This window comes from Capricornis sumatraensis, chromosome 20 (genome assembly GCF_032405125.1).
Source record: "Capricornis sumatraensis isolate serow.1 chromosome 20, serow.2, whole genome shotgun sequence".
Classification (NCBI taxonomy): Eukaryota; Metazoa; Chordata; class Mammalia; order Artiodactyla; family Bovidae; genus Capricornis; species Capricornis sumatraensis.
This window is the reverse complement of record NC_091088.1, coordinates 7,361,479-7,477,754: the sequence shown is the minus strand read 5'-3', so window position 1 is coordinate 7,477,754 and position 116,276 is coordinate 7,361,479. Positions and strand designations below refer to the sequence as shown.

The 116,276-nt window shown below is 46.9% G+C and overlaps 3 protein-coding genes and 3 non-coding genes across 10 annotated transcripts; 5 read left to right on the top strand and 1 right to left on the bottom strand.

Moving 5' to 3' along the window:
• The first annotated feature begins 8,479 nt into the window (after nucleotides 1-8,479).
• Nucleotides 8,480-26,159, top strand: FCSK (fucose kinase). 4 transcript variants are annotated; one of them, XM_068992754.1, is made up of 24 exons: nucleotides 8,480-9,122; nucleotides 11,261-11,365; nucleotides 11,713-11,864; nucleotides 12,583-12,633; nucleotides 13,557-13,682; nucleotides 13,988-14,060; nucleotides 14,492-14,589; nucleotides 14,897-14,977; nucleotides 15,505-15,624; nucleotides 15,801-15,972; nucleotides 16,381-16,493; nucleotides 17,042-17,143; nucleotides 17,273-17,443; nucleotides 17,925-17,989; nucleotides 18,343-18,713; nucleotides 19,274-19,478; nucleotides 19,605-19,771; nucleotides 19,866-20,087; nucleotides 20,377-20,520; nucleotides 20,675-20,794; nucleotides 22,324-22,511; nucleotides 22,588-22,687; nucleotides 23,157-23,380; nucleotides 23,553-26,159. In XM_068992754.1, the coding sequence occupies exons 1-24, from the start codon at nucleotides 9,113-9,115 to the stop codon at nucleotides 23,637-23,639; spliced, it is 3,267 nt and encodes a 1,088-aa protein (XP_068848855.1). In that variant the 5' UTR covers nucleotides 8,480-9,112; the 3' UTR covers nucleotides 23,640-26,159. The 4 variants fall into 4 exon arrangements, with proteins under 4 accessions (XP_068848855.1, XP_068848854.1, XP_068848857.1 ...); XM_068992753.1 differs by having other exon boundaries at nucleotides 19,268-19,478; XM_068992755.1 differs by lacking the exon at nucleotides 8,480-9,122 and adding an exon at nucleotides 9,625-9,631 and having other exon boundaries at nucleotides 19,268-19,478.
• On the bottom strand, nucleotides 24,572-49,413 carry COG4 (component of oligomeric golgi complex 4). 2 transcript variants are annotated; one of them, XM_068992757.1, is made up of 19 exons: nucleotides 49,243-49,413; nucleotides 46,891-46,973; nucleotides 45,838-45,952; nucleotides 44,178-44,352; nucleotides 42,658-42,851; nucleotides 40,637-40,742; nucleotides 39,977-40,134; nucleotides 39,167-39,225; nucleotides 37,242-37,375; nucleotides 35,314-35,432; nucleotides 34,620-34,786; nucleotides 33,342-33,507; nucleotides 29,162-29,224; nucleotides 27,301-27,417; nucleotides 26,636-26,728; nucleotides 25,867-25,950; nucleotides 25,569-25,670; nucleotides 25,206-25,334; nucleotides 24,572-25,011 (listed from the first exon to the last, which is right to left on the bottom strand). In XM_068992757.1, the coding sequence occupies exons 1-19, from the start codon at nucleotides 49,411-49,413 to the stop codon at nucleotides 24,877-24,879; spliced, it is 2,370 nt and encodes a 789-aa protein (XP_068848858.1). In that variant the 3' UTR covers nucleotides 24,572-24,876. The 2 variants fall into 2 exon arrangements, with proteins under 2 accessions (XP_068848858.1, XP_068848859.1); XM_068992758.1 differs by lacking the exon at nucleotides 29,162-29,224 and having other exon boundaries at nucleotides 49,243-49,401.
• Nucleotides 49,414-49,717: 304 nt separating this feature from the next.
• SF3B3 (splicing factor 3b subunit 3) lies at nucleotides 49,718-88,771 on the top strand. Its single transcript, XM_068991698.1, has 26 exons — nucleotides 49,718-49,804; nucleotides 52,918-53,055; nucleotides 54,207-54,533; nucleotides 55,490-55,662; nucleotides 56,238-56,379; nucleotides 58,453-58,565; nucleotides 60,004-60,141; nucleotides 60,938-61,041; nucleotides 63,723-63,888; nucleotides 64,397-64,492; nucleotides 66,768-66,840; nucleotides 72,675-72,826; nucleotides 73,131-73,286; nucleotides 74,027-74,182; nucleotides 74,722-74,865; nucleotides 77,008-77,130; nucleotides 77,831-77,985; nucleotides 82,420-82,594; nucleotides 83,259-83,464; nucleotides 83,563-83,719; nucleotides 84,730-84,855; nucleotides 85,275-85,487; nucleotides 86,050-86,148; nucleotides 86,975-87,118; nucleotides 87,721-87,825; nucleotides 88,198-88,771. Exons 2-26 carry the CDS (start codon nucleotides 52,986-52,988, stop codon nucleotides 88,336-88,338), a joined length of 3,654 nt encoding a protein of 1,217 aa, XP_068847799.1. The 5' UTR covers nucleotides 49,718-49,804; nucleotides 52,918-52,985; the 3' UTR covers nucleotides 88,339-88,771.
• LOC138097254 (small nucleolar RNA SNORD111) lies at nucleotides 54,816-54,895 on the top strand. Its single transcript, XR_011146459.1, has one exon. It is a non-coding gene; the product is annotated as a small nucleolar RNA SNORD111 (small nucleolar RNA).
• On the top strand, nucleotides 59,663-59,753 carry LOC138097253 (small nucleolar RNA SNORD111). The gene has a single exon (XR_011146458.1). It is a non-coding gene; the product is annotated as a small nucleolar RNA SNORD111 (small nucleolar RNA).
• Nucleotides 88,772-110,595: 21,824 nt separating the features above from the next.
• LOC138097281 (U6 spliceosomal RNA) lies at nucleotides 110,596-110,702 on the top strand. The gene has a single exon (XR_011146480.1). It is a non-coding gene; the product is annotated as a U6 spliceosomal RNA (small nuclear RNA).
• Nucleotides 110,703-116,276: the final 5,574 nt, after the last annotated feature.

The window sequence follows — 116,276 nt, the reverse complement described above, 5'->3', positions numbered from 1 at the left end:
CCTCATGCTAAGAGTTGACTCATTGGAAAAGACTCTGATGCTGGGAGGGATTGGGGGCAGGAGGAGAAGGGGACAACAGAGGGTGAGATGGCTGGATGACATCACCGACTCGATGGACGTGAGTTTGGGTAAACTCCTGGAGCCGGTGATGGACAGGGAGGCCTGGCGTGCTGCAATTCATGGGGAGGCAAAGAGTTGGACACGACTGAACGACTGAACTGAACTGATTTGTGTATTCTTGCCATGTCTTCTTAATATCTTCTGCTTCTGTTAGGTCCATACCATTTCTGTTATTTATTGAGCCCATCTTTACATGAAGTGTTTGTTCCCTTGGTATCTCTAATTTTCCTGAAGTGATCTCTAGTCTTTCCCATTCTATTGTTTTCCTCTATTTCTTTGCATTGATCTTTGAGGAAGGCTTTCTTATCTCTCCTTGCTATTCTTGAACTCTGCATTCAAATGGGTATAGCTTTCCTTTTCTCCTTTGCTTTTCGCTTCCCTTCTTTTCACAGTTATTTTGCCTTTTTTGTGTTTCTCTTTCTTTGGGATGGTCTTGATCCCTGTCTCCTGCACAGTGTCACGTGGGTGCTTTTCTCAGATTCTTTTCCATTAGAGGCTATTACACTATATTGAGTATAGTTCCCTGTGTTATATAGTAGGTCTTTGTTGTTTACCTGTTTTACGTATAGTAACATGTATATGTTGAGGAGGAAATGGCAACCCACTCCAGTATTCTTGCCTGGAAAATTCCATACAGAGAGGAGCCTGGCAGGCTACAGCGCATGGATCACAGAGAGTCAGACACAGTGAGTGCGCATGCACACACACACACACACACATGCACACACACTCACAATGTTAATCCCAAACTTCTAGTTTATAATTTATAAAATTTTTTTTAAAGCTTAGTCAGATGTGTACAGCATACCCAGCTAAAAACCAAAACCACAACAGAAACCAAGTCAACAGAAAAGTGGAAGAAAAGTTTGCAATTTATATCAGGTAGAAAAGGCTAATACAAAGTGCTCTGTGAATCAGTAAAATTACCAAGGAACAATGGGGCCTGTGAAAAGAACACAGACAGTTCGCAGAGAAGGACACAAGTGGCTGTGACATGCAAACATGAGCAGCTTCACCCTTTAAAAACAAAAATTATGGTAGGAACTTCCTTGGTGGTCCAGTGGTTAAGACTTCACCTTCCAATGCAGCGGTTGCACGTTTGGTCCCTGCTTGGGAAGCTTAGATCCCACATGCCCACAGCCAAAAAGCCAAAAAATAAAACAGGAGCAACACTGTAACAAATACAATAAAGAGTTTTAAAATGGTCCACATTAAAAATATCCTTAAAAATTGTAGTGAAATATACATAAAATTTACCATCTTAACCATTTTTAATTGTATAGTTCAGTGGCATTAAGTACATTCAAGTTGTTATATGGTAAACACTACCATTTATCTTCATAATTTTTTGGTTTTCCCAAACTCAAACTATGTGCCCATTAAGCTGTTACTCCCCACACTTCCCCTTCCTCCCAGCCCCTGACGATCACCAGCCTACTTCCTGTCTCTATGAATTTGACTATCAAGGCACGCAAGTATGAAGACAATATTTGTCCTTTTGTGCCTGGCTTATTTCACTTAGCATAATGTCCTCAGTGTTCATCCATGTTGTGGCATGCGTCAAGATTTCCTTCTTTTTGTAGGCTGAATAATATTCTATTTATACACTGATATGTGCCTCATTTTATCCATTCATCTGTTGATGGACACTTGGGTTGTTTCCATCTTTTGGCTATTGTGAACAAAGATGCTATGAACATGGGTTTACAAATATCTCTTTGAGTTCCTGGTTTCAATTCCTTTGGATGTATACCAAAAGTGAAATTCCTGGATCATATGATAATTCTGCCTTTAATTTTTTGAGGAACCATCATAATGTTTTCCATAGTGGCTGTACCATTTTATATTCCCACCAACAGTGTACAAGGATTTTAGTTCTTCCAAGTTCTGACACTTATTTTCTGAGTTTCACTTGTAATAATAAAAGAAATGCAAATTACAACCACACCGAGATATCATTTTTCACCTATCAGATTGGCAAAGATCAAAAAGCTTGATAGCTATCTTGGGAAGAGTATGGGGAACAAGGATTGTGGTACACTGCCAGTGCGGTTGGAAATCCGTACGGCCTCTGCGAAGAGCAACTTGGTAATATCTTCAAATTACACATGCACACGCAATTTGACCTAGTAATTTCTAAGGAGGTATCCATCCTATCTGAACGTGTTCTTAATTACACACAGAGATGGATATTTGTTAAAGCATTGTAAGAAAAAAGATTAAAGATGATCTAAATGTTGTTAATCCAGATTAAAGATTAAATGAATGGAACTGGGGAAGCTTCAGTTGATAGTGTCAATTGTTATCGCTCTGCTCCTGCTCACTCACTTCAGTTATCTCCAACTCTGCAACCCTATAGACTGTAGCCCGCCAGGCTCCTTTGTCCATTGGACTTCCCCGGCAAGAATACTGCAGTGGTTTGCTATGCCCTCCTCCAAGGGGATCTTCCCGACCCAGGGAATGAACCCACGTCTCCTGCATTGCAGGAGGATTCTTTACCACTAAGTCACCAGGGTAAGCCCTTTTGTTATCATTACTTCACTAGATAACAGACTTTTGGAGAGTAGTTCAGTTCAGTTCAGTTCAGTCGCTCAGTCGTGTCCGACTCTTTGCGACTCCATGAATCGCAGCACGCCAGGCCTCCCTGTCCATCACCATCTCCTGGAGTTCACTCAGACTCACGTCCATCGAGTTCGTGATGCCATCCAGCCATCTCATCCTCGGTCGTCCCCTTCTCCTCCTGCCCCCAATCCCTCCCAGCATCAGAGTCTTTTCCAATGAGTCAACTCTTCACATGAGGTGGCCAAAGTATTGGAGCTTCAGCTTTAGCATCATTCCTTCCAAAGAAATCCCGGGGCTGATCTCCTTCAGAATGGACTGGTTGGATCTCCTTGCAGTCCAAGCGACTCTCAAGAGTCTTCTCCAACACCACAGTTCAAAAGCATCAATTCTTCGGCACTCACCTTTCTTCACAGTCCAACTCTCACATCCATATGTGACCACTGGAAAAACCATAGCCTTGACTAGACGGACCTGAGTCGGCAAAGTAATGTCTCTGCTTTTGAATATACTATCTAGGTTGGTCATAACTTTTTTTCCAAGGAGTAAGTGTCTTTTAATTTCATGGCTGCAGTCACTATCTGCAGTGATTTTGGAGCCCCAAAAAATAAAGTCTGACACTGTTTCCACTGTTTCCCCATCTATTTCCCATGAAGTGATGGGACCAGATGCCATGATCTCTGTTTTCTGAATGTTGAGCTTTAACCAACTTTTTCACTCTCCTCTTTCACTTTCATCAAGAGGCTTTCCAGCTTTTGTAGGTCCAAACAGACCTTCCAGAAATACTGATCAGATTGACTATTTCTTAGCCTCTGGCAGAATTAGATTGGCAGACAGCTCAGCGAGATAGTGTGGTTTATCCAAAGTCATCCACAGAATGTGTACTACACGTTATGCACAAAGCACACTGGTAGGCACTGTGAAAATGACTGAAATTGAAGAATTGAACCCTGTCTTCTCAGAGCTTGAGACCTTGTGAAACACTCTGACAGACCTTAAAAGTATTTAACTTTTTAAAAAGTGTACTTTCAATTATATCAATGGAGACCATTGATCTGGTGTATAAACTAAGGCTCAGCTCAGAGAAACTGTATATAAACAGTCCCAGGGGTTGAGACTCTAAGCTTTCACTGCCAAGGTTCAGTCCCTGGTCGAGGAACTAAGATTCCCACAAGCTGCAGGCATGGCCTGAACAAAGGATTCCTTAACATATTTGTGAAATGCTTTATAGCTTAGCCTAGAGGTTCCCCATCCATATAGGAATTGTTTTTCCCTAGCTCTGCACCTGTCCACTGAGAAGACCCGGGAGCAATGACACCCCATTAGCAACAAGCACACTAAATGTGTCATTGTTTGTTTGTTTTAACATTTTCTGGCTGTGCAGCAGGTAGGATCTTAGTTCCCCAAGCAGGGATCAAACCCATGACTCCTGCACTGAAAAAGCAGTCTTAACCACTGGACTGCCACGGAAGTCCCTCAGTGCCGTTTATTTTAAGTTGAGGTGAAATTCACGGAACATAAAATTAACTATGATAAAGCATACAATTCAGTGTATTTAGCGCATTCACAGTGTTTAGAAACCAGTACCTCTAGTTCCAAAACCTTTTCATCACCTCACATGTTATAATATAGGATATTCACAAGAAAACCCTGTACCCATTAAGAGATCACTCCCCATTCTTCCCACCCCCAGCCCCTAGCAACTGAGCTTGCTTTCTGTCTCTATGGATTTAACTATTTTGAACACTTCATACAAATGGAATCATAAAATAGCTAGTAATTTTTGCCTGAGTTCTTTCATTTTGCACATTTTCGATTCATCCATGTTGCAGTATGCATTAATATCTCATTATTTTTATGGTTGAGTAGTATTTCATTGTATGAATATATATATATATATATACGCACACACACACACATTTTGCTTACTCAGTCTATTTATTTTAAAGTTGTGGGGATAAAATAAACCCATTTACCTTTATTTAGTGGATCTTTACCTCTCCTGAAGCAACACTTGTTAACATCCTATGTTGTTGTTTAGTTGCTAAGTCATGTCTGACTCTTTGTGACTCCATGGATTATAGTCCACCAGGTTCCTCTGTCCATGGGACTTCCCAGGCAAGAGTACTGGGGTGGGCTGCCATTTCCTGCTCTATCCTACTATTAATATATAATCACATCCTATAGAATATATATACATATATGTGTATATATGTACATCCTATAGCATGTATATAGATATATACACATCCTATATCAGCACTCTTTGGAAAATGCTGCATAAGATATTTGGAAAAGGCAAGTCAGGCTTTGGGGAAGATGGCCACTTAATGATAAAGTACACTTAATAGCTCTCCAAAAAGGGTTACCTATTTGGTTATCCTATCAGGTCTGGATTTTTATTATTTAAAACCATACCCGGGACTTCCCTGTCAGTCCAGGGGTTAGGACTCCACGTTTCCACTGCAGGGGCACAGGTTCCATCCCTGGTCGGGGAACTAAGGTCCTGTAAGTCACGTGGAGTGGCAAGGAAAAAAAGAAGAAAAAATCATCAGCTGCTTCAATTTCTCCTTGAAAGACTGGTAGGAGAGTTTATTATCCTCTCCTCACCTTCATCATCTAGCTCCCATCTCTTCAGCAGTTCCCCTGCAGTAAATGCTCTTGGTTATATGCTTTCACAGGGATGGACCACCCATTCCCCAGCTGTCATGAGTGCTGGCTGCTAGCATCTCATAGCTGACTCCTTCTCCGGAGAATTGTTATCAGTCCCTGTGAACCGCTTTGCCTGGAGATGCCCAGGAAATTTTGCTCCTCTTTTCCCTACCTCCCCCTGGCCCACCCATAGCCAGTGAACGACTGATGTGGGGTACAAAGTCCAGATCCCTTGTTTCTAAAATAAGCCCTGTGGTGCATTTTATGCTCCTGAGATCCCCAGAGGATGAGACTGAGGCTAGACTTACCTAAGCCATCTTTAGTTTGCTTTTTCCCCTGCCTTATTCTGTCTCCCTCACTACCCTAAAAAATCACTCCCACAAGAATCCCTCTGTCTGGTTCTGCATCTAGGGAACTCAGCCTAAGATACCCCTGGGTAGCCCTGACTCCCAGAGGGATATCCTGCAGCAGCCACTCATCTCATGCAGGGTCCTGCAGATTGCAACTCCTCCAAGAAGCCTTCCAGTCTTGCACCCTCACAGTCTAGCAGCATGTTCAATAAGGAAGTGGGATGCCTACTTGGACTACCCACATAGCTCAGCTGGTAAAGTATCTGCTTACAATGCAGGAGAACCCAGTTTGATTCCTGGGTCAGGAAGATCCACTGGGGAAGGGATTGGCTACCCACTCTAGTATTCTTGGACTTCCCTTGTGACTCAGCTGGTAAAGAATTTGCCTGCAATGCAGGAGACCTGGGTTCCATTCCTGGGTTGGGAAGATCCCCTGGAGAAGGGAAAGGCTACCCACTCCAGTATTCTGGCCTGAAGAATGCCATGGACTGTATAGTCCACAGGGTTGCAAAGAGTCAGACATGACTGAGCGACTTTCAGTTCACTTTACTTCTGGATGCCTACTCTGTGCCAGGGACGTGCTAGACCGTTAGGCAAATACTGTTGTATTCTTACAGAGGAAGGAACTGAAGCTCAAAGAATTTGAGTGGTTTGCTCACACTGTCAGAAAGTGAGGAGAACTGGAGAGGATTTGTCTGATTTCGAACCCTAGAATCTATCCTATATTATAACATCAGAATTTTTTTTTTTTTTATGGCTCTGTCTACCCAGATCATGGCGGGTAGAGAGCTACACGTTTTTGTGTCTGCTGCTGACAGGCTGCACTGAGGACTTGATCTCATTGAAAAAACCTCTGTGATTATCTTTACTAGTGGCCTTGGACCCCGACCCAGCGAGCCTGCCTGCCCTAGGATGTGGGGGGAAGCCTTTGGCCTCTGAGCTCCTTGGAGCTCACTGTTTCCCTTGAGCCACCCCCAGGGCTGCAGCTGCAGGCACCCCTTCCTTCTCCTCCACTGCAGAGCAGGGTCTGCATTGCTAGGAACAGCTTTCCTGGAGGCCTCCTGGGTTCACAGAAGGAGTGGGTGCTGAAGTGCAGGAAGGAGGAGACCTGGGCCAAGTGAAGAGAGGGGGTGACTCCAGGGGGAGAAAGGGGGATGGAGAGAGGTTTGGGGGAGGAAGTGGGGGAGTGGGAGCTGAGCACGGGATTGCTCTTTATTCATTCCTTTATTCAACACATTGTTTTAACCACGGACGATGTCCCAGGCATGTTCCAGTGACTGAGAATACAACAGGGAATAAACCACTGATTCAGCTTTAAGGGGGCCACGTGGGAGTAACAGTAATAGTCATAACAAGGGTTAGTAATTTTGGAGCATTTACTATGGAGTCAAGAATTTATCTTATCCTCATAATTATCTCAGGCATTTGATACAATTATTACCCCATTTCACAGATAAAGAGTACGTGACACAGAATAGCCATGTGACTGGCCAAGGTTACAAAAAGTGAGTGGAATGTCACATTTTTTCTGAAACTCACTGCTTGGGCCTCCCAGGCTCCCTATCAATGACAGCAGTTTTGTAAAGTACATTCTCATAAGAAAAACTCAAGTAGTGCAAATGAAGTTCAAGGCCTCCCTGCCCCTGCCCATTCCTGGCAGTATCCTCCTCCGGGTGCGCTCCTTCCAGTCCTGTTCCTGTCCAGGTGTACTATTATGTCCACAGACATTATTTCTGACATGAGTAGCTTCCCATACATAATGTTCTTTAACAAAATGACTTGAACATTTTTCCCTGTTGCATATGTCAACCTAGCCAATTATCTCTGTTGCATAGTATTCCGTTGTATGGCTGTGCCTAATTTATTTTTTCAGTACTCTGAGCGCGCGCGCGTTTCCACTTTTCCGGGATTACAAACAATGCTGCCATTCATAACTTTTCCAAAAGAGCCACACATCTTCTCACTAGCGTTGTGACGTTTCTACCGGAAGGACCCACGTGACGAACCCGTGCAAGCCTGGTCAATTGCCAATCGGAAGGTGATCGCTTACGCTGGGACAACGCCTGTGGGTTTTTTCTCCGGGTTTGATTTCTGCCTCTGCGGAGCAGAGAAGCGGCCCGCTCTGCCGCCTCCGCAGGACTCCCCGGCCCCGGGGTTAAACAAATGCATACACCCCAAGCCTGGAACTCGAGCCCCAGGAAACGCGTTCTGTCTTGGAGCCGCCCTGGCTTCTCTGGGAGTTGTAGTTTTGCTGCCCGGCGGAGCCGCCGTCTCCGCTCCACACCCCTTCTCGAAGGGGCGGCTCACTGCTCTTTAGGAAGGCGTGGCTCGGACCCTGTCTGAGGACCCGCGAAGTCGCCTGGAGCTGGGAATCGGGAGGGACCACCCCGGGCGGGGAGAGCGCTGAAACTACACTTCCCAGGACGCGCAGCGAGGCATGCGCCGCCCCGCCTTAGAGAGCTAGCGGCGCGGGGCGCCGGGCGCAGGCAGGTACGTGGGTGCGCGCGGACCCGGCGCCGCGCGGGTGCCCCCAGCCATTTCGCCGACCCCTGCCAGCCTCTTGGGCCCTCAGGACTGAGCTGGGCCGCTGGCTGCCCGTTTCCTTACAGGGAAGAGTCGCTTCGAACTCTGCCGGCGCCCCCGAGCGCCCGCTTGCCGTAGGGTGCCTGCAGGCCCCTCATCCCGTTGGCCCAGGTCTTCTTACAGGAGCTCTGGGACTTGGGGACCCCCGGGACAGGGACTCCAGGCGGCTGGGCCGCTGGGTGCCGGGCTGGTGACTTTCCCTTTGAGGTCACTTTTCCTGCCTCATTTTACCCCGTCGGGTCTCGTCATTATCCGCTCATCTCAACTATATTTCCTTTGTGTGATTTGCAGTGTAATCTCTACTTCCAATCACCTTCCTTCTCCCTTCCTTTTTCCCCAGAAAGCAAATCAGATCCCTCCGTGAAACTACGTTTTCCCCTTTAAAATGGAAAATCACTGCCCTACTTCTCTTCAAGAAGCAAATATGCAGAGGCCTTATTTTATTCTGTCCCTGACTCCCCTTCCCTATCCTAATTTTGGGCAGCATGTGGCGGAGGGCATTAAAAACCTTTTCAACTTGACCTCAGTAGGTGAAGTTCTATTGGAAGTGTGCAGAATGTTGGAATAGTAGGCCTTAGTATCTAAGATCTCCTACAAATGTTAAGTACGACAGACGGCGAAGACTCCGGGAGAGAGGTCTTGTTTCTGCAGGCTGCATAAGGACGTGAATTTTGGAGCTGGACACAGCTGTCTGTACAAGTTGTATATGACCTTCATTATCCCCATTACCTAAATGAGAATCTGAGCGACCCAGGCCCTGGTCATGACTGCAGTATCAACTAACATTTGTGAACTGGACAGAATACCTGGCAGTGGTGTTGTGAGGATGGAAAATCAGTGTCTTAACTATGGGTCAGGGTGAGTGGGTGCGCTAACTCTTTAACAGCTGTCATCCTTCATGCCATCCTCGATTCACTGTCACCTTGTATTGGGCACTGTACATATATTTAGTACTTTTGTCTATTTTCAGTCCTACAAAGTAGGTTTGGTGTAGTGGTAAAGAGAATGGACTTTGGAAAAAAAGGTATCTGGGTTCAGATTTGGCTCTACCGCTTGCTAGCTGTGTGACCTTGGGAAAGTCAATCTCTCTGTGTCTCAGTTTCTTCATCTTTAAGGATCAAGAGAGTACTTCCCAGATATTTAGAAGTTCTTAGAGTGATTTTTCCTTTGATGGTGCCGATAGGAAAATGATGTACTTGCCATATTGGTTCAGGTCCTCAGGAAAGCAGGCAACAGGATGAGATTAAACTTGCAAGAGATTTATTGGGGGAGGGAGGAAGGGGAGGGACCTGGAGGAAGCTGGGAGAGCTGTCTGTTTGCATTCCAGGCCCACTTCCTGTGACAGAACTCTGGAAGGAAGGCAGGAGGTATGCCCAGAAGCTGTCAGACTGCAGTGTGGTTCCGAGACAGCTTCTGTTGGGTTGAATGGGGCGTTCTGGCACCAAGGAGGCCTCCCAGGGGATCCCCATCTTGTCTGAGCGGGTCTGTCTTCTTCCAGTTGTTGGTTGATGGGTCACCGGGCCTCCGTGTGAACGAGATGGGGGACATCCGCAATTATGCTTCCTACCACCGGAGGCCAGAGCTGGTTAGGGGGTGCCAAAGGTCACACAGGGAGTTGGTGGCCAGCCCGGAATCCCCAGCCACACCCTTCACTGGGAAGGCCTGATGGGTAACTAGGGAATGCCTCTGACCTCAGACCCCTGGACAAAATCTGCTTGGATTTCCCTGTGGATTCCCCTCCTGAGCTGAGTGGGGAGCCGAGCAGTTTCTGTTAGTGGCGGAGGCTTTCCCTGGAAGCTCGTGGGAGTGTGGGTGTTGCTAAGTAGCAGTATCTGTCAGCCTGAACCACGGCTTGTGGCAGCAGAGTCTGACACAGGAAGAAATGGACTGAGGCTCAGGTTCCTGCTGGCTCCAACTGGAATGCGGGTGGACTGTGAACGGAGGTGTGCTCAGGGCACCTCTGGGGGATCACGCAGCTCGCCCCACCGGCCCTCGCCATGCTGAGCTTTGGGGGCTGCTGTGTGGGACCACCCCTGGCAGCACACTCCTAAGGACCTGCTATGGAAGTCCTGAGGAGGCCGAGCCTTGGCAGTCAGACCGTTTTCTTACGTGGCAGGGCAGGAGCGTTGGGGGGATAGGAGTGGGTGAAGCCGTGGCTTTGGCCTCACCTTCCCCCCACTGCTCAGAGTGCTCTGGAGGAAGGTGACTGACAGGTGGGGTTGCAGCCCCATCTGGCTTGGAGTCTCTGAGAGGGGAGGTCCCCTCCCAGAGCTTCCCTCTTTGAAGGGAATTGCCCGCACCCTCAGGAGCCTGGATATAGAGCCTCCCTCCCCAGCCTCAGCTCAGAGCCAGCGATTGGATGATGAGGGGCCTGTGGTACAAAAAGGACGGCCCTGTGCTTTAGGCGGGGGCCCGCTGTCAACGCCACCCCCTGCCCTTTCTTCCTCTCCTGAGGAAATCTCATGTACCCAAACTGATAAAGGCAAAGAAACAGTAATCCCACACCTCGGTGTCCACCTGGAGAGATGTCTTATGTTCGCGTTAAATCTACACGCGAACGTTGACAGCGGTTCTATTCATGATTACCAAAACCTGGAAGCAGCCCAGATATCCTTCCTTTAGTGGGTGGGTGGAGAAACACTGTGGAATGTCCAGGCGATGGAGCACTGCTTGGCAAAACAGGAGAAAGAGCTACGGCTGTGCTTAGCCAACTCGGATGGATCTCAGAGGCGCTGTGTTGAGTGAAAGAAGCCAGTCTCAGAAGAGTACATTCCAGCTGTAGCTTTGGAGAACGGATGGCTGGTTGGCAGAGGGGACGCATGGAGGAGGGTGTGGCTGTACAGGGTTGAGGTGTAGTTCTTTGAGATGCAGATGGTGGTAGTGACCCCAAGAACCTATATGTGTGCTAAAATTCACAAAACTATTTATAACCAGAAACATCAATTTCAGGATATGATGATTTAAACACATTCACATATCTCTGTATCTCTGCCCAGAAAACCCTTCAACTTTGGCCAGAATGGAGCAGCCGAAGGGGGTTGATTGGACAGTCATCATTCTGACGTGTCAGTACAAGGACAGCGTTGAGGTCTTCCAGAGAGGTAGCTGACCCTCCCTGTGCATGCTGCCCCTGGTGTAGAGCCCACTACCTGTTCCTTGCCACATATCCCTGGAGCCCCAGGAGCCAGGCAGTCCCAGGTTCAAACCCAGATTCTGCTTCTTCCTTGCCATGTGACCTCAGACACATGTCAGTTCATGAGACTTGGTTTTCTCATCTGTGAAGTGGGAGTAACTGTCCTTACCTCACTGAGTTGGGAAAAGATCTAATGAGGTACTAGATGAAAAGGTGCCAAGTCAAAGAAGAGAAAACAATGGAGGTTTGCTCTAGGGGCTCGGGACTGGGGGCTGGGGTGCTGGGGGGCAGGTCCCAGCCATGTTCTGACCGTAGAGCTGGAAATACGGCAGAAGCGAGAACAGATCCCTGCTGGGACGCTGCTGCTGGCTGTGGAGGACCCTGAGGTTCACGTGGGCAGTGGAGGAGCCACCCTCAATGCCCTGCTGGTGGCTGCCGAGCACCTGAGTGCCCGCGCAGGCTTCACCGTGAGTGGTCCTGACGTCCCCTCCTTGGCACGGCGGGGTGGGGGCTTCAAGCAGAGCTTTCCCTGCTCCCCGCTCCTCAGGCCCACTGCCCTGCCCCGTTCAGGGTCAGCATCGTGCTCGCATCTGTAGATTGCACAGACTCACCCAGGTGAGGGCAGAACGCAGGGCCAGCCTTTGGTAGTGGTTCAGAGCCAGTGTCAGAATTAGGCTTTCTGGCTGCACTTGAAAAACCTCGTCTTGCCACCCTGGGCTCTCCTTCCCACGTGGCAGTGGTTTGCTGGAGCTGGGATGCAGCGGCCCCCGAGGGTAGGGCACCGCCCACGACCCACACACACCCAGCCACTTCAGTTGGTCACCCTGCCGGCATGGCGCCCTGGCACAGGGAGGGAGGGTGGCTGCAGCTGTGGATGCAGCCTGGCACTGGGAGTGGTGCCAGCGAGTCGGGGGACCACTGTGTGGCTGCCAGCCAGCCCCATGCGCTCGTCTGCAAGCTTCCCTACAAGCGGGGCGGGGGGTGGCCGCACCGCAGGGCCGCCTTGTCTCCTCATCCCGGAGGGGCCAGGGCTGTCTCGCGCCTGCCTGTGGCCATTTGTCTGAGCTGTTATTCCTTTGCTGCCTGTGTGGGCTGGTGCTGGGGTTTCTCCCTGGAGGGGAGGCTGCCATCCTCGGCTGCCATCTGTCCAGACCTCCGTCAACAGGGCTCTCCCACTTCTGATAGGTGGTCACGTCAGATGTGCTGCACTCGGCCTGGATCCTCATCCTGCACATGGTTAGTAGAACGCCCAGCAGGGCCCACGCAGGAGGATGGAGCCGTTGATTCTTGGGGTTGGACGGGACTTTAGAGGGCGTCTTCCTTTGTGTGCAAGGCGTCCATTGTGCACATTCAGAAGCGTCAGCATCAGAACTGATCCAGGTGTTCAAAATGGGGAACTGGATAAATAAAAGCAGCATATCCTCCTGGAGGAACATTAGACAGTTGATTAAAAGGTCCATTTAACTCTCTGCACTCACCTGTGCATTGACTGACTCTCTGACCTGGTGCAATTGTCACGTGATCATTTCTAGGCCTCGGTTAACACTTCCTCCTTCATGTGGAAGTGTTGAGATGGCCCATTGAATGTTTAAATTGGGGCTGGGCCTGGCTCACTGTGAGTGTCAGTGAATGTATTTTCATTATTCAGTGAAAAAGGCGAGCCACACAAGTTTGAATAGAATGATCTCAGCTTTTTTAATTGAAAGTTTGATTGAGATCATTATAGATACACATATAAGAAATAGTCCAGAGAGAAACCTCTGTAAACGTTGCCTAGATCCTTGCAGTGGTCATATTTTCCAAAACTATAGTATAATCACAGCCAGGGTATTGATATTGATGTGGTTCCCAATCTTATTTCTCCAGTTTGACTTACGCTCCCGTGTGTGTGTGTGTGAAGTTCTGTTTTTTCCACCTTTAAAATTTTTGTGAAAACATAGTCTGCGTATACCTCAAAAATGAGGGCAATGGTTATTATCCCTCAGGGGTTCTTTTTCCTTTTGTGTATCTGCATTGTCTAATTTTTTACCATAATCATTTCATTTCAAAAATTACATGAAAAAATTATATGAGAAAAACCCTTGTCAAAGTCCAGAGCCTGGTGGCCTTCCGCTCCGGCCCTCTGCCCCAGGCTCCTCTGCCTGTTCCCGCTCCCCCAGGGCCGAGACTTCCCCTTCGACGACTGTGGCCGGGCCTTCACCTGCCTCCCTGTGGAGAACCCCCAGGCCCCCGTGGAGGCCGTGGTCTGCAACCTGGACTGCCTGCTGGACATCATGAGCCATCGGGTGAGGCTGGGCTCTTGTCCTGTTACCCGCTGTGCCCCAGCCACGGTCTTTGCTGGCTGAGGTGGGGGACGCCAGAACAATGGCTTTGGGCGCCTGCGTTTGTTTAGTTACCGACAATGGCTTTGGGCGCTTCAGGTGGGTAGTGTGCCGCCCTGGGGGAGGCGTGGCCCCAAAAGTAATTGGGAGGGCGGGCATGGGCACCCCAGGCCAGGGGGCCCCCTCCCCTCAGCAGCCCGGTCCCTCGGAACAGGCGGAGGCCGTGCCCATGGGCAGGGCTGGGCCCCGCCAGCTCTCTCTCTCCCCAGCTGGGCCCGGGCTCCCCGCCGGGCGTGTGGGTCTGCAGCACGGACATGCTGCTGTCGGTGCCTCTGGACCCAGGTGAGCCTGCGGAGGTTTGCGGCTGCCTTCCCTAGGCGCCGCCCGCGCCCGCCCTGCCTCTCCTCCCCACCCGCCCTCTTGGCCTGGCCTGCTGCCCCTGTGGAAGGGACGCTCTGAGGGTCTCAGGATGGAGCCTAGAGCAGGAGGCAGGCCTCCCTGCCGCGCCTACCTCTCCTGTCCGTGGGATGGAGGCACCCAGTCTGTCCCTGTGGCCCCCAAGGGCCTCGGGGACGAGCTTGGGGCGGGGGTGGGGTGCTGTCATTCTCCCAGAGGAATGCCCATGTTGGAAACCATGGAAACGTCCCTTCTCTAGAGGTGCCTGCACAGCCCTGCCCTGAGCGTGTGCCTCCTGGCAGGCGCCCCCCCACCCCCTCCCCGCCCTTGCCTTGGGTCGAGGTCCCTGGAGAGCCTCCTGACTCCCCCACCCGCAGGCATCAGCTGGGACGGCTTCCGGGGAGCCAGAGGGATCGCCCTTCCCGGGAGCACGGCCTACGCCCGGAGCCATGGTGTCTACCTGACCGACTCCGAGGTAGGGCCCCGGGCCTGGTCCTGACTCCTGGCTGGCCTGGGTTTGATGGTTTTCCCCATGGCAGCAGCTCCTGTGCTTACTTAGTCCTTTGCCAAACACAAGTTGCCCCCGACCCTGTGCCGGGCTCTGTGCCTGCACCTTGGGCCGTGGAGACGGTCTGCCATGGGGCTGGGGGAGGTCTTGGGCACTGGTGTCTGGGGAGTGTCCCGGCCCTCTCAGACGTCCATCAGAGGTTTGCATCTGGAGAACGCCCTCCTTCTCAGTCTCTTTGCCTCCTTTCCTAACTCTGTTTCCTCCTCCCACCTAGGGCTTCGTTCTGGACATTTACTACCAGGGCACTGAGGCAGAGATACAACGATGCGCCAGGCCTGATGGGCGGGTGCCGCTGGTACGGCTGCCAGGCCCCAGGGTGGGGGGCTTGGAGACTTTATGGGATGGGAGAGGGAGGGTTGCCTTCCTGCCCAGGGCAGAGCCCCCTTCCTTCCAGGAAGGCTAGAACTGGAATCTGAGGCAGATCTGGAACGGGTATTCACGGGAGCAGGTGGTGCCAAAACTTAAGGACAGGGTTAGCCTTGTCATTCAGAGTCTTGTCCTGAATGACAAAGGCCAGAAGCAGGCTCGAGGGATCTTTCTAGAAGGAAGAACAGAGATGTAAGAGGTGTGTAAGAGTCTGGGACTAGGCCGTAGGGAAGACGGAGGAGCCCTGAAACTTGAGGGGTCCCCAGAAGGTGCCTGTCTAGGGGCCCTTGGTGGGGAGCTGCCTCCACTCAGCCTGGAGTCCTGGCACTACAGTGGCCCAGAAGATGAAGACCCTGTCCAGTGTGGCCTGGGGGCCCGTCTGCCCCTGCCCTCCCCAGCTCAGGCACATGCCTGGCCCCGGGGTCTCCTCCCTGACCCTTGTGGGGGTCCCTGCAGGTGTCCGGGGTTGTCTTCTTCTCTGTGGAAACTGCTGAGTGCCTCCTGGCTACCCACGTGAGCCCGCCTCTGGATGCCTGCACCTACATGGGCTTGGATTCGGGAGCCCAGCCTGGCCAGGTGCCTGGGACTGGGGACTGGGAGGCCTTGGCCTGGGCGAGAGGCCCTGACGCTGCTGGTCTGGCTGTGGGGCCTCCAGCCAGTCCATTCCCCTCTGTGTGTTCGCATCTCTGGGGAGGGAGCGGGCCCCACTCACCTGGGAAGCCCACTGACAGTAGCGCCCACCCCTGTCCCAGCTGTCTCTGTTTTTTGACATCCTGCTCTGCATGGCCCGGAACGTGCAAAGGGAGGACTTCCTGGTGGGGCGGCCCCCAGAGATGGGGCAAGGTGACGCGGACATCGTGGGCTATCTGCACGGCGCCCGGGCTGAGCTGTGGAGGCAGCTCCGCGGTCAGCCTCTCACAGTGGGTGGGTCCTGCCTTTCCGTGCTCTGGGTGGGGAAGCCTTGGGAGTGGGGACCCCCAGGGGAAGCTCCTCCCTCACCATCTGGCCCCTGGGCCCCTAGGCCAGGCCAGCCTTGTGAGCACCTGCGCGGGACAGCTACCTTCTCCTGGTTCCAAGTCCCCTGCTGACATACTGCTTCCCTTCTTCCTTGGTCTCATTCCTGTGCTCCCGTCCTGGTCTTGCTGCTTTGTAGCTGGGTGACTTTGGGCAGGTTGCCGAGCCTTTCTGGATCTCAGCTTCCCCATCAGCACAGTGGGCTCGTTTTCATGCCTGCCCTCCCAGGCTCTGAAGAGGCCATGTTTTCTGGTGGCCCAGCCGGGTGTCAGAGCTGCAGGAGGCAGGGCGATGAGGTCAGTACTTGTGTCTCTACAGCGTATGTCCCTGATGGCAGCTACAGCTACATGACCAACTCAGCCAGTGAGTTCCTGCACAGTCTCACATCCCCAGGGGCTCCGGGGGCCCAGGTCATACATTCCCAGGTGGAGGTAAGACCTGCCTGGAGGTGAGGCCCGCAGAGGTGCCTACAGGATACTTGGTGGCCATGGGGGGCTGCAGGGAGGGGTGGGAACAGCATGCTTGGGACAGACTATGAGGGTAGGTGCTATTACCTCTTTTCACACAAGTCACTGGAGACTCAGAGAGGTTAAGTAACTTGCTTGAGGCCACAGAGCCAGTAAGTAGCCAAGTCAGGATTCTACGTCCCAGTCTGACTGATTGAGAAGCTAGAGAAGAGTGCCCCCTAACCCTTTCTGAAGAGTCTGCTCAGGGAGTCAGGCAAATTCATGGTGATGGGCAGGTAGAGTGCAGAGGCAACCCTCAGGGTGGCAGGGGTTGGACTAGCTGAACAGGTGGGAGTTTTCTGGGGGCTGTCATCTGGTGGGACCCCCATTTCTGGGTTCAGGTTTGCTCTGGAGGGGAGCGTGCCCCTGGCGGAACAGCAGAACAGCGGCAGGAGTTCCGGCTGGGGCCAGGCTATGGGGGAGGATTGGGGCCGCCCCTGCCAGGCCCTCACGGCTTTCTCCTGGGTCCTCAGGAGCGGCCACTGCTGGGGGCCGGGAGCACTGTGGTCAGCTGCCTGCTGGAGGGCCCCGTGCGGCTGGGCCCCGGGAGCGTCCTGCAGCACTGCCACCTACGGGTGAGGCCTGGCGTGCGCGGGGGAGGCCCGGGCGGGGGAGGCCTGCTGGGGGGGGGGGGGGAGGGGAGGCCCGCTCCGGGGCGCACCTGGGCTCCGCTGAGCATGCAGACCCTGTCCTCTCCCCGCCAGGGCCCCATTCACGTTGGGACTGGCTGCTTTGTGAGTGGCCTGGACGTGGCCCAGTCCCAGGCGCTGCACGGCGTGGAGCTGCGTGACCTCATCCTGCGGGGACACCACGTGCAGCTGCACGGCGCACCTAGCCGGGCCTTTACCCTCGTGGGCCGCCTGGACAGCTGGGAGGTAGGCGCTCAGTGGCCTCCCCTCACCCTCATCTTTAGGCCTTGGGCAGCCCCAGTGTCCCCAGTGCAGTGCCCACTCCCCTGCGGGGCTCTGCAAGCCCTCACCTGGGGGATACAGGCTGTGAGGAAGATGCGGCCGGTAGGGCCTCAGCAGGTCTTTCCCTCCCTCCTCCTGGCTGGCTGGGGACTCCTACCCCCATTTTTCAGGCTGAGACCGAGGTTCAGAGAGGGAGTGACCCGCCTTGGCTGCAGAGCCAGTTGCGGTGGGTCAGGCTGGGGGCCAGCATTCTGCTCCGGGTCCCAGGCCCCCGGGCAGGCACCTGGAGGCACCAGGGCTTGTTGCTGGTTCAGGACCTGCTTGCCCGTGTGCCCCCATCTCTCTTCCTGCCCCGTCTGGCCCCAACCCCAGTCCCCTGGCCTTATTTTCCCTAACCCCTTCCTGTGGCCCCGTCAGCCCTGACTGCTTCCTTCTCTTTCCCCAGAGACAGGGGACAGGAACATATCTCAACATGTCTTGGAGTAAATTCTTCCAGAAGACGGGCATCCGGTAGGGTGGATGGCCCCATGGGGCTCCGTGGGCCTTGGCAGCCAGGGTGGCAGCTGCCTGGAGGCTCAGGGCCCACCCCCTTCAATCCCTGGGGCCTGGGGTAGTTTTGAGCAGCCTCATCTGCCCTAGCATCATCCCCCTGGGCTATTCCAAATTCCTGATGGTGCCCAGGCTCTGGGATTTTGTTCAGCGGCCTGGGAAAGGAGGCAGGGCAGCTGCCCTGAATCGCTCGCTTGTGCCGTCTCTGAAGGGGTTGGTCCTGTCCCCAGGAAGGAGCCAGGCCCCCACTGACAGGTGGTCGGGGCTGGGGGACCGTGCTCCCCTCCTGCTGATGCGGCTTCTCCCCACCTCAGGGACTGGGACCTGTGGGACCCGGACGTGCCCCCTGCTGAGCGCTGCCTCCTCAGTGCCCGTCTCTTCCCTGTGCTCCACCCCTCGAGGGCCTTGGGGCCCTGGGATCTGCTGTGGATGCTAGACCCCCAGGAGGACAGGGGCCGGGCCCTGCAGGCTTGGCGGGCTTGCTGGCGTCTGTCCTGGGAGCAGCTGCAGCCGTGCCTGGACCGGGGCACCACGCTGGCCGCCCGCCGGGACCTGTTCTTCCGCCAGGCCCTGCACAAGGCACGGCACGTGCTGGAGGCCCGGCAGGACCTCAGCCTGCGCCCGCTGACCTGGGCTGCCGTCCACGAGGGCTGTCCTGGGCTCCTGCTGGCCACACTGGACCAGGGTGAGTGTGCTGGGCACCCAGCTGGGAAGCCAGATCCCACATCGCCTGCCCTGTCTGCCCTCTGGGTCGTCAACCTCGGGCATTAGGGAGACACGAGACTCTAAAGCAGGTGGGAGACACAAGTGGAGTTAACCGTCTGGGCGCTAGGAAGCTCCATCAGAGTCAGTGAGGGGCTTTGGGGAGAGGTGGGGGCCTGGTGCTGAGCCTCTGGGTCCCGTGAGCATTCTGTGCTGGGGGCCGGATGGGGTGAAGTGCTCCAGCAGGGGGCTCAGGCAGCGCCTTGTTACCTGTTTGCGGTGTTCACTCAGCCACCCAGGGGGACTGAGGATGAGCTCAGGTGGTTTGCCTCCCGAGGCTGAGCTCTTACTCACTAAGGGCATCCTGGGCTGGGACTCGCTAGGATGAAAACTTTGCCAGGCGGAGAAGTTGGGGGCACTCTCAGGCCAGGATACATGTGCGGCCACAGTGCAGAGGTGTGAGGGCTCTGGGGTGTTTGAGGGCAGAGGGCCTTGGGGACGGGCTCCTCAGCAGCTGCCCGCCTCCTGGTCCATCAGTGGCAGCTGGTGCAGAAGACCCTGGCGTGGCTGCCCGTGCCCTGGCCTGTGTGGCAGACGTCCTGGGCTGCATGGCGGAGGGCCGAGGTGGCTTGCGCAGTGGGCCGGCGGCTAACCCCGAGTGGGTGTGGCCCTTCTCCTTCCTGGAGCGTGGAGACCTGGCACGGGGTGTGGAGGCGCTCACCCGGGAGCGGGCCAGGTGGCTGAGCAGGTAGGCTGAGGATGCCTGAGCCCCTGGAGGAGCCCCTGCTGGCCTTGGAGGTGTGAGCCCAGAGGGGCGGGGCAGCTTCAGGTCCCCAGGGCAGTCGGGACCCAGACCCTTCCCTCCCTCCCGCAGGCCAGCCTTGCTGGTGCGGGCCGCCCGCCACTACGAGGGGGCCGGGCAGTTGCTGATACGCCGGGCTGTGATGTCTGCCCAGCGCTTCATCAGCTCCATGCCGGTGGAGCTGCCGGCGCCTGGGCAGTGGGTGGTGGCAGAGTGCCCAGCGCGGGTGGACTTCTCTGGTGAGCCCTTGGAGGAGGGTGGGGTGGGGGTCGGCACTCCAGAGCTGAGCTGGCAGACCCCCGAGACCAGCTGGGTCTCGTTCCGTCGCCACAGGGGGCTGGAGTGACACGCCGCCCCTGGCCTATGAGCTCGGTGGGGCCGTGCTGGGCCTGGCTGTGCGAGTGGACGGCTGCCGGCCCATTGGGGCCAGGGCTCGCCGCATCCCAGAGCCCGAGCTGCGGCTGGCAGTGGGGCCCCGGCAGGACCAGATGGCCGTGAAGATCGTGTGTTGCAGCCTGGACGACATGCGGGGTTACTGCCAGCCCCAGGCCCCAGGTCAGCGCGCCTGCGACGTGCGCAGCGGGGCGTGGGGGCGGAGCCCCATAGCCCGCAGGCCACAGCGGCCGGGCCTCAGGGGTGCCCTGCAGTCACCCGCCCCCAGCCCACACGCGTGCAGGAGGGAGAGCGGCCTCCGGGCTGGTGCCCCAGAGCCTGCAGGGCCTGTCGCGACTGGGGAGGGGGTCAGCACTGCTGCTGGGCTGAGCTCCTGGCGGCGCTGAGACGGGTTGGGGTCTGTGTCCGCCCTGGAGACCAAACGCCCCGCTGGGGGCTGCTCCCTATGCAGGGGCGCTGCTGAAGGCGGCCTTCATCTGCGCGGGCGTCGTCAGTGTCTCCTCCGAGCTCTCGCTGAGGGAGCAGCTGCTACGTGCCTTCGGGGGTGGCTTTGAGCTGCACACCTGGTCTGAGCTGCCCCACGGCTCTGGCCTTGGTGAGTGGGTCCGCCCCCTGCTGCACACCGGCCCGCTCACCCCTCCAGCCTCGCTCTGGCCCCCTAGCCGGGCCCTGTCCCCTAGAGCGGGAGTGGGCAGGGCAGGACTGGCTGGCAGAGCGGCTTCATGCCAGCCCTCTCCCCTGCCCTGCAGGCACCAGCAGCATCCTGGCGGGGGCTGCCCTGGCTGCGGTGCAGCGGGCTGCAGGCCGCGTGGTGGGTGCAGAGGCCCTGATACACGCAGTCCTGCACCTGGAGCAGGTGCTCACCACAGGTAGGGGGCTGCCCCGGGGCAGGACGGGGATCATCAGAAACAGGGGCTCCCCTGGACCTGGAGGGTGCCCACAGCTGCGCTGGGCCGCACAGTGATTAAGCGCTGCCTTCTTATCCCTCTGACACTCTCTCTGGTGCTTTCAAAATGATCTATTTCTACCTCAAAGGACTTGATGTATAAACAAACTCTTAAGAGTCCGTGCCACACCTTTCCTGTTAGGTATTCCTTCCGTCTGTGTCCCTGAGGGCTGTCCCTCAGGGCGGGACTGTTTGGAGGAGGGGACAGGCCCCTCAGCCTGCTTTGCAGCGCCTTGTCCCTCCCCTGGCTGGGCCCCCACCACCTGAGGGGGCGCCCAGCCAGGGCCATGGGCATACAGAATGCCTAGCACCAGGCTTCTCACCATGGCGGCCCCTTAGCGTCCACACAGGAGAGAGCAGCGAGGCCTGTCTGGCTCCAGGGTGCTCTCACCTCAGGGTGCCGAGCCTCCCCTCCAGCACAGCCCTGGGAAGGAAGCTGCCACACAGACACACAGATGCCTGATGACGGTCTCTTCCCTGGCCGCCATGTAGCCCAACTCCTCTGACTGTATTGCCTCACATCCTGTAATAGGTGGGCGTTACCACAAAGGCCCGATGGGGAAGCCTTTTAGCTTTCTTTTGGAGTGCACCATTCATAGCCTTCATTTGGTCAAATGACAACTGTTTATCAGATACCCACTCTGTATTGGGCCCTGGAGATAGAATGAACAAAAATAGGGTCCTTGCCGTCAGAAGTCATATGGGCTGTTGGAGACGAACGTTAATCAATAACCACTCAAATAAACGTATAATTACAAGCTATGCCAGGTGCCCTGGAGAGGAGGATTGCCATTAAGGAGTTCTCAGTGTTCCAGGCCTTGACACTAACCACATTTTGGCTGTAGTGTTCCAGATGCCTCCTGCCATTTGCGTTCCATACTCGAAACCCTTGCAGGCCCTTCACCAGATATCAAAGACCTAACCCAGAATCACCTCAGGTTTTGACATTTTTATATAGCTGCCAGAAGAAAAGAGATCCATACCTTTCATTACTGAAGCAGAATGTGAACAAGCTATTTTATATAAAGTTTGATAAGAGATGCTGAGAAGCTTATTTCTACCATCAACACCTTTTATCAGGCAAGCTGGGGTGCAGGAACTGTTAGGCTGTAGGGAGAGTCCTGTGTCATCCTGCCCTGGGGGAAGGGTTAGGGTAAGGTCTTAATCCTTTGATGTGGTTTACCCCAGTTCAAGAACACATTAGGTCTGCAGCAAACCTCAGGCCTTGGGTTAGGTTCTTAGCTTGGGCTCCGGAATGAAGCCCCTTCCCCTGGGCTTGTCTTGCACCCAGGGCTGGGGCAGAAGCTGTACAGCTCAGCTGACTCAGTGTTGGTGGGGGAAGCTGTCTTCCCAGGCTGGTCCCAGCTAGGGACGCAAGGCCAGGAAGCTGGACCGGGAGAGGGAAGCCTGGCCAGGGAGGCCCCAGCAGTGACGGGGCTGGGGCTCCCGTAGGAGGCGGCTGGCAGGACCAGGTGGGTGGCCTCATGCCCGGCATCAAGGTGGGGCGCTCCCAGGCTCAGCTGCCACTGAAGGTGGAAGTGGAAGAGGTCACTGTGCCTGAGGGCTTTGTCCAGAAGCTCAATGACCACCTGCTGCTAGTGTACACTGGGAAGACCCGCCTGGCCCGGAATCTGCTCCAGGTGAGCCCTGGCCCCAGGAGGGAGGAGGCGGACCGCTCAGCGAGGCTTGGCCTCACCGCTCCTGCACTCCCTGCAGGATGTGCTGAGGAGCTGGTACGCCCGGCTGCCTGCCGTTGTGCAGAACGCCCGCCGCCTGGTACAGCAGACCGAGGAGTGTGCGGAAGCCTTCCGCCAAGGTGAGGCGCTTCCTCCCTCGAGTTCATGTCCCCAGAGTGAGTGCCTGCTGCCGCTCGTGGGCCTGAGGCCAGGGGGCTCTGCAGGCCTTGGCACCACCCTCGGTATGAGGCCCCCAGGGACAGAGGACTACAGTCTGTCCCCTGCAGGGTCTGACGCTTAGGTGTGAGTCGTGTCTCAGGACAGTACTTGCATCCTGGGGAAGGCCTCCAGCCCACCTACCGGCAAGCATATGGGGGAAGAAGCTTGGCTCCACAGCTGGGTTCCAGGGCGTCAGAGCTGATCAGGGCCACACAGTTATACGTGCTGGGTACCACGCCAGCTGCTCTGTGCTCCAACAACCCCTTGAGGGGGGTTTTACAGTTCCTGTTTCCAGCCAGTACCGGACCCAGGTTCTGAGCCAGGATGCCGGTTAAGCGTCTGGGTGCCCCATCCAGCTTACAGATGACCCCCTTTCTGCCCCCACCCCAGGGAGTCTGCCTCTGCTGGGCCAGTGCCTGACATCATACTGGGAGCAGAAGAAGCTCATGGCTCCAGGCTGTGAGCCCCTGGCGGTGCGGCGTATGATGGACGTCCTGGCCCCCCATGTGCATGGGCAGAGCCTGGCAGGGGCAGGGGGCGGAGGCTTTCTCTGTCTACTGACCAAGGAGCCGCGGCAGAAGGAGGCTCTGGAGGCCGTGCTGGCCAAGACAGAGGTACCGGGTAGTTGGAGGATGCTAACTGGCGGGGACAGGAGCCCTCCCTGTGGCCCACCAGCTAACCAGGGCTACAGCTGTAAGCCCCCTTGGCCCTGCTGCTCAAGTACAGCCTCCTGAGGGCCTGAACTCCATGCAGAGCCCACTAACACCTCCCATCCTTTGCTCTTAGGGCCTCGGGAACTACAGCATCCACCTGGTAGAAGTGGACACTCAGGGCCTGAGCCTGCAGCTGCTGGGAACTGAGACCTCTAACTGAGGCCCTTCTCTTGAGGCTTGTTCCTCTGCAAGAGGAGAAAGCCTGCAGCTACAGCAGCCCCTCCTGTCCTTCTGCAGGGGAGGGTTCAGTCTTCTCTCCACGCGCTTCTCTGTAAATCTGCTTCCAAAGGAAAGCGACTCAAGCTCTGGCCTGGCCCTTTCTAAAACTTGGTGAAGCAGAGGTGGTGCTTGGGAACAGGACTGAGACTTCCTGGTTGATGGTGGCCTAGGCTTAGCCTGTGCTCCATCTGGACCTAGGAATGTCCCAAGCTAAGTGTCCCCTGTGGCCTTTACAAATCCAATGGCCCTGCTTGGGCCTTTGCCTTTTCACTCTCCACCAGGGCCTGAAAGAAGAGAATGACAACCAGCCTTGGCAGACCGCGGGGGTCCCTTGGTAAGGCCGACCTTGAAGAGGCCTTTGGGGGCATTTCCTGTGGCCTTCCTCAGAGTGCAGCTTTTGCCTGAGTAGAGACTTCCCGTTCAACACTCTCTCCCAGGATGACTCAATGGAGGAGTGGGAACATGTCTGTGGCAGAGAGCCAGTGCAGTCCTGCAGCAGGCTGCTGCTAACTGAGGCCTTAACCAGCAATGCTGCAGCTCTACCACGTACCTGTGGGTTCTCAGTCTTCCTGGAATAAACTCACTCTGCGTTCCAGGCTGTCCTCACGAAGATCCTTTCTGTTCCTGCTGGGAGTGTGGGAATCTGCCCCCGGGATGATCCGGCTTCTGGTGCCAAGGGCCAAGAGGGGATGAGGGTCTGGGCCTGGGTGAGGCCCCTGTTGTCATGTGCCGCTCTGGGCACCAGAGGAGGCTGAGGAGTCAGACTTTTGCCTTCACATTTCAGTGCAGCTCGTGGACCTGTCTTGGCCTGTAGCATCCAGCCCTTCCTGGAAACAGCACACTGGCCTCTCTTCAAGGAGCCTGTTTATTCAGGGCGATCATAAATATCACAGCCTCGCTTTGGAGTAAACCTCAGGTCCCCAGGTCCGAGTCCTTTGGGACTGGCAGGGAGGCAGCTCTCGTGCTGCCACATCCAAGGACGAGAGGATGGCCCTCTGTGTGGAAGGCTGGCCCGCCTGGCGGTCCCACCTAGTTAGGAGCCAGGGCAGACCTACCTCTCTCTATGGGGAGACACTGTCCCCTAAAGCACCCCGACAGGCCTGAGAACAGAGAATGGCCTGAGTCGAGGCCTTGTTTCCCTGCTGCCAGCAGGGGAACCGGCTGGGCTCGTGCGGCAGCTACAGGCGCAGCCTCTTGATGTCCTCGCTGCGGAAGTCTATGCGCAGGGCCAGCACCTGGCGCACTTCAGCAGGCGTGAGGCGCCACGTCAGCGGGCCCGAGTTGGCGCCCCAGTAATCTAGGATCTCTGTCACCTGCGGGAAGAGCAGAGAGGGTCAGCAAGGAGGGGCCAGCCTGAGGGGAGGCCCAGGAGCTCCACCAGAGGCAGCGCAGGGGCGCTCAGGAGGAGGGGGCCGGCAGGGCTGGGCTGCCGCTGGAAACCCAGATTTTGTCTCTGCCTCTCCTCTGAGTCACCTTTCTCTGGCAAGGCCACGGGAGCCCCACATACCCGCTCCAGATTGAGGATCGTGGCCATCTGGGAGAGCCGGGCAAACTTGTCTCGGATGGTCCAGGTGGTCACCGTGGTGAGGTAAGCAATGAGTGACCTCAGCTCCTTGTCAAACTGCAGACCGCCCAGCTGCAAGGGAACACGAGTTCAAGGCCTGGCCCTCCAGCCAAGCAGCACCGGCCCCCAGCTTTGCTCAGTGCTTGGCTGCAAGGCCAGCGGGGACTCGGATGTGCTTCAGTTGGCTCTGCTGCCTCAGGGCAGCACTGAGCCTAGATGCACAGGGCCTGGGGTAGCAGGGAGGGCACAGACTGGTCCAACTTAGGGAAAACGGTAAGGTGGAGGCCTGTGCTGTCTTCACGTTACCCGGTTGAAGGTGGACTTCAGCACCACTCTTTCCAACTCGACTGTGATGAGGCTGGTCACGAGGCTGGTCAGGCTGTCGTAGATGACTGGGGACAGGCCGGCCTGCACGCAGAGACTGGACGTCAGTGGGGGTCCCACCTTGCCCTGCTGCCTCCATACGAGCTGTCGGGAGTGCTTCCACAGCCTGGGGCTTGGAAGGGCATCCAGGGCTCCCAGCAGGAGTGCGATGAGAAGCCTCAGGGCGGCTGATTTGGCAGAGGTGGCGAATTCTAGACTGGTCCCGAGAGCCCTTGCTCACCTTGAACTCTGCCATTAGCTGCTCCAGATTAAGGATGAACTGTTGAACCCAAGGATCGTTGGCCTCATAGTCACTGAATTCCTCCTACATCAGGAAGCAAGGTGGGTCAGCAGGGACTTCTCCAAGGACCATTCACCCCCACCCCACTTCCTCTCCTCTAGGGAAACTTCTGTAGCTTATGACTCATCTAGCCTAAAGCCAGCTTAAAACCAGGCTGGCAAAAACGGCTGTTTCTGCATCACACTTCTGACCAGCAACTGAAGCGGTGGCCCAAACGCCGCGGTAGACCTCCTGGCAGTTTACCCCTCTTGTACCTTGTGTTCTGTAGGAATGAAAAGATTGTGTATACATGCTCAGTCGTGTGACTCTTCTGTGACCCCATGGACTATAGCTCGCCAGGCTCCTCTGTCCGTGGGATTTCTCAGGCAAGAATACTGGGGTGGGTTGCCATTTCCTCCTCCAGAGGATCTTCCTGACTCAGGGATCGAATATGTGTCTCCTGCGTTGGCATCCAGGTTCTTTACCAACTGCGCCAGCTGGGAAGCCATGAAAAGATGTGGCGCAAAAAGAGCCTCAATAAAAGAGAATACATCAAGGCAAACTCCTTTTAGATGTCTTTTGGAGCCCTCTGACTGCAAGAACCACCTGTTACTGGGAGGAAGCTAGCCTTCGAGGGTGAGGGAGATGAGCCTGTAAGACAGCTCCACCGCTGGGGGCCAGGGAATGTGGGGCAATCCTGGGCTTGACAGCTGCCTGTGGTCAGGCTGACCTCCTCAATATTGTGGGAGACAGAGAGGAAGGTGTTGATCCAAGGCTGCACCTGCGGCTTGATGGCTGTGCTGTTCAGCTCTGTGAGCCCTTCCTGCAGGACAAGGCAGAGACGCGTCAGACGCGGGAGGCACGTGCCCCATCCCTTCCCTTTCTCTGCTCCGTCCACCCTTTGTCTGCCAGGGCATCCTCAGCTCGGAGCCTTTTCTGCAGGCCCTCTCTGAAATCTAGCAGAGATAATGCTGATCCAGGAGGCCAGGAACAACCTGTTCCTTTCGAGATATATCCTGAATCAGGTCCAGGCCAGAGATGCAGCCATGGGGTTGGTCTGATTTCTCAGCGCCTGGTACCAGGCAGCGCCTTCGGCTAAGGCCATGCAGGTCTGAGTACCCACGTGGTTCCGTTTCTTCTGAGCACCTTCCTGAGAGTGCCTGGCGCTGTGGAGGCCGAGTGGAGACTCTAGAGGACCCTAACGCCAGCTTGTCAATGTGACAGCAGCAGTGCTGAAAACCTTGAGTCTTCAAGGGACTCGCACAAGTTCAGTGGTGGGCACTCTGCTCCCTCACGCCTTCTCCCCGCCGCCCCCGTTTCCTAATATTGTGGAACCCACGATAAGCCAGTAATGATAGTCTCAGAGCAAGACACAAGCCCAGGACTGGGGCTTACCTGCAAGAGGTCTCGGAATTTGCCGGACACGGCAGCCAAGTCAGAAAGGCAGCTGTCAAACTTGGCCTGGGCCTGCTCCCCTCCAATGCCTTGGCTGAACAGCTTGGTGCAGTCACTCTAGGAGAGAACGCCCAGCCATTAGGCTTCTGAGCCCAGGGAATATCATCATGACCACAGCTAAGATTTAAGTGCTTACTGTGTGCCAGGCCCAGTTTCAAGCACTTTACTTTTATTAAAGTACTTTTCTTTTGAAGTAAGTACTATTATTATTTCCACTGTATAGATGAGGAGACTAAGGCACAGAGAAGTTAGTAATTGGCCTAAAGTCACACAGCACTGTCATGAAGCCGGGGATTACAGCTCCAGAGCACCTGCTCATAAACTCCGCACGGAGGCTGAGTAGTAGAGAGCGCACAGGGACACTGCTCTGGGTTGCTGGGAGCTGCCTGCATTTCCTGTAGCCTCCTCAGTTTGTGCTGTTTTGGCTCCAGCGGGAGCAGCAGTGAGGAAGAGCTGCTAAGGGACCAAAATCCAGCAGACTAATTAATGTTACAGAAAAAGTCAGGGACACAATTTAACGTGCCATGACCTAAAAACAACAGTGACGGCCACCGTGTTGAATACTTGTGATGTGAGAGACTATGCTACTGGTCCTTTGTGACTATCGCTCTTATTTTATTCCATTTTAAGACCTTTTTGGGGTGAATTCCTAAGCTGGTCCAGTTTACAGCAGCCCCCTGAGCCTCCCTCAGGAAGCCCACTAGTGCGGAGGCCCTCTCCTTGTGTCTGCTCCTGGCCGCCTCAGGTGGCCCAGCCCTAAGGCCAGCGCTCAGCACCAGCCTCAGCACAGAGCCCCGTGCTTTTGCAGCAAAGAGCCTTCACAGGTACTGGTGCCTGCGGGGAGGCAGGACCCTGGCTCCTCTCCTCTCCCAGAGGTGGCGTTCAGGAGTGGAGGGGAGCTAGGCTCTTTGTTTTCTAGTATTTAACAAAGTAAATGCTCCATGCTGTTGTGTGTAACTACTGATACAATCATTAACCACCACTGCATGCTGCTCATATGCCAGGTGCTTTATAGTCTTGTTTAATTCTCACAACAAACCTCTGGGGCAGAGACCATCCTTCCTGTTTACAAGAGAGAAAACTGAGGCTCAGGGAGGTTAGAGAACTTGCCTCAGGCCCCACAGCCGGCCAGTGGTCAAATGGAGATGTGAACTCAGGGGTTCTGACTGACAAGCCCAAGTAACTTCCATTGTTATGTGGCCTTCCTTTAAAAAATGATGACAACAACTGGCTCTCTACAGGGTTAAGTGAACCCTACATATTTTTTTTGGCTGTGCCACTCAGCTTGTGGGATCTTAGTTCCCTAATCAGGGATTGAACCCATGCCCTCACAGTGAAAGCGCAGAGTCCTAACCGCTGGACTGCCAGTGAATTCCCCTCAGAATCATTTTTATCTCAAAATTTATGGAAGACTTTATTATTTTTATAAAGTGCTTTCAATCCGTTTTTTTTTTTAAACCAGGCTACCCAACAAACCAAGAGCAGGGCCCCATGGAGATCTGTATTTCATTTCATTGATGAGAGAAGTGAGGCTCAGGGATTTGTCCAAGGTCACATGCCAAGTATGTGCTGAAAGAGCTAACCTGAATTCTGATCTCCCAACTCATGGGTCATAATTTTCCTGTAATTCAGAGATATGCTGCTACTATCTCAATCACTAACGAACCCCCTCAAGTGCTCTGAGGAAGAGCCGGCTCAATGCCAGGAATGCCACGGCCTCAGCAGGAGAAGCGCACAGGGCTCACTCTCAACAGGAGGCATGGGAAGGCCACAGAGAGCCGACAGCCAGGGTCCCCTTTACCTCCAGCGTCTTTTTCAAAGTGGAGATATTTTCACTGCAGACCTCCACGTTGTTCAGTGTCACCTGGGAGACAGGACAGAAGAACATCACTGCCTGCTCACTGTTGTTGGTACCCATTTCTGAGGTTCAGGACAGCTAAGGACCACCCTCAGCACCGTCACCAGGCAGGGGGCTCAGGTCTCAGCAGGCAGCATGGTGAACCAGGCTTGCCCTTTCTCCAGGGCCTGACACAAAGAGGCAGAGAAGCTATATGACCTCAGAGGTAGAGATATAGGGTTTCAGGTCTTTTTGTTCCATGTGTAGGCATACAAGTCTGGGAGAAATCCTGGGCCTCCAAACCTCCAAGCCAAGGTCAGTGATGCAAAGGCTGTCACTGATTTAAGAAATGCTTCCTGAGAGCCTGTTACCTATCAAGTATTTGCTCAACCATTAGGTCTGTGGTTCTGCCAAATACCTTCTGCAAAACAAGTACAGCTGACCCTTGAACAATACTGGGGTTAGGGGCACAGTAAAAAGTCAGCATATAACTTATAGCTGGCCCTCCAGGTCTACATCTGTGCGTGCGTGCTAAGTCACTTCAGTCGTGTCTGACTCTTTCAGACCCTGTGGACTGTAGCCCACCAGGCTCCTTTGTCCATGGGATTCTCCAGGCAAGAATACTGGAGTGGCTTGCCATTTCTTTCTCCAGAGGATCTTCCCGAACGAGGGACTGAACCTGCGTCTCTTGTGCCTCCTGCATTGGTGGGCAGGTTCTTTACCACTAGCGCCACCTGGGAAGCCCACCTGCCTCTGTGAATCTGCATCCATACATTCAACCGTGAATTACAGAGCTATAGTATTTACCGCTGAAAAAAATCCATGTATAAGTGGGTCTGTGCAGTTCAAAGCCAGTCAACTGTATTATCAAGCCAGCTCACAGGGGTAAGGGGTCATTTCACCCACCTAAGAGGGTGAAATGACTCAACAAGGTCAGTCAACTCTTGATTCAGCAAATATTTAAAGTGCCCACTATGTGCCAGGCACTGTGGAAGCTACTGGGAAGAAAGTGGTTAACAGAAAAAATTCAGCCCCTTGTAGAGTATACATTCCTGAAGCAAAGTCAATAATAAATGTCAGGGAGTGATAAGCGCCACAAGGAAACATAAAGCCGAGGAGGAGGATAGCGATTCAGCGAGCGACAGGCCACAGCGTTACCGCCAGCGTTAGAATTTAGGTTTCCCCACTCCAGGTCAAGGGCTCCTTTCTCTACAATTCACCTCCGTATGAGCTTGATGCACAAACACCAATCGTAAAAAGCAGTGGTGACAAAAATGGCAATTAAGGTAGAAACTGTGATGATGGCCATTTAGAGGAAAGAAACCAGGCACACCAGGAAGCTTCATGGCAGAGCTGGTACCTGAGAGGGACTCAGGAGGCTAGGAGATAATTCTGGAGAGAAAGGCGAGTGCATTTCTCCACCCCGACCAGCTTCTGCTAGTCCACTGTCCTGTTTGATATTATCGTAATGGTACTTAGGATTATCTGATATTGTCTTATTTGTTTCTTGTTTGCCTTTCCCACTCGAATGAGAGCTCCACGAAGGCAGGAATCTAGTTTGTCCAAGAGAACTTTCTTGATGATGGCAATGTTCTAACTCTGAATTGTTCAGTACAGTAGCGATAACCATGTGTGGCTACTGAGCACTTGAAATGTGGCTGGTGCAACTCTGCAACTGGATTTTTAGCTTCAAGTTAAATAGCCACACCATACTGGGCAGTGCAGCTCAAAAACCCACAACAGTGCCTGATATACAGAAGTTTCTCAATAAATATTTGTTGAATGAATGAATAACTATCTTCTGGAGAAAGGATAATAAAGGCAAATGCAGAGTGGCAGAAAACCCCAAAACATCTGGAGACCAGGAGAGTCAGGGGGTAGACGTGCAGGGAAATGACATGAGGTAGGGCTGCAGAGACGGGTGATGTCAGCCTGGGGCGCAGGTGCTACGCGGTCCTGGACGCGGGGTGGGGCTGAGGAATATGTAAAGTGGGTGGACACTATATGAGCCCCGATGTGGTTTGGGAATACTGATCTGGAAGCCGCTGTGTGGGAGAAGTTTGAGTCTGAGACAACCACGCTCCCCTTGAACGGGTGTGCTAGTGCCATGCCCAGGAAGGCCGAGGTGACGGGGAGAAGCTGATGCTTCAAGAGGCGAGCCAGAAACTTCAGGATTTCTGTGTGAAAGAGGCTCAGAACCCCAGGGACTGGGACTGGATGTCCCTTTCGTCTTTCGCAGGAACACTGCCCTTGTCCGCATCCTGCAGCTGGCGCTGGAAGGCCATGCTGCTGGCAGTGCTGCTGCGGCTGTGTGCACGCTGGATGGATGACACCGGAGGCGTCCCTTTCGCGTGTCGCAACACCTGGCCACCAACATCACCAGCCTCCGGAGACGCAGCTGCACTGTCACGACAGCTCAAGGATGGAAGCCATAACATCAATGTTTCCAAGGCATTTGAGGGCATAAGAAAAATCTGTCATGAGGGGAAAATGGATTTGGGTTCAAGTGGTATTGATTTCAAAGTTTCCTTGTACTGACAGTCCTTGTAAGCGTGGATTCACTGGGCTTATCCCAGCTCACAGTGACTGATATATCAGCACCGTCGGGGAATTCATCTTGACAGCCAAATAAATCAAGGTGACATAAGAAGTAGGCCCTGTGGTGGGAGTGATGACATTTTAAGTACTCGGCGTCAGGAAAACTAGAAAACTGTCACCAAGCATTTAGCATCACCTTTTCTTGTCGGCCTTATCTTCTGGGCCTCAAACAATGGAGCTGTCTGAATGGGAGCAGCAAATGTGTGAGCGCATAGCAGCCAGCCTACTGGGGACCCGTGGAGCCAAGGGATGGAAAACAGGACTAGAGGGACAGATGTGCCAGACTCAGGAGGCCCTCGGCAAAACGCCCAAAGATGTCTAGTTTCGATGTGGTAGGTAGCAGGGAGTCGTTTCTGAGCAGAGAAATGAAAGAATGAAAGTTCTGTGAAGAATGAAATAGAATGCAAATAAAAATGAAAAATTAAAGTCAGTTCATGATTATATGAAGCTGGTTGCCAGAAATGCTGGCAAAGTTCTCTAAAGGTACAGAGGCAATAATTTCTTGGACAGAATCCTGTTGTGTTTTTTTTGGCAACAACCATGACATTCTAAATCGACAGGACCCATGCTCAGGGAAAATATTTTCAATGACAAGGAGAAAGTAGGACTGCCTGAATAGACTTCATTGGATCTGTCTGAGGACTGGTTACTGTGGTTTTCCCTTGTATGGGGACAAGGTAAAAATTAGCATGTTTAGGCTTCTGTCTCTGAAACCAACGTCTCAACTTTTTTGATGTCATAGTTCCCTTTAAGAATAATAAAAGCTAAGAACTTTGCTTCCAGAAAAAAACACATATACATTTTTGCATCCCCTGCAGGGTGTTCAGGACTCCATCTGTGGACTGCTGTCGACTGAGAGCTCCACTGTCGGATGTTTCCTTCAGGTCTCTGAACCCCAGGAGCCGAGAAGAGTCTGGCTAATGCGGGGAGGGCAGAACGGCCTCTGATAGCACCGTACCCACACACGCCAAGACAGCAGGTGCCAGAAAGGCCTGACCACAGGCCCAGGACTCATGTGCATTCTTTTGGGCTCATCACAAGTTGGTTGTTGCCCGGTATGAACCCTTTCATCCTCCCATACTTTTTCCCCAGCTGTCACACACCTGTCATGTTGGATAGTAGCGCTTGAAGAAGCTCACCTTCCTGAGGAGGCTGAAAGTCTAAGAAGTGTGCCAGAAAAGCAGTTTGGTAGGCCTAATGGGTCAGCCCCCTCCCCCACTGTGGGCCATCCTCAGAGAAGCGGTCTAGGGGCTGGCATAGATGTCATCCAAGCCTGGTACTCAGTGGAGCCCTTAACAGCTGGGGGTGCTCCTGGGAATGGGCACTGGGGAGCTCTGAGGCGGCCAGCCTTCTTGGCAGGAACAGGACATGTCCTGGCTCAGGCTGCTCTGAAAAAGGTCCCTAGATTTAAATGGTTTCAGAACCTCTAGAAGGAGCCTTCCCTAAAGGAGGAATTCTCCGCCTCTGCAGACACTGGAGGAGGAGTCTCCAGTCGATGGCTGGCTAACCGCGGCGCAGCCCAGCTCCCACCTGCGGGGCCGCCTACCAGGAAGGACAGCTTGGCCTCGTCGGTGCTCTCGATGCCTTTGGTGCCGAACTTGCCCTGCTGGAGGCTGCTGTGCACGATGCTCACGGCACTGGTCACCCCGCGCTGGATATCCTGCAGGGTGGTGGCTGGGAAGCCCATCCGCAGCTTGTGACACAGGACGTCCCTGGGGCAGAGGGGCACACGGGGACTGGCAGCACGCAACCTGGCCTCCAGGACGGGCGCACCAGCGGGCTCACCACCCTGAGCCAGCAGCGTAACCTGCTCTTCCCAGGGAGCAGGAGGCCCTGAGCAGTCAGGGCCTGAGAGGCCGCACCCCCTCAAAGGCACTGATGGGGCCGGCTCCTGACTGACTGCGAGGCTGTCACTGAGCGGCGCTGAGCTCCAACACGCTCAGGAGGAAGCACAGCTCGGTGAAGGCAGCGCCATGTGAGCGTGGAGACAACAGCATGTGAAGGTCAGGCTCCACTCCATGTTCTACCACTTATGAGATGTGTGATCTCCCTAGGCCCCGGGTCCCTCATCTACAGAAGACAGCCAGCGGCTCCCACCTCACAGGGGCACTGTCAGGACTGAACGGGACTGTGTGATCTCCCTGGGCCCCGGGTCCCTCATCTACAGAAGACAGCCAGCGGCTCCCACCTCACAGGGGCACTGTCAGGACTGAACGGGACTGTGTGATCTCCCTGGGCCCCGGGTCCCTCATCTACAGAAGACAGCCAGCGGCTCCCACCTCACAGGGGCACTGTCAGGACTGAACGGGACTGTGTGATCTCCCTGGGCCCCGGGTCCCTCATCTACAGAAGACAGCCAGCGGCTCCCACCTCACAGGGGCACTGTCAGGACTGAACGGGACTGTGTGATCTCCCTGGGCCCCGGGTCCCTCATCTACAGAAGACAGCCAGCGGCTCCCACCTCACAGGGGCACTGTCAGGACTGAACGGGAGCAGGGCATCGGCACAGTGCCTGCCTGGTAGCAGAGGTAAGTATCACCATTAACATTACAGCTGCTGCCTTCATCTGAGGCGCCTGTTCCCTTTCCTCAGTCTGAGGGCCAGAAAGAATCCAGTCCACGAAATACAGATTTGGCCTATGAGGTATCGGGGTGCTGCACAACTGCCTGGAGTCAAGGATGTGGTGCTATGGATAGGAGCTTATAGCCTGTATAGAACTGAACTTGAATCATAAGAGAAAAAAAGGGAGAAACAAAATGGGCCCCAGGAATCCAACAGGAGGACCCTTCTGCCTCCCAGAGAGTGGAAAGGGTGGCGGCTGTACCTGAAGTCAGACTCCAGCTCTGTGGTGGCGAGGTTGATCATAGCGCAGAGGCAGTCGATGCTGGAGCTAGACAGGGCCCGGCCGATGCACTTCTTAACAATGTAGAAGACGTCATCCACCATGCTGGATGTCAACTGGCCCTTCTCATAGGTGTCCAGGGCCACAGCCTACCCCAAAGGCAGATTGCCTAGTAAGGGCCCCAGTTCTGTCATGGTCCTAGATAGTTCTGTACTTTGTGCTTTTCCTAAAATAGCTTGTTCTGGTCACCGCTTGGAGTGGCTCCTCCTTGCTAAAACAGTTCACTTCCCTACTGATCACCAATGTTAGGAAACTAAGTAGTTAGGGTGTCTGCCTCGAGAATATCTGGTATGCAGGATCTAAGACACCAGGGGAGGCCCATCTTCTCCACGGCTCCTCACCCACACACTGCTATGGAGGCAGGGGGCAGAGAGGCTCCCGAGGAGCTGAGGTGCTCTTCTATGACCCTTGGGGAAGAAGTCCCAGCTGGGTCCATGAAGAGCCTGATCACGCCAAAGATGCCCTCTGACCATTCAAAGCAGTACACTTAGTCGGCATGCCAGGGTATTCTCAAAGTAGGACCAAGAAATACGACATGCCTTGGCCGTCAGCCTGGCTTCCTGGACAGGATGCCCCATCTCCGGGGCGGGGTTGGGGGGGATTTCTTCTGTCCTACCTTGTTGACAGTCTCCCTCATGAAGTACTCCTCCATGGTGATATATAGACCAATGAGCTCCTGCATGGTGCAGCTCAGTAGGCAGTTATTGAGGAGTCTGTCCAGGCACTTCTGGTGCTCTAGGAGACAGCCAAGAAAGGAATACTCACTCTTCTTCCCCAAAGGAAATAGATCTTTTTTTTTTTTTAGGTCCCTTTCTAGTCTCTGTTCCAAATCTGTACATAATTTACAGGGTTACAATCACAGTACTGATACAATTCTGTATCCTGCTTAAAAATTACATCATAGATATTTCATTGTTTCTATGTAGTTTTTCTTTTTAGCTTACTGATCTTTAACGGCTGTGTGATATCTTATGTAGATAGTCCATATTTTTTTTAATTACTGTTTTTAGACAATGTGTTATTTCCAAACATTTTGACATTATTAGAGATAACTGGAAATCACAGTAATTGGAGATTGCAGTTTTTAGATTTTTCATTCTATAAAAAGTGCTGTCCAACAAGATTTTCTGTGATAGGAATGTTCTGTGTCTGCTGCCTAATGTAGTAGCCACTATTAAGTGCTTGGAATGTGCTTAATATGATTGAGGAACTGAATGTTAAATTTTATTTAATTTTGTGAAAAGTGAAAGTATTCGTTGTTCAGTCCTGTCTGACTCTTTGTGACTCTATGGACTGTATGTAGCCTGCCAGGCTCTTCCTTCCATGGAATTTTCCAGGCAAGAATACTGAAGTGGTTAGCCTTTTTCTTCTCCAGGAGATCTTCCTGACCAAGAGACTGAACCTGCATCTCTTGCATTGCAGGCAGATTCTTTATCATCCTGAGCCACCAGGGAAGCCCTTATTTAATTTTAATTAAAATTTAAATAGTTACCTGTGGGTTGTGACTACTGTATTAAACAGCACAACTCTGAACATACATGGTCATTATTAACAGCAATAAGTACCAAACTCCAGATGAGCTCAAATCCTCTTTGAAACACCAATTCAGGGGCTTTATTGGTGGCCCAGTGGGCAGGGTTCTGCGCTCCCACTGCAGGAGGCATGGGTTTGATCTCTGATGGGGAACCATGATCCCACAAATCTTGTAGCAATGCCCAAAACAAATAAAAAAACCAAACCACCAGGTCATATAAATAATTCCCTTGCCATGCATTATTGGTACAAGCCACGCAGATTGCCACAGATGCTGGGTGAGTTTCAGGTCTCCAGTGAAGAGAATTCTGCATATACTCAACCAGAAGGGATTAAACACTCTTCTTAAAAACCTGGAGTCAGTGTGTCAGTAAAATAGGACAGTGGCACACCTTTTTAGTCAACATATTTATTCCTTCAAAAATTGTGACTGAGGGAACAGGGAGACTGAGGGAGGGAGTGAAAGGTTTTCTCAATATTATGCTTCAATACTACATGAGGTGTAATTTATATATCATAAAATTCAACCATTGTATATGTGCAATTCAATGATTTTTTTTCAGTAACTTTATGTTTTGTAACAATAGCCACAATCCAGTTTTAGAATATTCTTATCACTCTTAAAAGTTCCCTCATGAAATTATGTATATTTTTTTGTTCTATCAACCTACCTATCTATCATGTGCACATACTGCCTATTTAAACACCAGTCCTGAAATCTGAGCTGGTGAGGAAGCAGGGTGTGGGGAAAAGAGCAGGAGATTCACTGAACCATTCTTGCCTTTAGCCATTTTCATCTGTTCAATGATTAGGTGGCCTCAAAGACCCAGTCCAATTCTAAAATCTGGTAAGTCCAGATTTCCTCCTGAGAGTCAATTTATCCACAGATCTCCCCCAGAGACTAATAAGCCCCAATTATTTCCTCATTAAAAGAATCTGTGACTTAACTAGTAGAAAACAGAGCCAACTATACCCCGACCCATCCCAGGGAACATGGGCAACACCTATTACCTTGTTTGACTTCTTCTGAGGCCATGGAGTCCCCCACCTCAAAATCTGAGCTGATCCTTTTCCTGAGGAAGCGTAGGTACAGCTCACTGCGGGCATTCATCAGGGTGACCTCAGTCAGGATAGGATCCAGTTCCCTAAGACACGTGGAGCAGAAAGCGTAAGCAGGACACTGGATTCCTTCAGATAAAAGAGCTACAGGGCAAATAGAGTCCTGAAGTCCCCCTCCCCCAGGCCCAGGAGGGTCAGCTCTGCCAAATGGTCCTTCTGGCTCTGCTGGCCCAGTTGTAATCAGAGACGGTGGTCAACCACATGTTCCATTTACATGTTTCACCTGAATTATTCACCCCTAAAAATGCTGCCAGAGCTGCATAAGAGATGGGGAGATGTATTTTTATTTTCAGTGTAATATGCTCAGTCGTGTCTGACTCTTTGTGAGCCCACGGACTGTAGCCTGCCAGGCTCCTCTGTCCATGGGATTCTCCAGGCGAGAATACTGGAGTGGGCTGCTGTTTCCTTCCCCAGGGGATCTTCTCGACCCAAGGATTGAACCCGTGTCTCCTGCATTGGCAGACAGATTCTTTACCACTGAGCCACCAGGGAAGCCTGTATTTTTGTTAGTGGCTCGAGTGAAAATGATCTATCTTTCATGTAAAACAAATCATGCTTCCCTAACCCCTCATGTAGCTGTGGTGGAATTTTTTAGGATACATCCTTAAACTGTGTCCCACACCCATCACATACCTAGATAAAAAGCCAAATCAATCTTGGAAAAAAAATGTTAGCGGACTCACACTTTCCAATTTTAAAACTTATCACAAAGCTAACAGCAAACAAGGCAGTGTGGTTTTACTGACATAAGAACAGACATATAGATTAATAAGAGTCCAGATATCTTGACATTTATGGTCAACTGATTTGCAACAAGAATGCTAAGACAATTCAATGAAAAAAGAATATAGTCTTTTCCACAAACTGTACTGGGATAACAAATAGCCACTTATAAGGAATGAAGTTGATCCCCTCCCTCACATTTTAGACAAAATTAACTAATTTTCCACACTGACGTCCAAGAGACCTTTTCAGGACGTAAATCCGGTCATATCGTAATCATGAGTTTTCCACAGCTCTTGGGATACAAACACCAAACAGCCTGACTTGACAACCTCGCTAGACTCACCTCATGGCAGACTCTCTCCAACTCCCTGCACTTCAGCTGTACTAGCCTTCTTTGGGTTTTCAATACAGGGAGTCTTTGCACATTTTCTCTCTCCTCTACCTGGAACACATTTCACCTTATTCTTATTTACTCTTTTTTTTAAAATCTTTTTGGCTGCTCCACGCAGCATGTGGAATCTTAGAGACTGAACTCATGCCCCTGCACTGGGAGCACAGAGCCTTAACCACTGGGCCACCAGGGGAGTCCCTCTACTTACTCATTAGAAAAATGAAAGGGAACTTTTTATTTCTTTCGTGTAAGGGTATAGCTAATTAACAATATTGTGATAGTTTCGGGTGAACAGTGAAGGGACTCAGCCATACGTATACATTTATCCATTATCCCCTTCTATTTACCCTTAAAGTCTCAGATGTAAGATCATGTCCTCAGGATTCCCTTCCTTGAACTTCACCAGCCCAGGTTATATCCCTTTATTACATGCTTCCCTGTGCTCTATGCTCCGTGCACTGTAATGATGAACAGCACCAGCTCTAGACCCAGACTGCAGCACTGATAATGGTCTAGCATTCTTGACAAAACACAAACATGTTATACACATGTTTTTGTTTGCATGCTATATTCCATTCTAAAAAGAGAGTCACAGAGAAAGTATTCTTAAAATGTAAACCACACTGTAAGAGAGCAGCCTCTGAATGATACTTGACTAGCGATGCAAACGTCCATGGAGTGAAGAAAAGAGGATTATTACCTTGGCTCTATTTTTTCTGATGTAGAATTTCTCATCAAGTTGCTCTGGACATGCCGAAACTGCAATATATCACAGAAATGAGAATAATCTTCCCCTCCCTCCTTCTATCTGCTTCCTGCTGGTCCCTCCAGACTTTTGGTATAAGAATGTTTAGATTTAGTTTGTTTAACAGGTAAGTTAAAAGGAGGCTCTCAACGGGAGGTGCCAAAGATTTACTTTTGATTTATATGCTAATGTTCACCTCTATTATTGTACTTAAAAGTGATGCTAGTGGTATTCCAATGAACTAATAATGTCTAGTCTCCTAGAGTTCGAGAAATTAAACTATATGGGGTTACTCCTATTTCTAAGTTCTATTCTTATTTCATCTGCTCAAAGGAATGGAGAAACCTAAAGTTCTGAAAAAGCAAATGTTACCTTTAGTCCTTAAGGAATAAAGGGGAAATCTGAGACAGAATTATTTAACATTGAATAAGACCTTAGGAAATCAAATTCTCACTCAGTCACCAGATGGCAATGCTGCACATTCTGTGATTGACAAGTGGTTTAATGTTTCTGTTGTGTTCATTTTAGGAAGCCCTTTCTATTTCCTTCTCAGCCTTGTACTGAGGCCATCATCACCTTGACAACACCTCCCGTCCAGAGTAAGCTGGGGAGTGGCAAGATGCAGGCCAGTCTGCATTTGACGTCTTTATCCTACTTGTATCTTCTTTGCACTCCCCACCCCCTTAGCCTCCCTGCCCCTGATTTATTCCGTTCAGTGTTGCTGGCTAACGGTGCTTCCAACCCCCCTCAGCTTCCCCTGCTCACCTGCTGTCGGTAGTCTCTCTGCTTGATGAACTTATCTACCACTTTCTCTACCTGTGTGTCACATTCCACCTGCAGGTATTTTATCAGGGTATAAAGTCTGCCTGGCCCATAATATGTTTCCACTATTGGCTGATGGGTCTCCACAATTCGGGCAATTCCTGGAAGGGAGAAAGGGAGAGGGCTGGATTCCAAATGTTCTTCCCACAGATACACTCCTTTCTTCTATCCAGGACTGACTTGGGGTCTAACTCAACACTTTCTGGCTGTTTTACTTCCCAAATGAACACAAATGGTTCTTATTGGTGTCAGGAATTGCTAAGCAAATCTGTTACCTATGCACAGTGCTTGGTAAACAGCAGGCATTTGATAAATTATACTGACAGTTTCTACAGGAGCATCTTTGGAAATGAGCATCACTCTCTCCCCTGTCGTTTTTTAGTTAAATACACTCTTGGAGTTTTATTCTCAAGGACTAGGGAGAACAAAACATCTGAGAGACTCTAATCTTTGAGAATCAGATACTGAATTGGGACGTTAATTCTCCAATAAACCAGTATATAGCAAACCACAGGATTAAAGTAAAGGCATCAGGCTGGTCAGGAGAAAAGAAAAGCTAGGATGCAGGTGCTGGAAGTGTCTACAGTGGAGAAAGAGGCTTGCCTTCAAACAGAAGAGTCAGTGTATCTGCAAAGATGACTGCAGCTCTTCGATCACTCATGTCTGTGCCTAAAACCAGCAGGAGGTTCTCCTCAGCTTTACTGGCCACCTGAAAAAGTAGAAAATCCACAAATATTTCTTAGACCAAAGGTTAGCCTCAGTTTTTCTAAAAGACCTCCCAGTGGCTTTTTTCCCCATGTTTCCCTTGAAGCTAGAAAGCCTAGATGGCACAGAGGAGTGTCCCTTGGGGGCTGTGGGCTGTCCAAACCTCAGGCAAGACAAAGAACCTAACATGGTAGTTAACTCTTCTTCCATTCAGAGGGATTAATGATGCTTTCCTTTTCCTTGATAATATCTACAGCTGTTAAACTGGGGAGAGAGTCCCAAGTTACAATAATTGTTTCAAAGAATAACTCAAGAGTTATTATTAATGGTGCTCTGTTGAGTAGCAGACAGAATCTGGGTACTTCCAAGGGAATTTTAAGGGATTAACAGTAGAAGCCCATTCTAGGTTTCAGATAACAAAGTACTGATAAAAAAAAGTATTGATAGAAAAGTACCATAAAGCAGTTACATTTCATTTCTTGTTAATTTTTAGAATGGGTCCCTTGGACTCCAAGGAGATCCAACCAGTCCATTCTAAAGGAGATCAGCCCTCGGTGTTCTTTGGAAGAATGATGCTAAAGCTGAAACTCCAGTACTTTGGCCACCTCATGCGAAGAGTTGACTCATTGGAAAAGACTCTGATGCTGGGAGGGATTGGAGGCAGGAGGAAGAGGGGATGACAGAGGATGAGATGGCTGGATGGTATCACCGATTCGATGGACGTGAGTTTGAGTGAACTCAGGGAGATGGTGATGGACAGGGAGGCCTGGTGTGCTGCGATTCATGGGGTCGCAAAGAGTCGGACACGACTGAGCGACTGAACTGAACTGAAAACACACTTAAACATTCAAAAGGAACAAAGGAGTATTGGATGAAAAGTAATTCTTTCTCTTATCTATGTTTCTTGGTCTCCTAAGTTTCCTCTTGAGAGGTGACCACTGCTAACTGTCTCCCACATACCCCATGTTTATGTAACATACAATCTTTACTGCAGCTCTCTCCAATTTCAACATGAATGATGGCATGCTGTTGTTTGACTTAGTCAGCCACATGTTAGAGAGTAAACTGTGTCTGCACATATGGAACTGTCACATTTTCCTGAATGGCAAAATAATGTTCCATTACACAGAACTGGGGGATGGGGACAGGATGCACTGTGACACACACTTAAAAAAAGTAACAACTCTGTGCTCACACGCCTATGAGGTTCCAGGGGAAGGTGGGCAGAGACTAAACTGAAGCCTGTTTCTTTTTCAGTTTTAACCTGCTTCATCTCAATTTTTGAGCTGCAAGCCTGGGGCTTTTTTCCCCTCCAAGTCTTATTTTGAGACTCAAGCCTGGTTGGTGTTGTTTAGTCGCTAAGTCATGTCCCGCTGTTTAGTGACTGCGTGGATTGTAGCCCACCAAGTTCCTCTGTCCATGATTTTTCAGGCAAGAATACTGGAGTGAGTTGCCATTTCCTTTTCCAGGGCATCTTCCTCACCTAGGAATTAAACCTGTGACTCCTGCATTGGCAGGCATATTCTTTACCACTGACCCATCAGGGGAGCCCTCAAGCCTCGTTACGAGTCTAAAAACTCCTAACCAACATCTCTGAATGCTTTTAAAAGAAGCCAGTCCCTGGTTGACAGCTTGGAAAAGGTGAGTCAACTTGTCAGAGAAATTACATTTTGATTTTCTTATGCTTTCACTTGGTCTGTTGGAATACGTCAGTAGATGTCCAGGCCATGCCTGGTGCAAAGTAGACTGGTAACAGTAAGTGCTGAATGAATGCGTGTACCCAGTCCTGCCAGGATACAGAAGAAGAGGGGATTCAAATCCAGAGGTATAAGGTATCCACAGAAAATGGACCCATCCAGTGCCCCGGTTTGCAGGCGGAGAACTGTACCATTATCCTGCCAAGCAATCAGGAGCCATACCTGCTTGCAAAGATATTCTGAGAACTTGCTTAATCCCTCCTCATGCAAACCCAGCAGTGGGAAGATCTTGAAGAAGCGCTCCACCTGGGGCAGATCCCCTTCCTTTGTGGCAACGGCAAACTTCTCTGTGACAATGGCTTTGAGACGCTGCTCGGCTTCCTGCAGCAGTTTCAGGTTGGCATCAATCATGCTGCCTGCACAATGGGGAGAAGATGAGAACTAATGTAGAGAACGGTACTGTGTTAGGTTTAGGCCACTTTGTCTGTGCATTCCAAAAACAGGTATTGAACACTTAAGTGTGTGCAAGACGCTGTACTAGCAATACAGATGGTGAAGAGGTGAGTCAGCCACATCTCCACTGCCATAGGAGTCACAATCATCTTCAAGAAATGAGGTTTGTGCACAAATGACTATAATAAAATTCAGTGTATGACAAGTGTCACAAGTCACATTTCTGGTTGAAGTAATCAGAAAAGGCTTCCCAGAGATGATATTTTGTTTCTCAAAGATGGGCAAGATTTTGATTTCTGAGTATGGGGTACATACGTTCTAGGCAAGGGGAATGAGAACAGCAAAGTACTGACACAGAAAGATGAAGAGTATTTGCAGAGAACTGCAAGCAGTATCGGAGAAGGCGGTGGCACCCTACTCCAGTACTCCTGCCTGGAAAATCCCATGGGCGGAGGAGCCTGGTGGGCTGCAGTCCATGAGGTCGCTAAGAGTCGGACACAACTGAGTGACTTCACTTTGACTTTTCACTTTCATGCATTGGAGAAGGAAATGGCAACCCACGCCAGTGTTCTTGCCTGGAGAATCCCAGGGACGGGGGAGCCTGGTGGGCTGCCGTCTATGGGGTCGCACAGAGTCGGACACAACTGAAGCGACTTAGCAGCAGCAGCAAGCAGTATATAAGTGTTAGTGTTAGTTGCTCAGTCATGCCCGACTCTTTGCAACCCCATGGACTGCAGCCCTCTGTCCATGAGATTTTCCAGGCAAGGATAGTGGAGTGGGTTGCCATTTCCTTCTCCAGGGGATCTTCCCAACCCAGGAATCAAACCCGGGTCTCCTGCACTGCAGGCAGATTCTTTACCAACTGAGCTACAAGGGAAGCCCAAGCAGTATATACCCTGGTTTAAAGAGGAGCTCAACAAACATGTACAATGAATGGATGTATGAGCGAATAGCATGAAAAAAGGCTAGAAAGACAAGAGTGGGTGGAGGTCATGGACGGTCCAGAACAGAAAGCTAAAAATTTACTTTTAACTGTATAAACAGGCAATATTGTCCAGTGTAAAGAACCCACTGGTCAGAGGAACAGTAGATCTGGATTGTTTTCTTTTCCATAAGGTAGGAATAACAACCTTTGCCCTGGGATGGTCTAGGACCTATACCGTGTCGTACTAGTACCAGACAAGAAAATTTCCTAAATGTCCTAGTTTTCCTTTTCCTGATTGAGACTGCTGAGTTCAGATGACAGATGCTTGTAACGAAACTAGGAAGCAGCAGTTTGGGATGCCAACCTTCTTTGCCCTGTCGGCTGAGCTCGATGACTGACTTGTCTAGGCATAAGTAGCGATGAATGTGGGCTGCGGCCTGCTCATAATCTTCATTTCTCAAAGCAGTCTGAACTCCATCCATGCAGAACTTCAGGTCCAAGATGTCATCAGCTCTCTGAATGGCTTGATAGAGGCGATTCTGCAAAAAGATTTGTTGCTTAGAAACAACGTCCTATTTTTTCAAAAGCATCTCTCCAGAAGGTAGGGAGTTTCAGGGGCTGAAGCCAAGTAACCAGAGATCCTTGACAGCATTCACTGGTAAACTAAAAAACATTACCACTACCACTCACAAAACTTGTGGGTGATGGTCAATACTACTGACAAGCATCACACAATTTTATTTATGTGACCAGTCATTTGTTTTAATAAAGCAATAGTGGAGATAATCCATATTTATATTTGGCTTATGTTGTTAAATTTATAACATAACCATAGTATATCTGACATTCTGAGAACATGACATTGCAATCCAATTAATAATGTATGCATGTTGAGGTTTGGTAGAAACCAATCCAAAGCAATTATTCTTCAATTTAAAATAAAATAATGTATGCAAAATTTATGGAAAGTATTTTTGTTTCAAATAAGCAAGAATGAGGAATTCCCTGGCCAGCCAATCCTAAGGACTCCACACTTTCACTGCTGAGGATGAGGTTCAATCCCTGGTTAGTGAACTAAGATCCCATAAGCCACACAGACAAAAAACAAACCAACCAACCAAAACTCACAACCCAGATCCTGTGTTGTTCAATACAGTAGCCACTCTCCACCTGTGACTACTGAGCATTTCAAATGTGACTAATCCAAATTAAGATGTATACGTGTAAAATATACACTGGATTTCAAACTTAGCACAAAAATAAATAAGGTAAAAATGTCTCATTAATACCATTTAATAGTAATTTCTGAAATAATGGGTTAAACAAATGTTTATAAATTGTGAAAATTATTTTCTCCTGTTCTGCTTTTTAAAAAACAGTCACTGGGAAGTTTTAAATTATATATGTGGTTCATATTAGACTTTTTCTTTTCCCACCTGAATGACTTTCATTTCACTTTCTTGCCTAACTTCTCTGGCTAGAACCTCTAGTACAATGTTGAAAAGCAGCAGTAAGAGCTAACATCCTTGTTTTGTTCCTGATCTTTTTGGGGAAGCAACTAGTTTTTCACCAGTAAGTATGATGTTAGCCCATCTGTAACATCATAAAGATGCCTTTTATCAGGTCGAGGAAGTTCCTTCTCTTCCAAGATTGTTGAGTGTTTTCATCAAAACAGGTATTTAGTTTTGTGTCTATGATCATGTGGTTTTTGTCCTATATTCTATCAATTTGGTGTATTACATTAATTGATAGTCTAAAGCAGCCTTGCGTGACTGGGATAAATTTCACTTGCCCACAGTTTAGTCTTTTTTAATACATTGCTGGATATGATTTGCTACTGTTGTTGAGGATCTGTATGTCTATATTTATAACAGCTATTGGTCTGACGTTTCTCCTGTGATATCTTTATCTTGTTTTGGTATCTTGCATTAGGTTTCTATTGGATGGTCCTGCTCTAATTTCTAACCTGGTGGCTTCTTTACTGCCCTCTACTAACTCAAATACCAAAAGCTCAATGGGATTACCTTGGCCAGGTCAAGCTGACGGACTTTGCTTGACACATTCTCAGCTAGGTTGCAGGTAAAGGTGATCATTCCAGCCAGCTGCTTTGCATCTCCTTCAATCAACTGTAGATTTGGACTGGAGACACACATTGTCAGTATACATATCCATAGGAGTAGATGGTAAAAGAGATGAAAAAACATTTTTGCAGATGGAGACTATGTCTTCTATTAATACTTCTTTTGCTTGAGCATGCTTGCTTAGTCACTTCAGTCATGTCCAACTCTTTGAGACCCTATGGACTGTAAGTCTGCCAGGCTCCTCTGTCCATAGGATTCTCAAGGCAAGAATACTAGAATGGGTTGCCATGCCCTCTTCCAGGAGATCTTCCCGACCCAGAGATCAAACCCACGACTCCTGCATTGCAGGCGGATTCTTTACCCACTAAGCCACCTGGGAAGTCAAACTTCTTTTGTATCTCCCCACAACTCTGCTCCATGCACTCTATTCATAGCTTTTACTCAAGAGTGTTTTACTGAAAACTTAGGCTTATATTGAATAATAACTTAATTTAAATAAATACAAAAGACAGCCCTAAATAAGTACTGCCAAAGAACTGGAGTGCAGAATCTCCCCATTGCTAAGTGAGCATGAAATGCACTAACCAACACTCTAAGAGGATGATGAAATCAAAGCAATTTTTATGACTAGCAAATATACAGAATACACAAAACAGGGGCTCTCAAACTTGAGCCGTACATCAGAATCACTTGACATACAGGTTAAGCTAGAGATTCTAGAGCCCCACCCCCAGAGTTTCTGGTATAGTAGGTTTGGGGTGAGGCCTCAGACTCTGCATTTCTAACAAGTTTCCAAACAATGTTGATACTTGCTGGCCCAAGGACACTTTGAGAACAACCTAACCACACCTGTGGGTATTCACTTTACCTGGAGGTAATTCTCCTTTCCAATTTAAACTCAACTGTCACTGTATAACACAAAGTTAGGAAAAATAATAACTTATCCAGTGGACCCCGATGAAATTTAAAATAGCTCTTGCTGAACTGAAGACTCACCCCATCCGGTGGAGGGTGACCATTTTACTTTCAATGGTATTTTGCTGCTCCAAAAGAGCATCCAGCTCTCTCTCCACCACTTTCTGAAACAAAGAAACATCCTGTTATTAGCATGGTCAGAACTACTTAGCTGAAGAGTAAATCCCATTTCAAATGTCTTCTTTCCTGTCATTAAGCTCCCTAGGGCTTTAACAAATAATACTTCATTGTTGCTGTTATCACATTACATAATAACTGATATCGTAGGCATATCTCATTCTAGCTTGGAGGTGAACACAACAAAGAGACGAAATAAACTTTCATTCAATTTCATTAGCATAGTGCCTAACACAGGGAGGCATTTAAAATATAAAGGCTCAAATAAAGAAATGAAACTTCTAAACTAGCAGTTATAAATAGTCTCTAGTGTATAATCAGTACTCAGAAGCAATAAATAGAATTCTCTCTCACCCAAGTCAATTTTTGAATTACTTTAACTAATGTAATCTTCTTATGCTTGGGTTTCATCTGCAAAATAGGGACAGTACTATATACCCCTTACAGATGTTAGGTAAGCCAAACAATAACATACATAAATACAAACACAGAACCAATATTGTTCTGTGTGTAAGACTGACTTAATCTTTCCCCCCAACGTATTGATTAACTCAATGAATGCAAGCTTAGTACTGAACTTTGCAAAGCACATCTTGCTGAAAAACGTATTAAAAACCACTGGAGCTGTTGTTAAGTCAATATTTGAAAATTCTCAGAGATACCAATGACCATCCCTGCTCCAGGCCGAAGCTGCCTTCTGTGCTCAACCTTCATAAAAGTTTGGTTTAGGGAACAGCTACTAAACTATTAGATCACAGCTTAGATCTTTCTGCTGACTGGCAAGGAAGCTGGCTGGCAATCAAAAATGTATTCACATCAAGTCACACAGAAAAGTAAAGAAGGCTGCAAGGAATGTTAGAAAGCATAAAGCCCACACTCCTCATTTGATATCATGCAGGGCTAAGTACAGCTTCCCTAGTGGCTCAGTGGTAAAGAATCCGCCTGCAAATGCAGAAGACAGGGGTCAGATCCCCCGTCCAGGAAGATATCACAGGCAACAGAGCAACTAAGCCCATGCACCACAATCACTGAGCCTGTGCTCTAGAGCCTGGGAGCCTCAACTACAGAGCCCACCGGCCGGCAAATACTCAAACCCTCCTGCCCTAGAGTTGTGCTCTGCAACAAGAGAAGCCACACAATGAGTAACTCCTGTCACCATAACTAGAGAAAGCCCAGGCAGTAACTTAACACCCAATACAGCCAAAAATAATCCGCCTGCCAATGCAGGAGATAGGGGTCGATTACTGGATAGGGAAGATAATCTGGAGAAAACAGTAACCCATTCCAGTATTCTTGCCTGGGAAATCCCATGGATACAGGAGCCTGGCAGGCTACAGTCCGCAGGATGGCAAAAGAGTCCCACACGATTTAGCGACTAAACAACAAGAGCTAAGTAAGTACAAGGGATGAAGCGACTTGTCCAAGATTAGACAGTTGTGTCTGAATCCTAAAATCTTGAGTTTCTATAAAGCCCTGAATTAACCTGAAACACTAAAATTACACTCTTAAATCATTCCCAACAGAAGGAAGTCTTAAAACGCTTTGAGTTTATTTGCAATGATTTCCCGCCTAAATGAGATAACGAGGTAAGAGCATTTCAAACTTTTAAACTGCTAAGTCGTTGCAAGAGAGCCTTTCTTCCTATTTTGAAAAACAAGCGAGTCGGCGTATAACCCCTCAAGTCTAACTTTGCTCTAGCAGAGAAATCTGGCGATTAAGGGCCAGGGAAATCAATGGATGAGTGCGGGCAGATCGCCTCGGTAACAGGAAAGCATGCTTGGGGGCGTGAGACCGAGTAAACAGAGATGTCAGGTCGCTGCTGCTGCTGCTGCTGCTGCTAAGTCGCTTCAGTCGTGTCCGACTCTGTGCGACCCCATAGACGGCAGCCCAGGCTCCCCCATCCCTGGGATTCTCCAGGCAAGAACACTGGAGTGGGTTGCCGTTTCCTTCTCCAATGCATGAAAGTGAAAAGTGAAAGTGAAGTCGCTCAGTCGTGCCCGACTCTTAGCGACCCCTTGGACTGCAGCCCACCAGGCTCCTCTGTCCATGGGATTTTCCAGGCAAGAGTACTGGAGTGGGTTGCCACTGCCTTCTCCACAGGTCGCCCCACCTACACTCAATTACACGCCTGCTTCTCGCGTAGGTGTTTTTTTGGTTCCTTGGCAAGAAGAGAACGTCCCACAGCCCGAATTTCCCACTGACGGCTCCTAGGCCCACTGCCTCTGCGTCCTTCCAGAAAAAGCTCAGCTCCCCCACCTCCTCGCCGCAGAGCCGTTCGTACACAGCCTCCAGCTCCTGCAGCTCGGTCAAGGAGCGAATGAGCTCGGTGGAGATTTCTGAGCAGCTGCCTCCTCCCACCCCGTCAGGCGGCCGAGGGACGCCTGACAGCTTTTGAGGGGAATCGAAGTCTGCCATCTTCGTCCCCATTCGTCGTTTCCGGCCCCGTGAGGCCCCCTCCTCGTTGGCGCAACACGTCTTTGGGGCTGTCCACGGAAGTGCCTAATGAATTTGTAGATTGTTTTTTTAACTATCTACTTTAGAAAGCCAATTCATTCCATATTCTCCTGGAAAAAATAACGGCCATAAAGAATATTTAAATAATTTTCAATGCGATGTGGAAGCAAGACAGAAGCAGTTAAAAAAATTATATATACATTCTTCAGGCGCCCGTGGGGACCTTTATCCGTCGCGCGCCAACCGGAAGGTCCCCATCTTCGGAGGTAATGGCGGACGCCGGCGGCTTGGCGTTGTCTGTGGCTTAGGCCTTCAAGGAAACTGAGGATCTGTTGGATATCTACGCCATCCTCCCTGCTACAAGGTAAGGAAGCAACTTCCTGACCTCCTTGAATCCAGGGAGAGGGAGAGCTGCTAGGTAGGGAGCTGGGCCGAGCCTTTGGTAGGGGTTTCTGAGGCAGCTTAGGCCCGAGAGGTAAGGGCAAACGACGAGGAGGTGGCGGAGGGGGAATGCTCGGGTCGGCTTTAGGGAATCGCCTCCCGCTTGCGTTCACAGTGTGGGAACTAGGCCTGGCTCAAAATTAGCTTTCTAGAGACCGTACCTTTTAGGCACTGGAGAAGGTGTGAGAATGGCAGGAGGGACCTCTCCCCCTTGCGAAAGTAAATATGACGCACGGAAATGGAAAGGTCGGCGGAATGGAAAGGTCTTGGGCGTTAAAAGTGTAAATAATGGAAACAGCCTTTGAAATCAAGACTGTGTCGTGTTTATGCTTTGGCACTTGGGTAGCTTGTTTCCTTCCGTGATCGCATGCAGTGATGTTCTTTCGGCATATAGAAAAGGGGTGGAGGGAGCAATCACAGGCTCGTCTCCTCGTGTTTACAGACAGCATTCCCGTGTATCAGTCTAGTATGGGAAATAATATACCAAGGTTGGGCCGTTAGAGGCTCCTGGTATACTATTTTGGCTGAACTTCCTCCATTACCCAAGATAACAATCGTTGGCCAGCTTGATTTCTAAAGATAGTCATGGATGGCATTAGTTGTAAAGCAACTAGAAAACAGGCCGAGTTCCTCAGTGAGCTATGAAGAAAGAAAGGTAGCCTAGGGGCAGCTTTTCCAGGTTTCAGAAATGGCCCCTGGTCTCCTGTTTGTTTTCGAAAAAATTTCATATTTTGAATTAAGTCAGTCAATCCTACCACATGGATCATATTGACAACATGATAGGAGTTTCATTGTGAATTCTGTTGTTGATAATGGGAATTTTGAAATTATTTGAACCACAGCAAGATGCAAGAGAAGAAGTTGTATCTGAGAATCACATTTCCTTTTTTTTTTTTTAACTTACTTTTTACTGAAGGATAATTGCTCAAGAGAATATTGCTGTTTTCTGTCAAACCTTAACGTGAATCAGCCATAGATGTACACATGCCCCCTCCTTTTTTTTTTTTGGTCTTTTATTTTTACTCCTCCTTTTGAACCTCCCTCCCCATCCCACCCCTTTAGGTTGATACAGAGCCCCTGTTTGAGTTTCCTGAGCCATACAGCAAATTCCCCATTGGCTATCTATTTTACATATGGTAATACATTTACTACTTTTTGATTGACAGCAATTGCAAACACGTTCTCTATTTTCCACCCAGACCTTTAGCTGAGCACAACTTTCCTTGGAACTTTTTCAGTTTCTAAGGCCTTCTGAGTGTGTGTATCTATGTCTTTGTGTCTATAGTTTTTTTTTCTCTGTTTTTCTTTTTGTAGGTCATTTTTCAACTCTGTTATTCCACCTCAGGCCTTTTCCTTTTTTCCCTATGATCCTAGGACAATAAAGATGTTCCTTGGTTTCAAATAGGAAAATGTGTATCTCTCTGGACCTGTTTCTAGACTGGAGTCCTCTCTTTGGTAGCCCAGAGAGACAAGAGCCCTTGCTCTTGCACAGCCCAGAAATGGTTATTATTTGTGAGGATGTTTATTCATAATTCTCTTTTCTCATTTAACAAAACCAGACTCATGTGTTAATTACACAGTGATCACTTTGAATTTCTCGAGATCCCTTGCTTTTGTCTCTGAGTGAGGAAAAATAAGTCAGTTTGTCTTCTAGCAGTAGGTGTGTCTAGATGTAGTTTTTGGTAATTCTTTTATGGTAGAGGTACATCAGTGTGCAGTTTTGAGTTCTATCTGATGAGAAGAATCCTTTTCTGTGATTGTGTATTCCTTTGGAGAGGCTTCCTCCTGAGGTGACAGTTCAGTTTTTAGTTTTTTGGTGGTCAGTAGGTTTAAATTTAAAAATTGGCATTACTGACTCAAAGGACATGAGTTTGAGCAAACTCCAGAAGATAGAGAAGGACAGGGAGGCCTGGTGTGCTGCAGTCCACGGGGTCCCAAAGGACACGACTTAGCAACTGGTTTAAGTTTCTAGTAATGTAAATATAGAGCTCTGTAAGAGATGTAGGTGAGTACTTTTATCTATTAGATCAGCAAAAGTCTGGTTGTAGAAATTAGGAACTCATGTTGCTGGGGATGTAAATTGGCAGAGTTTCTTTGAAAGGCAGTTTGTCAATATGTATCAAAGTTGCAAATGTGTAAGTCTCTCAGTCCAGCAATTGCACTTCTAGGAATTAATCTTAGAAATACAGTCATGCACATATGAATGACTTATATATGAAGATTTTTCTTTGCAGCAGTATTCATATTAGCAAGAGGTTGGGAAGAACCTGAATGAATGTTCATCAGTAGGGTTTTAGCTAAGTGAATTCTTATATACCCATTCAATGAAATGCATATCCTTGTATTAATACATAGCTGTTAAAAAAAAAAAAAACGAGAAAGTCTTTTGTTTGTCACTATGTCCAAGATAGGTGAAATGATTAAGAACAATCAGTTGCGCTATAATGTGAGTATACAATGATCTTTAGTTAAAAATGAAGGCATAGTATACAGTATTAATATGTTTCTTTTTGTGCATACAGAAAATATCTGGAAAGACACGATATAACTTGGTGAAATTGATTCCTCCAAGAAGGAAAACTGAATAGCTAGGGAATGGATGGAGTGAGCTTTTTGCTGTGCTTTTGAATTCTGAACCATGTGAAAGTAGACGTTATTCAAATGGAAGTAAATGTAGACCTAGTTTGTTTCCGTGACAATAAAGTTAAATAAACATTGTTGCATTAATGGTACAGAGTACAGCTCCCTAATGTGTTTTACTAAGTGTGACCTCAAGCAGTTTGTTTTCTTAGCCTAATTTTCTTACTTGTAAAATTAGTGTAATATCATGTACTTTATATATTTCTTGTGAGATTAGAAGCAAAGTGTATAGTAGCACAGTGCCTGCATGTAGAAAGCACTCTTAATTGCTGAAAGTATGTTGTTACGCAGGAAGCCTTACTCTGCTGGTTCTGCTGTCTTCACTAGATGTTGCCTTAGAGAAATATCTGTTAACAGTTTCACAGCTGATATTTTTCTGCTTTTATGTGCTCTTAGCTTGCTTTGACTTGGTATAACCAAGGTCTGAATTGTGGAGCTGTGGGCGGCTCACTGTTACTGCTGCCATGTTCCTGTACAACTTGACCTTGCAGCGAGCCACTGGCATCAGCTTTGCCATTCATGGCAATTTCTCTGGTAAGTTCCTCTAAAGTTTCGTGTGGGTGTTTTTTTTTTTTTTTGGACTGCACCTCTTGGCTTGCTGAGTCTTAGTTCCCTGACCAGGAATTGCATCTGTGCCCCCTGCAGTGGATGTGAGGAGTCCTTACTACAGGACTTCCAGGGAATTCTTCACATTTTAAATATTAATAGTTTTATGCTTCAGATTGGTTTTTCAACATCAAGCCTTTTTGTAAAAAACAAATTATGAAAAAAAGTTTGTTAGAGAACATTGTAACTTATGTAATGCTTTACAGTTTCTAAAGTAATTGATCTTATCCCATTTCCAAAGAACTTTTAGAAAGTAAGGTGTCTTGATAAGTGATTGGGCATTGAGCAAATGAGAATGGATTGGGATAGGTAGGCGTGGTATATCAGGTAGGGTAGGAGGCCATTTAGGCATTAGATAGTGAGGACCTATGCTGGGGCAGTGAGGATAGATAGAAGAATATGAGTTTGCATCCTGGGTGGCAGAGAAAATGACAGTAACATTGATAGCAGGTTACTTGAGATCAGAGAGTGTGAGAAAGGAGGAAATCGGTTATTCTCAACATTTGAAGGTGATGACAACTCATCAGGGTGCATATGAGTAGCAGGGAGAGTTGGGTTCACGTTGGCTGTTTATGCATTTGGAGGTGTTGATTGCAGTTTTGAAAGCAGGTGAGCTTTTTAGAAATAAACAGCATATATTAGATAGCAATTTTGAAAGTTCTTTGGGACGCTACATCTAACTGCACAAAAAGTTAATATGATTTCTTAGAACAATAGTCTTTAAAATGGACTAGAAAGAGCCTTTGGAGATTTTAAATTTTACAAAGCTAAATGTTATACGTTAATATCATTTGTAGACAACTCCCAATTATGCTTATTGATGGCAAATCTTAGAAAAATTAAAAGAAGTTTTTAAAAAAGCTTGCACGATCATTTATGAAAAGCTTTTCTTTGATACCACTTTTGTTAAATGTTTTAAATTCTAGGAAAAGGACCTTTTAAAGTAGAATAAATTAATTTGAAATACTAAGCCTCCAACTCATTTAGTTGTATTTGTGTGTAGTAGCATTTTGATCCATGAAGGTTACTTTTTGGACTAGTTCTTATTGTTCATGATCTTTATTTTGTGTGTTTTTCAGGAACCAAACAACAGGAAATTGTTGTTTCCCGAGGAAAGATCTTGGAGCTGCTTCGCCCTGATCCCAACACTGGCAAAGTGCACACTCTACTAACTGTGGAAGTATTTGGTGTCATCCGGTCGCTCATGGCCTTTAGGTTGACAGGTGGCACGAAAGACTACATTGTGGTTGGCAGTGACTCAGGTCGGATTGTTATCCTGGAATACCAGCCATCTAAGAATATGTTTGAGAAGATTCACCAAGAAACCTTTGGCAAGAGTGGATGCCGCCGCATTGTTCCTGGCCAGTTCTTAGCTGTGGATCCCAAAGGGCGAGCTGTTATGATTAGTGCGTGACTTACTCTGTTGGCTTTTTGATCTTAAGCTCAGTTCAGAATAGCAATGCTGTGATTTTGGTAGCGTACCAAGAAATCACTCACCTGAATAAAATTTGTATCATTTTGGGTGTTTAAGTTGCTTTCTCTTTTAAAACAATGGGGAAAGTTGTAACACACCTTTTTTCTACTTCTTATCTAGTTGGGAATGGGTCATTTTTGGTTTCTTTAACTATACCAAAAAGGCTATGCTGAAAGTTTTCACATTATTAGGCAAAGAGTATGGTTGCTTTCATCAGCCTGAAGTGATGATTTACATTCATGTCTCTTCTCTGATAAATCTCTTGAAGAAAACTCTGCATATCTGATCAGGCTTCCAGAGGGCAACCTTCTGTGACCAGTTGCAAAATTATTAGATCTAATTCAGAGAACAAAGCTGGCAATTTTATGAATTTTTGTTTAGTTTGTCATAAAAATTTTTGGAAAGTTAGTGGGATATTAGGGAGACCTGGTGTGCTGCGATTCATGGGGTTGCAAAGAGTCGGACATGACTGAGCGACTGAACTAACTAACTAAGATCCCTATTATGGGGACTTTACTGGTAGTCCAGTGGCTAAGCCTCTGAGCTGCCAGTGCAGACTTGGGTTCAGTCCCTGGTCAGGGGAGTAGATCCCACATGTCAACTAAGCGTATACAAGCCACAACTAAAGAGGGCCCTCTTACTGCAGCAAAGATGTTGAATATCATAACTAAGACTCAGCACTGCTAAATTTAAAAAAAATCTATATTAGAACGAGAAGGGTAAAATTTAGCTCCTGTCTATTTTAGTGTTAGCAAAATCTTAAGTTAATGCACTTGTAGAGTTTAGTACTGGCTATCATTTAGAAAATAATTGTGATGTAAATCTAGCTGTTCTGTAGCCTGTCTTTTCATTATCTGGAATTTTTTAATGTTTTGTCTCCATCCACAGGTGCCATTGAGAAACAGAAATTGGTGTATATCTTGAACAGAGATGCTGCAGCCCGACTTACCATTTCATCTCCACTGGAGGCTCACAAAGCAAACACTTTAGTGTATCACGTCGTTGGAGTAGATGTGGGATTTGAAAATCCAATGTTTGCTTGTCTGGAAATGGATTATGAGGTATATCTTACTTGGTCACAATTTTTTTATTACTGTTATGCTCCAAATGCCTCTCTGAAACACTTGGGAGCATCTCAGCATTTACCTGACCACATGGTAGTGCCTTTGCTGTGGTTTGAACAGTCCCCCTGTGTAAACGGGGATTTATTGGGGAAACGCCCTGAAAAAAAGAGGTGAAGTGGTGTTTTGGATATTTTTTCATTGGGAGATAGTGAAAGATGGGACATGCCATTCTTTCCCTTGAGAGGAAGGCAGTGTTTTCTGGTCCCAGAAGTAGAAAACTTGGGTTCTTACTCCCATTCTGCCATTTTTTAGTGTGAATTTTGGCAAAGCATTTGGCATCTGTGGACCACTATTTCCTGGTTTGTGAAATGGAAGAATCTTAATGACCTTTTCAGCTTTATTCGTTTATTTAAATAATTTTTACTGGAGTATAGTTGATTTACAATGTTGTATTAGTTTCAGGTGTACAGCAAAGTGAATCAGTTATACATATACATGTATCCACTCTTACTTTCCAGCTTTGAAAGTTTGATTTTATGGTACTGATTAGTCTTTGTGCCACTGTTACCTAGGAAGCAGACAATGATCCAACTGGGGAAGCAGCAGCTAATACCCAGCAGACGCTTACTTTCTACGAATTAGACCTTGGTTTAAATCACGTAGTCCGAAAATACAGTGAGCCTTTGGAGGAACATGGAAACTTCCTAATTACAGGTACTTTTTTCTTTGATCTGCTTTGTACCATTTTGCTTGGTCCATTTTATGCCCAAACTTAGGAGTGTTTACTTAATAGGATTTGGAAACTATAATCTATTCATAGTAAACCTGAGTGCCTTGTCTGTGTTTTGGGGACGTTAGAAATTCATGTGGTGGTTAACTCTTACCCTCTAATGGGATAGAGAAAAAAAGAGCAGTCAGCTTGGAATATTGATTTCTGGTGGTTGCTCTGGTGTTTTGGCTGTAGTCAATCTTTCAGTCTCATTACAAAAATGAAAATCTGGCTCTATGAAAAGACATGTTGTGGATGAAACAAGATAAAACTGTCCTTCAGTTTGAAAGCCTAGATGAAATAGAAATATTTTTGAAAACTGTCACCAAAATTGATAGAAGATGAAATTAAGAACCTGAATAGACCAACATTTGTTTTAAAAAATTGGGGCAATAATCAAAAACTTATTTTCCTCAGAAGATTTAAGGTCCAGAATTTTTAGGGACCTTAAATTTCTTGAGCGATCAGAAAAAGAATAAAAACCTATGTACCACTTTAAGAGCTTAGTATAACTTCATACCAAAACTGGGGAAGGACAGTAATAAGAAATATTTACAGCCTAGTTATCCTTTGATGGTAGATGCAGAAATCTTAAATTTTAGCAAATCATATTCAACAGTGTTTTTTATGCGTCATAGCAAAGTATGATTTTTGTAGGAGCTCAAAGAGGTTCACCATGAAGAATCAATATTAGTTTAATTCATTATATTAAAAGACTAAAGGACAACTATATTTGTGGTATCTAAATTGTATTAGGCTCATCTAAGATGGTGATCCAGTCCTTTCTGTTTTGAGTCATTTGCATTTGATGTCTAAAATGAAGTATATCTGTTGTTGGATAGGATTTTGGAGAAGAAAAATATAAAATAGCAGTTGTCTTTGAGTGTTAAATCTTAGGAAGAGACTATAAAGCAGAAGCATTTTAAAAAATAGATTACATTAATTACTTGTTATAATGTATTATGATACTTCTCATTTACAAGGGTTTCATTCATTAAACAAATGTTTACTGAACCTCTGATCACTATCTGCAAAGTCAATCTGCTGGCCCCTGGGACTGCGTGGTGAAAAATTTGTTGTGGTGTCTCCTTATATACAAGATTGAGTATAATGGTGAATACATACTAGTAACACAAAAATTACCAGAGTGTGCCACATGCCGTGGCAGCATGGAGGAGGGGTTCCTAACCAGAAAAGGAAGGCAGTGCATTAGAGAAAGCTTTCAGAAGTGCTCTTAGCCGAGGACTAAGGAATAGTTAGGAGTTAGGTGCCGTGAGGGTGGAGGAGGAGTTTCTCTTGTGGGCAGAGGAAACAGAATGCACAAAAGCCCAAATGCAGGAAAAAAACATGGTTCATTGAAAACTGAAAGCTCATTGTGGTTGGATCATTGGAGGTGAAGAGCTGGGGTGGAGGAAGCAGAAGAATAATGACCTACTAAACGTGAATGTTTTAGAAAGATCACATGATTACATTTTGGTAGTGGAATGGAAGGTGGTAAGGTCAGGAAGCATTTCCATTAAACCAAAAGAGATTTGCAGCATGAGGACTGCTGAAGAGGTAGAACCAGTGTGGGAGAGGAGTGAATTGAAGGATGGCATCCTTTTTGCTGCAGAAAGGATGGTTTGGTCGATTGGTTGATGACAGTGTTCTCTAAGGTTGAGAACCCAGGAAATGGTTTGGTAAGGAACTTGGCAGTGGTTTGTGAATGCGTTCATTTTTAACCTGCTATGGAATATCCATGTAAGAGTGTCCATTAGGCAGTTGGATTATAGGTCTGAAGGTGAGAACTGAGTTCTTGGCTTGGATCTAAACTTTTAGATGCCTTACTAGATATCTGGACAGGCTGAGATCACCCAAATGGTGTTCCATCCTTGTCTAGTGTAACTCTCAGGGAAAAGAAACACATTGAATGTTTAGCCCCTTCAGGCACCTTTAAGTTGTGCTGAAGGAGAGAAGGAATTGAAGGTTAAATTCATAGTTATGTCAAATCATTACTGGTTATTGTTTTCTCTTGACAGTTCCAGGGGGATCAGATGGTCCAAGTGGAGTGCTAATCTGCTCCGAAAACTACATTACCTATAAGAACTTCGGTGACCAACCGGATATCCGCTGTCCAATTCCCAGGAGACGGGTAGGTCTTTGTTTCCATAAGAGAATATATTTATGTTGTGAAATGAACTTAATTTTTGTTAAGTGTTTTTAGTAAAGTCAGTAAGTATTTTAGCACAACAAAACAAAATCTGAGAAAGAAAATTGAAAATCAGCACAGTTCTGGGTTGTGCACCTAAAACTAGCATGATATTGTAAGTCAGTTGTGCTTCGGTTTTTAAAAAAGCAGATACAATTTTCATTCTTGAAGAACCTATGAACATTTGCAATTCCTGAAAGTTTCTAGTTTGAAGAATCCAGGTGTATTCATTACAGGTAAATAGTCTTTCATTCTCCCCTACTCCACCCCATTCCAGCACAGAAAAAATCTAAAAGGAGCAAACAGTGAATTCCTATATACTTTTCACTTAGATTCACTTACTAGTACTGCTCTGCTACATTGGCCTTTTCTTTGTTTTGTATCTGTGTTTTTTAGGCAAGACCATTTGAAGATAAGTTGTAGGGATCATTACACTTTACGACAGTTCCTTGTACTACCCTGTTTTTAAGAGATTTGGGTATCCGTGGATTTTGGTATCTGGGGCCTCGAGGCTCAAACTAATCCCTTGCAGGTGTTGAGGGATGATTATAATGAAGTTCTGTGTACCCAGCTTCAGTTATCAGCAGCACATGGGTAATCTTCATTGATCCTCTGGTTCCTCAAACTCTATTTTCACCCCAAATTAATTTTCTTTTTAATATTAATTTATAGGTCCTGGGGTTAAATCTTTTTAAGACATAGTTTATCTAGTACATGGTATTTGAGTAAGATTACATCAATTTTAGAAAATTTGGTAAGATTAGCAAGTTAAATTTTTGGAGTGGTGTTAAGTAATAAAGTTTAGTTATCAGAAATTTATTAAGCACCTGACTGCCAGGTGCTATACTTGACTTTGGGACTCCAAAGAAATATAAAACATGTTTTGCCTTTGAGAGAAATACAAAATGTTGGAAATACTTAAAAAGAAACAAAATCCGGTTGAGGGGGATACCTTTTGGTTTTTGGCAAGTTGATAAAGACAGAAGAGGGATGGTGTTGGTGGTTTGGATAGTACTGTGAACGTGTAAGAGTCTTATTTACAGCCTGAAATGATGATTCTTTAAATTTCATGTCTCTTCTCTGACATTTTTCTCTGGAGATAGTTTTTGCCTTATTAATCTGATCAGGCTGTAGAGTGGAATTGTGGCTTTTTTTTTTTTTAACCTAAGCTTTATTATGTATTTATAGTAGACAAGAATTTCTGTTTATTGTGTTATATAATCCTGTGGTTGGCAAGCTGCTCTGGGTCACAGCTTGCATGGAGAGACTCCAGGTGCCTCTAGACATTTGGTGGCCTGTTTGATCCTTATTGGTAAGGTGCTGAATTCCAGAAAAGAAATCCTAATTTCTAAGATGTTGATTGTGTATTTGACTTTGCTAGAATGACCTGGATGACCCTGAAAGAGGAATGATTTTTGTCTGCTCTGCCACCCATAAGACCAAATCAATGTTCTTCTTTTTGGCTCAAACTGAGCAGGGAGATATCTTTAAGATCACTTTGGAGACAGATGAAGATATGGTAAGTAGACCATGGAGGAGGGAGAAAAAATGAAAAAGCATGTTAGCTGTTATTAGTCTAATTTGATAAAACTTGCTACAATTCCATCCTAATTTTAGTTAAATAACCTTATTTTGAAAACTGATGGTTATCTAAGGTTTACAGAGTGGTGTTATAAGCCATTTGTTCATTTCAACTACTCTCTGAGATAGAAAGGATAGTTACAAGTTTAAAAAACAGGGGCAGAATGCCTTAAAAAGTAGTTGCTTAAGGTGTTAAAGCTTTTAAAGTTTGGAATTGAAATATGAATGTAAATTTTCTCCCCTTGGTGAACAGATTTTTGGTCTCATTACATATATATAATGTGAGAATGGGTAATGCCGCTTCTAGTGAATGACAAGAGAAAGCTCTCTATGTTGCCTGAAAACTGGCAGTATATGAGATCTGTCACTTTTATCCCTTGGAGGAGCATTGAGCACTGGGCAATTTGTTAGATACTGGTTTAGCTCAAGAGTTGGCAAGTTTTGTGTTTTTGTTTTCCTGTTTAAGGCCAGGCAGTGAACGTTTTCCGCTTTTGTGGGCCGTGTGGTCCATTTCCATGCTTGGCTGTACCGCTGGGCACAGACGCAGCCATTGGGAGTATGTGAGCTGCATGGCTGGCCTGCGGGCTGCAGTTTGCTGACTCCTGGTGTGGATGTGAAGGACAGGATTTGTTTTTGCCACTTTTGTTTTATTACATTGTCCTATTATACTGCACTGTTTTCCATGTTGTGGCTTCATTTGCCTGCACACTAGAATCTTTCTCTTTTCATTCCAGGTTACTGAGATCCGGCTCAAGTATTTTGATACTGTGCCTGTTGCTGCTGCCATGTGTGTGCTTAAAACAGGCTTCCTTTTCGTAGCATCAGAATTTGGAAACCAGTGAGTAGTCCTTTTATTATCCCGTTTCACCCTGATTACTATAAAAGTTGGTGAAAGAGAGGTAGTTTCAAGGCCTTGTAGTTTTTCCTGAGAATGTTTTATGTCCTTCAGAACAAAAGTTTTGCCCTCTTCCCTTTTATGTTCTTTCCCTTGATGACTTTCTCTATTTTAGTGGCTTAAATCAATACCTGTGGATAGCTGCAAAAAGTAGCTTTAGAAGTGATCTCCTGAACTTTTTGTTGGGCATTCCTGCTGAACTACTTAGTATTAAATAGATGTTCCCTAGACATGTCACTTGTACAAGTCTGAAGCTGAAACTCGTTAGTACCTACAGCAGCTTCCCAGCCATGTCACCAATCTTTCCAACTGTACTGTTTCTCTTTTTTTTAAATGTTCCTTTCCATTATGGTTTATCTCAGGATGCTGAATTTTGTTCTCTGTGCTAGGACCTTCGTTGTTTATCCTTCCTGTTTCATAGATGGTTCATTTGTGCCATAGTTTTAGATTCCACATAAATGCTACCACATGGCATTTGTCTTTCTCCTTTTGACTTCACTTAGTATGATCATCTCCAGTTGCATCCATGTTGTTGCAAGTGGCTTATTTTGTTCTTTTTTATGGCTGAGTAGTATTCTGTTCTGTATATATACCACATCTTTGTGCATTTGTCTGACGACGGACATTTAGGTAGCTTCCATGTCTTGGTTTTGCCATCCTTACTATTTCTGTTAATGTCTTATGGGCCAATTCCAGCAACTTGAGTGTAAAGTCTCGATTTTGCTGTCCTCTACAGCTTTCATTTGAAAGTCAAGTTGTTTATTACTTTTGTATTCCTTTTTTGTGGTACTAGTCTGAATTAGTTCCCTAATTCCTTATTGCAGTTCATTGTCCTGTAAAATTCAACCTTTATAGAGGGTCATGTCTTCAAGCAAACAAGACACAACCCTGATGAAATGCTGTCCTCATCCTTGTGTTACAGTCTTTGATGGCTTTTCATAGACAAATGGGAGAAGGCGATGGCACCCACTCCAGTACTCTTGCCTGGAAAATCCCATGGATGGAGGAGCCTGGTAGGCTGCAGTCCATGGGGTTGCGAAGAGTCGGACACGACTGAGCGACTTCACTTTCATGCATTGGAGAAGGAAATGGCAACCCACTCCAGTGTTCTTGCCTGGAGAATCCCAGGGACGGGGGAGCCTGGTGGGCTGCCGTCTATGGGGTCGCCCAGAATCGGACACGACTGAAGCGACTTAGCAGCAGCAGCAGCAGCTCAGACAAATGAGTTCAATAAGTCTGAACTCTACTCTGGCCTTGAATTTAAAACCAGTATTGAAGACTCCAGATTGCTTATGAAATGAGATGCCATGGCCTTGCTTTCAGGTTTTGCCGGCACGTGCAGAAGGCTTGTCTAATGCTATTTCTGTGTGAGGAGGATGAAAACACTGTCTAAACCTTTGTGATTCTGCTCCAGTCTCGCCGCTTCTACAGCAGTTCTCCCTTTCTTTATGTCCTTACCTCGTTCTCATGCCGCTCACTCCAGCTGTCTTTATTACTCCTTTTCCCAGCTTATACCTGTGGTGTCTCACTGTTTACAACTTAGCCTATTGTTATAAGTATTTTCACCCATTTCTAATTTTTTAAGTTTTCTTAACAAGGAACTTCCATTGTAGAAAAGTTGGGAAAGTGCATATAAGCAAAAATGTCTCTTGTAATCCTTCTGCCCAAAGATACCATTTTTTTGTGTGTGTACCTGTGTATATATATAAATTTAAATCTTTGTATAAAAACGATAATGTATAGTGTTTCATAAGTTATGTAGTTTTATATAGTAGTGAATAATTTTTTATTTATCAATAAATAGGTCTTAAACATTCATATTTTTTAGCACCCATTATTTCTTTTTGTGGTAAAATATGTATAACAAAATTTGTCATTTTAACATGTTCAATTTGGTGGCATTAATTACATTTGCAGTGTTGTATAACCATTGCTACTATTTTTCCAAACTTTTTTATCACTCCAGACTGAAGCCGTATGCCCATTAAGGAGTCTCTCCTCATGGCCCTGTCCCTCAGCACTGGGGACCTGAGTGCACTCACACGTTCACCCTTCTGTCTGGCTCACTTCATGTGGCATAGTTTCAGAGTTCATGTGTCAGCTCTATATTCTTCTTATCTATGAATAATAACCCACTATATGTATGTACCACGTATTATTTACCTGTTAATGGACACCTGGATTCTTTCCACCTTTTGGCTGTTGAGAGTAATGCAGTATTGGACGCTGGTGTGCAAATATCTGTTCTAGTCTTTGTTTTAAATTCTTTTGGGTATGTACCCTGTTCTTAAAGACATAGAAAACCCTAGTCAGTAAGCAGAGATCTCAAACTGTAGATGCCGACTCAATATTAAAGTGATTTATGAGCATTATGTTGATGGCAGACATCTTCAGAAGAAGTACTTTTTAAATACTTATTGGGTTTTTTTTTCTTCCAGTTTTACAGAGATAAAATTGAAATACAGCGCTGTGTAAGTTTAAGGTGTGCAGCATAGTGATTTGACTTATGAAATGGTTATCACAGTTAATCTCATTTGGTTCATGTATAACATATGGAAGTGTTAATTATATTTATAATGTACATCAGAGAAAACATTTTACCTGAAATCTTTGCCTCTCCCTAGTTACTTGTATCAAATCGCACATCTTGGAGATGACGACGAGGAACCTGAGTTTTCATCTGCCATGCCTCTAGAAGAAGGAGACACATTCTTCTTTCAGCCAAGACCACTGAAAAACCTTGTGTTGGTTGATGAGTTGGACAGCCTCTCTCCCATTTTGTTTTGCCAGGTGAGGATCTTTCTAGTCACTACATAATGAGCAGTGCTAACCAACTGTTTTTGAATATGAATGAGTTTAAAGTTTTAATTCAAATTAACCTCACAGTCTAAAGAGGTTCAGCAGCATGTCTGTGGACTCGCCGGGGTATAAGGGTAAAGCAGCTGAAGGCAGTTGGGGGGTTAAAAAGCTTTACATAAATCCTTGGGCTTAAAGTGGTTAAGACTCTACATTTCTACTGCAGGGGGCACAAGTTCCATCCCTGTTCAGGGAACAGATCCCACGTGCTGTGTGACCAAAACAAAGAACTGATAAAAGCTTTTTTTGTTTGTAAAACTTGCTCCTTCAAACTGCTTGCTTTTTGGGACATTGGGTCTTTTTTTTCACTCCATGTGCCCAGGGCCCGTAGTAATGTTGAAGCCTAATAAACTAAAAAAGTGGTTTGTCCCCATGAGAATAATGAAGTTTGTGTGTGGGGAAGTAGCACAAGTAGACATTTCTCCCCCTTTTCTTTGTGTAGATAGCTGATCTGGCCAATGAAGACACTCCCCAGCTCTATGTGGCCTGTGGTAGGGGACCGCGGTCATCTCTGAGAGTCTTAAGGCATGGACTTGAGGTAAGATTGAAATTTCTATATCATATGCAGAGTTTGGAGGGAAGTGCTAGCAAAGCAGCCTAAGGCTTTTTCTGATGATATCAAAGATGTATTCAGTGTTTATATGAAACAAAAATGTTTTCCTCTTCACCTGTTTCCATAAAGTTTACAGTTTAAATTTCCTAATCTTTAACATGTTAACACAATAGGCACTTTAAAAATTTGGCAAATGGATATCAAAGGGGAAAATACCTGTTAATTCCAGGTTCACTCGCCACAATGTGTAGGTTGAGAAGTCTGACTTGCATGGCACGTTTCATTGCTTCTCATTTTAGTCTTGATCTTTCTGCATAGTTTTTAGATACTTATATTTTAAACTATGTTAAATACAGTATATATATATATTTACATCTTACTAAGTTTATTATTACTATGTGCTTTTAAGTTGTACAATTTTTAATGTTTTTGCAGTGTACCTTCACAGTGGGTGGATCAGAATTTATTTAATGAATCCTTTATTGTTGGACATTTTAGGTGAAATGGACACTCAAAATTATCTTCTCAAATCCCATATCCTTTTCTCATCATGGTTCTTGTGTTGATGCATTTTAGCAAGCCCTGGGCTTGATTTTGTTAGGAATAAAATAAATCTTCCTATGGCAGTTACTTTTAGCAGTTGGGGTTGGCAAACTCCAGGCTCTTAGAGGCCCACTGCCTGTTTTTTTGTAAATTTTTATTGGAACACAGGCAAGGTGACCTTTGTTTTGAATTTTGGCTCTACTTAATAGCTGTTACTACGCTTTTGTTTCCTCTTCTGTAAAATGGGCTTAATAGCATCTGCCTTAAGGATTGCTGTATGAATTAAATGAGAATGCAAATGAAGCACTTGGTCAAGTTCTGGCTTATAGTAACTGTTCAATAAACGTTAGCTATTAATATTGCTGTCTCAGGGGATTTAAAAAGTTTTGACTGCCTGAATATTCATCAAGTCACCAAAATTTCAATGACTTGAACCTAATTTAGACCAATAGTTCTTGATAAGTTGCTTGCTGCTCATTGGATCCCAGTGATCATCTGGTGAAAGTAAGCACTCAAACACAAAAAAACGTACACATGCATTAACTGTGTGCACGGTGTTGGGAGAGAAAGAGCCTGATGGAGAATCGTTGGTTTTGAGTCCTCTGCTGCCTCCTAATTTTTTCTAATTCTATTTTTAAAAATCTGTTATGCAAAAAATATTTTTTAAATTGCTGGACATTGCTTTCTTCCTGTGTATCTGTTTGTTGAATCTTGTTCAGCTAGATTATGGTCTCAGTTGAGCAGAGTCACTGTCAGATAGTGTAGCGTACATGACATTTAGATTTTATTGATTGTGAAGTTTCCCAGGATTCTCCTGTACCATGATCACTCCTGCTACCATTACGTGGATAAACCAACAAAAGGATAAAATAAAATGCCTTTCATATATATTCTTGAGTCCTTCCTGTAAAATGTAGCTCACTGTTCAATTGCACAATATGATAGGCTGCCTTGCTTTTTATCTCTAGGTCATTTTAAAATATAAAATTTTTATCTTAGGTGGTCTTAGATTTACAGAAAAATTGCAAGGATATTATAGACAGTTAATGTTTAGTCCACACCTTGTTTTCTCCTCTGGATCATTTTGAGTTTATCTTACATATTTTATTTATTCTCATTTGAAAGTCTATATGACATTCAGAGGAGTCTTGACTCTGACATTAAGGGGCATAAAAATCAAGTAGGAAGGACAAAACAGTTCCTCAGATTACTTTCAGATAAGTATCCTAAGCGGTGATGATTGTGATTTCTATGAGAACTTACAGGAGGGAGAGATGACTGCCAGCTCAGAAAATAGGGAAGATTTTTTTTCTAAAGGATGTGGTATTTGAATTGTTTGGTGAAGAGATGTGGAATTTCGCCTTAAGGGAGCAAAGGAAAGGAAAGGATGCTAATTGAGATGGACTGTCTCATTCCCACATGCTTGCTTTTTGTGGAGGATGCAGGCATGTCATACTCAGAAGGCAGCATTTGGCCTTGGCTGCAGCAGCTATCCTAGACGTTCCATCACTGCTTGCTGAAGTCAGTGTTGGGAGTCGACAGTTCCTCTAGCCTTTTGGTTCTTAATGTTCTGTTTGACTAGTTGGTTCCAGTGTTTTAATCCAGTGTACACTATGAGCACTGCTATATTATAGGGACTGTATTATCTAGTGTGATTGTAAACAAGGAGCTGCGTTTCACGCTCAGTGGGTCTGTGGTTTCTCTCCTTTCCTGTCAGGTATCAGAAATGGCTGTCTCAGAGCTACCCGGCAACCCCAATGCTGTCTGGACAGTGCGTCGGCACATTGAAGGTAAGCGGCCCTTTCCCAGAGGTCTGAATGAGGGTCCAGGTGCCACTGACAGTAGAAGCTTAAGAGGCTGCATTCATAGTACTTCTATGTAATTTCATATACTATAAACTTTTTTTGACTCAACACCATGTTTTTGAGGCTCCCAATCACAATGCTTTCACGTACTACATTTTGTACACATGGGTAAAAGGGACACAGGGTGGCTGTTCATCCTCAGTACATACACACTTCAGTATCGTAGATAGAGCTGTCATATGTCGGTTCTTTGACTATATTCATCATTAAGGTAGTCTTTCCATATGTGTTAGAGGTATGTAGAAGGAAAAGTTTTTGCTTCTTCTATGACGTTTTCTCCTGTTGTGTTGAAATCACAGTGAAATTGAAGGTATTCTGGATATTAAGAGGCTTGTTACTGTTCTGTTCAATAGGTGTAGTAGTTGTGTTTAAGGAAAGTGGAGGTTGATTGAAGCAGAATTTTAGGGTGAGTGGAAAAGGAGGGATGGAAGAAAGAGGAAGTCTGAGCTCCTGAATAAAAATGGTCACCTCATCCTAAAACTTTGAAAGTTATGTGAAAATGCATATTAATGCAATAGCAGAAAAGTCCTGTGACAACGGAATTTCAGTCCCTTAGAAATAAAACTCAGTTCTCATTTTCCCTTTGATTCTTTGGGGTTGTAGGTCATTTCTATTCCTAGACCTCATTTTCCTCTTGTTTCCTCAGGAATGTGAAACTGGCCAGAATACAAAGCTTTTTCAAGAAAACAGCTGGAAATCTTCCTGCTTTTTAGATGTTTTGGTTGTATGGAACCAGTTTAAGGGAGCTGGGAAATGTGTAGGAGGGAAACCTCTTTCTATTAATAGAATACACAGTGAATTTTATCTTCATGTGGGCATTGGAATCCTCTCTGAGTAGAAAGAAAAAAGTGAATAGGAAATCAGTAGGTTCATTTTAGCTGAGAAGGTATTTATTGGATGATTGGTTTTAAAAGATTTCCCCAGTTTTGGTATTGTCTTCATAAAGTGGTCATAAACTGGTCAGTATTGATGTTCACCTTTAGCTTGGGGGCTGGTTGATATGAAGGCTCTTGAAAATTGCCTCAGTTCAGTTCAGTTCAGTCGCTCAGTCGTGTCCAGCTCTTTGCGACCCCGTAAATCGCAGCACGCCAGGCCTCCCTGTTTGAATTAGAAAGAGCCTTTGTGATAAAACCTAGTGTGCTCCTTTTTTTGGTCTGTTTTTTGTTTTAACTTATTAAACTTTATTGTAAAATCGATTTAGATTTGCAGGAAAGTTACTCTTCATTTTTTTGAAGAAGGCTGAAAATCGCAGTTGTTGACTGTCTCAAGATAGAGCACATAGGTAATAGAGACTGAAAGCTTTCTCTCTCGAATCTCAACCCAGTGTCCATTTGACTGAGTGAGCCTGGATCATGTTGGTTTCCTAGGACAAGTTCAGTATTCTCATCCTGCTGCCTTGTAATTAAGGTAGGATTCTATTCTCAGAGCATGTGTCATCTAAAAAAGAAGTATACAAAACTAAGGTGTGTTCTGATATGATGAAAGGCACATGTGTGTTGCCAGGCGGGGTTAGAAGAGAGGGAAGAGGCATGTGTTTGAGAATCAGGAAAGGCTTTGGGGGTGATGTTTGATAAGTTAGTGAAAAGTGGTATATTGCATGGTGGAACTTGTAGCTAAAATGTTTTCTTCTCTAAATACCAAAATCTAGGAAATTATTAAATCCTGATAAATTATACTCTTTAGGAACTATAATTTGGGTTTTCACCCATAAAAGAGGTCAAGTTCTCAGTTCATTCTCTTTCCAGATTTCCTAAGTTACTGTTCCACCTGTCCACACATGTGGACGTGGCATGCAGTCTTCCAGGCAACTACTAACATTGGCTGGTACTTGGTGATGCACACTACCAATACCAAGCCTTTTTTTCTCTTCCACAGGTGGCTGGTGAAGGTGCTGATCACCACAGGTGTGTACCTATCGCTAGGGTCTACCGTGGGGTCTGAGAGTTCACGCAGGGAGAGGGAGTTGCGCAGAATTCTGAGGCTGCCCTGATAGCATCTCTCAGAGGGGAACTTTGCAGTTTGCTGTCCATGTGCACTATAGTTGTGCACACCCATCTGCCAGTGTGTTAAACAGTCTGAGTTAGGAGTCACTTTCTCCCACAGAATGTAGAACACAGGATTAGTTTGCTTCCCATTAAGCGGAAAGGACCTATAGCTAGAAAATCGTAACTTCATACTCTCCCTTGATGTTTTTATATGCTCCATTTGTAACTGAAAGATTGGGCCCTGGAGCAAGCCCCCGCTTTTTTCTTTTGAGTCTAGTGAGGCCTGTGCTGAGGCAAGACAGATACTGAGGAGTTTGAATATGGAGTGAGAATGAGATATTGAAGGCCTCGGGCATCTCGGTGGTCACTCAGTCTTCCTCTTGGAGTGGGCTTTGTTGAGCCTGAGATACTAGGGCAAGAGAAAGAAGGGCACATCCCCTCTTGTGTGGGCTGCTTCTGCAGTGCTGAGACAGAAGTCCCGCTTACCTGAGACCGATGCAGTCTCATACTCTAGTAGATTCTTCAGTGAGATAGGAACTAAGAATGTTTCATATGAAACTTGAAACCTCAGGAAGAAGGCAGCATAGACTTCATAGTTCATTGGCGTGTGCCTTGACTGAATCTTTATTTTGTTCTCAAGTCCAACTTTTAACCTAAAACCTGCCTAGGACCCAAGAGCTGCTATCTGCTTCTGGTTCTCCTGGTCATAGAATGGAAAGGGTAGACATCTCAGTGTGCTTAATATTCATAGGGAAGTGGATATTTGCAGCTTTCAGATAGGAGTCATTGCTCTGCTGCTTGTTGAACTGCCCAGCAAACATAAGACCTAGGCCACCGAGCATCTCTTTATTTTTATACCTGAGCAGTCTGGGGCCTTGAGCCAGAGGGGAGAAGATAAGGACGCAGGCTGCTGCTTTTCATCACTCCCCTCAGTCTCTGCATGTAGGTTAAAAATGTGTGGTTTCTTTTCTGGAGACCCTCCTCCTTTGACTGAAGGAAGAAGCTGAAATCCTGCCCAGTTTTAGCCCTTTATTGTTTGGCTTTAATTTGCTCTGGCATAGCTTTTGAGATAGAGGGTTTCAGTGTTGAGAACGTGGGAAAGGACACTATTTATATGATGTTAAAATTAAGCAATTCCTGTTAACTTTTACACCAGAGATTTCCAGTTTAAAAATAGAGCTGGAGTAAAGCTTTCAAGTTTGGTGTTGCTTAGAGACTGATGGTGGTTTTATTGTAAGCTGTTAAGACATCCACTTCAAGGATGGCCTGTCTGTGCTCAGTATTTTAAGATGATGAACAGTACAGTTTTACAGAGCAATTTTATAAGGTGTCCCCAGGCATGTGAAATAATCTAAAACAAGTTATCTGCTTGTCCAGTGTTACTTCATGTGATTTGGAAATTGAACCATTCCTCTAGATTCCTGGTATAGCCATTAAGATGATATCCATTGGGAAAGATCTTTGATTCTTGCCTTTCAGCCACTCATTCAGTGCACACATGTTATTAATTGAAGCAAAAGTTTTGCAGGACAGTACTCAACCCTTAATAAATTATAAATTATATTTATTTCTATATATTTATATTTTAAAATGCTGATTGCCATCTACTAGATTGATTTTCAGTTCAGTTCAGTTCAGTCGCTCAGTCGTGTCTGACTCTTTGCGACCCCATGAATCACAGCACACCAGGCCTCCCTGTCCATCACCAACTCCCGGAGTTCACTCAAACTCATGTCCATCGAATCGGTGATGCCATCCAGCCATTTTATCCTCTGTTGTACCCTTCTCCTCCTGCCCCCAATCCCTCCCAGCATCAGGGTCTTTTCCAATGAGTCAGCTCTTCGCATGAGGTGGCCAAAGTATTGGAGTTTCAGCTTCAGCATCAGTCCTTCCAATGAACACCCAGGACTGATCTCCTTTAGGATGGACTGGTTGGATCTCCTTGCAGTCAAGGGACTCTCAAGACTTTTCTCCAACACCACAGTTCAAAAGCGTCAATTCTGGAACCGTGAACTTCCAGATATTCAAGCTGGTTTTAGAAAAGGCAGAGGAACCAGAGATCAAATTGCCAGCATCCGCTGGATCATCGAAAAAGCAAGAGAGTTCCAGAAAAACATCTATTTCTGCTTTATTGACTATGCCAAAGCCTTTGACTGTGTGGATCACAATATACTGTGGAAAATTCTTCAAGAGTTAGGGATATCAGACCACCTGACCTGCCTCTTGAGAAACCTATATGCAGGTCAGGAAGCAACAGTTAGACCTGGACATGGAACAACAGACTGGTTCCAAATAAGAAAAGGAGTACGTCAAGGCTGTATATTGTCACTCTGCTTATTTAACTTATATGCAGAGTACATCATAAGATTGATTTTACATCCTGCTAATTCAGAATGCTACTATAGGTCACACCAGCAATACTAGGTTGGTCAAAAGTTTGTTCAGATTTTTCTGTAAAATATTACTGAAAAACCTGAATGAATTTTTTTGGCCAACCTAATTCATTTGCATCTGGCCCCTTTCATAAAGAACACTATTCTCCTGAACTTACTGAGTAATCGTAGTTAAGCAGAACCACCTTTGGAGCAATCAGAATCCAAACTGTGTCCTTGATGTGAGTAGGATGGACCAGGCCTATGGTATTGGGCTCTGACAAGGGCTTCAGCAAGTTTTCACTGCTTCTGCTAACAGTGAGTTAGCCACCCCAGTCTACTACCTTGCCTACTTGGCATTCTGTCCCTCGCTTGCCTGTTTTCTGTGTGAAGGGGGCAGGAAGAGGGAAATTGAACAGAAAATTAAAATGTAGGAAAATCTCAATTCATCTTTCAAAAAAATGAATGTACATTTATTCAGCATTTATCAAGCTTTATGCCAAACATTGTTCTAGATATGGGAGACACACACAGAAATTGTTTTATGTTATGGGGTGGAATGTGTAGGAAATAGCTTTTACTATGGGATGTACATGAGAAACTTTTGGGGTTGCTTATATGCCTCTGACCTCTTTTCAAAACTGATTGGTATTTATTTATCCAAATACATTTTATTAAATGGAAAGCGGATTCTAATTGGATTGCGTGTGACCACTGAACCATTAGGATTTTAAATATGAAACGCTAGAGAGGTCAAGGGCTGACAATATAAGCTACCTCCCCCCACCACTGCCCCTCTTCCTGGTTATCCAGTGTTCTTACATCATTCCTATTGGGGCATCCTAGGATTCTCAGTTTCCAACTCCATATCCTAGAATGACTTAGTCTCATGGAGACTAAAATAGTCACTGTTTTGTTCATTAGGTCTTATATGTTCCTATCTAAGATTCTTTCAGAAAAAGAGGGAGACCTTTTTTGGTTATAGGGAGTATTTGTTAATGGATTGTGACTGGCATCTGAAAGAAGCTCTACCTTCAATATATATTGAATACAAAGAAATTCTGAATGCAAAAATATTGTAGTATTCAAAATTTCCTGTTACTTGGTCCTCTTGCATTTTTCTAGCAAAGTTCTCGGGAAAATATTAATTTTACAAGGTATTAGATGAGGGCATGTGTATTGTATTAACTGTTCAGCCATTTAAGGAAGCAAAGTGTATCTGTAGGCTGTTAACGACCATTAATCATCTTTTGGATCATCCTACGCTGTTTGCCACATGAGTGTGATGACTCCACATAGAAGTGCCTTGGAAGGCTTCTGAAGAGAATGCTTAGTGTGTCTCATTTGGGTTTGTAGCTAATGAATTCTTAGCTAACCAACTTCTTTCTTCTCTGCTTTTCAGATGAGTTTGATGCCTACATCATTGTGTCCTTCGTGAATGCCACACTGGTGTTGTCCATCGGAGAGACTGTAGAAGAAGTGACGGATTCCGGGTTTCTGGGCACCACCCCTACCTTGTCCTGCTCCTTGCTAGGAGATGATGCCTTGGTGCAGGTAAGAAATTCTCGGAGAGCCACTTTCTCCTTCCCGTACTTCGTCCTTTCTCTGACTTCATTGTGGTGTTGGTTGCTGGCTTCACATTAATGAGCTTTGAACTTCTTTGAAATTAATGCTGTGAAACATGAACTTTTTTGAAGTTAACTTTGCCTGGGACCCCTGAACTCTTTTTGTCACGGACCCAACTGGTGCTTCAAATGCAGTGCCTCCAGATCTGACAGATCCTATGGTAGGAGGGTCATGCTTGTGATCACTAATCACTAAATGGCTAAAGGCAGGGGTTTTCTCTTACTGTCTCTAGGTGTATCCGGATGGGATTCGGCACATCCGAGCAGACAAGCGAGTCAATGAGTGGAAGACTCCTGGGAAGAAAACAATTGTGAAATGTGCAGTCAACCAGCGACAAGTGGTGATCGCCCTAACAGGAGGAGAGCTGGTCTATTTTGAAATGGATCCCGTATGTTATTTTACCGCTCACTGTGGGACTTAGTGTAGGGTTCAGAGGTGAAGACGGGAGCTGCAGTCCAGGTGTCTAGATTACATATTCACAAGACAGAGCAATGAGGAGGGAAAGTCCCTTACTAGGAGTTGGAGGGGATACATTTTCATGTCTTTAATTCTTAAACTGGAGTTATGAAATGCCGTCTTAGCAATGAAATGCTTTTTCTGACCTTCACACTATTTTCCACCAGATATTTGCTATGTGTTTAATTTCTGCAATCTGATTCAGTTTCAGAAAATTTTGTTTTACTTTTATATATGGAAGGATAGGTATATTTAATTATACTCTCAAGAAATCTCTGGATGTGACCAACTTATATAGTGTAACTGTACCTATGATTGAAATGTTTTGTCTCTAACTGCCATATTTGAATTCTGTTTCACCTATGAGTCTTTTTATGAACAGTTAAACAGTGATACATTTTCGTTTCCTAAGAGTTAGGTTGGCTTAGGAAATTTGTGGTGCATTATACTTGTCAAAGGTCTCTTTATTATCTTGTCAGTAATTTTGCTTGCCATTAGCCTGTAGAGTTCAGTCTTGGAACCTCAAGTAGAGAAATTTTTGGTCGTTGATGATAGTAAGAGTGAGAGGAAGCAAAAAAGAACTTATTTAGCAAGCCCCCTTTCTTCTCCAGGCTCAGGAGTTGGGGACGGGGTGGCGTGGTCTGTGACCTCTCTCTGTCTTCAATCCTGTAGTCAGGACAGCTGAACGAGTACACGGAGCGGAAGGAGATGTCAGCAGATGTGGTATGCATGAGTCTGGCCAATGTGCCCCCTGGAGAGCAGCGGTCTCGCTTTCTGGCTGTGGGGCTAGTGGACAACACTGTCAGGATCATCTCCTTGGACCCCTCAGTGAGTGTCACCCTCAATTTCAAGGATCTTCCAGTTGGAACCTGAGCACCTGGCCCATTCGTGATGTCCCTCTTCGAGATCAGCTGGGCTGGGCCCTGAATCTAGGCTTCTGCTGCTTCTGATGATTGTAGCAGCACACCTCATGAATCGCCTGCAGTGCTTTAAAAGGACTGATCCAGGACTACTAAATGTGTCTTTGGCTTAAGTCCTGATTCCCTTTTTTAGTTTAAACAAACAAAAACAAAATCCAAGACTGTGTTTACAGAAAAGAGCCTTAGATGACTCTAAAAAGGTACCCTTTGCTTATTTAGTTTTACCATTATCCACTTCTACAAAAAAAAGAGAAAGCCCAATCCTCTCCAGAGCTTGTTTTAAGGTTTAGTTCTCTAGTGACCCCGTACCTGTTGAGAACTCATTCTTCAGGTTTTCCATGTCCATGAAAAAGAGCTGTTCTTCACTTCTAAGAATTAGATTTTTCTGGGTAGGTTTTTTTCCAGAGTTGGTCACTTGCCGTATTTTGTTTTCTCTTTCCGCTTTAGGACTGTTTACAGCCTTTGAGCATGCAGGCTCTCCCGGCCCAGCCTGAGTCCTTGTGTATTGTGGAAATGGGTGGGACCGAGAAGCAGGATGAGCTGGGGGAGAGAGGCTCTATTGGCTTCTTGTACCTGAATATTGGACTCCAGGTAAGAGGTCCAGAAACTCACACTCCTGGGGTCAGGGCGTCTTTTCTTCATGGCTGCTTTGTTTAATGCAGGTGTTTTCTGTGCCTTTGTTTTAGTTACCCGCCTTATGAGAAGGGATCAGTTTTGCTCTCTGTTCCACTTGTTTTAGCTCTAATTTAGAAGAAATCAGGGCTGGAAAAAAGCATTTTATAGAGTCTGATAAAACTGCTTAGCAGTGACTGTTTTGGGACAGAGCTATATTGCCTCTGGTTTTCACAGTTTGCAGTTTGTGAGACTGTAATCCAGTTGTCCCTCAGTGTCCTTGGGGTTGGTTCCAGGATCTCTCTTGGATACCAAAATCAGAAGATACTCAAGTCCCTTATATAAGATAGCTTAATGTTTGTGTTTTTTCGTAACCTTTAATTAAATCATCTCTAGATTACTTAATTGCCTAGTATAAGGTAAATGCTGTATAAATAGTTGCTGTACATGTGCAGCCAGTTCAAGTCTAGTTTTTTGGAATTTTCTGCTTTTGTTCCCCCTGAAATACTTTTGATCTGTGGTTGGTTGAATTGTGGATTCGAAATCCAAGGATACAGAGGGCCTCACAGTTCATGATGGGCTCCATTAGCAATAAGGGGCTCCTCGGTGTTCCCTGTTGTCAAAGCACCTAGGCTCGTCATGGCATGAAAGGCAGAAACCCAAGAATCAGAGAGTATCGGGTTTTGACCATATCCTTTTTTTTTTTTTTTTGCCTAGCCCAGGAGACTGTTTGGTTTTTAATTTTACTTCCTAATTTAGAAATTCTCAAACATGTCCAGGAGTTAGACTAATGAGATGAACCTCCATGTACCCATCACCAGTTACCAGCATTTTGCCTTTCCCTTTTCTTCTCTTTAAGGCAGATCCAATATAGTGTCATCTATAAGGGCTTGAGAACGTAGCTATAACAGAGGAGTGTGTGTGTGTGTGTATTTTGAAGCTTTAATATTATGGTTAACAGAATTTAAGTTCCTTAATATCATCTGATACCCCCATATTCTCATTTTCTCCCTTTTTTATCCTGTTCTGAAAAAAGTTTTTACTTTTGGTTCTACTCAGAATGCATAAAACTGTCCAGTTTTTATCTGCTTAATCTTCTCACATTATTTTATTTCATTATTTATTTGACTATGTCAGGTCTTAGTTGAAGCATGTGGGATCTTGTTCCCTGATCAGGGATTGAAACCGGGCCCCCTGCGTCGGGAGCACAGTCTCAGCCACTGGACCACCAGGAAGCCCTCACATTTCTTTTAATAACTGTCTCAACTTGTTAAAAGGAAACCAGATCGTTGTTCTTGGGGACCTTCCTACTTCCCAGCCTGCGCCTGTGCTGGCCTCCCGGAAAATCACAGCGCGATTCTTCCTCATCCCCAGGGCGGAGCACGTGTTCCTGGTTCTGGATGGTGCATCCAGTTTACTGCCTCTGCTGTGGGGGGCTGCATCACAGCCTTCAAACCCGAGTTCTTGGATAAACACTTCACTTTTCCCCCTCTGTTCACTATTTTTAGAGTAAGAGGTTGGTGCCATAGCAGTCTCCAGTGAAGACTGCTGAAATGTTTGTTTTTATTTTAATTTTAGATAACATTTGCAGGTTTTTATATTTACATCAGACTATCACAGTCTTTCTTTTAGATGCTAAGTTGCCACAATGTAGAAAAGTGGGAATTTTCCTTCTGAAGTTGCCTCCTTTGTCCATTTAACAGGTGCCTACTATCTTTGGGGGCTTCCTCCTAGCACAAGAAAGTGCTCCACATACATCTAGAACATTCTTGCTTCAGACTGGAATAAGGCATTTCTCTCAGGAATCTTTTATTTTTTTAAGCGAAGTGGTATTTAGAGACCACAATAGGCATGGGTATGTTAAACTGTACATGTATCTTAAAATTGTAAAGGGTCTAACATAAAGGGTAAAAAATTTTAAGGATATACGGTAAAAGGAAACTGCTTTTCACTTAGTAAATGCTCAGTAACTATTTGAGTGAGTGGTTTAGGAAAATGAATGAATGGCTGGCTGATGACTATATATTTAAACCACCTAGTCATTTTCTTCCAACTGAAATAGGGTAGCTAAAGAAGCTTCCATTATGGGTAGGCCTTAACCACCTCTCTCATTTTTATTAGAATGGTGTGTTGCTGAGAACTGTCCTGGACCCTGTCACTGGGGACCTGTCTGACACCCGCACTAGGTACCTGGGGTCCCGTCCTGTGAAACTGTTTCGTGTCCGGATGCAAGGCCAGGAGGCAGTAAGTAATGAAAGGGGCAGAATGTGTGTTTGGATGTTAGTGGCATCAACTGAGCCCTGTGGTGTAAATCTTGCTGTCAGTAATTCACCAGGGTTGTAGTTAGTTAGTTGGACATTAGCTTTACCTTAATTCGGTTCCTTCATGCAGGAAATCTTGAGTCCTTTAACCTAGAGCTTCTTAACTGAGGTTCCGTGGCACTGCCATGATCAGGTTATAGGTGAGTTAGAATAGTGATCCCGTCAGCCCTGCGGCTGAGCAAATGGAGTGAGAATTAGCTGGAAACCTCCCGAGTAGGATACCACTACCTAGGAGGAGTGTGAAAGAGGCCAGCAAACATTGTGTTCTTTGTAGTTAAGAACATCAGTGTTGCTGAGTGACCTGCTGGTTCTTTACTTGTTACTGCAGTTGAATCCTTGCAGCTCTCCAGCTCTGTGTTAGAATTCTCACTTTACACGCATGGAGCCCGGGGCTGGGAGATTGAGTGATTGCTGTGTCATCTGGCTAGGGGCCAGCACTTTTAGCAAATACCAAGCTGTACTAACTCTTCTCTAGACCTCTTTTTCTTAAGGTAGCCTTTTAGGTTTCTAAAATTCCTTGGGATATTTCACACGCTGAAATCTGGGGACAGGGTAATTGGGTTAGTATACCATGTTTGTTTGGGCTTTTCCCCAGCTTATTGGAGATGTTTTTCTTTCCTCAGGTGCTGGCCATGTCAAGCCGCTCATGGTTGAGCTATTCTTACCAGTCTCGTTTCCATCTCACGCCCCTGTCTTACGAGACCCTGGAGTTTGCCTCTGGCTTCGCCTCTGAACAGTGCCCTGAGGGCATTGTGGCCATCTCCACCAATACCCTGAGGTGAGAGTCCCACCGCTGAAGCCCCGTGAGAGGCTGGCAGAGAGCCGACTCTGCTCTGGGACTGGTGTTTGGTAATTGAGACCTTCATTGGCTCAGATTTGAGTACCTGGTAGCCACGTTTCGGCGTGTGGAGTTTCAGCTTCTGTTAAGACTTTGGGGCCGTGTTTTCCTATTTGGCAATGTAGTTCATTCTCTGAGATGTAAGATTCTTGTTTGCCAGGGCCATGCTGTTGAATCAGAGTTATAGCAGGCGTTGTTGGGTCACTGATTGTCTTTTCTCACTGTGTCTTGCATTTGCAGTGTTATATATTAAGCTCAAAATTAATTTAGACCTTTTGCTGGTTGACAGATTATTTATACTGATCACATTGGGGTGAGCACTGTCTGTATTGCAAAATGGAAGATAACCTAGTCACTTTTGACTTTGTCAGATTTTGGTGGTTGGTTTTGTTTTCTTTTTTAACCCTTTAATGTGGTTTACCAGTGTCATTCACATGTTGTAGTTACAGCTATTGGTTGTTTACGATGGAACTCTGGCCTCTTGGAGTATGAATCACTTATTACTTAGTTAGGTGAACTCCCAGATTTGTTTGCAGAAGCTTTCAGGAACTTCATCTTCACCGTTCTCTCTGTTTTTAAGCTTCAGCATCTTTGGGTACCTTTTTCTCCAGCAGAATTGTTCTCCCTGCACACTTCCATATGTTCCTTCCTGGTTTGTTATCTCTGCACTTGTTCTTGGAATGCTTCTCACACACATCTCTGCCTGTTAAGCCTTAGCCTCATCTATGGGTTCTTTAGTTGTTTTATTGACATGTGCGATCTCCTGGATTCCTATCAATTTTGACAATGCCGCAGATTTTCAAACTTTTTCTTTTAGAGCAGCAGATTTTCCCCCCAGAACAAAATCAGGGAAGGCTGCTGTGTGCTGTGTGTCTTGCATGTGAAACATGTAAGCAGAATTCTTGGGAACACAGTTTAAATACCACTGGTCGTTGTACTTACTGTCAGAACCACTCACTTCCACTGTTGACTATTGTGAGTAATGCTGCTGTGAACACTCCTGTACAAGGGTCTATTTGTGTATTTTCTTTTTTCTTGGGTGTATATCTGCAAGAATGGAATTGCTAGTAACTCTTAACTTTTTGAGAAACTGCTACGCTGCTTTCCCAAGTGGCTGCACCATTTTACATTTTCATCAGTGAGGTATATTGGATTATTATTATATATATTGGTCTTTTTATTATTGAATTATAAGAGTTCTGTTAGTCTGTATACAGTTGTCTTATGAGATAACATGATTTGCAGATATTGTCTTTTTTTTTTCTTGCAGAATGACAGTCTTTACTGTTTAGCAGTTGATTTTTTTTTTTTTTTAACTCACACATGTTGGTAAGTTCAGTTCAATTCAGTCGCTCAGTCGTGTCCAACTCTTTGCAATCCCATGAACCAGAGCACGTCAGGCCTCCCTGTGCTACCGGAGGTTACCCAAACTCATGTCCATTGAGTCAGTGATGCCATCCAACCATCTCATCCTCTGTCGTCCCCTTCTCCTCTTGCCGTCAATCTTTCCCAGCATCAGGGTCTTTTCAAATGAGTCAGCTCTTCCTGTCAGGTGGCCAGAGTACTGGAGTTTCAGCTTCAGCATCAGTCCTTCCAGTGAACACCCAGGACTGATCTCCTTTAGGATGGACTGGTTGGATCTCCTTCCAGTCCAAGCGACTCTCAAGAGTCTTCTCCAACATCACAGTTCAAAAGCATCATTTGTTTGGTGCTCAGCTTTCTTTATAGTCCAATTCTCACATCCATACATGACCACTGGAAAAACCATAGCTTTGATTAGATGGACCTTTGTTGGCAAAGTAATGTCTCCTCTCCTTTTTAATATGCTATCTAGGTTGATTATAACTTTCCTTCCAAGGAGTAAGTGTCTTTTAATTTCATGGCTGCAGTCACCATCTGCAGTGATTTTGGAGCCCCCCAAAATAAAATCAACCACTGTTTCCCCATCTCTTTGCCATGGAGTGATGGGACCAGATGCCATGATCTTTGTTTTCTGAATGTTGAGCTTTAAGCCAACTCTTTCACTCTCCTCTTTCACTTTCGTCAAGAGGCTCTTTAATTCTTCTTCACTTTCTGCCATAAGGGTGGTGTCATCTGCATATCTGAGGTTATTGATATTTTCTCCTAGCAATCTTGATTCCAGCTTGTGCTTCCTCCAGCCCAGTGTTTCTCTTGATGTACTTTGCATAGAAGTTAAATAAGCAGGGTGACAATATACAGCCTTGACATACTCTTTTTCCTATTTGGAACCAGTCTGTTCCATCTCCAGGTCTAACTGTTACTTCCTGACCTGCATATAGGTTTCTCAAGAGGCACGTCAGGTGGTCTGGTATTCCCATCTCCTTCAGAATTCTCCACAGTTTATTGTGATTCACACAGTCAAAGGCTTTGGCACAGTCAATAAAGCAGAAATAGATGTTTTTCTGGAACTCTTGCTTTTTCGATGATCCAGCGGATGTTGGCAATTTGATCTCTGGTTCCTCTGCCTTTTCTAAAACCAGCTTGAACATCAGGGAGTTCACGGTTCACGTATTGCTGAAGCCTGGCTTGGAGAATTTTGAGCATTACTTTACTGGCGTGTGAGATGAGTGCAATTGTGCGGTAGTTTGAGCATTCTTTGGCATTGCCTTTCTTTGGGATTGGAATGACAACTGACCTTTTCCAGTCCTGTGGCCACTGCTGAATTTTCCAAATTTGCTGACATAGTGAGTGCACCACTTTCACAGCATCATCTTTCAGGATTTGAAATAGCTGAGCTGGAATTCCATCACCTCCACTAGCTTTGTTTGTAGTGATGCTTTCTAAGGCCCACTTGACTTCACATTCCAAGATGTCTGGCTCTAGTGTGATCATCTGGGTCGTGAAGATCTTTTTTGTACAGTTCTTCTGTGTATTCTTGCCACCTCTTCTTAATATCTTCTGCTTCTGTTAGGTCCATACCATTTCTGTCCTTTATTGAGCCCATCTTTGCACGAAATGTTCCCTTGGTATCTCCAATTTTCTTGAAGAGATCTCTAGTCTTTCCTGTTCTGTTGTTTTCCTCTATTTCTTTGCACTGATCACTGAGGAAGGCTTTCTTATCTCTCCTTGCTATTCTTTGGAACTCTGCATTCAAATGGGTATATCTTTCCTTGGAACTCTGCATTCAGATGGGTATATCTTTCCTTTTCTCCTTTGCGTTTTGCTTCTCTTCTTTTCACAGCTATTTGCAAAGCCTCCTCAGACAGCCATTTTGCTTTTTTGCATTTGTTTTTCTTGGGGATAGTCTTGATCCCTGCCTCCTGTATAGTGTCACGAACCTTCTTCCATAGTTCATCAGGCACTCTGTGTATCAGATCTAGTCCCTTAAATCTATTTCTCACTTCCACTGTGTAATCATAAGGGATTTGATTGAGGTCATAGCTGAATGGTCTAGTGGTTTTCCGCACTTTCTTCAATTTAAGTCTGAATTTGGTTAAGTATTTGATTTATGTCTTCAAAGAAATGATCCTTGCTCATTACCCCCTCATAGTATTTTAGATATTTATGGGAGTGGAATGTTGTTTAGTTGCTAAGTCATGTCCAACTCTTTTGTGACCCCAGGGACTATAGCCTGCCAGACTCCTCTGTCCATGGGATTTCCCAGGCAGAATACTAGAGTGGGTTGTCATTTCCTTCTCCAGAGAGCCTTCCTGACCACAGGGTTCAAACCCATGTCTTCTGCATTGGTAGGTGGGTTCTTTACCACTGACCCACCAGATAAGCTCTGGAATGTTGTTAATTGTAGTCTTTTAGAAAATGTTCTTTTTTTTGTAATGTACTCTTTTTGAATGATTCTTAATTAGCTGTTTTTTCTTTCAGCACTTTGAAGTGTCTGTATTTTTAAGAGCATCTGGGTTCTGCTTGTTTTGCACATAATTTGACTTAAGAACATTTCTTTCTGCTTGACAAAGGTTGTAGATCTCATAGTTGCCATGTCTTTCTGCATTGTGTGGGTTTCCTAAAGCCTAGGTGATTTTCGTTCAGGATGGCATTCACTTTATTCTATGGAACACTGTCACACAAATATCACATATGTTCGGGTAACTGCAGTGCAAGAAGAGATTTTAACTTTTCACTGTCGCTTTATCATTGGAGGCATAAAACAAATCTTTGAGGGTTCTAATGGAAATTTTACTGGGGGAAACCAGAATCACTGTAAGCAGTGGTGGCTGTTGCTGAAGTAAAAGCCCTTCCCAGGTCTTCTGTCTCCTGTGCACAATCTTCTAGATGAGAAGGGTATTGTTTCATGTTCCCCAATGCTGATATTAGGGCTGTGACTGCTTACTGACCCTTTTAACACCAGTTTCTTGGTCCTGGGTGGGTGACCTATTAACTCCTTGCCTTTTGCCATAGGATTTTGGCATTGGAAAAGCTGGGTGCTGTCTTCAATCAAGTAGCCTTTCCACTGCAGTACACACCCAGGAAATTCGTCATCCACCCTGAAAGTAACAACCTTATCATCATCGAGACTGACCACAATGCCTACACTGAGGCCACTAAAGCTCAGAGGAAGCAGCAGATGGCAGAGGTAATGCAGTTAACCTTCAGGGTTCAGTAAAAAGGCAGTCTTGTGAAATCGTGTTTAAACCTCTGTGTAATTAACGTCTAATGTTCTGTTTAAAGATCCAGAGTCTTTCCAGGTCCTTCAAACAGAGCCCTTTGCCACAGTCCTTTGTGTTTTAGGGGCTTTCTTGTGACTTAGGACTAAAACATTAAGCTGGATTTATTCAGTATTGAGCTACTTCTCTGGAACAGTTCTTCTGTCCTGGAACTTCCAAAATAGCTTATGTTATATCTTTCTGGATTTGGGCCCAAAGAAGACAGCTTTTGTATTCCTCACAACACCATCTCCTTCCAGAAATTATTTCCCAGCAAGAAACAAATAGTCCCCACTATGTAAAACTGTATCTGGCCCAGGAGAGAGGAAGCAATCAATCTTCATCTTCAAGTTTCTCAAGCCTTCACCATGGCTGATGATTTTCGTTTCCCCTTAGTGATCTTTTCCTCTTCCCCTTGTTTGTACACCTCTCCCTTTCATCTTCATTTTGGGGAATAATGATTTTGGGGGACAGACTTTGCTGCTTTGTGTATTGCGAACACCCCTTGAGGTGTTCTTATTTGTCCACTTGTCCACTTCCCACCCAGCACCCGCCTCTGAATGCACCAACTCTTCCTTGGTTCTTTGGATTTAGGAAATGGTAGAAGCAGCAGGGGAGGATGAGCGAGAGCTGGCTGCAGAGATGGCAGCAGCATTCCTCAACGAAAACCTCCCCGAGTCCATTTTTGGGGCTCCTAAGGCCGGCAATGGGCAGTGGGCCTCTGTGATCCGAGTGATGAATCCTATTCAGGGGAACACATTGGATCTTGTCCAGCTGGAACAGAATGAAGCCGCTTTTAGGTAAGGGGCCCTGACCATGCAGCGTTTTAAAGACTGGAATGGGAATTCTCTGGGCTGTGCCTAATGCCTGACTCCTGATTCCTTCTTTGAAAATGCAGCGTGGCTGTGTGCAGGTTCTCCAACACTGGCGATGACTGGTATGTGCTGGTGGGCGTAGCCAAAGACCTGATACTGAACCCCCGATCTGTCGCGGGGGGCTTTGTTTATACCTACAAGCTCGTGAACAACGGGGAAAAACTGGAGTTTTTGCACAAGGTAGGAACTAGACAGTGGCTTTCCTGGATCTTAAGTCCTACTTGTTGTTTAGTCTCTAAGTTGTGTCCAACTCCTGCGGCCCCACAGACTGTAGCCCACCAGGCTCCTCTGTCCATGGGTTTTTCCAGGCAAGTACACTGGAGTAGGTAGTCATTTCCTTTTCCAGGGGATCTTTCCGACCAAAAGATTGACCGTGTTTCCACATTGGCAGGTAGACTCTTAACCACTGAGCTACCTGAGAAGCCCCTAAGTCCTTTAGACTTAACCAGCTTTGTATCAGTCGTGGGCACGTGGAAAATGCTCCAGTGAAGCTCCACTGCCTGATGGTCCTCCTGCTGGGCTTGTGTGCTAACACCTTCTAAGAGGAACAGGTGCATAATGAATGAGCCCTGTATTTTCGTGTCTTACTAAGTAGGCAGCCATTTGTGACCAAAATTCAGCAGTTCTACAGAATTAAGGTCATGTTATGTGCTTTTTTTTTTTTCAAGGAATTCTTCATCTCTCTTCTACACTGACAGCGCATGAAAGTGATTTCTCTTGGCCTCCCACAAGGGGCATGTTACTGTAGGAAATAACAATTTCACAGAGCCTTCTTTGTGCTAAAGTCACTGTGTCTCCTTTTACAGCCAAGATGTGACTTGTCTCTAGCAGTTCTTTCCCCTCCCTCCACACGTCCCAGTCACTTCTCTGATACTAAGGCTTCACTTTCAGTTAATGGTGCCACTTCAGTTAGCATCGGCCCTGGGGCAGTGTTCATCAGGTACCGGGACTTCTCACCTGTGGCATTCGTTGATCCACTTGCCGAAATGGAGTGTTTCTGATCTGTTTACCCGAACACCTGGTTTCCTAGGGACTGTTGGTTATATGTGTGGGTTTATCTTCTCTGATGAGCAGAAGATGGTCACTCATTGTTTGTCTTCCTCACAGATGCCTGTAAAAGTCATTTGGGGTTGAGGGGGTGTGGCTGTATGTGTTGAAAACAGCTGCATCACCTGTGTTTCCTCTCACAGACTCCAGTGGAAGAGGTCCCTGCTGCTATTGCCCCATTTCAAGGGAGAGTATTGATTGGTGTGGGAAAACTTCTGCGAGTCTATGACCTCGGAAAGAAGAAGTTACTCCGCAAGTGTGAGAACAAGGTAACTGCACTGGTGGAGGGTCCAGATCCAGCTTGTGAGGAAGGAGACCCAGGCAGGGTGGTGGACAGCCGCTGTTGGAATCGTGTCTTTATCCGGACTGTCTTTGTCTTCCTGGGCTAACTAACGGTTAGGCTTTTGAGAAGGGGAAGCGTAGGTAGGTTTGTTGACTTCTTTACTTCAAGAGCCAGATTTCTATCCTGCTTGTGTCTGTAAGGAGTTTAACTGACAATCAAGCATATTTTCCCACCATGTTAAAACCAGTTAGCTCTTCTCCCACCTCCTAGGAATTCCTTGCTGATGGCTGTTCTTTGGTGTGTGCCATTCTTTAGACCCTGTGTATGCTGCAGTCAGGGTAGCCTGGACTTTCCCTGTTGATTCTGCACCCCATGGTTATACCTTGCTGTCCTTGTTTTTCCCAGCATATCGCCAACTACATCTCTGGGATCCAGACAATTGGACACAGGGTGATTGTATCTGATGTCCAAGAAAGTTTCATCTGGGTTCGCTACAAGCGTAATGAGAACCAGCTCATCATCTTTGCTGATGATACCTACCCCCGATGGGTGACCACAGCTAGTCTCCTCGACTATGATACTGTGGCTGGGGCAGACAAGTTTGGCAACATTTGTGTGGTAAGTTGATGTTTACTTGGGTTATAGTGATGTATGAGAAAAATGGCCCAATTTGTGGTAATACTGTAATCTAACTTGGAAAGCAAAAACGGGTATAAAACTCTTTTAGCTTCCTCTGCCCCCATCCTGCTGTTCACCGCCTTCTTCCCCATGCCAAATGACTTAATAATGATAGATTTAGTTTGAGCCGAGGACTAATATGCTCACTCTTTGCTAGAATTGGGGGTTATCCTTGTATTTTATTTTTTAATTGGAAGAAGAGTGCTTTACAGTGTTGTGTTGGTTTCTGCCATACAGACGAATCACCATGATTATACATATTGTCTTCTCCCTCTTGAGCTTCTCTCCTCACCCTTGGCTTATCTTTTAAAGCCCAGTCTGGATTTTCTTGAATAGCTCTTGAGTTTCTCCCTCATTGGACACCAGAACAGGTGCTGGCTCAGGTCTGCCAAATGCAGTGCCCCAAGGTTCGCTTGCAGGGACCTGGGGCAGACGTGCTGCTTGGTGACCAAGGTTAGTAAGTGCAGAGCCCAGCTCTGTGATTTGTGTCTCTTCATTTTAGGTGCGGCTCCCACCCAATACCAATGATGAAGTGGACGAGGATCCCACTGGAAACAAAGCCCTGTGGGACCGGGGCTTGCTCAACGGAGCCTCTCAGAAGGTAGGCTTGCAGAAGCGGCCCCCAGGAAGGGCATCTGCCTGCACAGCCCATTCGTCAGGACCTTCACCAAGGACGCATTTCTTTAGTGTTTCATCCACAGTGCACATGACTGTGTGCATGGTGGCTTTGACACAAGATAACCAAGTTACTATCCCGTTTTTATGATAGAACAAATTTTTCTGAGACATTTTAGCATTGTAAATTTTTTCGGTGCATAGTGGGTTCCTTGGAAAGGATGGTTACACAGGTTCACTCAGGATACTAACCAGCTTTTCTCTGTAGTATGTCCTGGGCTTTCCTCTTCTGTAGATATTTTCTTTTGTAGCTCTGAACTTTAAAAATAGATCCATTTTACTTTAGAAGGCAAGCCTATAGATTGCAGTTTTTTAAACTTTCCTTGTTTCTTCCTTTTTTGCAAACTTGATATTTAACAAAAATGTTTTTCAGTTATAAATCAGAAATTATCTACCTTCAGCATGTTTGTGAAGGTATTAAACTCTGTGCTAAGAACATTTCAAAGTATGTTTGCTGTTGCTACCGCTGCTAAGTCGTTTCAGTCGTGTCCGACTCTGTGCGACCCCATAGATGGCAGCCCACCAGGCTCCTCCGTCCATGGGATTCTCCAGGCAAGAGTACTGGAGTGGAAGTACTCTTCCAGTGGAAGAGTACTGGACTGGAGTTCTCCGTCAAAGTATGTTTAAATTTTAATAATTTATGAATTTATCAAGGTGGTGAAATCTGCCCTTTGGAAGTGCTGTTTGCTCTTGGGAATCTAGAACAGTCTCCTGAGGGCACACATAGTGACTGGTCTGGTTTTGACTTGCAGGCAGAAGTGATAATGAACTATCACGTGGGCGAGACAGTGCTTTCCTTACAGAAGACCACACTGATCCCTGGAGGCTCAGAATCGCTTGTCTACACCACCTTGTCAGGAGGCATTGGCATCCTTGTCCCATTCACATCCCATGAGGTAACATCTTCCACACTCCTCTGGCTTTTCATTCCTCGGGTTGTTCCTTAGTGTTAAATCGGCCTAAGAGGGCAGTCCAGTTTGTGTCCATATGCAACTAGGAGTGTTGTGGAAGTTTTGTAAGTTAACAGGAGTATCTGGGAGAAAGGAATCTTGACTTTTTCCCTTGGGGAAAGCCATTGATGTTTATACCATGCCAGGGTTTGGTTCAGTTTTCTGATGTGACTATAGGGTAGTCAGGGGTTGAAGCCCCAGAGCCACACCAGATGGGGTGGTGTGGACTGGGCACTTAATGCTTCCTAGGGTCAGCTCTGGGATTGGCTAAATTTGGTTGATGTGGTTGTAGCCAAGGAAAATGGGATTAGGAATCTGACTTCACAAACCAATCTTTGCATATGGTGTTTTCTCTCATATTCTGCAAATACAAAGGGGTTTTCCTTTAAGTTTTAGCTGTCTTGATGTAGTAGGAAACCTGTGGTCATGAGGAACAGTTACTTCACATCTGCTTGGGTGATAAAAATCAGTGGCCCGTCTGTTCACTGTGCTTTTGGAAACCGTAGACTAGTGGTTGAAATCTTTTTTCTTTTGTTTTTTTCCACCAGGACCATGACTTCTTCCAGCATGTGGAAATGCACCTCCGGTCCGAGCACCCCCCTCTCTGTGGGCGAGACCACCTCAGCTTTCGTTCCTACTATTTCCCTGTTAAGGTAGGTCTTTCTTGGAAACTCGGGTTGGAAAGGGGGATTCTCAGCCCGTTTAATCAGTCTTGTCTTTGGGCCGCCCACCCTTAAAAATCGGCAGAGTCTTTAATAAAGGAGCATTGAGGGGATGGATTTATGGAGGCAGTAATGGGGGAGGAATAGTTAGTGATATTCAGAGACCTCTTCCCTCAGGACAGCACAGCCAGAGAAGAGCTTCCACCCGGTTTTGCCCAGTCAATTGTGAATAGTGTTCCTGGCTCTGTAACTGGAGTTCAGATGTCTGAGGGAGGAAGACCTTTCCTGGGAGTTGCTTTTGCACATGCCATTTTCTTTGGGCATCTCACCTTTTTCTTCCTCTCTCGTCTTTCCATGTCTCAGAATGTGATTGATGGAGATCTCTGTGAACAGTTCAACTCCATGGAGCCCAACAAACAAAAGAATGTCTCTGAAGAACTGGACCGAACCCCACCCGAGGTGTCCAAGAAGCTTGAGGATATCCGGACTCGCTATGCCTTCTGAGCTCCTCCTTTTCCTGTGGGGCTTATCAGAGACTTTATTTCCCTCACCACGTGGCTGTGAATCTCTGTGACAGAAGGGTGGCGATAATTAATACTTTGTAATGTTAAAGCTCTTAGCTCTTCCCATCCACTCTTTTCCTGGAGCGACAGATTTCCCCTAAAATTGGCACTGAGATTTGCTACACTTCTCCTTGCCTGGTACATAATCCATTGCCCCCAGGTTCTGGTGTGGAATACAGTGTCCCTTTTCCCAAAGTTTTCTTGCATTGATAATTTTGGCTATCCTGCCTACTTTTGTACACACCTTTAATTTTTAACTGGTTTACCTGTAAATACAGTTTTGTATGATGTTGTCTTTGTGGGGCTTAGCTGAGGTGGGGACCAGGTTGGTTATAGTACAGCTCTGGAGTTCTGCCACTTTGGAACCTAACCAAGAATACAAACCTAGCTTTTGAGGTGGCTGGTGTCCGTGTGTCTTTTCTGGGGTGAGAATTTAGGTGGAAGATGGAGCCTGAGTTGGAAAACAGTATCCTGCTTCCGACCAACTTGGACTTCTGCTGCCCTGTGGCCTCGGACTCCCTGCTCTGTGCCGCTGTTTGGACTTCTCTAGTCTTTGCTGCGTTGCAGATGAAGCATGGACTCGAATGATAGTCATATTGTTGTCCATACCTCTTCCCATTGGATAGTGAGGAAGGGTGGCTGATGCCTTCTTCCATGTTGCCTCCCTTCTACTTTGAGGCTGTAGAGTGAAGGATTTGGTCTGAATTCCAGCTGCCTCATCTCTTGGTAGATGCTCCTTTTACTTCCACAGCTCTTGAAATAATCATTTGCCATCTGTCTACTGGGAAGGATCAGTAAGTACAGAAGAACCTGCCCTTGGGAATAAAGTCAGTACATGTAAAAGAAAGGCACATGGGTAATGGGCTGGAGAGGGGCTGTCTTCAGCATAGCTCCAGAAGGCCCTCAGGATGCGGAGTTGTGGCTGGAAGTGACCCAAACTCAAATGTTCCAGCTCACACTTAAGAATTCTGCTGTCAAGCCTTGCCCCTGTCAAGCTGTGTGGGAAGCCTTAACATCCCAGGCAGTCCCTTAACTTCACTGAGGCCCAAGTCACATTCTTTCCGAGTGCTTCACAGAGTAACACGCTTCTCTGTGTGTGTGTTCAGTACTTCGATGGGACAGATGTGGCAGGCACGGATTAGCGTCAGGAGTGAATGTGGTTTGATAGAATCTTTGACCTCCAACAGCTGACATTCCACAGTGCAAGAGTGTTCCTGATGCCAACTCTGGAACTGCGTATCTCTTTAGTCATAGCTTGATACGAGATTGGTCAGTAGAGACCTCATTTTGCCAGGTATTGAATCCCTAACGGACACTTTTCTTTCTCTTACAGCTCATGGGTATGCTTAGTAGACCGTACTTTGGAATTACATTTGCATAGCCTGATTCCAGGGCTCATTTCCCCAGGGCCCGCACTCATTCCATGTCTCCTGTCAGACTAAGTGGCACTGATGCGCAGTAGTATGGGAAACGGCATGGATGTTTGAGCAATAGCTCCTTGTTCCCAGCCTCTCTCCTCTTCCTGCAATAGTGGGCAGTTATGTAAGAAAGGAAATCTTTTTTTTCTCGCAGACTTTAAACCCCTTATTTTGTATTGGCATAGCCAGTTAACAATGATAGTTTCAGGTGAATAGCAGGGACTTAACCATATGTATATGTATCCATTCTCCTCCAAACTCGCCTCCCATCCAGGCTGGCACATAACATTGAACAGTGTTCCAAGGAAAGGGAAACGATAGAATCAGGAATTCCCACTCTTTTGTTGTTCTGGGGGTGGTAATTCCCCTTGCTATTCACCTGAAACTATCATTGTTAACTGGCTATACTAAGTTAACAATGATAGAATCAGGAATTACCACCCTTTGGTTGTTCTGACTTCCCCGGTGGCTCAGACGGTTAAAGCGTCTGCCTACAACACAGGAGACCTGGGTTCGATCCCTGGGTTGGGAAGATCTCCTGGAGAAGGAAATGGCAACCCTCTCCAGTATTCTTGCCTGGAAAATCCCATGGACGGAGGAACCTGGTAGGCTACAGTCCATGGGGTCACAAAGAGTCGGACACGACTGAGCGACATTTACTTTTACTTTACTTGCTCTGACCACGTAGACAGTGGTTTATTGGTCCAGCCCAGGGGAGGGAGAAACCCAGCGTCTTAGGGACGCTGCAGGCTATGCAAGACAACAGGGGGATTGCACTTAGGAACCTGGTAAACAATGGGGGGCTTTGGGAGGCTTTGGAATATCAGGAAAGGGGAATTCTTAGTTCCTTTGGGAAGTTGTGATTGGCTTGTTGGAATAAACCCACAGACTGCTCCCCGGAGGTGGGCAGGAACTGTGCCTGGTCCTTTGACATGGAGGATTATTTAGCAAGGGAACCTCATTCATGAAACCAGTGGGGAGGGAAATTTGGGATTAGGCCATTTGAAGCCCTTCTGCTTTTATAGCATATGATAACTGAATCAATCAATTTTAGATCTTATCCAATTGGGAATGTACATGGTCATGTGATTATTGAGAGCTGCCCATAGGCCAGGCGAGGGTGAATTTCACATTGGATCATCCTGTGCTTCCATGTATTACAAGGCTCTCTTGTGTTCCCAGGGAAGATGGTACACGCTCAATGAAATTGTCAGAGAGATATGGGTGTGTCCTGGGAAATGTTATAGATGACGACAGATTATGAGCTAATGTTGTGCTAAGCACGAGAAATCCTCAGGGCTCGCTCAGCTGGACTTGACATTCTCCTAGGAGAGAGAAGCCTACACATGTGAAGTAATCAGGCAACGTGTTCGCTCTGGTTCGAATAACTGCCAAGTGAGCTTGGGCAAGCCGTTTGACAATTTGGAGGCTTGGCTCCCCCGCCATAGAAAGAAGGGAGAGATGCAGTATGTGCTGCCCGGGAGTCCTGAAGAACGTAGTCCAGCATCTTAGTTCCTCTGAGTTACAGCACTAAGCAACACGTCGGTGACTCTGTCTTGGGAGTACAAACTATGTTTATTTTTTTCCCCAAATTTCCTAATCATGAAAACCATCCCTTAGGCCACTCACAGGCCTGAGTTCTGTCAAGTCTCTGCCTCTGATTAGACCCATGATTTTGGTCAGGCCATTGACTTCTCATGCATAAAGTGGAGATAAACAGTTTGATGTCAGTAAAATGCGGGCATATGCCTCAAACACCCAGCAGTCCACCCAGCACCTTATAGGTTCTTCCTGATCCACATGTGAGCTCTTACTGTGTGGGCCTAGATCAGCATGGTGAAGCGCTCCATTTTCCTTTAGGAGTTAATGAGGGTGTGAATCCCCTTCCCTTCCCACCCCTGACGCATCACGGTGGTGTTCTCTTCCCCTTACACTGCCTCACGCCCGCTGTCTCTGTCACCTTTTTCAGATGGGTGCTGAATGAGATCAAGAGCTTTGGAGGATGCACAGACAGCATTTCAGCTCCATAACTGAGGGGCCTTCTCTGGGCTTGATTCTTCATGAATTCTCACAGCTGGAAAGATTTTCTTTTCTCCAGTTTTGATCTAATTAAGATGTACACCATAATGATTTGACATATATAGTCTTAATTCATCATCTCTTGAAAAGGCAAAATGAGAAACTTTTTCTGAAGAGAATTCTTAGGATCTGTTGTTACCAACTTTAATACCTATCACATAGCAGTGTTTAGTCATCATGTTGTACACTATATTCCTAGTACTTATTTCTCTTTTAACTGGAAGTTGTCTTTTGACCTCTTTGTTACAGTGTCCTGTCCCCCTGTTCTCCCCTCCACTGCTTCCCCTTACAAATCTGATCTTTTTCTCTAAGTTTCGTTATTTGGTTTTTTAGATTCTGTGTATAAGTGAAGTTCCAAGGTAATTTGTCATCTTGTGTCTAGCTTATTTCTCTTCAGCATGATGCCCTCAAGATTTATCCAGTCCTGCAAATGGCAGGACTTCCTCCTTTATGACTGCATAACATTGTACTATACATGCGCACACACCACGTTCTCAAGTTTTTGAGAGTTGTCTGTACTGTACCAGTGGCTGCGTCACTACTATAGTGGCTGTGCCAGTTTACAGTCCCACCAACAGTGCATGAGGGTCCCCTTTTCCTCACATCCTCAGCACCATTGATCGCTTGTTTTCTTCACGCTGGTTCTAACAGGTGAGCACTGATTTAGCATATTGTGGTTTGATTTGCATTTTTCTAATGACTAGTTTTGTTGAGCATCTTTTCACGTACCTGTTGGCCATTCATGTATCTTTTAAAGAAAAAAGCCTGTTCAGGTCCTTTGCCCATTTTTTAATTGGATTTTTTGTGTTTTTGCTGTTGAGTTCTATGAGTTCTTTACGTTTTTGGATGTTTACCCTTTATCAGATACCTGGCTTGCAAATAATTTCCCCCATTCCATAGGATGTCTTTTACTTTGTTTCTTTTACTGTATGATGGTCTAATTGAAAATTTTCTTATTTTGTTGCTTGAGTTTTTAGGTGTTGTATCCAGGAATTGTCACCATTGAGGCTTCCTCTGCATGACGATGAGTTTGCTCGTTCTCTGCAAAACAGGACTCTGACAAATGGAATTTTAGGATCACAGACACAAAGACTTAGGCTTGAATATGTTGAGACCAGTCTTGTCTAGTTCAGAGTTTCTGCTGTAGGACCTACAGAAAGTTTTTAGTAAAATTTAGTGATTGGATGAGACCACATTGCAAACTCCATCTGTGTTAAGGGGACCACATCAACTCCTTTGGTTTAGTTGTGTAACCCGGTAAATGGAGAACTCTGCTGTTGTGCAGAACACACATTAGAGGCTGCCATGGAACAGAAGGAATGTCACCCCACCAAGGCATTTGCCCTTGGTTATTAGGATTGCTCTTATTCTGCTGCCTCTAAGTCTGTGCTACTTGGGTCTGAAAAAAGGACTCAAAACATTTTAACTGCCGCAGCGTTTCCCTGACCTCATGAGTAGAGGTTCCACAGATGTTGTTTCATTTGGAAGATCTTTTGCTAGGAATAGCATTCCTTGGGGGGGAGGGGGTTCACGTTGGACTGTGGGTGGAATGTCAGCTTTTATCTTTTTTTATTTTTTAATGTATTGCTAGCAAGACAGCTGCTGGGACTGGAAAAGGCTCTTGAAGTTCACCTACTCATAGGGAGAGCTCTCATCTCTAGAACCCATGCTGCTCCCACGACTGCAGCCCCTCTTGAGGTTGTTGGTGGGAAGCCAGAAACGTTTGGAGAGTTCTGCAGATGAATCAACCTGGCTTTCAGCTTTTTTTTTTTTTTAATTCCTAAATTCTGTTTCTATTCAAAATAGAAATGGCATGGGTTTGTGTGAATCATCCACTTGCTTATTTGCATATTAATATTTTATGTGAACATTTTAAGTTTATTGTACCCTTAAGGGCCATATACAGAGCTCTGGTGCTGAAGTGAAATGTTCAAAAAAAGAATGTAGGGATACAGATGACTGGTATATGTAGGTAGGACTCAACACCTCTGTTGTCAGCGGCTGATTTATATTTGGGGATCTGATAATCCACTATGTGGACCTTGTATGAAGTCTGAACTGAAGTCAGTGGATGTGGACTCCACAGCTCTCAGGAAAATCCCCTTCACCACTCTGTGTCAACATAACCAAGAGCTGTTTCTATAGAGGCTTTGGAAGTCAACATCAAGAGACATGCCTAATCCACTAGAAGATGGTGCTGCATTCATTTATTCCTCCAGTGTTGCCTGAGCACCTACTGTGTGCCAGCTGCTCGAATGTCTGCTCTACTGCACCCAGGAGTCCTCGTAACAGTAGTTTCTGTCCCTCTGAGTCTGGTGGTGAGATGAACCTGCCAGCAAGCCTAAGGCCCATGTCACTACTTTCCTCTCATAGAACAGTCACAGCCTTGGGACTTCTGGGGGCAATCAGAGACAGGCAAAGATGTTAGCTCAGGGAACCTGTTGCAGTGGCAGTATCTGTTCTGCCCCAAATTAGTCTGCTAGAGATGACTGGGCATCTCTGTTTCACAATCTGGTAATAATCAGACCTGGAAATCACTAGGTGGCCTCCAGGTGACTGAGGGAACATTGCTTCTTGTTAAAAATGAAGCAAAAGAAATCAGAACACCAAGTTTCCTAGAGAGGACACAGCTAAAGAGTCAGCACCATCTGCCCCTCTAAATGCAGCAGTTCAGTCTGTACCCAGTTAGGTTTGGCTGTGATCCCTGAGTCAAAGTCACCTCAGTTCCCCACCTCTGTCTTTTAGAGTCTGGTCCTCAAAATTTTATCCCACAGGCCCACCCAGCAGAATTTACCCTTTTCTGTAAAGCAAAATCTCTGGGGATGAGACCTGCTTTTGATTAGGTCATTTCAAGAGAGTTTTCAAAGTTAATAATTTGGGGTCATGAGTAAAATGTGTGTGAGCTAGTGTGATGTGATGGTGAAGAGAAGTGTCAGCATTCACTGTGAGTCCCTGGGGGTGGGCGCATGCAGTACTCTAAACACGGCCCACTGAGGAGTCTCTTGCCTTTAAGGAGCTGACACTGCAGCTGGAGAGAGGGACTTCACATAAGTCAGTCCGAAACCAGATCCCATCTGCCACGTGTAAAGTGGGAGTGAAGTCCATAGCAGAACACTGGATGCGAAGTCACATGACCTGGCTTGACCAGTCTCTAAGCTGGGCCTCAGCTTCCTTTCTGTAAAAAAAAAGACCAACCTCTAGGGGTTATCAGAGTAACAGTAAAGTACTTTCCACTGAGCTTCTGGGGATCTGAGGAGGTTTGGCCACTGGGTCCAAAAGCCTTGGGAGACCTGGAGCCACCCCTATCTTGAACTGCAGTTCTACACGTGATGCCTTGAAAGAAAGCGGTATCCCTCTAAGCCACGAGGTCCCAGAGAGGGCACAGAGGAGTTTTGTTCAGACTTCTGCAGGGCCCCATTCTGCGGCTGTTCGCCTATCACTTCCACCCCATCTGTCCTCCCATGGGCTGCTCGACTGCTCCACTCAGCTGGGCACAAATACAGCAAGACCTTGCTGAGGGTGTGGCCAGAGCCGTCACTGTCTTGCAGATGGGAGCAGGGAGTTAGCCATAGTTTTGGGTTGGCCAAAAAGTTGGTTCTGGTTTTTCTGTAACATGGAAGAATCCTAACGAGCTTCTTGGCCAACCCAGTACATTCCAAATGTAGGCATTATTGTCTTACTGGAAGTCCAGGACCAAACCAGGAATCCGGTTTTGTCAGTCCAATTGAGAAAACATTTCTTGAGAAATTTCTTGAACAAGTACTTGTGCCAAGCATTAACATTCAGAACAAGACGTGCTAATATCTAGGCCAGCATTTCCCAACCCAGGTGCTGTGGAATCCTAAATGTTAAATAAGGGACCTCTTAGTGAAGGATCCTGTGCTTGTATCAGGGAAACCTGCAGACTATCTTGGATAGTTTGATGCTTTGAACACAGCCCTTCCCTGATCCCTTGCTCTCTACTTGTCCACTGGTAGAGACGCTGAAGGATTCCTTGAGGGAAATTCCAGGCAGTTCAGTGGCTAGGACTTAGCGCTTTCACTGCCATGGCCTGGGTTCAATGCTGGCCGGGGAACTAACAGCCTGCAAGCCTCCCTTGGGGAACTGGCCCACCCCTAAGCACTCCAAATATGGTCTAAGTACATGAGACCTTGCTCTGAAAACTAGGTAGAGATGGAGCTCCCCCTTCGGTGGCCACAGAACTCCTGGCAGAACCGTTCTCAGCTTGCATTCTGACCCAGGCAACATGAGAGTGCTCCTTGTCCTTGGAGATCGTGTCACCAGGAACTCCCACAGACACTGTGCCACACCACGCATTACACCAGGACAGGCCTGGAGTCATGGAAAGAAGGAAGCCCTCTGGCTGTGTGATCTTGGTTTAGATACTTCCTCTCTCTGGGCTTACGTCTCCATCTGTAGGCTAGGTATTGATTGGTCCTCAACACTGATGATATTTATCAAAGGCCTTTTCTTCCCCTGATGTTTGTTCCCCTGTGTACACGAGCAGTCCAGACAGTACTACATCACAACGGTTTTGTTAAGTTTTATGGAAGGGTTCTTTTCGGAATAAATGTGCTATGGGGAGGAACTGGCATAGCCCTCTAAAACAGCCCATCCTGCCTAGGAGCCAAGACTTGGTCTGGGGACTTCCACCGTTAACTTGCCTGGCGCACTTGGTCAGAAGAGTTCCTGGCTGATCCTCTGGGCTTGTGGCCCCCTCCTACTCCACTCTCCGAGGCAGGCTGGGGCCACGTGGCCCTGCCCCGCCCTTGCTGGCTCCAGTTTCTGAATCAGTTGCAGTGGCCTGCTTTCCCCGCCCTTCCCATCAGTCGGGAAGCCTGGACTGTGGGCTGGAGGAAGCCACAGCCTTTCCCACCTGGCACCCACTGCCCCCTGCCCTTGGTACCTGTTCCAAGCCCTGAAGCCCCTTAAAGCTGCCAGCGAAGCCCTAGAAGACTGTATCTTGGTACTTGAACAGGTAAGAAAGTGGTTGATTTTCTCTCATGTGGTTTTCTTTGCCTGACTTGTCCAAAACCCAACTTAGCTGCTTCCTTCACAGATCACAGCAAGAGGGATTTGAGCTAGACTTGAAAAATAGTCCCAGCAAGAAGCTCTGAATTACGTCTTAGAAAAATGGTGTGAATTCTCTGCTCTGCATTTCTTTTTTAAACCTTTGCTTTCATCAGCTTTGCAGGAAAAAAGCAGATCCAAATAGCTACAAAGCAAGTTACTTCTCTTCGCATTCCCTTCTGAGTTTTGTAAATCAACAAACCCACGTTTTTAAATGGTTGTCATGGGTTACTGAGGGCTCTTCCACCGGATATTGCTTTGGTTTTTAGATCTTAATGTATTACTGTGTGCATGAGTTATGTACATGAATTACCTTATCAGAAATTGACTTAAAATTCTCTAAAGGAAAGGAAAAAATAAAATGGCATAAGTTAGCCTTTTTCCTTCAGATAGTTTTGTTGCAACAGTATTCCGAAATTAAAATGAAATGTTCTGCTTTTGCACTTTGCATTGAAACCAACTAACTGATTTTTAAGTCCGTGTGGTGTCCGCCAGGATATGCATCCTTTGTCCCTTAGTTGTGAAGTTTAGATTGCTTCCAGGTGTTTCGTGATTAATAATTTGACTTTTATGGACAACTCTGTGGAAATAACTTCTTTTAGATTTTTTTTTTCTTTTAATCTGTCCTTGGATTTTATTCTCCATCCAGAATAAATACTTGGGATAAAGGGCAAGAACATTTTTGTAGCTCAGCTCATGTTACACATGGGATCAGCTCATTCATAAGATTTTCAGGACCGTGATGGCATGAGGGAGTGGGTGGGGAACTTGTTTTCTCTAAATTTTTCAGGAAGTGGGCTGGAGGCAGTTTAGTACAGTGGTTAAGACTTGGCCTTTGAAGGCAGGAGAGCCTGGGCTTATATGAATAGCTGCCTGACCTTGAATCCTTACCTAATAACTTCAATTAGTTCACATGTAGAATACAGACTTTAAAACTCCTTAGCGATACAGGATAGGCAGAGAGAGTATTTGTAAAACAGTGTTGGTGCATAATAAGCACCTGGAAGGCTCTTTCAAACCCAGGGCTTCCTCTGGGCCATTTTAGAGACAAGGCAGAATTCAGACAGTCACCTCAGGGGCATCTTTTTGATCTCTTACCCCCTTCTAATTCAGCCTCCTGTTAGAGATGTTTTTTGTTTGTTTAACTTTGCCCCAATCTGTGCTAAGGCTGGTGAACTGGGCACTGAGGAACCAGCAGTTCAAATCAGCCTCTTTCTGAAGGTCACTCAGACTCTCGGCCACCAGTCCCATCTCTTAGCCACCTTTCTCAGAGGACAGGTCTCAGGGATCACTGGACAGAGCAGAGGGCTCCTCCAAAGCCTGTCGACCCACCTTTGTCCTCCACCCTGGTAGATCCCTGGGAGGCCACATCGAGGCACACAGAAATGCTCCCAGGCTGGGTTCTAATCCTGGCCATACCAATTCCCGGTCAATGGACTCCTCTGAGTGTCAGTCTCCTCATCTGTAAAATGGGAATGTTAATACCTGTGCTATAGAATTACATGAAATTATAGAACTCAAGCAGCTGGCACTTAGTGGCCCATTACTATGGAAGGTCAAGACCATGTTCCAGAGCCTTTGGGAAAGCACCAGAATTAGACATAAAAGCTAGGCAGAAGAGTCGTGTTCACTGTCAGTCAACAAACACTCATCACTCATGGTGCCGGATGCTCAGGAGAGACGTATAACACGGGCTCCCTGCTCTTGGTACAGGTGTACAGCCCATCCCAAGGGACAGAGGAGACAGCGGCTGCCTGGGCCCTGCAAGGTACCCCGCTTGAAAGGGAAGAATAATCTGTGAGGCAGAGATGGGGAGGAAGGAGGACAAGCTAAGCTGGCGTGGGGGAGCCTGGCTTGCAAGGCAGGGCCCAGGGCTCTGGGGCTCTGGTCCAGCTCTGCCATCCTCAGAGCCAGGGTCTTCTCTCCGGCCTCCAGTGAGAGTTAAGGCACTCAGGTTTCTTCCAGCTCCTTCCTTCTGGGGGTCTGCAAAGTGTCTCTGGAGGCCACATCCCCCCACCCCTGCAACACTGTCTGTCCAAGGTAGCTGTCCAGGACCCAGCCTTGGTCTTGGGAGGAAGAGGCATCCTGTCCCAGAGAGGCTCCACGGCAGTCTGAGAACAGCGGCCTCTAAGTCTGTGAGAATCCTGGAGCTCCTGGGCTCTGACTACCCCGCACACTTTTGTCTGACAGCCGTGTCCCCCAACTGAGGGGTAGTGTACCCTGGAACAGGGTTGCGGTCATCCTGGGAATGTACTCTGGAGCTTCCCAGCAGCTGCCAAGAGAGTTCTGTCTGTGCATCCTAGCTAGGAAGGCTCAATAGCCACGCCTGGAGAACCAGCCAGGACTTCCCGTTTGGGGCCATCTTAAGTGGGTGCAGAGGTCGATGAGTGGGGATGTAGCTACAGTGAGCAAGGTTGAGGTCAGGACGATGAGTCTAAAAGGCCAAAGACATGTGGACTCGCTACTGTGGCCAGCTGCTCAGAAAGGCCAGGCCCTGCTCGTCAAGCTTGCTGGGTGCCTCTCGTCTCTTGTAGCATGAGAATGCCCACGTTCTGGCTCAGGATCCTCTCACCACATCCAAGCTTTATCACCCACAGGCCTCCTCGATGTTCCCTTCAAGGAAGGGAATTTGGAGCATGCCATGATGTGGATGAACCTTGAGGATATTAAGCAAAATAAGCTAGACAAAGAAAGACAGATTCTGTATGATCGCACGTATGGGAGGTAACTAAGAGGAGTCAAATGCGTAGAAGCAGTGAGTAGAATAGTGGTTGCCAGGAGCCGGGGGAAGGAAGGAATGGGGAAGTTATCATTCAGTGGGTTTAGAGTTTCAGTTTTGGAAGATGAAAAACTTCTAGAGACAGATGGTGGTGATGGTTGCACAACAAAGTAAATGTACTTAATGCCACTGACACGGACAGTTAGAAACGGCTAAGATGTGTTGTTATGTGTATATCACTACTGTTTAAAACTTGGTGTGGGGGGATAGGTAGTATATGCCTCATAGGGATTAAGAATTGAATGAAGCAAGTGAATTGAATTATTATTAATGTCAGGTTCTGGACACATCCAAGACTTTTTGCCTCACAAACCCAGCACTGGAGAAGATTCATGTGTCCCTGTGGGGAGCGGCTGTGCTGTTCTGCATGAGATGTTCAGGATGAGGTTCAGGGGAGACTTCCTGAAGGAATGACTGAGGTCCTGCCCAGAGGGCTCCTGGCATTTATGGGACGAGTAGTTTCCAGACACTGGAAAGTCCCTGGCAAAAAAGAGAAAAAATCACTCCCACTAAGGGACAGTTTGAAAGGGAGGAGATTTTAGATCCACCTGGAGAACTTGTGATCAGAGCTGTTTGAATGTGGGATGGGCTGTCTTATGGAGTACTGAGCTCCCCGTTAGTACAGGCATGTAAGGAGAGTTTGAGCAAGTTGCAGATGAGACTCTTGCATGAGGCAAGGGTAGGGCCAGAGGGTTTCCTAGGCTCTGTGCCTCTGTGATGTGATCCAGTCCAGGCCTGTGTAAAGATGTGACCCAAGTCAGAGGGAGGGGACAGGCAGGGGGAAGGCTGCCAGCCTTCCCCTAAATAACAGTAATGACAGCTGCTCCCATTCTGGGTACAGACTGTGTTAAATGCTGAACTGGCTTGATCTGAGATCCTCACCACAAGCCCAGATGGTGGGTGCTACTATCGTCTCCATTTTACAGCTAGGAGCTGAGGCCCCGCTGCCAGTTCCCAGGCTTAAGTCTCCCGCCCAAGGTCAGCCAGTAGGCCACAGAGCTGGAGTTAGAACCCAAGCAGCCTGGCGCCAGCCCTCTGCCTCCGCAAGCTGGCTGCTCCCTGCTCCCTGGGTGCTGACACTCTCACAAGGCAGGGATCTAGCAGCTGCCCCGCTCCCTCCATCTGGTTTCTCTGCGGAGCCAGGCCCCACCTGCTTGGCTCCAGGGTTCAGGGTTAACCCTTGGCAGACAACACTGGCCTGGATTGAGAGCTAAGCTCCTGGTCACTCAACATCCCCCTTCGCCTTCTGGTAAACAGGACCCGGCTTGACAACTCTCTTCAAGGTTCCAAGTCTTTCCCATAGCTGTTGAGTGAGTTCATTCTGTCTCCTTTTGCAAGTGTGTTTTTTCCAGCGCAGCTCTTTGGGTGCCAAGACCTTGTCTGCATGATTCAATTTGTCCAAGTTCCTAGGCTTAGCACCCGCAAGTCAACAGATGCCATCCCTAACAGTGGCAGTACAGCGGCCTCCTGTGTCCTCAGAGTTAGAGAGGGAGCCCTGGCCGGGGCGGCGGCCTTACACAATGACCCAGTTCATGGGGCTGGCCTTGACACCTTATGCAGGTGCAGGCAGCTACCATGTAAAGACATCTCTGGACTTCCCTGGGGCCCAGTGGTTAAGTATTCGTGCTCCTGCTGCAGACTGGTTCCCCAACCAGTCTTCGATCCCTGGTTGGGGAACTAAGATTTCACACGTGGCCAAAAAAATTTTTTAAAATAAAGATAAAGGCATCTCCATGCCAGTTGGGCACTATCTCACCCAATCCATACAGAGCCCGGGATCCTCCCATATTACAGATGAGGTGACTGAGACTTGGAGAGGTGAATTCCCGTGTTTAGAAATCAGGAGTCTTTCTCTCTCCCCTTGGGTATCTTGGAGGCTTCACACTGATAGCTGATCTGACAGCAGTAGGAACAGTGCCACTTGCTGTTTGGCTGTGTAACGTACCCTTAAGATTTCTCTCCTAGTGCCTCCTGGCCCCTCACTGCCACCCTGGGAGTGGGCCCAAGAAGTGCTGTTTCATGGATGAAGAAGGTGATCTGGGGCTTCCCAGGGCCTCTCAGAGGACGGGGTACACCAGGCAGGGTGGTGACCCTTCTGGTCCTCCTTGCTCTGCAGGCCCCTTCCCCGCCCTGCACTGGTGTCAAGCTGTGGAGCCCTCCTGCTGGCCTCCTTGGAGGCTCTGCCCTGGGCCCCAGTGAAGCGGGTTAGGCACAGAGGCCAGCAGACCAGCCGGCCCAGAAGAGGCTGGGCTGGGGCCAGGTACTTTCCAGTGTCCTCCCACAGCTGGGAAACCTTTCTTGGATGACATCTCTGCAGAAAGTGCCTCCCGGTCTTGCTTGCCCTGGTCTGCCTCCCAGCCCAGAGAAGACTCCTCTTCTCCCTGTCCACGGAAGTCACATAGGCAACCTAGTCAGCAACAGTGTTCTGGAACCTGTGAGCCTATAATGCATGACTGTTAACCCCAGAGGAGGAAGCTGAGGCTGGTTTAGAATCTGGGACTTAAACTCTCTGCTATCTGCCAGCAAAACCCATAATACTGGATGAATCATTTTCACTGTATACTTCTTCAGTTTTCAGTAATAATTGGTGTTTTTTTTTTAAAGAAAGAAAGAAAGAAAGAAAGTGAAGTCGCTCAGTCGTGCCCAACTCTCTGCAACACCATGGATAGTAGCTTGCACCAAGCTCCTCTGTCCATGGGATTTTCAAGGCAAGAGTACTGGAGTGGTTGCCATATCCTCCAGGGAATCCTCGCAACCCAGGGAACGAACCCAGGCCTCTCACATTGTAGACAGACGCTTTACCATCTGAGCCACCAGCTGAGGCGAAAGTGTCGAGAGCTCCATATAGCCACGCCACCACAGATACACAGTGCCACACATTACTAGTATGGGTTATTAACGTGATAAGCTTGGTACAGTTGATGAATCATTATTAACATATTATTATTATACTGGGAGGGATTGGAGGGACTGGGGGCAGGAGGAGAAGGGGACGACAGAGAATGAGATGGCTGGATGGCATCACCGACTCGATGGACGTGAGTCTGAGTGAACTCTGGGAGTTGGTGATGGACAGGGAGGCCTGGCGTGCTATGATTCAAGGGGTCGCAAAGAGTCGGACACGCCTGAGCGACTGAACTGAAGACTGAATACGTTACTAAAATTCATAGTCTCCACTAGGGTTCACTTTGGTGTTACACATTTACAGGTTTGTTTGTTTTGGCTCTGCTGGGTCTTCATTGCTGTGTGTGGGCTTTCTCTGATTGCGGCAAGCAGGAGGGACTCTTAGCTGAGGCTCGCAGGTTCTGCCGGGAACATGGGCTCAGTGGTTGCAGGGCACAGCCTTGGTTGCTCTGTGGCACGTGGGATCTTCCTAGACCAGGGGTCAGACCCATGTCTTCTGCATTGGCAGGTGGATTCCCAACCTGTGAACCACGAGGGAATTCCCTATATGGTGATTTAAAAAAAAAAATTATTTATTTGGCTGTGCTGGATCTTAGTTGCAGCATGCAAACTCTTAGTTATTGTACGTGGGATCTAGTTCCCTGGCCAGGGATCGAACCCTGGCCCCCTGCATTGGGATCACAGAGCCACTGGACCACCAGGTAAGACCCACTTATATGGTGATTGCCAGTCTGTACAAATATAGGCAATGTGTTCTTCAGCCCTTGCATCTAATAAGTGGTACCAGTTTTACTGAGTAGAGGATGGTTCTTTATATAACCGTACCTCCTGGGAATATAGCAGGTAAATGCCCAGTTGGCCCAGGCCCTGTGGGAACAATTCCGTAAAGGGTCTGGGAGTCCTTTCCCTCAAGGTGTGGCTTAGACCTCCTGCAAGAACTGTTCCCCAGGCCCTTTCAGGCATGTGAACCTCCATGAAAGACCTCTCGGAGGTTACCTTCCTTCATCACGGGGCTTAGAGGGACGGATGCTGTCCTGACTTCTGCCTCCAGCTCATCTTGCACAACAGTGTTCCCTGAGTGTGTTCACCAGGTTGCTCCCCTGCTCACAACCTGTGCTCACTCCATGATGCCTGGCACACCGAGAGGTGCACGGCACTGAAGGCCTTCTGTAGTCTGGCGTTGTCCTGCCTGTCCAGCGTGCACTCCTGTGACACCCTGATGTGACTCCTCATCTCTGGACAAAGGACCTTCTCTGCCGTCCCAAGCACTTGCCCTGTAGCCTCATCTCCATTCCGTGCTCACTTTATCCCCACTTCTCCCTCCTCAGTAATGTCTCTTGTCCCCGTTTTCCATCTTCATCCTCTGGCTTGAGTCTCTTCTCTCCGCCATGAAGCCTACTTGGACCACTTTGGCCGAATTTGATCCATCCTTTTTCAAGCACTTATTACATTTACTGTCCATACCATACAGACTAGCCTTGAATCATTCTGTACATGTTCTCTGGGCCTGCCTCCCAAGATCACCAACTAGCCTGTGATTTCCCTAAGAGCAAAGAATTGAATCCCCAAGAGCCTATGGTGGTTCTGGGCATATACTGCCTGCTTACTAGCCATTAACAGCAAGACACTGCATATGGAAATAGTCTGTAACTCTCGGGTAAGATAGCAAGATGCTCAATGAGGCTCTTAGTGTTACCATATTCCACTGATTCTAAAACACACCTTTCTCCCACTCCCTGCATTTTAACATCTCCTCTGAAATCAGGATCAACGGCAAATCACAATTTAACTGACAGTTTTTTTCCCTCTTTCTCAGTGTCACATATAATTTTGGTGCATTTGATAATCAGTTGTGCATTAGACTTAAGGAGATGAGGTGTTCCTGGTTGATGTGAGAATGTGTTTCTGGAATGGATCTGCTGATAAAGCTTCTGGGAGAAATGAGGGGAGTCTAGGAAAGATGAAGGGAAACTGGGTGGAGAGGATGCTGGGGGAGATGACAGACGCTGGGAGCAGTGGGGGATACTAGAAAAGGAGGGGAGGGTACCCTACTGAGCCCAGAAGCTTTTCAAATGACTCCGAGTTGATTCAGCTATTCCTGCTTTTCATATTCCTATCCTCTGTGCATATGCTATTTCAGAGGCTGATTCCCAGAGGCAACCTCTGGATCCCTCTCTGAAGTTGCAGGGTGCTCAGGAGAAGGCAATGGCACCTGACTCCAGTACTCTTGCCTGGAAGATCCCATGGGCAGAGGAGCCTGGTGGGCTGCAGTCCATGGGGTCGCTAAGAGTCGGACATGACTGAGCGACTTCACTTTCACTTTTCACTTTCATGCATTGGAGAAGGAAATGGCAACCCACTCCAGTGTCCTTACCTGGAGAATGCCAGGGACAGGGGAGCCTGCTGGGCTGCCATCTACGGGGTCGCACAGAGTCAGACACGACTGAAGCGACTTAGCAGCAGCAGCAGCAGCAGTAGGTTACCCCTCCAGCTTCCGATTCTTTGGGCTTCATCTCATATGTTGGGCCTCCCTTAGCTTCACAGTCACGTTCTAGCTGCATAAAGCTGCTGGGTGGGAGAGTGTGGTCTTCTTTTGCCTTCAGACTACCCTCTAATGTGGAGTTATCAGCAAGGGCTTTGGGGTAAGACATATTCAGATTTAATACTTGCTGTCCCATTTGTTAGCTGTGTGATTTTTGGTAGCTTGTAAAACTTTCTGAGCTTTGGTTTCCTCATCTTTAAAGTGAGGGTGAGAGAATTCCCTGGAGGTCCAGTGGTTAGGACTCTGCACTTTCACTGCTGAGGGTGCAGGTTCAGTCCCTGGTCAGGGAGCTAAGATCCTGCAAGTCGCAAAGCACAGCCAAAAAAAAGAAAAAGGGTGAGAATTTCTAACTCCGGTATTGATGTGCATGTGCAGTGGTGGAAAGGAGATTAAATGACATTAAGTGATTCACATCAGCTCTTATTATGTTGCTGCTGATAATCATTGTCCTTTTGTCTTTTTATTCAAGCCGAAGTAGCCCTTTCAGCCCGAGGCAGCTACTTCTCACGGACACTGCCTACGTCATCAACCCAGATTTTACGGGCCCCAAACACCCCTGAAGCAGAGGGAGCACGGTCTCCCTGGCCATCCCCAGCGCTGACTGGGAGCTCTGACTCTTTTCCCTCTTTCCGTTAGTTTCCTCTGAGCACCTGGCTGTTGCCTGCTGATCACCAGAGTCTCATTAGAGAAATAAAGAAAAAGGCCGTGTAAGGTTATAGCTAAAACCAACATAAGAAAAAAGAAGTGTAAGTGAGGCTCCTTTTCAATGAGATGTAAGATTTGATAGTTTTTCAGGAAAACTAAAAAAAGATCCAGAAATTCAGGATACAAAATAATCAGCACATTTTTTATGCATAGCTGAGCTGGATGGACGGCCCCTGGGAAAGACAGTAAAGGAAGTAGGGAGGGAGCAAGGCTGCTTTGCCTTCCCAGAGGGCTCTTCACTGGTCTGGATAACCCAGGGAAGTAGACTGGAATAGCCACAGAGACTAGGGCCAAAGTTTTGAGCCTACAAGAAGCAGGGAAGTAGAAATGAGATCCCCACATACAGCTGAGACTCTCAAGGGTTTAAGCCTCTTTTAAGTGAAGTAAGGCCAGAAAAAATTCAACCACTAAGGCAGAGGAGGAAGCTTTTCTAACCTGGACTGGGTCTGGGTGGAGAAGAGGAAGGCCTCCTCTTAGAAATGTATAATCACATCTGCCCTCTTTTGGATTTGGGATTAAATTTACACTACTCATGTGATCCTAGGGTCTCTAGGCCAGGAAGTGATCATAAAAACTACTCCCAGCTGGAAAATTCATAGAGAAAGAAAGTAGAATGCTGGTGGCCAGGATGTGGCCAGTGAGGAGGAGGCGGGAGGAAAGGGAGTTGCTGAATGGATATAGAGTTTCCCTTCTGCAACATGAAGAGTCCTGGAGATTGTACAACAACATGAAAATATTTAGCACTTTTGAACTGTATGCTAAATTTTATGCTATGTATATTTTACCACAATCAAAAAAAACTGCAAAAAAAGATTTGGAGGGATTTCCCTTAAGGATTTTATTCTTGAGTGAGAAAAGTAAGAAATGGAGATGGGTGTTAATATGATCCCCATTTGGCAAAGTACCTCCAAATAAAGCCAAACTTGATCCCAAACCCCACACTTGTATTTGCCTGTGAATTTCTGTACAGGGCTTCCCATCAGGGCTGCTTGTGTAGGGCTGCAGACGGAAAAAGGGAAGGATAATAAAAAGATTTTGGTGCAACTGAAAATATCTACAATACCCAGCCTTCACTCTGTCTGCTCTGACCCTGTTTATGAAAGAGGATATCTGATTGTGCGTGCTTGCCTCCATGGGATAAAAAATTAGACTGCTGACTTGCAGATATGCCCCGTGCCAATGGAGAAGCAAGCAAGCTATGTGGATCTGGTGATCTTATTTTATTTACACAAATAAGCAAACGTCCGTTCTATGTGTATATACACTCTCATGTCTTGGTGTGAGCATGGAAAAGATGTGGAAAGACAGGTGTCAGCAACTAACGCAAAGCCAGACACTGATGTAAAAGCAAGGCACATGACATACAGCCGGGAACGTGAGGAAAAGCCAGGGCACGTGACATAAAGCTGGGAACGTGACGGAAAGGCAGGGCACCTGACGGAAAGCCTTGGCACCTGAGAAAGCCAGGGCACGTGACGTGGAGCCGGGCACGTGATGTGAACCCAGGGAACGTGCCGGAAAGACTGCACCTGATGGAAAGCCAGGGCACGTGACGTGGAGCCGGACACGTGACGTAAACCCAGGGCACACGGGAGAAAGACAGAGCACCCGACATAAGCTGGGCACCTGAGGACACGCCACACGCCCCCGTTTTGTCGCTTACGGTGTTGGAAGCGGGACGTCTACCACCAAGGCCACGCTCTGAAGGTTCCGGCTGGCTCCCGCCTTCCCTCTGCCTAGGCGCGAGGCCGGCTTGGGTTTGAGGCGCGCTGAGGGAAAGGTGGGGGTCGGGGTGGAACCCGAGGGTGCCCACCTCTGTGCCGTGGAGAGAGGGACCCGCCTGGCAGCTGTGGGCCCCGCCTCCGGAAACAGACGTTTCTGGAAGCTCTTGAAGAACCACCCTTTCCTTGAGCAGCTTCTCCTCAGTGAGGCGGGTTTTGAAGGCCCGCCCCTCCCAGCCTCGCGTCCTCCGTGCCTCCTTACCCCTTGGCCGCCTGCTCTGTGATCTGGCCTCCCCGCCCGCTGGGCTTGCAGCTTTTTGTCTCCGTGTGCCAGGCCCCGGCACGTGGGAGAGGCTTGGGTCAGGGACGCATGTAGAGCAGCATTTAACTCTGACCCCTCCAAGTTTCAGGGGGCGTGGGCAAGAGTAGGGGTCGTGGTGGACCCAGGGAGGGTCCTGGGTCAGACTGATGTGTGTGATGTGTGTGATGATTCCTCCTGGCCCCCGACCTCTCGGTTCCAAGTGGCTTGGGCACAGGGGACTGCCTCTGATTCTACCTTAGCTGCGATGCTGATGCCTGTTACAAAGACAAACCAGGCCTCCCTTGCGGGTCTCTCTGAATTAATTCATTAACATGGTGATTGAATTCTCCTCATGGTAGGCACTGAGCTAGGAATTCAGTGGGGCTTATGTCCCAGAGGAGTGGGAGATTCAAAACTACTAATGCCTAGTTGTTTAACTACAGCTGTGATAGCTATTATGAAACACAGGCCCCATTGCCCTTGCAAGGTGTAACAAAGCAAGTTTGATGACGAGCCAGAACAGAGCCTGTGCGCCAGGGCCTGTGTTCCTGCCAGTGGTCTTATTAGAGCAGGGCTTGAACCCACACTCAGCAAGTGTGAGGCCAAACCTTTGCGGGAAGCTGGGCCTTGTGTGACCAATACACTCCCCATAGCGGGGACCTCTGCACATGCCCCCATTTCCCTTCCACCACTCCTTCCTGACTCAGTTCAAACAGCAGTTTCTCAAACTCCATTTTTCAGATGGGTGAAGTGAGGCCTATGGAAAGGAACTGATTTGCTCTCTAGGTCCCAAATTAGTAAGGAGAAGCCAAAGCCAGGCTCCCTGGCACCATGCTCAGCCTGCCCGAGTCCCCACAGTCCATCCTCTGTGATGAGCCAAAAAATGAAAAACAAAGCTGCTCTGTTCACCCAGATTTCTGTTTTCTCCATTGTTCTCCACTAGGGACATTCCTGAATTGGTAAAGAAGGGACTGGCTCAGCCTCTCCTGGCAGCTGATTGGCTATGCTGTGCCTAACCAGGATTGAGAAGTTAGGAGACCGAGTTAGAAGAAGTTTGAGACTTTGAGGACCTCCCAGCTAGAACAGAGACAGTGACCTCCCACCTGACTCAGGACCCTGTGATCAGGTCAAAGGAGAGGGACACTGTGGGGGTGGGGTGCGCGTGTTAGGGGGTGGGGTTGGAAGGCATACCGAGCAGCTGGAGCAAACTGGATCTTCTCTGGGTCCAGGGCAGCATGCGAAAGTGTCTGGGAGGGTGTGGGTGAAGGGAAGGGGAAATGGGAGGAGAGAGAATTGGGCTGGCAGGGCATGGGGAAAGGGCTTTATGCTCAGGGGACAGCAAGTGCAAAGGCATTGAGGCTAGTCAATCATCATGTGAGGGGAGGGGTGGACTCCAGGCATGAGAGCCTGACCCCTTGGTGATCCTGGCTCCATGGAGCAAAGAAAGGATCATGAGAGTCTTGTCCTGTGAGAGGAGACAGTTGTCTTTTCTCTGCCTTAGGCTGAGAAAAGCAGACAACCCTCCTCGTTCTCCAAAAATGCACATGTGCAATATTTGTCTAGTTTTTGCTTTTTTAAAATTGTGGTAAAACATACGTAACATAGGGCTTGCTTGGTGGCTCAGATGGTTAAGAATCTACTTGCAAGGCAGGAGACCCAGGTTTGACCCCTGAGTCGGGAAAGATCCCCTAGAGAAGGGAGTGGCTTCCCACTCCAGTATTCTTATCTGGAGAAATCATGGACAGAGGGGCCTGGTGGGCTATACAATCCATGGGGTCATAAAGAGTCAGACATGACCGAGCAACTAGTACACACATACGCACACCATAAAATGTACCATTTTTTAAAAGTTTTTTTTTTTTAATGTGGATCATTTTAAAAGTCTTTATGGAATTTGTCACAGTATTGCCTCTGTTGTTTATGTTCTGGTTTCTGGCCTGTAGGATTTTAGTATCCCCCCCTCCCAATCCCGAATTGGAAGTCAAAGTCTTAACTACTGGACTCTCAGGGCATCCTAAAAACTACCATTTTAAACATTTTTAAGTGTGCAGCTCATTGATATTAAGCACATTTACAATGTTGCATAACCATTATCACTATTTACAGAACTTTTTCATTATCTCACACAGAAACTCTGTACACATTAAACAATTCTTCCTTTCTCCCTCTCTCCATCCCCTGGTAACCTCTATTATACTTTCTAGCTCTAGATTTTGCCTGTTCTACATCCTTCAATATATATGAACTTTTTCAAGAATGAGTTTATTATGGTAAAATTGACATGCAATAAACTGCACAAAAGTGCACGACTTGCTAAATTTTATTATGCACTTTTTGTTGTTTGGTCACTAAGTTGTGTCCCACTGTTTGCAAACCCATGGACTGCAGCACGCCAGCCCACCCCGTCCTTCACTGTCTCCTGGAGTTTGCTCAGATCCATGTTCATTGAGTCAGTGATGGTATCTAACTATCTCATTCTCTGCCTCCCACTTCCTCTTTTGCCTTCAGTCTTTGCCAGCATTAGGATCCTTTCCAGTGAGTTGGCTTTTTGCATCAGGTGGCCAAAGTGTTGGAGCTTAAGATTCAGCATCAGTCCTTCCAATGAATATACAGAGTTGATTTCCTTTAGGACTAACTGGTTTGATCTCCTTGCAGTCCAAGGGACTCTCAAGAGTCTTCTTGCTCACTTCAGCAGCACATATACTAAAACTGGAACAGTGCAGAGAAGATTAGCATGGCCCCTGTGCAAGGATGATATGCAAATTCATGAAGTGATCCATATGAAAAAAAAAAAGTCTTCTTCAGCACCACAGTTCAAAAGCATCAATTCTTTGGTGTTCAGCTTCTTTATGGTCCAACTCTCAACATCTATACATGACTGCTGGAAAAACCATAGCTTTGACTCTACAGACCTTTGTCAACAAAGTGATATCTATGCTTTTTAATACGCTGTCTAGATAGCTTTCCTTCCAAGCAGTAAGCGTCCTTTAATTTCATGGCTGCAGTCACTGTCCACAGTGATTTTGGAGTGCAAGAAGATAAAATCTGTCACTGTTTCCACTTTTTTCCATTCAATTTGCCCTGAATTGATGGGACTGGATGCCATGATCTTAGTTTTTTGAATGCTGAGTTGCATGCAGCCAGCTTTTTCACTCTCCTCTCTCACCCTCATCAAGAGGCTCTTTAGTTCCTCATCACTTTCTGCCATTAGAGTGGTATCATCTGCATATCTGAGGTTGTTGATGTTTCTCCTGGCAATCTTGATTCCAGCTTATGATTTGTCTAGCCTGGCATTTTGCATGATGTACTCTGCATATAAGTTAAATAAGCAGGGTGACAATATATAGCCTTGATGTACTCCTTTCCTAATTTTGAACAGTCAGTTGTCCCATGTCTGAGTCTAACTGTTGCTTCTTGACCTGCATACAGGTTTCTCAGGAGACAGGTAGGGTATATTCTCATCTCTTTCAGAATTTACCAGTTTGTTGTGATCCACACAGTCAAAGGCTTTAGCATAGTCAATGAAGCAGAAGTAGATGTTTTTCTGGAATCCCCTTACTTTCTCTGTGATCCAATGCATGTTAGCCATTTGATCTCTGGTTCCTCTGCCTTTTCTAAACCCAGCTTGTACATCTGGAAATTCTTTGTTCATGTACTGCTGAAGCCCTAGCTTGAAGGATTTTGAGCATAACCTCACTAGCTTGTGAAATGAGCGCAATTGTACGGTAAGTTTGAACATTTTTTGGCATTGCCCTTTGGGATTCGTATGAAAACTGACGTTTTCCAGTCCTGTGGCCACTGCTGAGTTTTCCAAATTTGCTGGCATGTTGAGTGCAGCAGTTTAATAGCATCATCTTTTAGGATTTGAAATAGCTCAGCTGGAATTCCATCACCTCCACTAGCTTTGTTCATAGTGATGCTTCTTAAGCCCCACTGGACTTCACACTCCAGGATGTCTGGCTCTAAGTGAGTGACCACACCGTCCTGACTATCCAGGTCATTAAGACTACTTTTGTGGAGCTCTTCTGTGTATTCTTGCCACCTCTTCTTAATCTCTTCTGCTTCTGTTAGGTCCTTACTGTTTCTGTCCTTTATCATGCCTATCCTTGCATGAAATGTTCCCTGATATCTCCAGTTTTCTTAAAGAGGTCTCTAGTCCTTTGTGTTCTGTTGTTTTCCTCTATTTCTTTGCACTCTTCATTTAAGACGGTCTTCTTATCTCTCCTTGCCATTCTCTGGAATTCTGCATTCAGTTGGGTATATCTTTCCCTTTCTCCCTCACTTCTCTTCTTTCCTCAGCTGTTTGTAAAGCCTCCTCAGACGACCATTTTGCCTTCTTGCATTTCTTTTTCTTTGAGATGGTTTTGGTCACTGTCTCTGTACAATGTTACAAACCTCCGTCCATAATTCTTCAGGCGCTTTGTCTACCAGATCTAATCCCTTGAATCTGTTTGTCACCTCCACTGTATAATCATAAGGGATTTGATTTAGGTCATACCTGAATGACCCAGTTCTTCCCTGGTGGCTCAGACAGTAGAGAATTCATCTGCAATCCAGAAGACCATGTTTGATCCCTGGGTCAGAAAGATTTCCTGGTGAAGGGAATGGCAACCCACTCTAGTATTCTTGACTGGAGAACTACACGGACAAAGGAGCCTGGCAGGCTACAGTCCGTGGGGTCACACAGAGTCAGAGCAACTATTTCACTGAACAGCCTAATGGTTTTCCCTACTTCTTGATCATGCATGCAGTAAGCCAAATAATGCCTATACCAGTCACTGCCTAAATTTCCTTGTGCCCTTTTAAATTCCTCTCTCCCCCAAAAACTACTGTCTGCTTTCTGTCCCTGTAGATCATTGGATTTTCTTGAGTTTCAAGTACATGGAATGACACAGTTCATCCTCTTTCTTCTGGGTGGTTTGGTTTCTTTCAGCATAATTGTTTTGAGATTCAGTCATTCATGCTGTTGGGTGCCTCAGTAGTTCATTCTTCTCAAAGCTGAGTAGTATTCCATTGTATGATCTACCATAATTGTTCATCCGTTCACCTGCTGATGAACATTGAGATTGTTTCTAGCTTTTGGTGCTCGTAAATAGAAATTCAGTGGATTTTTGTATGTAGACTGTGTCCTGCAGGCTTCCCTGGTGGCTCAGCTGGTAAAGAATCCTCTTGCAATGCCAGAGACCTGGGTTCGATCCCTGGGTTGGGAAGATCCCCTGGGGGAGGGAAGAGCTACCCACTCCAGTATTCTGGCCTGGAGAATTCCATGGACTGAATATCCATGGGGTCACAAAGAGTCGGACACGACTGAGCGGGCTTCACTTCACTTCACTTGTGTCCTGCAACCTTGCTGAGCTCTTTTATTAACTCATCTTGTTCTCAGTTTTAGGGACAGAGCATTCAGTCGTTCATCATATAAGTTTCTCACAGACGGCCTTTTGCAGCTTGAGAAAATTCCCTTCTCTTCGTAGTTTGCTGAGAGATTTGCTGGGAGTGGAATGGTGGATTTTGTCAGAGGAACAGAAACTACTGCATCTGCTAAGGTAATCATTGGTTTTTCTTTGTTAGTTTGCTAATGGTGGTGGGGGCAGAATTCACAACGCTTGATTTTCAAATGTGAAAGCAACCCTTCATTCCTGGTAGTGCCTGTGAGATTAGAGTACGACGTGCCTCTGGAGAATCAGGGGCCTTGTCCCTCAAGGAGACCAGGTTCTGTGCTCAGTCATGGGGAGAGGGAGGGAGGGGGCAAAGGGCAAGGGCGGGGAGAACCCGAACGTCAGACATAGCTGCCTGCACCTGCCACCGCAGAGGAGCCGCCCCAGGAGAGCCAGGGCCCAGTCAGGGGCGCAGCGCCATCGGCAGCTCCCCACGGGGTGTGCGTGCGTGCGCGCGCGCGGCTTGGGCGGTCCCCGCTCGCAGCCTCTTTGCCGAATCTTCCGCACCGCACTTGCCTCTAGGGGAACTCTCGGCCTCTGTAACGGAGGCGGTGACGGCTGGGCAGCCAGAGCGCAGGGACCAGACCCAGGAGGCCAGTCTGCATTCCCGAGTGTCGTAGAAACGACCTAGCAGGCCGCGAGCTCCTTGGCAGTTCCCTTCTCCGTGAAATGAAGGTAATGGTGCTTCCTCCCAGGGCTGCTCTCCTCAGTGAGCCCATGGTGACAGACCACTTAAATAAGTCGGATAAAAGTGGCCAATGGACGACGTTCCAAGCTAATGCCCCTCACGCATCAGCTGTGTCCTGCCGCCAGTGGCCAACTCTCTCAGCCTTAATCTCCTCACTTAGAAAATGGAGATAACATTTTTATGAGATGTGGGCACTGATGACAATTCAGTGTCATCAGGCAAACGGATGAGCAAGCACCTGGCACAGTTCCTGGCACATGGGAAAAGCTGGGTAATGTGCAGGCGTCTCAGGCACCCAGAGCCGGGGTGGCTGCGATGGAGCCTGCCCTGGAGCTGGAGGAGCCACAGAGGCAGCCAGGGGCAGGAGGGTACCCTGGCCTGGTTTAAGTGTGCAGTGCTGTGTGCTTGAGTGATGCTGTGCCATGGAGTGGGCACTCTCAGCACCCCTGCCAGACTGGCATGATCCTAGTGCCCCACCCAAGTACCAGCAGAAAGGGGGAGGCTCAGAGCTAGAACTGGAATCCAGATTCCCTTGGTCATTTGGGAGGTTTGTGCCTGTCTAAAAGGGGAAGGATCTCCCCAGGGCTGGTGCTAACTCTGGTCCCACATTGAGGGAACTGGGAGAGGATAAAGGAATTGAGAAGCCGAGGAAACTCTTGGTGGATCCTCTCCTTCCCCATCTTGGCCTTGGGCTGGGTTTTTCCTCCAGCTTCTTAGGCTGAGTGTTTAGCTGACCTAGTTCTCCTTCTCTATTGGCATTTCAGCATCTGACCCAAATGCCCTACTCACGCAGATGTTGTTCATCAGATGTTACCGTCTTCTAGGTCCATTAGGCTCTGGGGACACAGTGATGGGGTCAGAACAACACTCATTCTTATGATTACAAGATAACACCCATGTGAACACAGTTAAAATGATGGCAGAGACCAGTGACCTGCAGAAGTGCCACAGAGAGTGCGACAGGGAATGACCTGGGCTGGTCAGAGAAGTGTACAGTGCTGTGCACTTGATGTACCTGTGATATTTCAGTTGACATAAAGGAGTCAGCTGGGCAAAATTCTGGGGTGGGGCATTCTAGGCAGAGGGAACAGACAAAGTCCTTAAGGAGGGGTCAGTCTGATGAGTAACTGGTGGAGCTAGGGGAGGGGTCCCGTTGCAGTGGGGGAGGGGAGGGAGCTGTGAGCACTCACTCTAAGTACAGACTCCAGGATTCTTCTGAAAATGAAAAAAACCCTTGTATTCTTTTCTTACCTTCTGTCTTTTGTGATTTAGGGGGCCTCTTGTTTGGAAAAATATTTGAGAGTCTCTCAGAACTGGAAGTATTGGCGCCCATCAGGTTGCCTTTAGCCACTGTTATTTCTACTCCTGAACTGCCGCGGACAGTAGACCTCATGATGTTCCCTAAGCCACCTTGCCAGAGTTACTTGATGGGGTCATATCCCCTGGCAAAGGGTATGAAAGCCCAGCCTTCTTGCCCTAGGCTGGGAGGACTCTGATGTTATGTAAAAATGCTCTAGACCTCCACAACATGCCCTTCCCTATCCCCTCCCCTTGCTCCTTCACCTGAAGGTTTCTCTGGAAAGCTTGCCCTCAAAAACTCAGGTACAACTGAACCCCTGTCTCAGGTTCTCCTTCTGGGGAAACCAAACTTAAGCCACCAGGGACCATGTGTTTTTTGGACTAGAAACTGAGATTCACATCAGGTGGCCAAAGTATTGGAGCTTCAGATTCAGCATCATTCCTTCCAATGAATATTCAGGACTGATTTCCTTTAGGATGGACTAGTTAGATCTCCTTGCAATCCGAGGGACTCTCAAGAGTCTTCAGCACCACAGTTCAAAAGCATCAGTTCTTTGGTGCTCAGCTTTCTTTAATAGTCCAATTCTCACATCCATACATGACTACTGGAAAAACCATAGCTTTGACTAGATGGGTTTTTGTTAGCAAAATAATGTCTCTGGTTTTTAATATGCTGTCTAGGTTGGTCATAACTCTTCTCCTTAGCCCAGTTCTGTTGGGTTTGAGGTCATAAGTGAAAGTGAAAGTGTCCGACTCTTTGCAACCCCATGGACTGTAGCCTACTAGGCACCTCCGTCCATGGGATTTTCCAGGCAAGAATACTGGAGTGGGTTGCCATTTCCTTCTCCAGGAGATCTTCCCAACCCAGGGATTGAACCCGGGTCTCCCACATTGTAGGCAGACGCTTCACTAGGGAAGTCCATTTGAGGTCATATGTG

What these genes read in the sequence shown, in the direction of transcription:
- FCSK (XM_068992753.1), top strand. An exon ending in GGATCCTCATCCTGCACATG is followed by an intron (nt 12,634 to 13,556) that starts GTTAGTAGAACG and finishes CCGCTCCCCCAG; the next exon opens with GGCCGAGACTTCCCCTTCGA. An exon ending in TGCGGAAGCCTTCCGCCAAG is followed by an intron (nt 22,688 to 23,156) that starts GTGAGGCGCTTC and finishes CCCCCACCCCAG; the next exon opens with GGAGTCTGCCTCTGCTGGGC.
- COG4 (XM_068992757.1), bottom strand. Translation starts at nt 49,413, where the DNA reads ATGGGGACGAAGATGGCAGACTTCGATTCCCCTCAAAAGCTGTCAGGC. An exon ending in GTCAGCTTGACCTGGCCAAG is followed by an intron (nt 44,353 to 45,837) that starts GTAATCCCATTG and finishes ATCTTTTTGCAG; the next exon opens with AATCGCCTCTATCAAGCCAT. An exon ending in CAGCCGACAGGGCAAAGAAG is followed by an intron (nt 42,852 to 44,177) that starts GTTGGCATCCCA and finishes CCCATTGTGCAG; the next exon opens with GCAGCATGATTGATGCCAAC.
- SF3B3 (XM_068991698.1), top strand. Translation starts at nt 52,986, where the DNA reads ATGTTCCTGTACAACTTGACCTTGCAGCGAGCCACTGGCATCAGCTTT. An exon ending in TGGAGACAGATGAAGATATG is followed by an intron (nt 60,142 to 60,937) that starts GTAAGTAGACCA and finishes TTTTCATTCCAG; the next exon opens with GTTACTGAGATCCGGCTCAA. An exon ending in TCTATTTTGAAATGGATCCC is followed by an intron (nt 73,287 to 74,026) that starts GTATGTTATTTT and finishes TCAATCCTGTAG; the next exon opens with TCAGGACAGCTGAACGAGTA.